Source organism: Lepus europaeus, chromosome X, assembly GCF_033115175.1.
Source record: "Lepus europaeus isolate LE1 chromosome X, mLepTim1.pri, whole genome shotgun sequence".
In the NCBI taxonomy this organism is placed as follows: Eukaryota; Metazoa; Chordata; class Mammalia; order Lagomorpha; family Leporidae; genus Lepus; species Lepus europaeus.
The window spans coordinates 86,033,681-86,151,239 of NC_084850.1; the positions used below are offsets into that span (position 1 = coordinate 86,033,681).

Genomic DNA, 117,559 nt, shown 5'->3' on the forward strand with positions numbered 1-117,559 from the left:
GAGACCTGGGTGAAACTCCTGGCTTTGGATTGGCCTAGCTCCACCATTCTTTTTCATTTGGGGAGTGAACCAATGGATGGAAGAAGACCTGTCTCTCTGTCTGTAACTCTACCTGTCAAATAAATAAAATCTTTAAAAAAAAACCCAGGTCATCTTTATTAGCTATTTAAAAATATATCATGGGGCCAGCACTGTGGCACAGTGGGTTAATGCCCTGGCCTGAGGCGCCAGCATCCCATATGGGCACTGGTTTGAGACCCGGCTGCTCCACTTCCAATGCAGCTCTCTGCTATGGCCTGGGAAAGCAGTAGATGATGGCCCAAGTGCTTGGGCCCCTGTACCTGCATTGGAGACCTGGAAGAAACTTCTAGCTCCTGGCTTCGGATCGGCACAGCTCCAGCTGTTGCAGCCAACTGGGGAGTGGGCCAGTGGATGGAAGACCTCTCTCTCCATCTCTGCCTCTCCTCTCTCTCTGTGTAACTCTGACTTAAAAATGAATAAATAAATAATTTTTAAAATATTTGGCCGGCGCCATGGCTTAACAGGCTAATCCTCCGCCTTGCGGCGCCGGCACACCGGGTTCTAGTCCCGGTTGGGGCACTGGATTCTATCCCGGTTGCCCCTCTTCCAGGCCAGCTCTCTGCTATGGCCTGGGAAGGCAGTGGAGGATGGCCCAAGTGCTTGGACCCTGCACCCGCATGGGAGACCAGGAGAAGCACCTGGCTCCTGGCTTCGGATCAGTGAAATGCGCTGGCAGCAGCGGCCATTGGAGGGTGAACCAATGGCAAAAGGAAGACCTTTCTCTCTGTCTCTCTCTCTCACTATCCACTCTGCCTGTCAAAATAAATAAATAAATAAATAAATAAATAAATTTTAAAAAATATTTATTTATTTATTTATTTGAAGGGGAGAGTGACACAGAGGGGAACGGGGAAAGGGAGAGGGAGAAAGGGAAGGTAGGAGAAAGGGAGAGAGAGAGTCTTCCACTCACTAGTTTGTTCGCCAAATGGCTGCAACAGGTGGGGCTGGGCCAGGCTGAAGCCAGAAGCCAGGAATCCCATCAGGGTCTCCCACATAGGTACAGGGGCCCAAGCGACTGAACTATCTTCTGCTGATTTCCGGGGCACATCAGCAGGAATCTAGACTGGAAGTGGGCAGCTGGGACTCAAATCTGCCATGATATGGGATGCTGGTGTCACAGGTGGCAGCATCACTTGCTATACCACAATGCCGGCCCCAAGATTTTTGTTGCTGGTTCCTCTGCTTGGACTGTTCTTCCCTGTTACCTTGACCAGTTGCCTTCACTTCACTCAGATCTCTGTTCAAGGAGCACAGTTCCACAGATGGCCTCCCTCACCGCCCCAGCTGAAAAAGGACTCTCCACCCTCTGCTGATTCTTCGCTGGCTTGATTTGTCTTCATGACAGTTAATAGTACCCCAGGGGGTGCTGCCTGCTTGCTTGTCTGCGTCCCCTAATGAGCACGCAAGTTCTACAAGAGCAGTGTCTTTCTTTTATTCAGTGCTGTGCCTGCCACATTGTAGGAACTTACATAAGCATTGTTAAAATATGGAAAGAAGAGTGTAGTGATGGCTTAGAAACGCTGAGTGACGTTGACAGGCTGGTACGTTTGCTGAGCTGCTAATCCTCTAGGGACACCGTGTGCTGTCATGACCTCTATATGTCATATGGTGTGAGTGATCTTGGAGATAAAGAGGGAGGCATCTCCCAGACTCTGCTTGTCTTCAGGGAGGATTTGTTTGCACAGATGCTTTTGGATGGTGTTACCTGGCTCAGCGCCTGGCAGTGGGGTTTGTGAATGGGGTGGAGTCCTCTCCAGCTATCAGCACGTCTGCCTCTATTTCCTGACTCACCGGTTCCCTGTCCTAGGCCATCCCTAAGCTACTTACTGGGGAAGCAGAAAAGCTGCTTTTTGAGGAGAAGCTTCACCAGGCCTTGGGAACCAGAGGTTAGGCCCGAAAAAGTCTGTAGTTCTTCCTTCACATTGTGCCTTGAGACTGTGGTGGGTTAAGTTGTGGAGGTGTTAAAAGGGTGGGTTCCCTGGGACAGGCTTGGGCCTAAGGATAGCAATGAGTCTGTGTGTATCATCTATCTATCACCAATCATCATCATCTATCAATCTATCATCAATCACCTATCATTATCTATCAATCTATTTTAAACCAATCATCTATCATCTATCAATCTTTCATCAATTATCTATCAATCATCATATATCTATCACCAACCATCTATCAATAATCTCTCATCAATCAATCTATCATCAATCATCTATCTCATCATTCCTGACCTTTGTGTTCTGTTCAGTTGACATAGATATCTATTTTTACACCAGTTCTACTCAATATTCTGTTTTGATGTTTGGGTATTTATTATGGATTTTAATGTCTAGTTAGGCTTGTTCTTTATAATTGAACTGAGTTTTCAAAAATTACCTGTTTTTGACTGTTGATCCTTTCAGGGGAATTTTAGGGTAAGGTTCTCAAGTTCCAAACAAAACCTTAAAAGGATATTCATTGGACATGCATTAAACATTCAATTTAATCTGGAAATATCTTTACAACATTGAGTTTTCTCATCCAGGAACATGGATATCGATAGATTTTCGTAGATCTTTCCCCCACTAATATTTTCGAATCAGTTCTTATGGCAGAAAAGAAAATTTACTTTTTGGTATATATTACCTTATATTTAGCCCCTTGACTGAGATTTCTCATCAATTCTAAACATGTTTCAGTTTATTCTCTTGAGTAAACAACTATATTGTTTGTAAATAACTTATAGCCTATTGGTTCCTGGACAAGTTCAGGCATTAAGCTGTCATGAAGTAAACTCATATCCTGTTAGTGAAAATGGTACACCATAGTTTGTTCCTGAAAATTCATCTCACAGTGTAAACAATATCAAAATTAACCATAAAAATGAGTGAAAAGCCATGTTATTTTTATTTTAAATAGTTGTTTAAAATTTTATTTATTTATTTGAAAGGCAGGGTTACAGAAAGGCAGGGTGGGGGGAGAGAGATCTTCACCTGCTTGTTCACACCCTAAATGACCATGAGAGCTGGGGATGGGCCAGGCTGACGCTCCCATGTGGATGACAGGGGCCCAAACACTTGGGCCACCTTCTGCTGCCTTCCCAGGAGCATTAATAGGGAACTGGATTGGAAGCAGAGCAGCAAAGATTCCAACCAGTACTCATATGGGATGCCAGAGTCATAGGTGGTGGTATAACCTGCCGCACCAGAAAGAGAGAGAGAGAGAGAGGGAGAGAGAGATTGAGACTCTTCCATCTGGTGGTTCATTCAACAAATGCCAGCAACACACAGGACTGGTCCAGAAGCCAGGAGCCAGGAATTCCATCTGGGTCTCTTTTGTAGGTGGCAGGGACCCAAACTCTTGAGCCATCATCTGCTGCCCCCCAGGATGCATCAGCAGTGTATCGGGAACTTGAACCAGCACTCTGATGTCACGCTTAACCTGCTACAGCACAGTGTCTGCCCCATGTGTTATTTTTAAAAACTCTTAGCGAATATGTAAAACTAAACATTCAAGAGACATACCACATCATAAATACTTCTTTTGGGGGGTTATTTTGATGCAGAGAGTGGATGATCTAAGATATCTTAAAATACACACGCATTGGGAATATATGGAAACCACTGAAATGTTTGCTTCAAAAGGATGAATTTTAAAAAATGAAGATACAAAAACATCATACGTTGACTTTATTAAAAGAAAGAAGATGCAAGTCCTTGAAGTTTGGAATTACGATATGTTTTCTGCTAAATGTTGTTCCAGTAAACCAGGCATATTTTATTATCCACAGGCCGTTCCAAGCGCATTTTAAAATAGAGTCATCTGGGGCTGGCGTTGTGGTGCAGCAGGTCAAAGACCTGGCCTGCAGTGCCAGCATCCCTTATGGGCACTGGTTCCAGTACTGGCTGCTCCTCTTCCAATTCAGCTCCCTGCTAATGGCCTGGGAGAGCAGTGGAAGATGGCCCAAGTGCTTGGGCCCCTGCATCTGCATCAGAGACCTGGAAGATCCTGGCTCCTGACTTCAGATCGGCGCAGCTCCAGCTGTTGCAGCCAATTGGGAGTGAGCCAGTGGATGGAAGATCTCTCTCTCTCTCTCTCTCTCTCTCTCTCTCTCTCTCTCTCTCTCTCTGCTTCTCCTTCTCTCTCTGTGTAATTCTGACTTTCAAATAAATAAGTAAATATTTTAAAAATTATTTATTTATTTGAAAGTCAGAGTTAGAGCGAGAGAGCACGCACATGCAAGAGAAAGAAAGAGAGAGAGAAAGAGAGAAAGAGAGAGAGAGAGAGAGAGAATCAATCTTCTATCCACTGGTTTACTCCCCAGATGGTTGCAACAGCCAGGGCTGTGGCAGATTGAAGCCAAGAACCAGAAGCTTCTTCCGGGTCTCCCACATGGGTGCAGGGGCCCTAGCACTTGGGTCATCTTCCACTGCTTTCCCAGGCCATTAGCAGGGAGCTGGATCAAAAGAGGAGCAACTGGGACTTGAACTGGCACCCATATAGGATGCTGGCACTGCAGGCGGCAACTTTACCCACTGTGCCACAGCACTGACCCCTCATGGTGACTTTGATTTGCATTCCATTATGATGAATAATTTGGAGCACCTTTGCATTTGAATATCTTCTTTGGAGAAATATCTAGAGAAATCTTTTGCCCGTTTGAAAAATTAATTTTTTTTATATCCCTGTTATTGGATTTTATGTTATTTACATATTCTGGCTATTAGGCTTTTACCAGATACGTGATTTGCAAATATTTCCTCATTTTCCATGGATTGTCCTTGCACTTTCTTAATAGTGTCCTTTGAAGCAAAAAAAAAGTTTAAAGTATTTTATTATATGGAGTCCAACTTAACTACTTTTCTTTTGTTGCTTATGTTTTTGGTGGCATAGCTAAGTAAACATTGCCTCATTCAAGATCATGATGTTCTACACACATATTTTTCTCTGAGAGTGTGTTCATGTTAGCTTTCACTGCAGGCCTTTGATTCATTTTAGGGAAATTTTTCTCAATGGTGTGAAGTAAGGACCTGACTTAATTCTTTTTCCGTGTGGATATCCAGTTGTCCTGGCATCATTTGTGAAAAAGAACATCCTTTCCCCCATTGAATTTTCTTGGCATCCTTGGTGAGAAATCAGTTGACTGTAAATGTGTGGTTTTGTTTCTAACATAAAAAAGTTTTTTAAAAATTCATCCATTCTTTTCTCGGAGGCCCAACCTGGGACCCCTCTGAGCAGAATCCAGGTCATTTTTGCTCACATTTGGGGACTAATTTTGGCGGAGTGCCATGGACTTCAATTAGGAATTTAGGCTGCTGAACAGGTTCTAGAAAATGAGGAACAGGACATGTAGTGGTGCACTGGGAGAACTTTGGTTTGGAGTTAGTAAGGCCTGGGTTGTTAGTTGTTTTAGTTACTGGGCAGTGGACAGGAAGGCAATCGTGATCATATGGGACTGGTGTTTGCATGAAGAGACAAAGGTTGTGAAAGCTGTCGTGTGGATCCTGACACCTGACCTTGTGGCTCCCTCCCTCCTGACGTAGGGTGGTTAGCGTGGGATCGTGAGAGGTGGGCTACTCAGTGGGTGCCTGTTTCCTACACTGTGCAACAGCTCTGGTTCCGGTCCTTACCTTTTGTGTCAGGAACCAGACAAAGGAAGGATGAGGCAGAGGAAAACGTCTTTCTGAAGACCACGAGGGAAAAATCTCAGGTTTGAGGAAAGCCCAGGCGTGATTCAAAACAATGAAGTCGTTATGTCTTGTTTTATGCATCCAGAACTTTATTTTTATAGAAGAAACAGCCAGACTAGAACTCTGTCGTAACTGAGGGAGTCCTGTGTGCTTGAATCAGGAAACCATGGTTCAGGTCCCTGGTTTACTTTGTAGCAGCCCCCAAATGAGAAGTAACAGAACTTGGAGGAAACAAGGCATCCTTCTTCTAAACAAAGCTTCCAATCCTAAACCTCAACAGTGTTGGATCCACTAAGGCTCAGGGGAGAAGGGGCATAGTGTCTATCATTACTCAGATCTGACAGTTGGCTGGAGTGACTCAAAAGACTCCCAACCTGGTTTGTAGCCCTAAAATAAGCAGGGATCATAGAGCAGCTTCCTCTGCTAACCAGTCCTCCCCAGTCCTCCTCTGCCCCTTTGGTTCTGTCCCTCAAACCTGCTCTGGGCACTTGAGAGGGGATGTCACTGTCGGAACCCTGACTCATTGAGTAGTATCTGGCTTGGCTGGCTTCGCTTCCCATCCTTGATCTCCTCTTCTCTCCCTAAATTCTTCTTTCCCTAAGGCTCTACTTGAAATCCCCCATGGCTTTTGGGGTTTGCTTATGGGGACTTTGGCTCCTGTTAAATGACTGTCAGCTCCTGGGTCTCAGGGAGGCCATATTCAACTTTGTGCTGGTCAAACAGCTTGTGCAGGGCGCGGATGTAGAGTGCATGGTACTTGTCTACCATCTCCTTGCTGGGTCTGTTAATCCTGGGGACTGGCAGGGGCTCCCCAACTATGGAGAAAGACAGGAGACATGCATCAGAATCTTCCCCCTACCAGCTCAAGCTACCCATTCCTCACTGGGGACCACATCCTGAAATTCAGTGTCTGGGTCCCCTCCCCTTCCTCCATGTTTCCCCCTCTTGATCCAGCCCCATTCTGGCACTCCTTCTTGGATCACCTAACCTTATCCATGCTCAAGAGAATGTGCACAAGCTCAGGAGAGTGATGAAGGATTCTCTTGGGGCAGCTGTTGAAATCTGTCCCATCCATGAATGGCCACAATTCCCCATCCTGCTCTCAGTCACACTCACTGAGATTCCCATTGCCCATCCCATCTGGGAGCGGGGTGCCCTGGGCCTTGGGGTGAGGAAGGGCAGGGATCACGAACCAGTGTGGTCCAGGGATAATGAACAGCTCACCGACAGTGGTAACAGGTCGATTGAAAGGCAGAAAGCCCCAGGACCCACGAGTGAGGCCTCGGCCGTGGAAGGTACAGAAGTTGATCCCCAGGATTCTTTTGCCTATGTTCTGGAAGTGTTTTTGGAAGATCCTTTTCCATGTGCCCTCAGGGAAGGTCGTCTGATTGTGAACCTCATTCTCCCCAAAGGTATAGGAAGGGACAAGATAGGCCCTGCAAAGAGAAGGGGCAGGGTGGGCTCTGAGCTCTCCAAGGAAGCAAATACCTTGGCAACCCCTCCATTATAGGACTTGAATCCCAGCACTGAAACGTCTTCAGCCTGATGACCCATCTCTACCGTGCACCACCCTCCCAACTGAACTTTCTGAGGGGATCTGCTGTGCTCTGTCTGTGATGGGAAGAAACTAATTTCAGGAGCCCTAACTGCCTTCACTGCACCCAGCTCCAGAGTGGTGTCCCTAAGCCTCCTACCTGGCCATGTCACTCTGACGTGGAAACACTTCCCAAGCTCCTCACTTCCCACCACACCACTGAGTGTGGTCTTGATGCCTTACTCTCCCTACCGGGCCAGCTTCCCCTCTCCCCACTCCTCCCTCACTGTCTGCTTAGCCACACTGAGTGTGTCAACTTGCTCTCATCTGCGTGTCTTTGTAGGCTCTGCTCCCTCTGCAGGAAGTGCCTTCCCTCTGGCTCCAGGTGGCTAACTCAGTTTTGCCCTTTAAACACTCAGATGTTAAAGGTCTGCCGTCATCTCCTTGAAGAAACTGTCTTTGAAGATTTATTTTATCTATTTGAAAGACAAAGTGGCAGAGAGAGAGAATCTTCCATCTGCTGGTTCACACCCCAAATGGCCACAGCTGCCAGGGTTGGGCCAGGCAGAAGTCAGGAGCTTTTTCTGGGTCTCCCACTTGGGTGCAGGGGCCCAAGCATTTGGGCCATCTTCCACTGCTTTCTCAAGTGCATTAGCAAAGAGCTGGATGGAAAGGGGAGCAGCTGGAACTCCAACCAGTGCCCATATAGGATGCTGGCACTGCAGGCAATGGCTTAACTTGTTATGCTACAGTGCCAGCCCCAGAGAACTGTCTTTGATCACCTCCAGTGTCCCCAATGTGGATTAGGTGCCCTTCATCCAGTGCTCACCTCTGTCCTACACAAACTCTATCCCAACCCTGCGTGACAGCATCTCCTCACCTGTCTGATTACCTCAGTCGACAGCAAGCCTGACACAGGAACTGTGTTGGATTCATCTTTGAATCACTAGGGCCTGGCATAGTGCCTGACCTGTTGTAGGTCCTCATTGGATGCCTGGCTTCTTTCTCCCTTTTGGTTTGACTGGCAACTCCTGCTGATATTTCAGATCACAGCTCAGATGCCACCTATAGCACTTTGTAAACATCTCTATGACAGCACTTTATTCATTCAACAAATATCTATGAAGTTTTGTGTACCTACACTATTTTAGGCCCAGGGAACATAATGGGTTAAAAAAAAAACTTTTATCTCACCCAGCAATATGGTGCATTAGGTTAAGTGACCACTTGTGACACCAGCATCCCATATTGGAGCCAGGTCTGGTCCAGGTTAAAGCCAGGAGCCAGGAACTCCATCTGGGTCTGTCATATGGATGGCAGGGGACCAAGCACTTGGGCCATCCTCTGCTGCCTTCCCAGGTGCATTAGTAGGGAGCTGGATTGGATGTACTCAAACCAGCATTCTGATATGGGTTGCTGATGTCCTAAACATTTGTTTAACCTGCTGAGCTACAATACCCATCCCTATATTTTATAATTCTGTGTGCATGTATATGTCTTCCACTCTGGACTCTGAGTTCACAAGGACCAGATCTTATTTATTTTTGTACTCTCAATGCCTAGCACTGTGGCTGACACACAACAAGTGTTCAATAGATGCTGAATGAATGCATTCTATCCCAAATCAGGTTGTATGGTCTTTGGAGGCATTCTAACTCGTCTTTGCAATTCTCACCACATCAAGGCCAGTGCCTTCCTCCTTGGGCAGATTCTCGGCAGGTTGATAGAGAGGGAAGTCCCACTGCCCCCAGCCTGATGGGCTAATGGGCAGAAAGTAAAAGATCTTCTGCTGTCCTTTCTCCAAGTTCAAATCAAAGTGTCCACCTGAATAAGTGTGGAGGCCCAGACACTGCTAAGGCACAGCGTGAGGGGATAGAGAGAAACAAACGAGTGAAGAGGACGACCCCCCCCAGGCTATGGCACCCTAACAAAAGAGCCCCAGAACCTCGGGACCCACCCTGTCTTCAGTGCCAACTTCACAAAACCTTTCCGTTCTTTGAGGAAGATGATGGAGGTTCCTGGTTTGCTCAAGAGGGCTTCTGTAGCTCCACCCACCACAATAATCACAGCATTACCTGAGCCTTTTTTGGTCAGCAAGTAATTCAAGGCCAACTTACTCACTGGGCACAAACCTGCAAAACCAAAGAGTCAAATAGCAGAATAAACTTGGCACCTGAGCAAGGGGGTGTGGGGTTCCTCTGGGCTCTTCCTGCCAGAGACAGCTCATTGGTTTCTTGACTATTGCTCTTTCTGTCCTTCTGTCTTTGGCCTCTATATACTGGGTTAGCCCTCACCTGAGGTTGGTCCTTAGGATCAGCTACTTACCTTGGGGGTTCATGCTGGTACAGCTGGGGCTATACCAAGCTCCTCAGTGTACGCATCCACACATAACCTACTACCTTCCAGATCAGTAGTATTGGAGCTCACCCTTTCCCTCTCTACTGTGAGCTGCAGTCATTTTAACCTTGCCAAGGCTGACAGCACTGGAGGCCCTCCAGAGGTCTCTCCTCCAGGCGTGATCAGGGCTAGCTGATCAACCTGCTTCCTCCTTGGAGCAACCTGCCAAACAGGAGCCATTGGCTGAGGTTGCTGGAGAGTAGGCCAACTGGGGAGCCTGCCCAAGCCAAATTAAAATGTAGAGGAACGATGGCATGGAGATGACAACTTATTGTTCAATAGCAGTCACAGAGTATTGCATCACTTTTCTTTCCCATCTTTGCCCTGGACTCACTTCCTATTCTCTACTGGGATGGTGGAAATTACTTCCAGGCTCTTAGCTGCTGAAAGAGACCTCTGCTCCAGAATCTTGACAAGCTCAGAGAGGAGCAGAAGCATCCTCTGGCAGCCCAGTGGCCTCACTTGCCATCCCCCAACCTCCAGATAAATACATCTTACATTTTTGCATTGGGCTTTGGTTGTTTTCTGGTGTCCAGAGGGATGACATTTGTCACAATGCCCTGGCAGGGAAAAGTTATCTTGGATTCTGATGTATGCATACCCTTTATCCCTTGGCATGCTATGCAAGGATGTAGGTTTTCTCAGGAGATGAGAATAATGGACCTTGAATGTCCCAGCCAGTAGGAGAGATATTAAAATGTCTTTATGACACCCTGGGATGCGAGCTGCCATACAAATGACTGGCCAAAAGAAGCCAACTGACAGCCCTGAACGGAGTCCGCTGAAGTCCATCTGAGCTGCCCCATTCATGCTGGAGTTTTCCTGTATTTGTGTTTATGACTTGCCTTTCACCCTCCTCTTTCCATTTGCCTTTAATCCTGAACTCCAGCCTTCTGGTTTCCTCTCTGAAAGCAATCCTGGTGAGGTCATGAATCCTTGTACTTCCATCTGCACCCAGTCAAACCTTGCCTTTCACAACTTGGGCAGCACCTGATGCTTGGCTACATACCTGTTAGTGGCCCAGTGTGTTCCGGACTCATTTTCTATCAAGTCCTCTTCCAGCATGAGGTCACTGAAAAGCTTATTTGGGGTTGGAGCCCTGAGGTAGTCCAGGGAGTGCAATGATTTTGTATACTCACCCATTGACATCACATAATCACGCACAATGGGGATCCAGAAGATTCCTTCCAAGGTTGCTAGAGAGGGACTGATGGATGGGAACATCTGAGCGAAGCCAGTGGCCTCAGTGGCGAAGTTGATGAAGGCACCATAAGAGACAATGCCATGTGGGTGGTTGGCAATGATGTAGTTGTGTTTGGGAGACAGGTCGTGAGTCTTCACTAGCTGTTAGAGGGAGATTGGGTTAGAACACTGGCTAGGAAGAAGGAAGAGAGCTCACGGAGACTCAGTTCTCAGCAGGTATCCTATTGGGAGCCCCGAATCCCAGTTCAGTGGGATGTTGTCACTGTCATGAGATGGCCAAAGGGTCATGACATCAGAGAGGCTGACCTAGGCTGGCTAGAGCAGGAAAGGCTGCTACTCCCCTGTCTCCCCCCTGCCTGTCCATCCTGGACTCCTGATGCCCATGATTCCTCTGGGCCTTGACCTTCCCTGCTGCCCACTTGAAGCCTTTGCAAACAAAGAGCTGAAGAGGGAGTGAGAGTCTCGGTCACAGGATCCGAGGGCCCCCAGCAGAAGGGCAATCACCTTTACTGGGAAGTAATTTCGGAAATACTTCCAGAGGGTCCAGTTCCGTACCCAAGCAGAACGCCTGCCGCCTGTGGGTAGAGAAGGGAAGGAAAGAGCAGATGGGGCATTGCCAGTCCCTCTACCTCTCTCTCAGAGGTGGAGAGTGCTGCCTGCTGCGCTCAGCTCCCTGGAGGTGCCTCCTCACATCTCTGAGCAGTAGGTACTGCCACCAGATCCAGTCCCCCCCCCAAAAAAAAACACTGGAAGCCCCTGCTCCACAGGAGCCAGCAAAGAAGGAGGTGATAGGGAAATAGCTTGAGGCTGGGGGCACCTGCTTGGAAACCTCACCCTTTTAACTCTTCCTGGGTAGCCTGGCAGAGAACATGTGTCCTTGCTAAGCTTCACTCTCCCCTCTTGTCTCCACCCCTCCCCTCTTCACCCCTCCTCTCTTTCTCGCTCCACCTCTCTTCCTCCTGAGCACAGACATGCCCCGCACACTGCCCCACCTCTTACCTTGACTGTGGGTGTTCCAGTCATAGACGAGCCAGGCCAACGCGAGCACAGACGCCGACCAGAACTTGGTGAACACCAGAAAGTAGGGTATGAGCAGAATGGGAATAGCCCCTGAGGAAACACAAAGGGTTGGTACCTTCAGTGCCTTCTGAGCTTTAGCACGGCTCTCATAACCCCTGTCTCTGAAGGCACAAGGCAAAACTGGTGTAGGGCTTTTCTCTGCCTCCTCTCCCCGTCTCGCCTAGCTCTGCTGGGGTCCAGGCTGGCCTCTGATCCCTTGGGTCAGGGTTGCTTTGATGACTGAGACCTTAATGGAGGACACAGCATAGCCCTGAGGTTTTCAGAGCAGATCCTCGGCCAAAGTCAAATGGTGGCTGCTGGCTGACCCCCATTCTGGGACTCAGAAAATTCTTCCTGGAAGCTTGACCGTCCTTCGTGGAGCTGATAAATCTGTGTCTTCCCGCAGACAGGGGTTGCCTGCAGCGTTCAGGTTGTTTGAGGCTGAGAAGAAAACCCAGAGTAGAAACCGCTTTACTATGTCCTCTTTTGTTCCATTCCAAATGTCCCAGTGTTTCACCGTTTTCAAAAGCAGGAACAAATGTAGCTATGGCAGCAAAGGCGGTGAAATGCAAACGCCATGTGTTTTCACAGCGGTGAGAATGGAATTCTATTTTACAATCTGCCTTCATGAGAACCACATGCTGAGCACACAGATTGTGCCTAAGGAAGGATCTAGCTATGCGCAGGACTCTTTGGAGCAGATACCACATCATAGTTGATGACAGTTTCAGAGAACGGGAAAAAACTCAAAAGTTTACCTATCAGCAGGTTGGTTTCTTGCATTTTGGACATATGAACATGGCAGAAAAAAAAAGACTGAATGCGTATTGCTTTTAAAAAGTCATGTTATATGGGGTCGGTGCTGTGGCGTAGCAGGTTAAGCTTCCGCCTGCAGCACCGGCATCCCATATGGGCATCGGTTTGCGTCTTGGCTGCTCCACTTCCCATCCAGCAGAGGGCGGCCCAAGTCCTTTGGCCCCTGTACTCAAATGGGAAACGTGGAAGAAGCTCCTGGCCCCTGCCTTCGGATCAACCTACCTCTGGCTGTTTTGGCCATTTGGGGAGTGAACCAGTGGATAGAAGATCTCTTTCTTTCTCTCCCTCTCTCTGTCTACCTCTGCCTTGCAAATAAATAAAATCTCTTTCTCTTTTTTAAAAATCATGTTATAGCCTGGTGGGGTAGATGCATATCAGAATACTGGAATTCCACTCTTATTTCTGGCTCCTGTTCCATCTTCCCGCCAGTGCAGACTCTGGCAGGCAGCAGGTGATAGATAGCTCAGGTGGTTGTGTCCCTGCCACCCACGTGAGAGACTTGGATCACATTCTCATTCCCTGCTTTGGCTCAGCCCATTTCTGGCCATTGTGGGTATTTGATGAGTGATCAACGGATGGGAGTGCTTGCTTGCTCGATCGCTCCCTCCTTCCCTCCCTCTCTCCCTCTCTCCTCTCTCTCTCTCTCTCTCTCTGCCTTTCAAATAAGTGATTAAAAATCCTCATGGTGTGGAGTAGGAGAAACCTTAGCAATCAGCTGGCTTCCTGTTACAAGAACTGGCCCAGAGGGTTGCTGTAAGCATGTTCACTGGATAGGCAGTAGTGGTGGATGGAATTTTATCAGAAGTCTACCATGGATAAAAGGCCTCTGACCTTCATAAAAGATGAGAGTAAATTTGCAACTGAAACTTTGGGAAAAACTCAAGTAAAGCTAAATAAGAATCTTTACTGATTGTCTTTCTTCAAATGAATTTTGCTTGTACCCCTAGTATTTAGAATGGTGCCTGGAACACACAGTGGGTATTCAACAAATATCTGGAGATTGACTGAAACATAAATAAGTAGTTTTTTTCAATAAGCAAATTTCAATGACTAAAACTTAGTATGTATGTTATTTAAATATGATGATATTTTAAAAATATAAATGGATTAATTCTGTTCCTTATATTTTATCTCCTTCCTTTATCTATTAGTCCTTCTTTAAAAAATATTTATTTGAAAGAGTTACAGAGAGAGAGAGAGAGAGAGAGAGAGAGAGAGAGAGAGATTACTTCTCAAATGGCTGTGGTGGCCAAGGCTGGGCCAGGCTGAGGCCAGGATCCAGATTGTCTTCTGGGTCTCCCACATGGGTGCAGGAGCCCAAGCACTTAGGCCATCGTCCTCTGCTGTCCCAGGCCATTAGCAGGGAGCTGGATTAGAAGTGGAGCAGCCAGGACTCAAACTGGTGCCCATATGGGATGCTGGTGCCTTAGACAATGGCTTTACAGGCTATGCCACAGCACTGGTGCCAGAAAAAAAAATATATTTTATCTGATACCTAGTTCTGTTTTATTTTGCATTACACATGAAGGTACAGAGGAAAGGCACTATAACTTTGTGTGTGTGTGTGTAAATATATATAGACACACACATACATACATACTGCTGCAGGCAGTAGCTTTACCTGTTGCACCATAGCGCCGCCACTCCCTTACGGAATTTATTGAAACTGCAGGTGTGGCCCTGCTGGAGACCATAAGAATCCTTTGAGGACAAGACTTCCAGACCGGCCTGCTGGAGTATGAACAGTGTAATGTACAAGAGACAGGAGAAACAGGCCAACGTGGAAGAGCTAAAGATCACAGAATGAGGAGATTCATGACATCAAAGGAGAGGAATAACGAGGAACAGCGTTCGTGTGCATGTATGTGTGTCTCAGATATTGTGGCCTCAACACCAGGAAATGTGACCTGCTTCTCTTGTCCTTGTTCAAGAAAGGCGTCTTGGAGAGGATGATAGAGGAGGAATTTCACATAGGTGGGCTCCTCGAGTAGTTTATACCAAGGATGGCCAAGTCATTCTAACACATGCGCAGTGACATCTCACCGTCGTTTTAATTTGCTTTTTCCTAATAGCTAATGATGCCCAGCAGCTTTCCATGTGGTTATCTGCCTTTTGTGCATCTTCGTGGGTGTGGTGTCTGTTCAGATCTTTTACCTGTTTTTCAATGCTTTCTTGGGAGTTCTTTATACCATTAGTGTACACCTCCTATGTTTGATATGTGGTTTGCAAACATTTTCTCCCAGTCTGTGTCTGCCTTTGCATTCTCTTAACAGGATCCTTCTTACAGCAAAGGCGCTCTCCCTCTCTCTCTCTCGTTTAAAAGATTTATCCATTTATTTGAAAATCAAAGTTAAACAGAGAGAGAGAGAAGGAGAAGCAGAGAGAGAAAGAGGTCTTTCACTCCTCCAATTGGCCACAATGGCCGGAGCTGTGCCGATCCGAAGCCAGGAGCCAGGAGCTTCTTCTGGGTCTCCCAGGTAGGTTCAAGGGTCCAAGAACTTGGGCCATCCTCTGCTGCTTTACCAGGCCACAGCAGGGAGCTGGATGGGAAGAGGAGCAGCCGGGACTAGAACCGGTGCCCATATGGGATGCTGGCGCTTCAGGCCAGGGCATTAACCCGCTGTGCCACAGTGCCGACCCCGAGCAAAAGCTTTCAATTTTGGTAAAGTCCAACTTCTTAATATTTTTCCTTTTACAGATTTGCTGTTGGTGTTGCATCTTAAAACTCTGCTTATTTTAACATAATCAAAGTTTTCTCCTCTGTTTTCTATGAAAAGTTTTATAGTTTTCTGGTTTACATTAAGATTTATGATCTGGCTGGTGCTGTGGTGTAGCAGGTAAAGCTGCTGTCTGTGGCACTGGCATCCCATATGGTAGCTGGTTCAAGTGCCGGTTACAGCCATTTGGAGAGTGAATCGGCAGATGTAAGATTTCTCTCCCTATCTCTGTAACTCTGCCTTTCAAATAAAGAAATCGTGTTTTTTTTTTTTTTAAAGAAGATCTAAGATCTGTGAGCAGCTTGTGGCGCAGTGGGTTAGGCCACCTGCTAGTTTGAGTCCTGGCTGTTGCACTTCTAATCCAGCTCTCTGCTCTGGCCTGGATATGAAATCAGGAGCCAGGAGCCTCTTCTGGGTCTCCTATGCGGGTGCAGGGGCCCAAGCACTTGGGCCATCTTCCACTGCTTTCCCAGGCCATAGCAGAGAGCAGGATCAGAAGTGGAGCAGTTGGGACTCAAACCGGTGCCCATATGGGATTCCAGCACTGCAGGCGGCAGCTTATTGATTGTACAATTTAATCCTTTTATATTTAAAGTAATTATTGATAGGTAAGGACTTACTAATGCCATTTTGTTCATCATTTCCTGAATATTGTATAGATCATTTGTTCTATTTTTTTCCTCTTGTTGTCTTCCCTAACAATTTGTTGATTTTTTTATTGTGGTATGCTTTTTTTCTTTTTTCTTCATTTTTTGTGCATCTACTAAAGATTTTTCTTTATGGTTACTATGGGCCTTACATAAAATATCTTGCAGTTGTAATATTCTATTCTAAACTGATAACAATTTCAATAACTACATTTTTCCTTAATCCCCATCCCACACATTGTGTGCTATTGATTTCACACTTTGTATTTAATATTGTGTATGCACTAACAAATCATTGTAGATATAATTATTTTTAATACTTTTGTGTTTTTGTATTCTTCAGCGTGAGGCTTGTTACTTTTTTAATGGTTTCTACTTATTTACTAAACATCTCATCTCAGCAGGACCTGTTGGGTTCCCAGGGCAATGGAATTTTATCTGAGATTGAAGTCAGAAAGCGCTGGGGCCGTGCCATATGGCTGCTCCATATGGGGGGGTCCTCAGTGGAATCTAGAGTTTGTGAGCTTGTTACCGGGGTTGGGGGGGGGGCTTGACAGGGTAGGGGTCTTGTTTGATCCCTGGGCAGACTGCACTGCATCCGGAATCTTGGTCAATAGAGCTGGTGCAGGGCTGGCATTGTGGCATATAGTGTTAAGTCACTGCTTGCAGTGCCAGCATCCCATATGGGTGCCGGTTTAAGTCCCAACTGCTCTACTTCCCTGCTAATTTGCCTGGGAAAGCAATGGAAAATGGCCCAAGTCCTTGGGCCCCTGCCACCCATGCGGGAGACCTGGATGGTGTTCTAGGCTGCTGGTTTCGGCCTGGTCCAGCCCTGACCATTGTGGCCAATGAGGGAGCGAACCAGTGGATGGCAGATCTCTCTTCCCCATCTCCCCACTTTGTAATACTGCCTTTCAAACAACTAAATTTAAAAAAAAAATAGAGCTTGTAGTAGGAACAGAGGTTTTCTTCAGGGTCTGCAGCTGGGTCCACAGATGATAGGCCTATTACCAGGTACACAGACAGGTGTACTCCCTCCGGATTCCTGAGAACGTTTCTGCTGGATCATTGAGTGGGCCCCTGGGAAAGCAGGCCAGGCCTCAGAATGTGGCTCAGAGAAGCTGGAACTGAGTCACAGTGATGCTTTAAGATCTGCAGCCCAGACAGAGCTGCAGGCCTTCCTCAAGGGGGCGCGGGCAGGTATGTCTCCTGCTTGGTTTCTGGGTGGACAGAAATGATCTGGCACCATGGTTGAGTGGTTTGGAGCCAAGTTACTGGGCTGTTTCAGAATCTACTGTGGGGTCATTGTTTGCACGGATGGGTGTGGCTAACTGGCTGGTCCCTGGGCGAGCACAAGTGAGCCGATGCCATAGCTGAGGGGGTTGTTTCAGCGGTCACTGCTGGCACTGCAGGCAGCAAGCCTGGCACCCGAGGTGTGCACGGATGTGACTCTTCCCAGATTCCTTGGCAGATGGTATTGGAGGCAGAATGGAAGCCACATGGGGCTGCAGCTGAGTCTACAGGGGGATAATGCCATTTCCGGATCTGTCACTTCCCCACAGCTGGTGAGCCTGCCACCTGAGTGTGGGCCAGTTCTTTCAAAACAGCCTGCCTCGGTCTTGAGATCCACCAGGAATGTGCAACATCCTACCTGGGTACCAAGACTCCCAGGAAAAGCATTTTCTTCAATGATGGCTACCAAATTCTTGTCACTATAGGGACATACGAGTGGAGGATTTCCTATTCTGCTATCTTGTTGACATCACTCTTAAGCTAACTTTTTATAAGGTGTAAGGTTTTGCTGCATGTGCATATCCAGTTGTTCTAATAACACAGTTGAAAACATTATCCTGCCTCTACTGAATTGCTTTGTCATATTTGTCAAAAATCAATGGCCATATTTGTGTGGGTTTGTTTGTTTTCTCTATTCTGTTTCATGGATTACTGTGTATATCTCTTCATCAATATATCACTGTTTTGATTACTGTAGTCTTTATTAAGTCTTAAAATCAGCTAGTGTGATTCCCCCCAATTTTATTCTGTATCAAAATTATTTTGGTTACGGTGGAGCCTGTTGTTCTATATAAATTTTTGAATTGGTTTATCTATGCCATTAGGACTTTTTGAAATTAAACTTTTTGGGGGGCCGGCACTGTGGCGTAGCAGCTAAAGCTGCTGCCTGCAGTGCCAGCATCCCAAACGAGAGTCAGTTCGAGTCCTGGCTACTCCACTTCCAATCCAGCTCTCTGCTATGGCCTGGGAAAGCAGTAGAAGATGGTCCAAGTCCTTGGGCCCCTGCACCCATGTGGGAGACCTGGAGGAAGCTCCTGGCTCCTGGCTCCTGATCTGCCCAACTCCATCCATTGCAGCCAATTGGGGAGTAAACCAGCGGATGGGAGACCTCTCTCTCTCTCTCTCTCTCTCTCTCTCTCTCTGTGTGTGTGTGTGTAACTCTTTCAAATAAATAAATCTTTAAAAGAAGAAATTAAACTTTTTGTTTTGACAAAAATAAAACAGCAGAAATCGTTTATGTTTTAAGAAAATCCCAGATAGCCTCACCTAGACCTACTCATTGTTAATATTCTACATTTGATTTGCAGCTAAATATGAAAATATAAGTATTTACATGTATATTTGTATTTTGGAGTATACTGCAGAGATTACAACCCTTCAGCTCTAAACACCTTGGTGTGTAGTTTCTAAGAACAAAGGTATTCTCTTCCATTATGACAACCACGCGCTATTATCACATTTGAGAAATTTAATGCTGCTACAAAACTGTTATCTAATATGCCCTGCTGGGAGTTTTATTGAAATGAATTGCATTTATAGATCTATCTGGGGAGAACTGACATCTTCACTATGTTGAATCTTCCAATCTGGGATCACAATATGTCTCTGATTATTTAGATCTTTTATTTCATTCATCAATATCTTACGGTTGTCCTTTAGTATCTATGGGGGATTGTCTCCAAGACTGCCTGAAGACACCCAGATCTGTTGGCACCCAAGTTTCTTGTGTAAAATAATGTTCTATTTGCATATAACCAATGCACATCCTCCTGTGTTCACTAAATAATCTCTAGATTACTTATAATATTGAATATAAATTAGCCAAAGCTTTGTAATTAGTTGTTACTGTGTTGTTTAGGGAACAGTAGCTGGCAGGGAAAAAAAATCTGTGTGTTTAGAACAGGTGCAACTTTTTGGGGAATATTTTTGATACACAGGTGGTTAAATCTATGGATGCAGAGCCTGTGGAAGTGGGAGAGGGTGCAGAGTTCTGGTGAAGCAAATTAAGCCGGTGCTTGCGATATGGCACTCTGCTTCAGATAGAGCTCCCTGCTAATGCTCCTGGGAAAGATGGCCCGGATGCTTGGGCCTCTGCACCCACATGGGAAACCCAGATGAAATTTTAAGCTCCTGGCTTTGGCCTGGCCAAGCCCTGGTCGTTATGGCCATTTGAGGAGTGAACAGACAGAGAGATCTCTTTGTTTCCCTGTCTCTCCCTCTCTCTGTTAACTCTGCCTTTCAAATAAGTAAAATAAATCTTAGCAACAAAATAATCTGTGAAAATGGATGGCCGGCAGTATAGTTTGCAGTAGATGGACCCTATGCATATCTCATTTATAAATATTTCACCTTTTAGAAGTATTTAAATAGTATTGTTCTGTAAGTTACTCTTTTTAATTGTTTTTGTTAGAGTATACAAATGTGAGGGAGTTTTTTATGTGTGATCATATTTGTTAGTTCTTGAATGGTTTGGGATTTTTAAAAATATATTCCTTGGGAGCAGGCGCTGTGGCGCAGTAGGTTAATCTTCTGCCTGCAGTGCCAGCATCCCATATGGGCGCCAGTTCTAGTCCCAGTTGCTCCTCTTCTAATCCAGCTCTCTGCTATGGCCTGGGAGAGCAGTAGAAGATGACCCAAGTCCTTGAGCCCCTGCACCCATGTGGGAGACCCGGAAGAAGCTCCTGGCTCCTGGCTTCAGATCAGCACAGCTCTGGCTGTTGCGGCCATTTGGGGAGTGAATCAGCGGATAGAAGACCTTTCTTTCTCTTTCTTCCTCACTGTCTGTAACTCTATCTCTTAAATAAATAAATAAAATCTTTAGAAAAATGTTTTAAAAATTCCTTGGAATTTTCTACGCTATCACGCAATCTGCAAACAAGGCCAGTTTTATTTCTCAATTTCTTATCCGCAGGCCTTCATCTCTTTTTATGTTTTTGCCGAAGTGCACTCGCTAGGACTTTTAGTATTGTTGAATACAAGTGGCGAGTGTAGACATCCTTGCTGTTTCTGTAATGGTTTGGATCATAGTTTGGGTGTCCCCCATAGTCTTCTGTTAATGAAGTAATGCTAAAACTTAATATGATAGTGGTGCATCAGGTGGGGCCTTGGGAATGATTGGATTGGATTCAGCTGTTTAGGGCGCAGCCCCATGATTGAATCACGACAGTACTATAAGGAAAACCCCCTCAGAGGGTAGAAGACAGGTGTGCTCCCTTGTCTCTCGCTGCTTCCTGGCTTGCCATGTGATCCCGCCTCTGCGCGTGCTCTTGTCATCCACTGCCCTCAGCAAACGCCAGACTAAAGGGGCCACCTGCCTTGGACAGTGAAACTCCAAGACTGTGAGCCAAAATGAACCTTCTTCCTTCATTAAGTAACTTCTCTCAAATATTGTATTGTTACAGCAACAAAAAGCTGAGAAACACAGTTCTCAATCTTAGAAAACATTTGGGTTTTCACCGTTGTGATGTTAGCTGTAGGTGATTTTGTAGATGCTCTTAATAAAGATGAGGAAATTTCCTTCTATTCCTAGTTGCTTGAGACTTTTTTTTATATGATTGAACGTTGAAATTTGTCAAATGTCTTTTTTACATCAATTGATATGATCGTATTTTTTTTTCCTTAGCTGGTTGATATGCTATTCTACTTTCATTGATCTTTTTTCAAATATTTGCACTTGCTTTCCTGGATAAAGCTCACTTGGTTGTGGTACATTGAACTTTGTACTATATGATTGTACATCCAAAATTTCATAAAGAAATAGAATTAAAATATAAGTTTATTTTGTTGGAAAAAAATTTTAAAATCCATGCATACAGGTAGTCTTCAAAAAGTTCATGGAAAATGTGTATTATGAAAAAAAATGCATGGATTTCAAAAATTTTGGCACTAAAATAAGCTTATTTTTAATACCATTTTCCCATCAACTTTTTGAAGTACCATCCTATTACAAATTCAATTGAAGATTTTTGCATTTATATTACTGAGGGATATTTGTAATTTTCTTCTTTTGTACTGTCTCTGTCTGGTCTATGTATCAGGATCTGATCTCTTCATGAGTTGGGAAATGTTCCTTCCTTTTCAGTTTTCTGGAAGAGATTGCATAGAATTGGTGCTATTTCTTCTTCAAAATGTTTGGTAGAATTTTCTTTTGGAACCACATGGATCAGGAGATGCTTTTTTTTTTTTTTTTTTTTTTTTGATAGGCAGAGTGGATAGTGAGAGAGAGAGAGAGAGACAGAGAAAGGCCTTCCTTTTTGCCGTTGGTTCACCCTCCAATGGCCACTGTGGCTGGCGCATCGCGCTGATCCGAAGCCAAGAGCCAGGTGCTTCTCCTGGTCTCCCATGCGGGTGCAGGGCCCAAGGACTTGGGCCATCCTCCACTGCACTCCCTGGCCATAGCAGAGAGCTGGACTGGAAGAGGGGCAACCGGGACAGGATTGGTGCCCCAACCGGGACTAGAACCCGGTGTGCCGGCGCCGCAAGGCGGAGGATTAGCCTGTTAAGCCACGGCGCTGGCCAGGAGATGCCTTTTTAAAATAAGATTTTTATCTATTTCCTCATGGATGAGTTTTGATTGTGGCTTTAGGGGAGCTATCTAAATATAATTGTTAATTCATCTATTTTTTTCTTTTTAGTTTCATCAATTTTTGCTTCATGTATCTTGAAGCTCTATTGTCAGATGCATATATATTTAGGATAGTTGTGTCTTCTTTTTTTTTTAACTTTTATTTAATGAATATAAATTTCCAGTGTACAGCTTATGGATTACAATGGCTTCCCCCTCCCATAACTTCCCTCCCACCCGCAACCCTCCCCTCTCCCGCTCCCTCTCCCCTTCCATTTGCATCAAGATTCATTTTCGATTCTCCCCATACACAGAAGATCAATTTAGTATAAAGATTTCAACAGTTTGCACCCACATAGAAACACAAAGTGAAACATACTGTTTGAGTACTAGTTATAGCATTAAACCACAATGTACAGCACATTAAGGACAGAGATCCCACATGAGGAGCAAGTGCACAGTGGCTCCTGTTGTTGACCCAACAAATTGACACTCTAGTTCATGGCGCCAGTAACCATCCTAGGCTGTCGTCATGAGTTGCCAAGGCTATGGAAGCCTTCCAAGTTCCCCGACTCTGATCATATTTAGACAAGGTCATAAAAGACAGAGTGAGGATAGTAACCAATGATCCTAAGAGTGGCATTTACCAGGTTTGAACAATTATACAGCATTAAGTGGGGAAGAGGACCATCAGTACACACAGGTTGGGAGTAGAGCCATTGGTGGTAGAGTAGAGGTTATGATTACAAAGGAATGAGGCCCAAGTGCACTAGACAGGGCCTAGAACAAAGGACAGAGTCATTATTAGAGGAGCTAAGAAAGGTGCTGTCTAAGCTACAAGTAATTTTTCTGATTGAGAGGCAAATAGAACCTGATAGAAGGGGCTTGATAATAATCTGGTGGGCTTTAGGCCTTGTAAGTTAAGAGGCCAAGACCTATCTATCTCTTCACATGGGGTATATCCTAAGGGAGGTGTGAACCTCCTAGGGGAAGGCACTCTGTTGACTTTCATTACTTGGCTGGCCTGGGAGGAGAGCTGGCCAGGTAAAGGCAGGGGGCATCTCTAACAAGAAATTTACAGTTCTGCCTGCAATGTTGCTGACCCTACTTGACCATACCCTCAGCTGCAGTGGTCACTTTGGAAGTTGGGCTGAGTGAAGGGCTTTTCAGCTTAGAGCCAATAAGATCTGTGGCTCTGACCTGGGCATCCTTCGACTCCAGGGCAGGTCCATTTCCAGTGATCCAACTCTTGGCAGAGCTGCCAGGGCTCTTCACAAGCTGACTTCTGCTGAAGCCCAGGCTTACCACATTGAAAGCCACTGCAGTCGACTGGCCTGTTGGGTCTGCTTGAGGGCAGATCACTGTACAGATCAGCCATTAATAGGCCTGCCACCCATTGCTTCTGATGCCGAGCTTTCTTTTCCTCCTGGTTTTTGTTAAAGCAGACCAGAGGATGCAAGTCAAGGGAGTGCCCAAGTCCCATCTCTAATCTTCGGTGGCCTGAACTACAAGTCTATAGTCACAGGCATGTTCTGTAGTAGTTTTTCTAAGGTAGACAATGCCCATGAGGAAAATTATATTCTCACTTTAAAACTTTCTTTCCCTTTGGTCTGAAAGGGAGGTTTTTTCTACTTACTGTATACTTCGCTGATGGCGAAGTGAATCTAGCTATGAGATTATTATTTAAGTTCTTATTTTGGCTATGCTATTACAGAAAAATGTTAGCCATCTCTTTTATAAGGTCTAAAGATTAAATTGTGCATCCTACAGAACATTCCGCACACTTTAGAAAGAACTTGACAATGACAGGCAAGTAATATTACTCAGAAGCTATGGTAGAAAACTAGCAACTGCCACTCTGCCAATGTAGTCTTACCATGTGAAATGTCATTTGTTTTGTATACAAGACCACTGACTAAGAAACTAAGTTAACAAAAGTCTTTGGCTAGAAAACCTACTGTCGAGAGCGGCAAGATGGCGGAATAGGCAGGGAGCACACTATTAGTCCCGGGGGAGAGAAAGTTTAATATAAGTTGTGTCTTCTTATAGAATTGATCTTTGTGTCATTATATAATGGATCTTTTTAAAAACAAAATTTCAACCAGTAAAACCTGGTTTTAACTCTTCAGTTCTTTGCTTGGCTAGTTCATACTCATCTTTCAGGACCCAGGGTGTTAGAGGTTCAATATTTTGAGGCTATCTTTGACTTCTGTCTCTTGTTTAAACAAAAATCTCTCCCATCCATCCTCCTGCCCCTGCCCCCATGGCTGCTATCTTCCAGGCCTTCTGCCCCCTGGTCTGGACAGCAGCCTCTCACCTGCTCTTCCACTGCTGGTTTCTGCCCCTCTGGTCTATTTTGTGTACCAGACAGTAGCCCGAACATTTTTGTTTTGAGAAAATTGTAAGGATTTCTACTGTCAAAACAAAAGATCTGAATAGAAGACACAACTAAATTAATTGTCCTGATTATTTTAGACTCCAAAGCCTCTCTATGGGAAGATCAGCTCTATATGTAAACAAGAGAGTTTTCAGAACAACAACAACAAAACAACACCAGGCAACCCAGACAGTGTTAACCAAGGAGAATTAAGGAGGTAGATTATGTGTCCGTTTCTCAGGAAGCTGTGTGTTGTGAAAAATACTCTCGTATAGAAAAATTTTGAAGTCTTCTTCCTTCTTGCAAAATATTTAAGCCCCCCCCAAGTCATACATTTATCAAAAGCACAATCATGTGATGTCATTTGCCTCCTCTGAAATCTTCGATATTTTCCCACTGCTGACAGAATAAAGTCTGAGCATGTTAGTCTGGCATTCAAGGCTTCCCCAGGACTAGCCTCAAACATCTCTCTAGCCTCACCTCTCAGTACCTGCACTCTCATCCCTTACACCATAGCCCAGTGTTCCTCAAAGTGTGGGCCCTTTATTGGTGCAGGGGCACGAGATGATCTGAGGAGGTGTGTGCACACAGTTACCTTAACCTGTAGTGAATAAAGTACATTCATGATCGTGATACAGTTTCTTGTTCAAAGGCATCAACTGGAGCTGGCATTGGGGTGCAGCAAGCTAAACTGCTACCTGCAATGCCAGCATCCCATATGGTTCAAGTCAAGACTGGTTCAAGTCTTCGCTGCTCTGCTCCCGATCCAGGTCCTTGCCAATGCGCCTGGGACAACAGTGGAAATTGGCCCAAATGTCTGAACTCCCACTACCCACATGGGAGACCCAAAGAAGCTCCAGGATCCTGGCTTTTGCCTGGCACAGTCCCGACCATTGTATCCATTTGGGGAATGAACCAACAGAGGGAAGATGTCTCTCCCTCTCTCTCTGCAACTCTAACTTTCAGATAAACAAATAAATGTTTTTTTTAAGATTGATTTATTTATTTCAAAGTAAGAGTTGCAGAGAGAGATGGAGAGACAGAGAAAGTAGAGAGAGGGAAAGAAAGATAGGCCTTCCATCGCTGGTTCATTTCCCAGATGCCCACAATGGCTGGGGCTATGTCAGGACGAAGCCAGAAACCTGGAGCTTCATCTGGGTCTCCCAAGTGGAGGCAGGGGCCCAAACACTTGGGCCATCTTCTACTGCTTTCTCGGGCCATTAGCAGGAAGCTGGATGGGAAGTGGAGCAACCAGGACACAAACCAGCACCCATATAGGATGTAGGCATCACAGGCAGTGGCTTTACCTGCTATGCCACAGCGCCAGTCCCTACAAATAAATATTTTTTAAAAGTTCTTCCAGTCTTGAAGTCTTAGCTCACAGGACACCTTGTTGATGGTATCTTTGCAGGCCCCCTCATCAGAATGAAGGATTCCCATTTCCATGCCCTTCCAACAACTCCACTGTGCTCCTCTCCTGCCCTGTTTCCTTTGGCTTGCTTGTGTAACTGGTGCCTCCTCTGTGTGGCCCTCTACTACCCGACAGCCTCTTAGAAACAGACTTCTGAGGCTGGCGCTGTGGCGTAGCAGGCAAAGCTGCTATGGAAGATCCAGATCTCTCTCTCTTTCAAATAAAATAAATAAATATTTCAAATAAACGACACAGCCTTTCACAGAGTGGCATGCATGGGAAGACGGCTCATGGTAAGTACTTGTTACATTGAGCTGCAGCACAGGGGGAAACTGATAGGAAGGGAATCCACCCGTGCCTCTGCTTGGTCTTGTGAGGTTACAGGAGGTGCCAGTGTGTGCGGCTACAGGTAAGCGGCCATTTCCAGTGTTAAGATGAAAACCCTGTCACTTTAGTGCGTGGAAATGTTCTGTTTCAGAGTACTGACGTAAATCCGAGCGTGGGCGATGCCTGCCAAATCTCGCCAGGGACAGATCTGGGGAGCCTGGAAGGAAGAGGGTGAAGGTAGTAAAAGTGGAAATCAAGACAAGAATGCAACATAGGTCTGGAGGCAGTGTCTTGAGCATTGATTATGAAACAGCACTGGATTGGGCCATTCTTGTGCACTATCTCATTTAATCTGCTCACAGGAGGATTGAGTCTGAAGTGTAAATGTTTTTATTGTACCCATTTTACAAATGAAGAAACAGAGACTCTGAGAGGACATTTGCCTTCATTCCAAGTTATGGGAAAAAAAGATGTAGGTAGAATTTGTTGAGACTATATTATATGTCAAGAGCTGTTTTTAGAACCTCGTGTGTGTTAACTCATCCTAATACACGTAGAGAACAAAGTATCTGCCTTCTCGAAACACCAGGTTTCTTGTGGAAGTGAAGACTTGAAGCTGAATTTCGGAAGAAGGGCAGGATCTGGATAGATGGATTGGTGTAGGGACAGCCTTCCATGTACTGTGGAGAGCTTGAACAAAGGCCTGGAGATGGGAGAGTTCACGGTCTGTGAGGAACAGCATAACCTGCAAAATGCAAGGAGCAGGGCCGGTGCTGCGGCATAGCCGGTAAAGCTGCCGCCTGCAGTGCTGGCATGCCATAAGGCCGCTGGTTCAAGTCCCGGCTGCTCCACTTCCAATCCAGCTCTCTGCTGTGGCCTGGGAGAGCAGTAGAGATGGCCCAAGTGCTTGGGTCCCTGCACTGCGAGGGAGACCTGGAGGAAGCTCTTTGGTCCTGGCCAAGATCGGCACAGCTCCAGCTGTTGCAGTCAACTGGGGAGTGAACCAGCGGATGGAAGACCTCTCTCTCTCTCTCTCTGCCTCTCCTCTCTCTGTGTAACTCTGACTTTCAAATAAATAAATAAATCTTTTAAAAAAGACACAAGGAGCAGGAGGAAGGCACAAAGGACGAGATGAAGCTGGAAAGGAGGTTAGACTGGGGTGATTAGGCCGGGAGCTGAGGGAAACGAGGAGCCAGTACACGTCATTCTGCAGAGACATAGCAGGATCAGATCTGTGTGTCGGGAAGATAATGTGGTATAACTGTGGGAGCAGGAGGAACTGTGGGCAGGAATATCCGTGAAGAGTTCTCAGTGATTCAGCTGAGAGGCAACAGGAACCTGAAACAGCCTACTGTTTCTGAAGCCGATTTAAAATACAGCCTGGAGGTAGAATTTGTAGGCCAATGCAGCCACCTGGATGTCGGGATGATGGGGATGCTGCCGTGAGAAATACCCTGATGGAGCCTGTGCTTAATTTTCTAGGATCTGATTATCATTACTCCTTCTGAAGGTGTAATGAAATCAATCCGGGCGGCTTGTCTCAGGAGTGGTTATCACTCTGTTGACCAAGTGGCAAGGTGGATTGTGTCCTTTGAAGTGGTGCTATGGTGTGAGTGTGTCCCCTCAAGTGCACGTGTTTGAAACTTAATTCCCGATGCAACAGGGTTGACAGGTGGATGATGTCATGAGGGCTCCTGGTAAAAGCAAACTCAGCCCTTGCTTGCTCTTCTCCTGTGTAGTGTTCTGTTGTGTTGCTGCCTCCCGCCAGGGGATGACATAGCGAGAAAGCCCTCCCAGATGCTTCAGAATCGTGAGCCAAATAACCTTGTATTGCATGTAAATCACCACCTCCGTGGTATTCTATTACAGCAGAAGATGGACTAAGATAGGTGGGAGTGGGTGGACTCCTGGTAATGCCGATTTCTATAATAGAAAGGAAGAAAATGAACATCTGCTGAGGATTTGTATCATCTCATTAATCTTCAGAACATTCCTTAGAAGCAGATGATGCTCTGTTTCTTACTCTGGTGGAGGGCGAGTGGCTTGCTTGCTTGAGGTCACAATGAAAATAACACTTGTACAAGATCTCAGAACAAGCTGGTGGCAGAATGAGCCTATGTGACCCCTGAGACTATATTCCGTGTCTCTGTAGTATCAGAAGCTGGAGAAAGCGGAAAGGCCCACACACAAAATAAAGGTGTCCAAGGGAGAGAAAAAATAACAAGGAGTGGGAGTAAAGCTTTCTACCGAGGAAGAAGAAATCTGAACTCTGGAAGGATCGTCAGCGTAGTGTTGTGGAGCTTAGTGGGTTGAGCAGACAAAAGATATACGGGCTGCTACCTAGCCTGGCCCTTACAGGGTGCTATAGACTCTCACAAGCAGTGTGGTCTCAGTTTGGCTGGAAAGTGTTGCAAAGAAGATATGGCTTGATATTATCTCAAAGCAGGGGTTGTCCAGGGACAGACTGGAGTTCTCATGGCACCTGCGCAGGAGAAGGAATGATCAGAGCAGAGGTGAGGGTGTGGGAGGGGACATTGCCTGTTTCTTCTGTGAATAGATGGCCTGGAACACAAGCTTCCTGCAGAGGGTGGGTTGGTAAGGGATTAGAGCCAGTGAGTGGAGGAGGGACTTGAATACTGAGGCTAACGCATTTGTGTATCACCAAGTAGGCCATGGGAAACCACGGACTATATTGAGCAGGAGAGAGAGAGATGTAATCAAAGATGCTTTTGAAAGACTCTTCTGGAAAGTAAGCCTTGAAGCCATTGGAGAGGGTGGAGACAAGAGGCGAGAGGACCAGGAAAGAGGATATTGCAACAGTTTAGGGAGATGGTGACATAGTCTGGAAGAGACAGGTGGCGAGCCAGTCTTAGAAGGAAAGCTCGCCCTCAGAGGGGCCCTTAGCGCCACTGCTGAATGCAGAGGCCCAGGGATGTGAGGCTACTTCAGAACGTTCCCTGGAGAATGGAATGAAGTTTATTTTGGCACAAAAATATTTGGAAATCCATACAATGGAGTGTCTTCCAAAAAGTTGAAACTATGCATGGATTTTAAAATTTTTGCACCAAAATAAAACCCAGCTAATTGCTGTCCAGAACTAATGTCCTGCATTGTGGCACAGCAGATTAAGCTGCCACCTGTGAAACCAGCTTCCCATATAGGAGCCGGTTATAGTACACACTGCACTGCTTCTGATCCAGCTCCCTGCTAATGCACCTGGGAAAGCAGTGGAAGATGGCCCAAGTGCTTGGGCCCCTGCACCCATGTGGGAGACCTGGAAGAAGCTCCTGGCTCCTGATTGTGGCCATTTGGGGAGTGAACCAGTGTATGGAAGATCTCTCTCTCTCTCTCTCTCTCCCTCTCTCTCTTTCTCTCATTCTCTCTCTCCCTCTCTCTGCCTTTCAAATAAATACAAATAAATCTTGCCGGCGCCGTGGTTCAACAGGCTAATCCTCCGCCTAGCGGCGCCGGCACACCGGGTTCTAGTCCCGGTCAGGGCGCCGGATTCTGTCCCGGTTGCTCCTCTTCCAGGCCAGCTCTCTGCTGTGGCCTGGGAGTGCAGTGGAGGATGGCCCAAGTCCTTGGGCCCTGAACCCGCATGGGAGACCAGGATAAGCACCTGGCTCCTGCCTTCGGATCAGCGCGGTGCGCCGGCAGCAGCACGCTGGCTGCGGTGGCCATTGGAGGGTGAACCAACGGCAAAGGAAGACCTTTCTCTCTCTCTCTCACTGTCCACTCTGCCTGTCAAAAATAAAAAAATAAAAAATAAATAAAAATAAAAATAAATCTTAAAAATGAGAGAGCTCATGCCATGCTGCTTCCCTTTCTTGCCTCCCCTAACCCCCTCAACCTGCTGTAATATTTTCTTCAGCTCTGGCATCCTAATACCATTTCACCATGGACCTTTCACTTACCACAATCTGACTTACATCATAATGACCTGTGTATTTGTCCACCACTAGTGCATAAAATGTGCATAGTGGTTGAATGAATGATTTATCTCTGTTACTAGAAGGTAAGCAGCCTGTAACAAACTCCTTGTCATTGTCTCAGCAATGGCAGCCCAGGGTTTTTCTATTTGGTCTTTGCTCTGTAACTGTTGGATTGAACAGATCTGAGTATCTTAAGTGCCTCTGTGGGCATCACACTCTCTTATAGGCTGTAGCTACCTTGGTTATGTCCAAGACCCAGAACTTGCATTGTCATTTCTAGCGTAAGCACTGGAAGAATGGAAACAGGGTGTATAACCTCTAAACTAGTAGAGGGAGACAAGTAGAATGATAAAGTAATCAGTCTAAAAGAAATCAAGATAAGTGGCCAGCAAGCACCAGATGGTCAACAACACTAATAAGGAAGATCCAAATCAAAACCACTACAAGATAACACCTCACACCTGTTAGGATAGCTACCACCGAATAAACAGAAAATATGAAGTTGGTACTGGCACAGAAATTTGTTGGCACATGGTGAAACTGGAAGCCTTGTGCACTGTTTGGGGGAATGTAAAATGGTACAGCCACTGTGGACAACAAGATAGCAGCTCCTCCAAACATTAAAAAACCCAATGACCATGCGATGTACCAAGTCCACTGCTGGATATACCAAGGCACTTCCAAAAGTTTATAGAGAATGCACTTTATTTGGTGCAAAATTTTTTTTCTGGAAATCCACACATCTGTGTTAGTCTTCAAGAAGTTCATGGAAAATATATGAGTGTCAAACTTTTTGGCAACAAAGTAAATGTATCTCTTCATTCATTTGCCATGAACTTCTTTTTTTTTTTTTTTTTTTTTTTTTGACAGGCAGAGTTGACAGTGAGAGAGAGACAGAGACAAAGGTCTTCCTTTTGCCGTTGGTTCACCCTCCAATGGCCGCTGCGGTAGGCGTGCTGCGGCCGGCGCACCGCGCTGATCCGAAGGCAGGAGCCATGTGCTTCTCCTGGTCTCCCATGGGGTGCAGGGCCCAAGGACTTGGGCCATCTTCCACTGCACTCCCTGGCCACAGCAGAGAGCTGGCCTGGAAGAGGGGCAACCGGGACAGGATCGGTGCCCCGACCGGGACTAGAACCCGGTGTGCCGGCGCTGCAAGGCGGAGGATTAGCCTAGTGAGCCGCGGCGCCAGCCTGCCATGAACTTCTTAAGGTACCTTGGATTTCCAAAAGAATTGAAATCAAGGTTTCAAACAGGTATGTGTACACCTGTGTTCATAGCAGCATTATTCACAGTGCCAAGAGGTAGAAGCCACTCATGTGCCATTCAATACATGAGTGGATAAGCGATATATAGTATGTCCCCATAAGATGGTATTATTCAGGGGCCGGTGGGTAAAGCCACCATCTGCAGCACCAGCAGCAAATCCTGGCAGCTCCACTTCCGATCTGTCTCCCTGCTATGGCCTGGGAAAGCAGTGGAAAATGGTCCAAGTGCTTGGGTCCCTGCCACTCATGTGAGAGACCCAGAGGAAGTTCCTGGCTCCTGGCTTTGGATCAGCCCAGCTCTGGCCGTTGTGGCCATTTGGGGAGTGAACCAGCCGACAGAAGATCTCTCTCCATCTCTGTGTCTCTCTGTAACTCTGCCTTTCAGATAAATAAATAGATAAATATTTTTCTTTTTAAAAAATTTATTTATTTATCTGAATGGCAGAGTTAGAGAGAGGCAGAGAGATAGAGTCTTCTATCTGCTGGTTCACTCCCCAAAGGGCCACCATGACTGGGCCAGGCCAGGCTAAAGCCAGGAGCCAGGAGCTTCTTCTGAGTCTCCCATGAGGGTGCAGGGGCCCAAGCACTTGGGCCATCTTCTACTGCTTTCCCAGGCCATAGCAGAGGGCTGGATCAGATGAGGAGCAGCCAGGACTCAAACCAGTGCCTATATGGGACGCTGGCACTGTAGGCAGTGGCTTTACCAGCTACACCACAGCACTGGCCCTTAAATCTTTTCCTTTTTTAAAGGAGTTTCAGTGTGGGAAAATGAGAGATTCTGGAGATGGATGGTGGTGATAGCTTCACAACAGCATTAGTGCATTCAGTGCCCTTGAAATGTACACTTCACAACGGTTAAAGTGACAGATTTTGTGTTCTGTGTGTTTTTGCCACACTAAAGATGACGAAGAAGACATCCACATTTGTTATTCTGCATTGTCACGGAAGACCCGTGGGTGCCATTGTGTGTCCCTGTCACTCTCCATCCACCCCTTCAGCTCCTCTGGGAAGACTGAAGCTGGTGAGGTTGAAGGGGAGGAGGTGCTCCTAGGAGGCAACCCCTCCCCTTCTTGGTCCCTGACAAATCCAGTTGTCGGATACGCCATCCACCCTGGCCTAGTGTTTGAGAGAGGAAAAGGAACAGAGAAAAAGGATAAGTTTCTGGGAGAAAAATGAGAACATTTTAATGCATAAAGCCATGCCAGAAGGGCCAGAACAACCGTTCTGTGTTCAACCGTTAGTGTTCAAATACTGTACCAAGACTTCCTGGGAGCTGGTGCCCGTGGCAGCGCAGCAGGTAAAGCCTCCACCTCCAGTGCCAGCATCCCATATGGGCGCCGGTTCGAGTTCCGGCTGCTCCACTTTGGATCCAGCTCTCTGCTGTGGCCTGGGAAAGCAGTAGAAGATGGCCCAAGCCCTTGGGCCCCTACACCCACGTGGGAGACCCCGAAGAAGCTCCTGGCTCCTGGCTTCGGATCGGTGCAGCTCAGGCCGTTGTGGCCATCTGGGGAGTGAACCAGTAGATGGAAAACCTCGCTCTCTCTCTGCCTCTGCCTCTCCTTCTCTCTCTGTGTAACTCTGACTTTCAAATAAATAAATAAATCTTAAAAAAAAGACCTTCTGGGTTGGGGGGCCCCCCAGCAGGCCAGATGCAGTTCCACAGCCCTGGCCTCTTAATTACTTTCCCTGCTCTCTATGCCAGCTCCTTCTGGGATCCAGACATCCTTGTCCCCCAAACTCCCCTAGCCGAGGGCTGATCCTTCTCAAAGGAGTCTTTTCCAGGAAGTAAAGTTAGGTGCAAAGGCAGGCAAAAAAGAAACTTCGAGAGACAAAGACTACATCGGTTCACCCCCACCCCCACCCCCACCCCCATCACTTTCTTTTCTTTTATTCCATGGAAAGTGTGAGCTATCTTTCACAAACTTTTTTGTTTTATTTTAAAAATTTTTGACAGACATATAACAACTGTGCCTATGTACAGAGTACTGTGTGATGGATCATTACATGTATATGCTATGCAATGTGTTATCAGAGTAAATATATTTTTTTCTTTCAAGCATTTCACATTTCTTGATAGGGAAAGCATCCCAAACCCTATCTTCTATGTATTTTTAATACAGAAATACACAGGACATTAACATCGTCTATACTTACCCTACTGCACAGCAGAACCCCAGAACTTGGCACTGTTATCTAGCTATAAGCTAGCATCCACCAATCAACCTTTCTCAGTCCATGCCCTCACCTTCCTTTCTTGATGCAGCTGAAGTCAAATCACTGATGGGCTTAGCATGATTCGGTTTCCAGAAGGCTTAGTAGGTCAACATCTTTTGGGAGCCAAAAGCCCAGTGACACCTGCGGACCCCTTCTCTGGATAATATTTCTAAATGCACAACAGAAAATACCCAGACTTGCAAAGGAAACCCATCAAGTTAAAATGCAGCCATCCACCTGTTCCCTAAAATGTAATATCTGTTTCTGACCAAGTCACAGGAGCTGCTAACGCCCCTGTAGTTTATTGTCCACATTCATCAGTGAAGAAACTGCTACTTTTCAGCTCGAGATTAGTAAAAATAAAGAGGTAATTTTCCCATCCAAATTCCAAACTCCTCCCCACACCCCTTCTCCTGTCCCTCTCTCGACCTCTTGTTCTAGAAGGCCCCTTAGTTAAGAACTCCTGCTCGAAAGAATCGGCTTGCCATCCATGATGATGGCTTGAGTTCTGCTCACCTAATTTCCAAGCTTGCCCCTGGAATGGACCTCCCACAAAGCTCCGGTTTCCCACTGGGAATCGCTTGGAGCTGTCGGCGCATTGCCCCAGTGCTGACGGTTGCTGTGCGCTGTGTCCACTGAACAACTGGCCCTTTCATACAACTCTGCCTAATGAGTCACGCAGGCAGCTCCCAGATTTTCCAGAATTCCCTCAGCCTAATCTTATACTAGAAAATCCCCTATGCCTGCCTAGCAACACCAACTCTGCCCTGACCCAAATATGACTCTTTTCCAGCTAGTTCCTAGGGGACAGCTCCTGAGAATGCAGAGGTGGTCTTTAAACCAGAATGTGGCCTCACTCTTGGCCTTGAGGTGGCCAGCCCAGTTCTTTCCAGGGGGTGGGGACCAACCAGATGATCTCATCAGAGCCCTCCTTCTTGGGGGATGTTTAGTCTGTTCCCTTGTGTGCTCCAGCCTTCGGGGTTCACTCACCTAAAATGATGTAGCTTGGGATCCACTGCAAAACAGAGAGGGTCTGGAGGCCCTCCTGGAGATCTAGTCGGGAGAAGAAGGTCACGGTCATGGTGCTGTTCTCTTGTGGCCAGAAGCCCAACCAGAAGCTGAAAATCACTTAAGCTGAGTTGATTGTAAGTGCTTTGCTGTAATCTCTTATCCCTGAATCTGCCTAGCTGCTAGGGTTTTGTCAGGCTTGACCAAACCTTTCTTCCACTTTCCTCTACTCACTGCCCCGCCCCAAGTTCCTACACACGTATCAGCTTGCAGATCAGACTAGCTCATCTCCCCAGCGTGTATTCTTTCTCCATGTGTCCCTGGTCTCAATGAAGCAGAAACAGTTTGGGGCTTACTCTAGCTGTGGGAAGTGATCCCTGATACGTTTGTGCAGGAAGAGAGACCAGTTCGGCTCTCAAATAGCACTTCCAAAAACCATCCTGCTGCTTTTTCCTGTTTCACAAAAGGGACCTGGCAACATCTCTTGTCATTGCTGAGAGCCACCTAGCCCATGTGGGCTCTTTTCCCACACAGATACTTGGCCTTCTTTTTCTTTTTTAAAAGATTTATTTATTTACTTGAAGGGTAGAGTTACAGAGAAATAGAGACAGAAATCTATCTGCTGGTTCACTCCCTAAATGGCCGCAACAGCTGGGGCTAGGCCAGGCTGAAGCCAGCAGCCAGGAACTCCCTTGAGGTCTCCCACTTGGACCCAAGCACTTGGGCCATCTTCCACTGCTTTCCTGGGCACATCAGCAGGGAGCTGGATCAGAAGTTGAGCAGCTGGGACTTGCACCATCACGCCCATATGGGATGCCTGTGCTGCAGGCAGAGGCATAACCATAACACGGGTGCCTCAGATCCTTCTTTATGCCTCTGTTCCAGGGGGCTCTGTAGCAGATAGCAGAGAGGCAGAGCATGGAGCAGAGTGCAGAACTGGATTTCAGTCCTCACTCTTCCTGTAGGAATCACCTTTGGAAATTTCTGTGTATTCCAGAACTCAGTTTGAGCATGCATGGTTGCAAGACAGATGGCTTGAGTTCCAATCTCAACTCTGTCACTTACAAGTTGGTGAGCCTTTGGGGCTCACTTTGTTCATCTATAAAATGGAGATACTGAGAGTACTAACTTAATAGGTTTGTTCTGAGGACTAAGTGAATAAATGAACCTAAAATGTTTGGCACAGGAGCTGGCACACAGTAGACACTGTGTAAATGTTTCTGCTTATCATGGTTCATTTAGTTCAATTCTTGTCTCTTGAATATCTACTAGTTTCAGGCTAAGCATTTTGCTTCTGCACACTGGCTTTGTAAAAATTCAAGGTTGGATTGGCATAGCTCCAGTCATAGCGGCCATTTGGGGGGTGAACCAAAGGAAGGAAGATCTTTAATAAAAAAAAAATTCAAGGTACTCCCTGGGTCATAAACTTTTTTAAAAAAAGATTTAATTTATTTGAAAGGCAAAGTTACAGAGAGGCAGTGGCAGAGAGAAGAGAGACAAGTCTTCTATCTGCTGGTTCACTCCCCCAGATGGCCACAATGGCCAGAGCTGATCTGATCCGAAGCCAGGAGCCAGGAGCTTCTTCCAGGTCTCCCACGCAGGTGCAGGGGCCCAAGGACTTGGTCCACCTTCCAATACTTTCCCAGGCCATAGCAGAGAGGGGGATCGGAAGTAGAGCAGCCAGACTTGAACATGCCAGCACTGCAGGTGGCAGCTTTTACCGGCTATGCCACAGTGCCAGCCCCATAAACTTTTGAAAATTTTTTCCCATCACTATCTGTTGAGTGGCTCCTGTTCATCAGGCACTGTTGTTAGGTGCTGAAGATTTGATGGGGAAGAAGACAGACATGATTCCTGCCTTCACTGAGCTTACAGACTAGGGAAGGAGACAAATATTAAAACAAGGAAATTAGGGCTGGCATTGTGGCGTAGCAGATAAAGTCGATGCCTATGATGCCAATATCCCATGTGGGCACCAGATCAAGTTCTGGTTGCTCCAATTGCAATCCAGCTCCCTGATAATGGCCTGGGAAAGCAACAGAGGATGGCCCAAGTGCGTGGGCCCCTGCCACCCACGTGGGTCTTAAGACCCGAAAGAAGCTCCTGGCTCCTGCCTTGTAGCTGTTTGGGGGAGTTAACCAGCAGATGGACGATCTTATTTTCTTTTTGTCTCTCCCTCTCTCTCTGTAGCCCTGCCTTTCAAATAAATAAATAAATCTTTAAAAAATAAATAAATAAATAGCAAGGAAATAAACAATGTCTGTACACTTGGATTAGTGATCAGTTTCCTATGGGAAGAGGCCAATAGTCTCAGCTTAAGACCTAAACCACACAGGGTGCTCAAAACCTCTGTTGGCCGGAACTGAAAGGATTGCTAGGAAAATTGCATACAGCAGCCAGGTCCTACCAATGCAAGGGAACACTGATCCCTTAGCCCTTTCCAGGCAGAACTCTGCCTTCTCCCTGCATCCCATTCCGCTTTGGGCCTCCTGGTCGGGCTGACGAACACAAGTCTGTGGAGATGAGCTCAGGGAACTTTTTCCATGGGTTGTCCATGCTTCGTTTTCCCCTGACTTTGGATGGCCACTCGGCATGTCAGCTCTTTCTCCTCCTCTTCTCTCATTCCTTCTCTTCTGGGCTAGCTGGGGTTCCCAAGCTGCTTCTTGGGTGCAGTTCAGTGGCAAACAGGACGAGATGCATTGGAGCACATTTGCTTAGACTTTGTAGAGGGGGCAGAAACAGAGGCAGGCCTGGCTCTTCTGAGGGTGAGCAGGGGGGAAGAAGCACAGCCGCAGAGGTACCCAGAGTCCCCAGGACACAGAAGACTCACAGGGTAGAGAACTCCAAAGACCGCTTAGAGATCAAGTGTCCACTTCCCTGCTTTCACAGATGGGTAAATGGACAAGATCCAGAGAGGGTCCAAGGTCACACAGGCAACCAGAAGCAGGGCAGGGCCAGGCTCTTTCCCTTCTCTGTCTCCCTAATATCTGCCTCAGGGCCTTGTTACAGAGGTAGGCACTCAAGTAAGTGCTTGTGGAACCCATGAGGGTTAAGCCAGATTGGCAGGGCTGGATCAAGACCCTGATGGTGTCACCCTGTCTTCCCCCAAACGGAGAAGGTGTTAGCCAAGCAGGAGCTGCCTTGAGCCAACTGGACAAGTGTAGCATAAATATCAGGGACCACAAAAAGAACAGGGAGAAAAGTAGGGTAGCAGAGGAATCCGCTCACAATTCAACCAAGGAAACACTGAAGGCTGACATGGTTTCCAGCCTTGAGAGACTCTCAGAGGTCAAAACAGACAAGCACGCTGGAAGGTGTGGGGTACACAGAAGAGAGCAGCACCTACTGGCCTCCTGGGGAGTACAGGGTGCCGGGCAGGCCGTGTGGAGGAAAGGATACTGAACTGAGCAGAAGCGGATGAGGTGAAACAGGCCTGGAAGCATTGTCCAAGAAAGACTGCCAAGAGGAGTCAGTGCTGTGGCTTAGCAGGCTAAGCTTCCGCCTGCCGCAATGCCATTCCAAATGGGTGCTGGTTTGAGTCCCAGCTGCTCCACTTCTGATCCAGCTCTCTACTATGACCTGGGAAAGCAGTAGAAGATGACCCAAGTCCTTGGGCCCTGCACCCACATGGGAGACCCAGAAGAAGCTCCTGGTTCCTGCCCTCAGATCAGCTCAGCTCCGGCCGTTGTGGCTATTTGGGGGAGTGAACCAGCAGATGGAAGACCATTCTCTCTGTCTCTCCCCACCCCCCATCTGTAGCTCTACCTCTCAAAAAAATAAAAAAAATCTTAAGCAAAAACAAAAAAGAATGAAAGAAAGAAGGAGAGACTGCTATGAATTCACCATCCAAGGAGGAATGGAGGTCGGGGAGAAGTTGGGCCACTGTGGGACTTTGAAGGAACAACAGGAAACCAAGAAAGAAGGAAAGTGAAAGCAGAAGAGGAAGATGAAGGGGACCAGGGAGTTCAAAAAGACGGGGAAACACGAGCGGTTCTCAGAAAGAACCGGCCCAGGGTTCTTTTCTTTCTGGATTCAAACCTTCACTATCAGCCCCAGAATGACTCGTTTCTAGAAAGCTGGCTGAGGTCTTGCAAAATGTGTTCACTTCTGCTCTTCTCCCTCTGCCAAACCTTTATTTGCTTAGGCATCGGGATTTCAGTTCTGTTACAAACAGTAATGGGAAACTTAGGTAATGCCAGGTATGAGGCTAGGCACTATAGCTGAGAAAGCTTCACAGAGTTTCTGGACAATGGAATTGAAAAATAAGTTTGGGGTCAGGTATTTGGTGCAGTGGTTAGGCCACCTCTTTTTTTAAAAAAAATATTTTATTTATTATTTGAGAGATCGAGTCACAGACAATGAGAAGAAGAGACAGAGAGAAAGGTCCTCCATCCGTTGGTTTGTTCCCCAGATGGCCGCAACGGCCGGAGCTGCGCCGATCCAAAGCCAGGAGCCAGGTGCATTTTTCCTGGTCTCCCATGTGGGTGCAGGGGCCCAAGGACCTGGGCCACCTTCTACTGCTTTCCCAGGCCACAACAGAGAGCTGGATTGGAAGAGGAGCAGCCGGGACTAGAACCGATGCCCATATGGGATGCCGGCGCCGCAGGTGGAGGATTAACCTACTGCGCCATGGCACCAGCCCCTAAGCCACCTCTTGGGACACCTGCATCCCTTGAGCAGGTGCCTGATTTGAGTCCCGGTTGCTCCGCTTCCCATCCAGCTTCCTGCTAATGCACATTCCAGGTGGGCAGCAGGTGATGGCCCAAAGTGCTTGAGTCCCTGCTACCTGTGTAAGAGAAACAGACTGAATTCTTGGCTCCTGGTTTCAGAGTGGCCCAGCTCTAGCTGTTGTAGGCATTTGGAGAGTGAACCAGCCCATGGAAGAGCTCTCTTTTCTGTTTCTCTGTCCTCTGTCTCTCTGCCTCTCAAATAAAATGAAAATAAGTAAAAGCAAAAATAAAAGATAAGTACGGGGTGGGCATTTGGCCTAGTGGTTAAGCTGTTGTTTGGGATGCTTGTGTTCCATATGGGAGTCCCTGGGTAAGAGTCCTGGTTCTGCTCCCTACTCTAGCTTCCTGCTGATGCACACCCTAGGAGGCAGCAGATGATGGCTCAAGTGCTCAGGACCCTGCCATTCACATGGGAGACCTGGACTGAGTTCCAGGCTTTTGGGTGTAGCCTGGCCTATCCCCAGCTGTTGCAGGCATTTAGGAAGTGAATCTATGGATGGAAATGAACTCCGTTTGCCTGTCTGTCTCTTGCCTTTCAAAAATTTATTTAGTGGAGCAGCCAGGACTTGAAATGGCTCTCACATGGGATGCTGGCCTCGCAGGTGGTGGCTTAACCCGCTGCACCACAATGCTAGCCCCTGTCTCTCCAGTTTTCAAAAAAATAAATAAATAAAAAATAAAAAGGGCCGGGACTGTGGTGCAGTGAGTTATGTCGCCACCTATGTTGCTGGAATTCCATATGGGTGCTGGTTTGAGTCCCAGCTGCTTCATTTGTGATCCAGCTCCCTGCTAATGCAACTGAGAAAGCAGCAGAGAATGGCCTAAGTACTTGGGTCCCTGCTATCCATGTGGGAGACCCTGATGAAGCTCCTGGCTCCTGGCTTCAGCCTGGCCCAACTTCAGCCGTTGTGACAATTTGGGGAGTGAACCAGCAGATGGAAGATTTCTTTCTCTGTGTCTCTCCTTCTCTCTGTAACCCTGCCTTTCAAAAAAAAATAAAGAAAGAAAGAAAATATTAAAGAAAAATAAAAGATAAGACTATTTTAGTGCAAAAAGATTTTGAAGGTCATGCATAGTTTTTTCATAATGTGTATTTTCCTTGCAATTTTTCAAGACTGCTCATGGAGAGGGTACATACTTAATTCTTTCAACCATGAACTTTTTATCAAGGCCCTACTTAGTCTGGTATTGTCTTAGGTATGCAATTGAGTATGTGTGTGTGTGTGTTGGATCAGAGAGGCAGGGCAGGGAGTGAAGTGTTGAAGCCATCAGAGCATTACAGAGGAGATGAAGGAAGGGACAGGCTTGTAGCTGTGTGTCATTGAACAAGACGCTACTTCTCCTCTGTGAGCTGTCAGCTTGTAGTGCAGCGCTTGGTGAAAAGCAAGCTTATAGTAGGTCGATTTTGCCAAGCTAGTGTAGAGACATGATGCAGAATTGAAAAGGAACTTACAGAGCAGACAGTGAAAATCGCCTTCTCACCACTTGGCCACTAACAACCCAGCACTACTTCCTCCGCTTCCCAGGAATATTTTTGTGTACCCAAGCAAATTAAGGTCATTTCCTTTGTCAAACAAATGAAGGAATGAGCAGTAACATCCTGGGGACAATGCCAATGTTCAGAATCTGGGACTGGCTAAGTAAGCAATTATATAGCAACGTTTTCGACTAATCTGCGGTCATTGGAAGTCATTCAAATGACTGGGCAAACTCGAGGATCATACACTGAGTGTTAAAAGCAGGACATCAAAGGGGTCAGCACTGTGGCATAGTGGGTAAAGCCACCACCTGTAGTGCTGGCATCCCATATGGGCACTGGTTAAAGTCCCGGCAGCTCCACTTCCAATCCAGTTCTCTGCTATGGCCTGGGAAAGCAGTATAAGATGGCCCAAGTGCTTGGGCCCCTGCACTTGTGTGGGAGACCCAGAAGAAGCTCCTGGCTCCTGTCTTCAGATCAGCTCAGCTCCAGCCATTGCAGCCATCTGGGGAGTGAACCAGCAAATGGAAGATTTCTCTCTCTGTGTCTCTCCTTCTCTCTGTAACTCTGCCTTTCCAAAAAAATAAAGAAAATCTTAAAGAAAAATAAAAGATAAGACTATTTTGATGCAAAAAGATTTTGAAGGCCATGCATAGTTTTTTCATTATGTGTATTTTCCTTGCAATTTTGAGACCCAGAAGAAGCTCCTGGTTTCTGGCTTCGGATTGGCCCAGCTCCAGCCGTTGCAGCCATCTGGGAAGTGAAGCAGCAGATGGAAGACCTCTCTCTCTCCCTCTCTGCCTCTCCTTCTCTCTCTGTGTAACTCTTTCAAGTAAATAAACAAATCTTTAAAAAAAAAAAAGCAGGACATAAAGCAGAGCTCCATGCCGAGTGGATGCTCTCTTCAGTCATCATAGCTTATAACAGTCTATCAGTCTGACAGCAAACAGATTGCTGCTTTAAGGTGAAGGGGTTCTTAGTTTCCTTTTATGCAGAGTTGTTTGAATATGAAGAGAAAGAGGCTGGATTATTGTGAATCCACCTGATGAAGTAGGGCGCTTCATGCTGGGATTCATTCATTCTGTCATTCATCCGGCAAACAGGTGAAGGCTTGCTTTGACTTGTCCGTGCTTAGCAGGGACAAGTGCTAAGCTTCTCAGGATGAGTGCTAAGTTAGGCGGGTGGGGACATCCACAGCTCTGATGGAGCAAGAGGGCTGGGGACTGGTGATGAGTTCATTGTAAGACAAGAGAATTTTTAGAAAGATTGTATATATTTATTTATTTATTTATTTGAGGAGTAGAGCTACAGACATAGAGAGGGAGAGACAGAGAGAGAGAGAGAGAGAGGTCTTCCATCTGCTGATTCACTCCCCAAATGGCCACAATGGCCAGAGCTGGGCTCATCCAAAGCCAGGAGCCAGGAGCTTCTTCCGGGTCTCCCATGCAGGTGTGGGGGTCCAAGGACGTGGGTCATCTTCTACTGCTTTCCCAGATCATAGCAGAGAGCTGGATTGGAAGAGAGGCAGCCAGGACTCGAATTGTCACCCACATGGGATGCCATTGCAGCAGACAGAGGCTTAGCCCACTATGCCACAGCGTCGGCCCCAAGACAATTGAATTTGCGCGCCTTTAGTTTATCCGGAGGAGCCGTGCAGTGGATGATAGGATATAGGTCTGGGAACTCAGTGAAAAGGTCAGGGCTGCTGATAGCCATCAGTGCTTGTGTGTGTGCTCAGGGGAGCGGGAGGTGGGGTGGAGTTCGCCCACAGAGAAAAAGACCAGGAAAGAGGAAGACATGAAACAAAGCTGGCGAGGAAGACTTCTTGCCAGTTACTCAAGGCCTCTGAGCCAGGGCCAAGGACTTCAGAGTTCAGGCAGAAATGTGTCCTCCACCTGGTCCCCACTGCTCCAGGCACTCATGCTCTGGATCTGGTCTAAGTTGTCTTGGGAGGGCCTGGTAGATGATGGGGGGTGGGGTGGGGGTAGGTGGGAAATAGGTGGGAACCCCCGAGGGTGAGGTTGCAATGCAAGGTTTAAGGATTTACTGGAACTAAGTTCAGTTAGGCCAGGCTGGTGGGCTTGGCGCTGGGGACAGGCGTATTCCCCTGTAGGTTGAGGGATGTGGGGCCCCAGGAAGGTAAGGCCTTGCACTGGGGGCTTCCTCCCAGTGAGCACATCTCGGCTATGTCCCTACAGGGCTCAACAGGCAAAGCTGGGGGATTTGCAGCTCAAAACATGATGAGAGAAGTGGGGGGAGGGGTTGTCCCCAGAGCAGTTGCCACAGGAGGTAGGCACCACCTTCACCCAGCTGTCTCCCATGCTTTGTGTTTCTTGGAGACACAGAGTGGCCAGCTAGAAACCAGGGCTTTTGGGATCAAGCCAACCTCCTGGAATCCTGGCTCAGCTTGGCCGCTTAGAGCTGAGTGATCTTTGAAAAATCACTTCTCTCTCTCTTTTCAAGAAATAGATATAGAAGAGGCCAGCGCTGTGGCATAGTGGGTAAAGCCACTGCCTCAGTGCCGGCATCCCATATGGGCACCTGTTCGAGTCCTGGCTGCTCCACCTCCAATCCAGCTCTCTGCTATGGCATGGGAAAGCAGCAGAAGATGGCCCAAGTCCTTGGGCCCCTGCACTTGCGTGGGAGACCTGGAAGAAGCTCCTGGTTCCTGGCTTCAGATTGGCCCAGCTCTGGCCATTGTGGCCATTTGGGGAGTGAACAAGCAGATGGAAGACCTCTCTCTCTCTCTCTTCTCTCTTTCTCTCCCCCCCCACCTCTCTGTAACTCTGCCTTTCCTATAAATAAAATAAATTAAAAAATAGTTATGAGATGCCAGTGTTGTGGCATAGAGAATTAAGCCACCACCAGCAGTGTTGACATCCCATATGAGCATTGATTCAAGCTCCAGCTGCTTCATTTTCCATCCAGCTCCCTGCTAATGCACCTGGAGAGGCAGCAGAGGACGGCCCAAGTGTTTGGACTCATGCAGCCATGTGGGAGACTCAGAAGAAGCTCCTGGCTCCTGGCTTCAGCCTTGCTCAGCTTTGGTCATTGAGGCTGATTGGGAAGTGAACCAGCAGATGGAAGACCCCTCTCTCTCTCTCTCTGCCTCTGTTTCTCCCTCTCTGTGACTCTGCCTTTCAAATAAATAAGTAAATCTTTTATAAAATACTTTGTTTGAAAGGAAGAGCTACAGACAGAAAGAGAAGAAGAGACACAGAGAGACAAGTCTTCCATCTGCTGGTTCACTCCCCAAGTGACTGCAATGGCTGGGGCTGGTCCAGACTGAAGCCAGGAGCCAGGAGCTTCATCCTGGTCTCCCATGTGGGTGGCAGGGGCTCAACCACTTGGAACATCGTCTGCTGACTTTCTAGGTACATTAACAGGGAGCTGCTTCAGAAGTGGAGCAGCTGGGACTTGAATCGGTGTCCATATGGAATGCCGGCACTGCAGGCCATGGCTTTAACCCACTGCACCACAGTGCCAGTCCAGAAAAAAAAATAACTTCTCAAAGCTTCAATTTCCTCATGTACAAACTGAGGCTATAATCAAATCTTCCTTGGGCTGTTGTGAGGGTTAGAAATACTGTATGTGAAGGTGTTATTATATGATAGTAGCTATTGTTTTCACTACTGCCATCCCAATTGGGCTAGCCTGGCCCAAAACATTGCTCAATTATAATCTCTTTGAGGGCTTTGTTGCCAGATGGGACAAGAAAGTGAAATTGAAGGAAAGCATGTCACAACCTTTGGCTGGTGGTGATATATAGAAGATAGACTAAGAAAGTACTGCAGTCATGACATGATTTTTTTAAAGCACTCCCTCCTCTGTCCCCTTAGCTTCCCAATAGCCTATGACTGTTCCTCCTCAACTCTTGTGTTGCGTTTTATAGCTGTTCAAAGCGCTTTCGCACACTGGATTTCTTTGGCTTCCTCACGTTGGCCTGTGATGGAAGTAGGGTGGGTGCTGGTTGCATCTTGGAGGGGCTGAGATGGTGACAGCCTGGCCCACGAGTGAGCAGGAGTGAACTGTGTGCCAGGCTGAGCTGCCCTGTGGCTGAGTGGGTTGAAAGGAATCTGTGAGGAAATGATGCTGCAGGTAGTGGGGAGAGTCGTTAGGCAAGGAGACAGTGGTAACAATGCAGGATTGCTGCCGGGTGGCAATGTGCCTGTCCTGCTAATGAGCAACCTGCTGCCCAAGGGGAGCGGAAGGAGGACTTGCCGGAGATCAGAGGACGCAGCAAGGGCAGAGAGAGCTTTCGCTTCAGAAGCTTCTCCCTTTTCAAGTTGCTTCCAGTGGCAGTTGTTAGGGTCACCTAACTTGGAAGTGGTAGAGCCCCCCCCCCCCCAATTGAGACATTTTAGAAAAAATTTACTGATTTATTTGAAAGGGAGAGAGAGAAAGAGAAAGAGAAAGAGAGAGAGAGAGAGAGAGAGAGAGAGCGAGAGCGCACTTCCATCGCTGGTTCACTCCCCAAATAGTTGCAATAGCCAAGTCTGGGCCAGGTTGAAGCCAGGAGCCTAGAACTCCATCTGGGTCTCTCTCTCTCTCTCTCTCTCTCTCTCTCTCTCTCTCTCTCTCTTTTGACAGGCAGAGTTAGACAGTGAGAGAGAGAGAGAGAGAGAGAGAGAGAGAGAAAGGTCTTCCTTCTGTTGGTTCATCCCCCAATGGCTGCTATGGCCGGTGCAATGCGCCGATCCGAAGCCAGGAGCCAGGTGCTTCTCCTGGTCTCCCATGCGGGTGCAGGGCCCAAGGACTTGGGCCATCCTCCACTGCCTTCCTGGGCCACGGCAGAGAGCTGGACTGGAAGAGGAGCAACCGGGACAGAATCCGGCGCCCCAACCGGAACTAGGAACCGGGGTGCCAGTGCCACAGGCGGAGGATTTTAGCCAAGTGAGCCGCGGTGCCGGCCTCCATCCGGGTCTCTTGACGTGAGTGCAGGATCCCAAGTATTCGGGTTATATTCTGCTGCATTCTCAGGCGCATTAGCAGGGAGCTAGATCAAAAGCAGAGCCGCCGGGCCTCGAATCTGGTGCTGCTTTGGGATGCCAGCATCATCCCAGGCAGTGGCTTAACCTGCTGCCCCACAGTGTTGGCCCCAGGACTTTTTAAATAAAGCTTCTAAATTCTAACTTCTTGCATTTGAAAGCAGCCCCCTACCCTGTCTTTCTCAAGGGGGTGTTGAGAGGAGCAGGAGCAGAAAAGGTCTTGTCAGTGCCTAATGGCATTAAAGGAAATAGTGCTGAGCAGGCACCTTTTCCAGATCTCATTGGCCTCCCTGCAAAGGGCGAGTGCTTTGGCTAAACGGATAAGTCTGCATGCTTGCCTTCTTACCATGTGAATGGCCAAGGTCCCTCACCTCCTATCAGAGCTTTGCCATCGCCTGTGAAATGAAGCCCTCGTGTCTTGGCTGACACGTTGGGAGAAGAAAATAAGTAGCGGGTATATACTAGCACTGATGAGTTCACACTGGCTCAGAAGCAGCATGGGGGCTGCAGCTGTGCTGCAGTGGGTTAAGCTGCCTATGGGTGCCGGTTGGAGTCCCGGCTGCTCCACTCCCATCCAGCTCCTTGCCAATGTGCCTGGGAAAGCAGCAAAGGATGGCCCAAGTGCTTGGGTCCCCGCCACCCATATGGGAGACCCGGATGGAGCTCCAAGTTTAAGCTTAGAGCAACCCTGGCCACTGTGGCCATCTGGGGAATGACCCAGCAGTTGGAAGATCTCTCTAACTCTGCCTTTCAAATAAATAAACGTGTTTTTTTTTTTTTAAAGCAGCAGCACAGAAAGTGGTTTACAAACTACGAAGCAGTGTGAAAGCTTTAAGGAGTCCTCTCTTCTGGGAGTCCAGCTCCCTCTAGGACCCTGAGAGGCCTGGCTCCCGTGGGAGTACAGCAGGCCGTGATTTTTTCGGGTTTCTGGGGCAGTCAGGCAGACAGAAGGGGAGCCAAATGGAGGAAGATGGGCTTGTTCACCGCCTCTGTCTTCTTACCCCCCAGCACAGGCGGCAGTGGCGGGGCGGAGCTGGCCTAACCTTTTCTCTGATGAGGCAGCTGAGTAGGAATTTCTAGCGCTTCAGTGATGTAGAAGTGGTGTGAGTTTAGATTTTTTTTTTTTTAAAGCAGCTCCCTCTTTTAAGCAATGAGCAAGCAGAGGGAAAAGGACAGCAGCATAGCATCCTGCAACCTGAGGCAGTCACCCAGCTTCTCTGCGCCTGCGTTTTCATCTGTAAAATGGGGACAACAGGCCGGCACCGCGGCTCACTAGGCTAATCCTCCGCCTTGCGGCGCCGGCACACCGGGTTCTAGTCCCGGTCGGGGTGCTGGATTCTATCCCGGTTGCCCCTCTTCCAGGCCAGCTCTCTGCTGTGGCCCAGGAGTGCAGTGGAGGATGGCCCAGATCCTTGGGCCCTGCACCCCATGGGAGACCAGGAGAAGCACCTGGCTTCTGCCTTGGGATCAGCGTGGCGCGCCGGCCGCGGTGGCCATTGGAGGGTGAACCAACGGCAAAGGAGACCTTTCTCTCTCTCTCTCTCTCTCTCACTATCCACTCTGCCTGTCAAATATTAAAAAAAAATGGGGACAACACTGCTTATTTGGCAAGATCATCTGAGTATTAACAGTATGGGAGGGGCTGGCACTGTGGCATAGTGGTTAAAGCTGCTGTCTGCAGTGCCGGCATCCCATATGGGCACCAGTTCAAGTCCCGGCTGCTCCATTTCTGATCCAGCTCTCTGCTATGGCCTGGGAAAGCAGTAGAAGATGGCCCAAGTCCTTGGGCCCCTGCATCCATGTGGGAGATTCAGAAGCTCCTGGCTCCTGGCTTCGTATCGGCGCAGCTCTGGCCATTGCGGCCATCTGGGGGAGTGAACCAGCGGATGGAAGACCTCTCTTCTCTCCCTCTCTGCCTCTACTCTGTAACTCTGCCTTTCAAATAAATAAATAAATAAATAAATAAATAAATAAATAAATCCTATTTTAAAAAAACAGTACGGGAAAGTACCTGTCCATTTCCTTCCCCTTCAGGTGGACAGACTGCTGTCATTGAGCTTCTAGCGGCAGAAAGCACTTACTCATCTAATTCTCACCACCCCAGGCAACAAGCTCATCTCTGTTTTTGGAGGAAAAGGCAGTTCCCGGAAGTTTTAGTGCCCAAGGTCACATGGCTTGTGGATTTTTAAAGCAGGATTCAAATCCACACCTTGTATGGGTTGTTCCGTAAGAGAGCTAAATGTGAGCAGTGGCTACGTGAAGCTGGCCCCTGTGGAAGGCCCATTCCCACGTGGGCCAGGACCAAGGCAGGAACCCTAAGCGGGTCGGTTTGGGGAAGGAACTCTCAGGGGTGCTTTCAGGGGCAGCAACCGGGCCACTGCTCGAGGCAGCCTGGCGGCAATGGGAGGACGAGAGCCATGTTCTGTTTGCTTCCTAAATCCTTAGGGAGTCTGCTCTTGTGAGGGCGAGGCGAATCCTGTATTAAGCAGTATACAAATAGATTATCAGGAGTCTTCTGCTGTCATTGCCCATGAAACATCGCCTCCTCCTCATCGCCTGCCAGCCCTCCACTTCCCACCCTAGCAACCAGAGGGAACGGAGTCTCCTCAATCCCTCTGCTCAGCTCGGGGGCAGAAGCTAGAAGAGGAGGGCTGAGTCATCTTCCTCTTAGCAGAAAACTGCAATGCACCGAGGCCACAGAACCACAGGATGTTTTCTGTTCAGCCCGTTTGTTTCCATACATGGCTGCTTTTATAGGATTATCAATCCAAGAGCCGAGGACAGTCTTCTCTACTCCAGAAAGGAAGTACTTTTCAGTGTCATGTGTGCTGTCCCCACCTCCGCATCCCATTGCTGGTGTGATGGCAGGCGCCACCCCCCCCACCCCGCCCCAGGCGGCTGAACCACTGCTACCACGTCACAGTGATCCCAGCCCCCACTAGTTCAGATTGGGCCAGGAACAGCACAGCATAGGCCAGGAGGGCCAAGATGGTCTGTGGCAGTCAAGGTCATGACAAATCTCTCCCTGAGAGTAAAGACCCTGGGCCTCTGCTAGACACACAAGCTGCCTCATACTCAAGATCTCTCATTCTCCTGGCCGAGACAAGGAAAGGCAGACAGGCTGGGTTCTGAAGCAGGCTCTGACCCTTTCCAGTACTTCACTTCCGGCTGCCATTCCTGAAGACAGTGCTCATAGTGCCGTGTGCTGGGGAAAGCCCTGGTGCTGTCCCTGGGCTCTCCTTCCGCACTGTTGCTCCCAGGGCACCCATGTCATGTGCCCAGGAGGAAGAAGTGGGGGCAGCTCTGATGCTGCACCATTCCCTGCCCAGTTGACCAGGATCGATGAAAACCCCGAGACCCCACAGCCACGCCCTCCACCCGGCCTCAACAAATCAGGCTTAGAGAGTACAATGGATTTTTATTATTTTTCAGGGAGAAATCACACAGCAATTGATTATACAGAGCCATTATCAGTATTCTTTTCCTTCCGCTTGAGAAATTGAAATACACCATGATGAAGATGATAATGCTAAAAACAAGATAGATGGCTTATCATCTAGGGTACAAATACACATTTAATCATTCAACACTTTATTAAACGCAAGGCAAGATTTACTGTCTTTGCCTTCGTTGTACACAGCTGAAGCAGGAGCCCAGGGAGGGGAGACTGCATGGTTTTCCTTGGTAGGGAAGGTGTGCGCCCTGCAGTCCTATCCGGTTTGGGGAAGCTTAGCCCATGTTCTGTCGGTTTCCATAGCCCCTTGGATGGGTGTCCTTCCAGTCATCCCACTCCCTTGCTCGGTGGATTGTGTTTTCGTCCTCCTCTTCCTCATGTTGTTCTTTGTCTTCCTGTTGTTGAGCTGCTCTTTGGAACTCAGCTGAAGTGGAACAATGAGAAGAGGGGGTGAAAAATGGAGAACGTGTTAATAAGCAGTGTCAGGGGCCCCAGCTCCATGCTGAACACAACCACATACGGCGAGCACAGAAATCTTGCTTGCAGCCTGTTCTGGGCCCAGCATTGGGGGAGCACTTAGATGACCTCCTATGTTCCGCATTAGGTAATAGTAAGGATGGGATAACCTGAGTGGTTTCCTCAAGAAGCCCAAAACATCAAAGGTGGCCCACTCAGAACAGATTCTGTTCTGGGGAAGGTTTCTTGCTAAAATGGCCAACATTCTCCTGCCCCCAAGACCAAACCACCACCACCCCCCAGACCCCAGCAATCCAAGAACACTACAGTAAAACAAATATTTATCATGCCACGATTTGTGAATTGCCAGGGAGTTAGGATTGCCAGTGACTTTTCCCTCTCTATCCATTTCCTTCATTATGCTCATACAATTTACATACGCGTGTGTGTATGTAAACCTGAAAATCACAGGGCAGTTGGAAGTACAACAGACAATAAAATGTCTGTGTCATTTTTTAAAAAAGATTTATTTGTTTATTTGAAAGGCAGAGCTATAGAGGCAGAGACAGAGAGAGAGAGAGAGAGGTCTTCTATCCGCTGGTTCACTCCCCAAATGATGGCAATAGCTGGAGCTGAACTGATCTGAAGCCAGGGGTCAGGAGCTTCTTCTGGGTCTCCCACGCGGGTGCAGGACCCCAAGGACTTGGGTCATCTTCTACTGCTTTCCCAGGCCATAGCAGAGAGCTAGATGGGAAATGGAGCAGCTGGGACTCGAATGGAAGCCCATATGGGATGCTGGCACTGAAGGCAGCGGCTTTACCTGCTATGCCACAGTGCCAGCCCCTATGCCGGTGTCATTTTGCATGTTCTTAGAACAGGTTCCAAGATCCAAATGGTACTCATCGTGCATTGTACACTCAAAAACCAAATCAATTCTCTTTGACATTAACTAATTTTTTCCTTTAAAATATTCCCATTACTTTTTTTAATAAAAGATTTTATTTGAAAGGTGCAATGACACACACACACACAGAGGGAGAGGGAGAGGGAGAGGGAGAGGGAGAGGGAGAGGGAGAGGGAGAGGGAGAGGGAGAGGGAGAGGATCTTCCATCTGCTGGTTCACTCTCCAAATGGCTGCAATAGCCAGGGCTGGGCCAGGCCACAGCCAGGAGCCCTGAATTGCATCCAAGTCTCCCATGTGGGTGGTAGGGACCCATGTACTTAGCATACTTTCAGTGCTTTCCCAGGCACATTAGCGGAGAGCTGACTTGGAAGCAAGAGCAGTTGGGACTTCACTTATTCCACTATGCCACATGCTGGCCTCTCAAATATTCTCATTACTATGATAAAGAATGAAATACACAGGGATCTGGTCTCTTCTAACAGCTTAGGAGGCTGGTGTTCTTTTCTGATTTTAAAATCTCTTTACTGGGGCCAGGGATGTGGTGTAGTGGGTTAAGTCACTGCCTATAATGCTGGCATCCCTTATGGGTGTTGAATCCTGGCTGCTCCACTTTCAATCCAGCTCCTTGCTAATGTGTTTGGGAAAGCAGTGGAAAATGGCCCAAGTGCTTGGGTCCCTCCAACCACATGGGAGACCCAGAAGATGCTCCAGGCTTCGGTATGGCACAGCCCTGGCCGTTGTGGTCATTTGGGGAGTGAACCAGCAGATGGAAGATCTCTCTCTTTCCCCCTGTCCAATTCCACCTTTCAAATAAATAAATCTTAAAAGACAAAAAAAGTCCCTTTATTGTAAAATAAAATATACTGGAAACTACATAAAGAGATGGATATGTATGTATTTATAAGGACAGATTTTTTTTATTATTTATTTATTTTTATTTTTTGACAGGCAGAGTGGATAGTGAGAGAGAGAGAGAGAGAGACAGAGAGACAGAGAGAAAGGTCTTCCTTTTTGCCGTTGCTTCACCCTCCAATGGCCGCTGCGGCTGGCGCACTACGCTGATCCGAAGCCAGGAGCCAGGTGCTTCTCCTGGTCTCCCATGCGGGTGCAGGGCCCAAGCACTTGGGCCATCCTCCACTGCCTTCCCAGGCCATAGCAGAGAGCTGGCCTGGAAGAGGGGCAACCAGGATAGAATCCGGTGCCCCAACCTGGGCTAGAACCCGGTGTGCCGGCACCGCGAGGTGGAGGATTAGCCTGTTAAGCCACGGCGCCGGCCAATAAGGACAGATTTTTAAAAGGAGATATTAGTGTCTACTTGGGTCAAGAAATTGATCTTCTGTATCTATCCCCAAAACCTCTCCATAGGCATCATGCAAATCACAACCACTATACTATTTATAGTAACTTACTAGAGTTTATTACCCAAGTGTGCATCCCTAAATACCATAGTTGCCTACTTGCACATGCACATACACACACCCGCACACACACACATACAGAGAGAGAGAGAGAATCAATCTCCCATCCACCAGTTCACTTCCTAAATGCCTGCAACACCCAGGGCTGTGCCAGGCTGGGATCTGGGAAGTCAACCCAGATAGCACAGGTCGGTGGCAGGAACCCAGCTACTTGAGTTACCACCTGCTACCTCCCAGGGTGCACAAGAAGCTGGAATGGGGAGGAGCTGGGTCTCAAACCTAGGCACTCTGATATGGGACTAGGGCATCTTAATCACTGGGCCAAACGCCAACCTCATACATTTTTTTTAACCTCAATAATTTTGATACAGAATTATGCAACCACCACCACAATACAGTTAAGAAATTCTATGACCCCCAAAGATTCTTGGTGCCCATTTACAGTTAATTCCCGTTCCTTCCAGTTCCACAGCTCCTGGGACCATTAATGTATTCTCTTGTCTTGATAGGTTTGCCTAGTCTGGACATTCCATACAAATGTAGTCTTTTGTAGCTGATTTCTTTTACTGAGCATCATGGTTTTGAGGTCAGTCTTCTCTATTTAAAAACATTTTGGGAGCTAATGTTGTGGTGCAAGTTGCGACTTGTGATGCTGGCATCCCTATTCGAGGGCCAGTTCGAGTGCCAGCTGCTCTACTTTCTGATCCAGCTCCCTGTTAACGTGCCTGGGAAAACAGCAGAAGATGGCCCAGGTGCTTGGGCCTCTGCTACCCACATGGGAGACCTGATGAAGTTCCTGGCTCCTGGCTTCGGCCTGGGCCAGCCCAGATTGTTATGGCCATTTGGGAAATAAACCAGTGGATGGAAGATCTGTTTCTTTCTCTCCCTCTCTCTTGCTCTGCCTTTGACATATTAAAAAAATACTTTGGCATCTTTTTTAAATCTACGAGTTCTATCGCCATCCCTTTCCTTCCTTTTCAAGTTATCATCTATTGAAGAAGCTGGGGCATTTGCCCTGTGGAGTGTGTCCAAGCTTGGATTTTGCTGATTGAGTATTGATGGTGTGGTCTGACATGTCCTCCTGTACTTCCTGCAGACTGCCAACTGGATACAGAGGCTTGCTCTGCCTCAGGTCTCGTTTATTGGCATGATCACAGGTGCTGCTGCCTCCCTCAGCAGGAGGCAAGTGCTATCTGTTTTGTTTCACTGGCCGTGATGTTAACAGCTATGGATGCTCTCTGCCTAGATCCATTAATTTACTGGAAGGTTTCAGAAAGGTGACACTCTGAAATCCAACATCTCCTAGAATCAGGCACGCCTCTAAAAACCTTCGGTTCTTTTATTGGACGATGGTATCCGAAAGCAAGATGTGAGTGCTGGATATATACTCACTCCTATTGTCAAATTAGCCGTTTGGAAGCCAAATAGGCCAGTGGAAACATCTTCAAATTGGCTCTGACGTCCTTTTGATATGACCCTAGTAGTCTCTGAAAAGCTTCATGCATGAAAAGATGTTCCAAGTTCCTTTTGTATATCTCCTGCCCCAGACTGAGATGAGCTATTTCTCACATGATGGTTTCTTTGACTGGGGATAGTAGTTCTATACCACGATCTGGGTTACCAGGCATCTCAAGGCTTCTGGGCCAGCCCTTGTTTCTAAGCCTTTTTAGTGAATACAGTAAAGGGTGTGTGTGTGTGTGTATGTACAGGTACTTAATTTTAAATAAAATTTTTCATGACTTTGTATTCAGGATTACAGGCTGTGTTTTTTTTTTTTTTAACCTAAACTCTTCTGAATTACATCTGCATTCTTTCACACTAAAAGGACAGCATTAGATTATCTCATAAGTACTCATTCACATTATCTCGTATTACACACATGACCACCAACATAAACTACTGAGATCGGATAATTTTTGCATGTGTTTTCCTCATTTAAAGAGAAACTGTGCCATATTTTTACTTTATCTAGGCTCACAGGCATCACATACTCAACGCTTCCCCTCTGAAGAGTCTTTTAGTCTTAGTTCTGTGAATAACTATACATTGAATTCTTGCTACCAGTCCATTATGTCAGCGTCTCTCTCCATCATTTTGGTTGTCCGAAGCTCATTCCCCAAGCAAATTTCTCTGGAAGGGATCAGGGGAACAATTATTCCCTGAGTTCCTACATATGATAAAGTTCCTTTTGATAAATGTCTGTTGTACTCTTTACACTTGAAAGTCAGTTTGACCAGACATAAAGTCCTTGGCTCACATTTTTCCCCTTAAATTTCTGCTACACTATGTTGTTTTTTTAAAAAAATATTTATTTATTTATCTGAAAGGCAGACTTACAGAGAGGGAGAAGTAGAGGCAAAGAGAAAAAGAGACAGAGAAGTCTTTCATCTGCTGGTTCACTCCTCAAATGGCCATAACAGCCAGGGTGGGCCAGACTAAAACCAAGAGCCAGGAGCAGGGCCAGCGCTGTGGCACAGAGGGTTAGAGCCCTTGCCTGAAGTGCCAGCAACCCATAGGGGCACCAGTTCTAGTCCCAGCTGCTCCTCTTCCGATCCAGTTCTCTGCTATGGCCTGGGAAAGCAGTGGAAGATGGCCCAAGTGCTTGGGCCCCTGCACCCAGGTCTTCTTTGCTACATTTAATTTTTATGGGACTGGTGTTGTGGCACAGCTTACTATTGCCTGTGATGCTGGCATCCCATGTGGGTGATGGTTCGAGTCCCAGCTGCTCCACTTCCAATCCAGCTCCCTGCTAATTTGTCTGGGGAAGCTTGGGTCCCTGCACTCACATGGGAGACTTGGAAGAAGCTCCAGGCTCCTAGCTTTGGTCTGTTGCAGCCCTGGCCATTGTGGCCATTTGGGGAGTGACCCAGTGGATGGAAGATCTCTCTGCCTCTCCCTCTTTCTAAGTCTGTCTTTCAAACAAATAAATAAATAAGTCTTAAAAAATGTCTAAATTTATGGGGCTGGTGCTGTGGTGTGACAGGTAAAGCTGCCACCTCCAGAGCCGACATCCCATATGGGCACCAGTTCGAGTTCCGGCTGCTCCATTTCCGATCCAGCTCTCTGCTATGATCTGGGAAAGCAGAAGATGGCCCAAGTCCTTGGGCCCCTGCACCCACGTGGGAGACCTGGAAAAAGCTCCTGGCTCCTGGCTTCAGATGGGCCCAGCTCCGGCCATTTTGGCCAGCTGGGGATGGAAGATCTCTCTCTCTCTCTCTCTGCCTCTCCTTCTCTCTCTGTGTAACTCTGACTTTCAAATAAATAAATTAATCTTTTTTTAAAAAAGTCTAAATTTAATATTTGTGACTTTTTTTTGAATCCTGTTAATTTTCCATCTTTTTATCTTAGTAAGGCATTTTCTGTTGTGTTCACTCATTCTTGTTTCCTTCTACTTTAGCTTTCTTTTATAAAAGATTTATTTATTTATTTGAAAGGCAGAGTTACAGAGATGCAGAGACAGAGTTAGTCCTCCATCTACTGGTTTACTCCCCAAATGGCTGCAACAGCTGGAGCTGGGTCTCTCAGTTGGGTGCAGGGGCCCAAGGATTTGGGCCATCTTCTGCTGCTTTCCAAGGCCATAGTAGAGAGCTGGATTGGAAGTGGAGCAGCCGGGACTCGAATCAGTGCCCACATGTGATGCTGGTGCCATAGGCGGAGGCTTTACCTGCTACGCCACAATGCCAGCCCCTCTCCTTTACCTTTCATTTCTGATTCTATTTAAAGATTTATTTTTCTGAAAGGCAGAGTTAGAGAGAGAGAGAGAGAGAGAGTAGGGGGGGAGGGAGAGAATGAATGAATGAATATCTTCCATCCATTGGCTCATGCCCTGAATAGCCACAATGGGCCAGGCAGAAGCCAGGGGCTTCTGGGTCTCCCACATAGGTACAGGGGTCCAAGCACTTGGGTCATCTTCCACTGCTTTCCTAGGCTCATTAGCAGGGAGCGGGATCAGAAGCGGAGCCGCCAGGACTCAAAGTGGCACCCATATGTGATGCTACTATTGCAGGCAGTGGCTTAATCTGCCAGTCCCACTTTTCATGTTCCTGAAATAGTCACATTTCTGTTTTTCCAATCCTGCTACATATTGTTCTTTCGTGGTCTGTTATTTCTGAATATCTTCCAGCTCACTTTTAAATATTATGTTTCAGATTTGTTCTATTTTTCTTGGGCATGTCTTTCTGGCGTGTGGTGGGAAGTAACCAATTGAGGACATCCTTGTGGGTGGTGAAGGAATTCACCAGCAGAAGAGAGAGGAGTGAACAGAGTTAGATTTATTAAAACACATTTTGAGGGGGCAGTGGCCGAGCAGGTGACGTAGGGAGTAGCATGGCTAGCTGGACACCTCGAGGTTGGCATCTGCTGTCATAGGCTGCAAGGGAGCAGCCCCGGGTGAGCAGGACAGCTGGCAGCTGACAACCACAGCAGCGTGGATTATAATCTGGGGGATACAGATCTGAGGCAGACTGCCGCTGGCTCGGGGATTTTCCATCACTGGTGTTTTCCTTATTGCTGGGGATTTTCGCTAGGGGCTTCCTTATTGCCAGGGGCTCCATTTCTACTTTTTTTTTTTTTTCAATATAGAAACACAATGACTTGCTTATTCCTTACAGTTCCTGGTTCTGGTCCTCTCTGCCACTTTTATCTGGCCCTTCTCTTTCTTCCCTATTGTTGCTGCCCTGCTTAATTTCCACTCCACTCTCAGGGATGCCTCCTCAGGACCGGACCTTGTTTTGGAAGGGAGGCTCGGTACATCCGATTCAAGAGTTTAAGGTCTAGACTGCTCCATTTCTTTCAGACCTTCTAGCCAGCAGTCCCTTGCAGTTGTGCAGGTTTTATTGGAGGGCAAAATCCCTCCCAGTTTGGACTGCTGTTACTAAGTTGCACAGGTGTACTATTTAATGAATACCCTCTGTTCAGATTCTCTGGTTTGCCAGGTCTTTGAATTCCCATTGTCTCCTATCCATATGCCAATAACCTGTTGATCTTGGAGCTGTGGGTGAGTTGTCCCTCCTTTTTTTTTTTTACTGTTGAGGTTCACAAGGATACATTATTACCTGTTTTCACTGTAAACACTGTCCAATAGTTTTTCTCTTGTGTTTCTACTGAGATCTCACACACATGTCGAAAAGCACACAAACACAGCTCTGAATTTTCACACAACGAACATAGCTGCGTAATCAGTACCCAGATCAAGATACAAAACATTAATAGCTCCTCACAAGCCCTCCTCAGGGCTAATGCCATTCAAGGTCCCCAACTAAGGGCAACACTATTCTGACTTTTAACCATCCCACCCCACTGCACCTTTTTTGAACTTGTTTATGAATGGAACCATTCAGCATATATTCTTTTGTATCTGGCCATTTTCACTCACAATTAGGTTTATAAGATTCAACTATACTTGTCACTTTCAGGGAAGAACGACAGGTTCAAGCTATCATTAACACAGTATTCCACTGTGTGAATAGACCAAAATTTATCCATTCTAGTTTTTATGACCATTTGAGCAGTGTCCACTGTGGGCTATTATAAATAGTGTTGCTATGAGCATTCTAGTCTAGGGCTTTTGTGGACATACAGTCTCTTCTTAGGTATACACTGAGAAATGAACTCACCAGGTCACCACCACCACCAGCACCCCTAGATTTCCCATCTTTGCTTCCTTTCATCTATTTACTTTGGGCTTTTTTTTTTCCTCCCTCTAACTTAAGGTCGAAATTTAGGCAGCCGATTTTACCGTTCCTTGTTTGACCAGAATACTCAAAGTTACATATATTTTCCTCTCAGCATTGCCCGAGTTGCATCTCACAAATTTTGATGCTGTACTTAATCACTGTCATTCAGCTGAAACAATTTTCCAAATTTCCTTTTTTTATTTACTCATAGTTAATCTTCGAATACATATATCCAGATTGTCTAGGTTTCTCAAATTTCTAATTTAATTTTAATGTGGTCTGAGAACATAATCAATGTGGTTTCGCTTATATATAAAATCATATTTATGTATTTTAAATTTATATATATAAAATATAAGTAAATATATACATATATAAATAATTTGAGAGGCAAAGAGACAGATAGCAAGCTGTTTATCTGCTGGTCAACCCCCCAAATCCTTGCAATAGTCAGGCCTGGGCCTGGGCCTGGGCCTGGGCCAGAGCCTAAAATGCAGTTCAGGTCTCCCGCAAAGGGAGCAAGAACCGAATTACCTGAGCCATCACTGCTGCCTCCCAGGCTCTACACTGGCAGGAAGTTGAAGGCAAGAGCCAGAGGCAAAAATCAAATTCAAGCATTTTGACGTAGGGCACAAGTTAATTCCTAGGCTAAATACCCAATCTGATTTTAATTTTTGAAAATTTACTGAGATTTATGTGACAGCCTGGTACATGGACCACCTTTGATGAATGTATAATGTGCATCTGAAAAGGTGTATTTTGCTGTTGTTGGATTATAGCTGTTCTAAATACCAAATAGGTTCAAATTATTGATAATATTAGCCACATTTTCTGTGAACATTTTTTAGTAATTCTATCAATGATTGAAAAAGAGGTATTAAAATTCCCAATTATGGGGTAGTGTTGTGGTAATAGCAAGTTGAGCTACTACCTGTAACATCCCATATCAGATAGCTCTTTCCAGTCCCAGCCGCTCCACTATTGATCCAGCTCCCTGCTAATGCATCTAGGAAAGTAGTAGAAGATGGTCCATGTATTTGGGCCCCTGTTACCCATATGGGAGATCCAGATGCAATTCCTGGCTCCTGGCTCTGGCCTGGCCCAGTCCTCCCTGTTGTGGCCATCTGGAGAGTGAATGAGCAGATATAAAATCTCTTTTTGTCTCTCCCCCTCTGTCACTCTGCCTTTCATGCAAATAAAATAAATCTTTAAAAAAATTTTCCAGTTATGATTGTAGATTTATCTAATTCTCAATTTAATTCTGTTGAATATTTTCTTTCTGTAATATGAAAGTTGTTATTTTAGGCACAAACACATTTATGACTGCTGTGTTTCCCTTATAAATTGTCTCTCTGTTCTATCAGTGTGAAATGTCTTTTTATCTTCAGTAATACCGTTATCTTGAAGTCTACTTTATCTGATATACAGTTATGGTAGTTTTATCACACTTACTGTTAGCATGGTATACATTTTATAATTTTAGTTTCAATCAACCTGAGCATATTTTAAATATATCTCATATTGACAGCATATAGTGGGTTTGAAAATCAATCCCTGGTTTCTTTAAAAAAAATCTTTATATTTTATTTTCATCTACTTGAAAGGCAGAGTGAGAGGGGCTGGCACTGTGGTGTAGCGGGTAAAGCTGCCGCCTGCAGTGCCGGCATCCCATATGGGTGCCAGTTCGAGTCCCGGCTGCTCCACTTCTGATTCAGCTCTCTACTGTGGCCTGGGAAAGCAGAAGAAGATGGCCCAAGTCCTTGGGCTCCTGCACCCATGTGAGAGACCCAGAAGGAGCTCCTGGTTCCTGGCTTCAGATCACCACAGCTCCGGCCATTGAGGCTAACTGGGGAGTGAACCAGCGGATGGAAGACCTCTCTCTCTCTGCCTCTTCTTCTCTCTCTGTGTAACTCTTTCAAGTAAATAAACAAATCTTAAAAAAAAAAAAAAAGGCAGGGGCCGGTGCTGTGGTGCAGTAGGTTAATCCTCCGCCTGTGGCGCCGGCATCTCATATGGGCGCCGGTTCTAGTCCCAGCTGCTCCTCTTCCAACCCAGCTCTCTGCTGTGGCCTGGGAAATCAGTAGAAGATGGCCCAAGTCCTTGGGCCCCTGCACCCGCATGGGAGACCAGGAAGAAGCTCCTGGCTCCTGGCTTCGGATCAGCGCAGCTTCGGCCGTTGCAGTCATTTGGGGAGTGAACCAATGGATGGAAGACCTCTCTCTCTGTCTCTCCCTCTCACTGTCTGTAACTCTACCTCTCAATAAATAGTCTTTAAAAAAAAAAAGGCAGGCAAAGTGAGAGTGAGAACAGGGAAAGAGACAAGCTTGGGTCTCCAACAGGACCTCTGAAAAGCATCCCACTACCTTTCCCTGTTTCACAAAAAGGATCTGGCAGCCTCTCTTTGTTGAGAGCCACTTATTCCATGGAGGCTGTTTTCCCGCACAGATACCTGGACTTTTCGCGTCCCTCCATCCACTGATTCACTTCCCAAGTACCTGCAACACTCAGGGCTGGGCCAGGCCGAAGGGAGAAGCCTGAAACTCCCTTCAGGTCTCCTGAGTGGGTGGCAGCAGCTGAAGCACTTGAGCCATCACCCACTGCCTTCTAGGTGTGCACTAACAGGAAGCTGGATCAGAAGCACAAAAGCCAGAACTCACATCGGCACTCCAACATGGGATGCGGGTGTCCCAAGTGGAGGTTTAACACGATGTGCCATAACGCCCGCCCTCTCATTGTTGTTTTAATTTGTACTGTCCTGATGACGTATGACATGTAGTATCTTTTCAAGTTTACTTGTCACGTGTATACATTCTTTGTTGAGGTGTCTGTTAAGGTCTTTGGCCCACTTTTTAACTGTTTTCATCCTGTTGAATTTTATGAATTCTGTGTATTTTTGATAACAGTCTTTATCAGCTATGTCTTTTACAAATATGTTTGTTTTTCCCTTGATGAATTATGTGTTTAAGTGGTTGCTGTAAGAAATACAACATTCATCTCAAACTTCCCAGTCTACTTGGAGTTAACACGGTAACATATGGCAGGCAGCCTTGAAGATGGTGCCCAGTGATCCCAGCCTCCCAGTATTCATGCTCACATGTAGTCTGGTCCCTCCCATAACACATCAGGGTTGTTCTACATGAGCAACAGAATATGGCAGAAGTCACAGTAAGTCATTTCCAACATTAGCTTATACAAGATGATGAGCCTTTCAATCTTGGTCATTCTCTGCGATCATTTACTCTGAGCAAAGGAAGCTGTGAAGTTGGGCACAACCCTACAGAAAGACCTACATGGTAAGGTCTCCTACCATCAGTCGCATCAATAAGCTTGGCAACAGACCCTCCAGCATTAGTTATGCTTCTGGAACACTGTAGCCCCAGCTGACAGCAATTTATAGGAGCCCCTGAGCCAGAACTATCCGGTTAAGTGGTTCTTGGAGTCCTCATGCTCAGAAACTAGACGATACAATGTTTATTAAGCTGCTACATTTTAGAGCAATTAGTAACACTGCAATAGGTAATGTGTACAATTTCACACAGAAGATTCTCACAAATACACTTGGTTCAATTTATCCCATCCCTTTTGCCATGACTGTCATCTTTATTACATCTATAACATTATAAAACTCCTGAGACAATATTATAATCTTTAAGAAGCCATACATAATTTTTAAAATTAGGTGAGGGGAAGGGATAGTCTTTTGTATTTACCCATATAATTACAACTTGTGCTGCTTTTCATTCCTGAATATCCAAGTTTCTATCTTGTGTCATTCCTTTAAGCCTGAAGAATTTCCTTTACTATTCCTCTAATGCCAGTTTTCTGGTGAACCACTTTTAGCTTTTGTTTATTTAAAAATGTCACAATTCTGTCTTCATTTTTATGGATACTTTTATGGACAGAAAACTATGGGATGGGGCAGGCACCATGGTGCAAGGGTTTAAGCCGCAGCTTGAGACGCCCACAACTCATGTCAGAGTGCTAGTTAAAGTCTTGGCTGCTGTGCTTCCAATCCAGCTTCCTGCTAATGCTCCTGGCAAGGCAGTGATGCTGGCCCAACTCCTTGGGCCCCTGCCACCCACATGGGAGACCCAGATGAAGTTTGGGCTCCTGGCTTCACTCTGGCCCAGCTCCAGCTGTCTGCAGTCATTTGGCAAGTAAACAAGTAGATGGAAGATCTCTGTCTCTCTGCCTTTCAAATTAATTAATTACTCTTTGAAAAAAAAGTAAGATTATGGGTTGACAGTCCTCTTGCCCACCCCACCGACACTTTAAAAAAGTTCCACTGTCTCTGGCTCCCATTGTTCCTAACTGGAAGTCTGCAATATTCCTGTCATTGTTCTCCTACAGGTAACGTGCACTTCATCTCTGTCTGCTCTCCAAATTGCCTTTCTCTTTGTTTTACAGCAGTTGGTGACGTGCTTATGTGTGGTGTTCTTTGTATTTAATGCACTGAGAGCTTGCTGAGATTTCTAAATCTATACATATGTGTTTCACAGATGTGGGGAGAATCTCCGCCACCATTTATTACTTTTTTGAAAAAAATATTTTTTTGACAGGCAGAGTTAAACAGTGAGAGAGAGTGAGAGTGAGAGAGTGAGAGAGAGAGTGAGAGAGAGAGAGAGAGAGAGAAAGAAAGGTCTTCCTTCCATTGGTTCACCCCCCCAAATGGCCGCTACGGCTGGTGTGCTGCAGCCGGTGCGCTGCACCGATCTGAAGCTAGGAGCCAGGTGCTTCTCCTGGTCTTCCATGTGGGTGCAGGGCCCAAGCACTTGGGCCATCCTCCACTGCCCTCCTGGGCCACAGCAGAGAGCTGGCCTGGAAGAGGAGCAACCAGGACAGAACCGGCGCCCCAACCGGGACTAGAACCCGGGATGCCAGCGCCACAGGCAGAGGATTAGTCAAGTGAGCCACGGTACCGTCCATCATTTACTTCTTCAAACTTTTTTTCTGCCCTTACTTCCTGCCCCGCTTTCTCCTCTCCTACTGGTAGTCTAATTGCATAACAGTAGACCTCTGGACATTGTCCCACAGGTCAGTGAGGTACTCTTTTTTCCAGTCTGTTTTTTTTTTCTAATTGGATAATTCCTATGTATCTTCAAGTTAATGGATACCGTTTACTGTCATCAACATCCTATAAAGCTCATTGATTTCAAATATCATATTTTTCAGTTCCATATTTTTGTGTGCATATGGTTTCTACTTCCCTGCTGAGATTTTGTATCTTTTCATTCACTACAAACCTGTTTTGCTCTCTACCCTTGAGCACAGAAACAATAGGTACTTTAAAGTCCTTCTCTGGGATTAATATTTACTAATATTTACTAATCCTTTCTTCTTGAGTGTGACATTTTTCCTATTTGTTTTCTTTTTCTAGTACCTTGAGATTGAATCCTAGGCATTGTGAATGGCATACAGTTGGTCCCCGACTTAACAACAGTTTGACTTTATGATGATGTGAAAGCAGTATGCACCCAGGCGAAACCAGACTTTGTGGAGTTTTGATCTTTGCCCAGGCTAGCAGTATGTGGTACAATACTCTCTGTCTCTCAATGCTGAACCATGGCAGCAAGCCACAGCTCCCAGTCAGTCATGTGATCACAAGGGGAAACAACCAATACCCTACAGCACTGTTAAACTAGGATGCTCGGTAGGCTGGGTGTGTTAAATGCTTTTTTGACTTACGCTATTTTCAACGTATAATGGGTTTATCAGGATGTAACCCCATTGTAAGTTGAGGAGCTTCTGTATTGTGGATTCTGAATTCTGTTTCATTCCTCTAAGAATACAGTCAGCTCTACATATCCTTGTGTTCTGCATCATGGATTAAACCAACCAGATAGGAAATTCCAGAAAAAAAGAAACTGTTGTCTGTACTGAACATGCACAGACTTTTCCCTAAACAATACAGTGTACCAACTATTTACATGGCATTTCCATTGCATTAAGTATTATAAGTAATTTGGAGGCTACATAAAGTATATGGGAGGATATACATAGGTTATATGCAAATATGCTGCCATTTTATATGAGGGACTGGAGCACCAGCAGATTTTTGTATACATGTGTGTGGTGGGAAAGGGGGCAGTTTCCTGGAACCAACCTCCACCATGGATAGAGGGATGACTGTACCGAGTTTTCATTCAGAAGACAACCTGTCTAGTATCAAAATTCCAAATCCTATCTTCCTTACATTGGGCAATAGCTGAATTCCCCATGTGGTTATTTTAGCTGTTTGAAGTCCATTCTGTGTATGCAGTTTAGGAGTCAGCCAGAGACGTCAGTAGGGTTCATATACAGAATTAGGGGTCCTCCTTTGAGGTTCTTTCCTTTTGGGACTATATCTTCCTCACTTTTCAGTTTCTATGGTCACCCTGAGTTCTCTCATTCCCCAACCAATAAGACTACCAGTTCCCATTCAAGTTGTAACTTCCCCACATCACAGCAACTGCACAGCCTGCCCACAGGTGAAAATCTGTAACAAACAGGAAATCCTTTCCAATTATCACTCTTCTCTCTTGAGTGCTGCAGTGGAAATAGCACTGGAACTGGAGAATTTGAAAACCTGAATTTACATCGTAGCCTGACCATTTTCTAGCTAGAAGTCAGTTCTCAGTAACAACATCCTCATCTTAAAACAGGAAAAGGAATGTCTACTTTGGGTGATTTTTGAGAGGATCTAAAGAGATAATACATAAGAAAAGTGAGGCTCAGAGGAGTCCAACGATATTCTAAGTATTAAGTGGTAGGAGTTGGATTGGCCATCCCAGGTCTGTACATGCTTTTACTGCTATCCCATATTGCTCCCACCTTTCTTATGGCCACCCTTTCCATTTTCTCCTTCTAAGGACACTTCTGAGCAACTATTATGATCCCATTGCCAAGTTGGGCACCTCGAACACTTGTAAGTCAAAGTTTCCAGCCCTGGAGCTGGTGCTGTGGCACAATGGGTTAAGTCACAGCCTGCAGTGCCGGCGTCGCATATGTGCACTGGTTCGAGTCCTGGCTGCTCCACTTCTGATCCAGCTCCCTGCTGATGGCCTGAGAAAAGCAGTAGATGGCCCAAGCGCTTAGGCCCTTAGCACTCATGTGGGAGACCTGGGGGAGGCTCTTGGCTCCTGGCTTCAGCCTGGCCCAGTCCTGGCCATTGTGGCTATTTGGGGAGTGAATGGAAGTGGATGGAATATCTCTGTCTCTCCTTCTATTACTAGGCCTTTCAAATAAATCAATCAATCTTAAAAAGTCTGTACCCTGAGGAACTTCAAGGGCTGTTCTCTCTTGTAAGCATGACTGCCCTCCAGTTTATGCCTTCTTTTGGTCACTCTCTAGTGTTGAAGTAGCTATTTTTTAAACTATTTTGTTCAGTTTAGAATGGTGATCTATATGAGGGGTCAGCTCAATACAATCTGCTTAGCTTTTACCAAAAGCAGAACTGACATCTACAGATTTTTAGTTTTCCTAGCTGGCTGCTGTCATATTTGGAGAGACTGAAAAACTATATTCGCAGGGCCGGCACTGTGGAATAGCAGGTTAAAGCCCCAGCCTGCAGTGCCAGCATCCCATATGGGTGCCAGTTCAAGTCCCAGCTGCTCCAATTCCGAGCCAGCTCTCTGCTATGGCCTGGGAAAGCAGTGGAAGATGGCCCAAGCCCTTGGGCCCCTGCACCCATGTGGAGACCCGGAAGAAGCTCCTGGCTCTGGATCAGCTCAGCTCCAGCTGCGGCAGTCATCTGGAGAGTGAACCAGCAGATGGAAGACCTTTCTCTCCCTTTCTCTGGCTCTACCTCTCTCTGTAACTCTTTCAAATAAATAAAATAAATCTTTAAAAACCAAACCAAAAAAACCCTATATTATCACGGTCCCTATTTTCCCAGAATCATCTGCCATGTTCATTTTAATAAAAAACACAGTATTTCATGGAATCTTTCTGTCACTTAGGATCTTTGTACAGACCACCTCCACTCCTAAAGGGCAGCAATACTTGCTCAGAATTTAACTGCTAGGGAGTGAGAGGCCTGTAGTCCAGCCACTTTCCTCCCAGTCCTCCCTACCTGGGGTCTTGGCTATTCCTTGATCTGGTAATGCTCCGTACTTGCGATGCTGATCGTACCAGTCGCTCACAGTCATGGTTGCAAGACTCGGATAGCCAGCTCCAAACACTCTGCAAAAAATCACAGTGCATTTAGGACGTGAAACAGAAATAGCACTATTTAACAGCCTCTCCTCTTTAATGACAAAGCCTAGGTCCATTTCTGCCTCATTCCCCTACCTAGCAATCTTCTGAGGAGCTGCAGAAAATCCCAGGAGGATACATAAAAAGAGGACCCAGAAACGGGCACTCAAGATAACTACCCCAGGATCATCGGCCAAATAAGCAGAGGCTAGTGTCGCACAGGGCAGTGATGACCCTACTATAGATGGGCTGTTTATAGGGTTGGTGGCTCTGCAATGTACAGCAAAGGAGGGGACTCTCCTGCTACCCTATGAAAAAGCATCTCAAGAACACAGAACCAAGGGGCCGGCTTTATGGCACAGCAGGTTAAGCCATCGCCTGTGGTGCCGGGATCCCATATGGGCTCCAGTTTGAGTCCCAGGTATTGCACTTCTGATCCAGCTCCCTGCTAATGCTCCTTGGAAAGCAGCAGCAGATGGCCCCAGGGACCCCTGCCACCTATATAGGAGACCCAGATGGAGGTCCAGGCTCCTGGTTTCAACTCAGCCCAGCTCTTGCTGTTGCAGCCATTTGGGGAATGAACCAGCAGATGGAAGCTTTCTGTCTCTGTCTCTCTGTAACTCCACTTTTTAAATGAATAAATCAAGTCTTCAAAAAAGAACTCAGAATCGAATCATAGGCAAATATGTCCTTGTGAGATTGGCCGTGGAAGGCAGCAAAAGTAGCGATAAAGGGAAGGAATTTTAAAGTATACAGTTCTCCAGGCTTTTTTTCCTTTGTTTTCGTTATTTGTTTATGGTTATCCCTTTGAGCCTGTCTGTAGGCTTGAGTTTGTGAAGGGCATGCCGGAGACAGACATGGAGTATCCGCAGGGATAATACCCCTTTGATGAAAGAACGGACTCCACAGGTGAAGCTAGGACTTTCCAACACCACCGCTGTGTTACTCACGCACTACTCTCAGACCACAGAAGCGGGGGCGCAGAACAGGCAAACCACTTTCTGGTACCACTTACTTGGCTTGGGTAGCATTCCGAGTGAGAATGAAGGGTTTCATTGGAGGCCTTTCCTGATGAGATGAGTGAGATGTTGATGCCTAAAAAGGAAATTGATTATCAGAGGTGCAATGGCCATTTTTGCCTACTCTCCTGTGCAGGCTTGTAATGGCTTCAGCGGCTTGAAAAGCTCTGGATTCAAGAGTCCCTCACTTTCTCTGTATGGATCTCTAAGCTATAGCAGCAGAACAGTAACAGTGGGGGGTGCTTAGCCCTTCTCAGGGGGCTGGAGTGTCATGCTAAACAGGGAGAAAGTTTTCCCGGGAATCCTCTTATCACAAGTGAGCATTACTTGGCTTGAAAATACTCCTCCCCCCACCCCCCAAAAAAAAAGGAGATTCCCAAGCCTTCTTCCACATTCCTTCTCAATCTCTTGAGGTGAATTTGAAGCCCCTTTCCTCAGCCTGGCCTTTGGTGGAAAAGCAAAATTAAAAGCTTTCTTCTTTTCATTGTGAGTAAAACGTTTATCAAACAGTATCACGCATCACATGCTACCGAGAAATCTTGCATGAAAGCAAGAGTCAATTAATGTGGCAAACATCATGTCTTATTTTAAGAAACCACTCAGATGACATCCCAGGTTCCTGCAGTTGGTCTGGCCTTGGCCGCTGTGGCCATCTGGGAAGTGAATCAGTGCATGGGAAGATCTCTCTCCCCCCCCCCCCCCTCTCTCTCTCTCTCTCTCTCTCTCCCACCCCCTTCTCTGTTACACTGCCTTTCATATAAATACATATTAAAAAAAAGAAATCACCACTGCCACTCTAACTTTCAGCAACCACCATACTGATCAGTTAGCCGCGCCCCAACAGTGAAAACAGTTGAGGCCAGACCCTCCACTCGCAAAGAGATAATCACTTGATGAAAGTTCAGATGAATGTTAGCATTTTTTAATCAATAAAGTATTAAAAAAAAAACAAAACCTTCTTCTAAAGCTCCTTCCAATATCATCATGCTGTTAATTGTCAAGAGTCCCTAGGGTGTTTTGGATGATGATGTTCCTAAATGACAGGAAGTGCTGACATGTTTTAAGGAAGGAGGGCCCAAGAAAAAGTGCTCACTTTGAGCTCTGCTACATTTGGAGCTGATCCCAATACCACACGAGGGAATATTAAAAACAAATAAAGACCAACCAAACAAATGAGACGGGGCAAGACCCAGAAGAGTCCAGCTTCAGAATGCTTGCAAATCATTCATCCCAACACGCTCAAGGGGCCTTACGGCCTTAGAATACTAATTGTTCACTCATTGATCCTTTCACATGAAGAAGTAGGTCGATGCTATCCTGAGGCAATGGCTCCTGGGCCAATTAGCACAAATCAAATGAGGAAGAAGTTTCTCTAAGGACTTAAAGAAATGTCTGTGACGAGCTGATAAATTCAACGCTATTCATGTTTTATCTGGAATCCAAGATCAAGTGGCAGTGCAGCCCCTTTGGAAGCAGCAGCCCTGTAACTGTGATCTTCCAAGACAGCCAAAGCTGTAGAACACCGGGTACCCTGTAGCAGTACATGAGGCATTCTGTGCAGGGAGGTGTCCTTGCTGTACCTCTTCCTTGAATGATACACAGGTGTGGGTGTAACATTGTGTAAGGTTAAACTCTGCTTCCTCCCCTGATGGAAACATAGTCCCTGGTCTTTTTAACTTCTTCTACCTCCCTCCTCCCCACCCCCAGTTCCAGTTTCTCCTCCATTCTACTCCTCTCGCCTTTTGTTGATTATGGTGAAGCAGACTGGCCTTCCCCTGGTAGCTAGGAGTTCTCAGAACCAAAACCAATTTCTATTTTTCTTTCCCCCTTGGTCGGTCGCAAAGATACAAATGACTAGAAGAAGAGTGTTACAGATTAGACAGCAGAAAGCTACCCCAGTGAACCTTCAGCCTTTCTCCATTCATCTCAATAGGAGTTTCTGGAGACTTAAAAGGATTTTAGCGTGCTTACTCTCCTGCAGAACATCCAAACCTCTGCCGGCAGCTTGCTGAGCTGTGTGGGCAGGAAGCAGGCTTACCTCTTTGGAAGAGTCTTTTTCTCTCAGGATTCTTATCTCCTGGTCAATGCTCTCAATCTCCTCCAAGCTGATACCAATCCACCTCCGAAGGTGAAGGAGATAATATTCACGAACACAGTCGTCATCTGCTTGACCACTTTCCACAGCAGATTTCAGTGCCGACAACCTATTCTCCACCTCCTTCTTCTGCTTGTATCTGTTCCACAGAAAAGCATTAGCCATGAACTTAAAAATACAAAGGTATTCCCTCAAAAGGAGGTCACAGTAAGATTTCATCTTTTGCAAATGACCATGCAGTTAAGTACACTGCTGTTCATCGTGGCAGGAATACAGATTCTACAGCTTGCTGGGAAATAGCATTCTGCAGCCCCCACCAAATATATAACTAACCTGATCCCAGCAAGTCTTGCCCTCTCGGTCATTTGATTGCACCAACCCTTACTGGGTTAGGTGTTTTCTATCACCCAGGGCTCCCTACAGTGTTTCCCTTTGGGAGTTATACCTTCAAAGAATCACAGAATCTTAGGGGTCATTTACCTGCCATTGATGCCAAGAATTCTTCGTGAAATAGCCTAAAAATGGCCATCACTTCTTTTCTTCCGTGGTAAAACATTTCCAGCTCTTCTGACTCATACTTATATATTTTTAAACACTCATAACCACCGTGGCTGCCTTTTTCAGGAAGCATTCTAGTATGCCATCCATCACCCATCTGACCAGCATCTATTGAGTACCTATTATGTGAGTACCTACTGTTCTCAGTGCTTGAGACAAGGCAGTATATAAAAGTCCTTACTCTCAAGCTTTCATTCTAGTGGAGACAGACAAAAAGAAATAGATGATGAGTCAGGTGGCGTTAAGTGATATCAAGCAGTCAAAACTAAGGTCAAGTACACGGTGGTAATGTAAGAGTACCAGTGTTATCACATATAAGGTGGTCAGGAGAGACTCTCTGAAGAAGTGACATTTGGGCCAAGACTTCAACAAAATAAGAGAGCAAGGCATGCTGATATCGAGAAGAGTGTTCTAAGAGGCAAAAGCAAAATGAAGGCCCTGGGGTGGGAGAGTACCTGGCCTGACGTGTTGGAGAAATAATAGAGAGGCCAGCCGGAATGGAAGGAAGTGGCTGGAACGAAGATGAGTGATATAAAATGAGGTCAGAGACAGCCAGGGTCCTAATGTATAGAGCCCTGCAGGCCATAATACCCAAAATATCAAATACCATGGTATTTTGAGATGCGAATGCCACTGGAAGTTTGTGAATAGAATTCATGACATGAATGGAGTGACATGAAAAGAATTTTTAAAAAAATATGAGCCAGGCTCTGGTGTGGAGTGTGGGCTGCAGGGCTTGGGAGGCAAAGGTAGAAGCAGGGCAAGCAATTTAAGATGCTGCTGCTAGAATCCAGGTGAGAGGTGGTAACTTGAAATAGGGAAGTAGTGATGGAGGTTGTAAGTTGTGAATGTATTCAAAATGCAAGACAGATAGATCTTCTCATTTATTGGCTGTAAGGGCTTGAGGGGCAAGAGAGGGGTCAATGAAAACCCATGAAATCGCTCTGCCAGGAGGCTCACTGCAGACCTCCACAATCAGATGCTCCTTTGCAGGTTTTCACCCAAATCAGAAGGTCTTAACCTGAAGTCCATGGAGTAACACTCAGGGTAAGGAGGGTGGTTGCTGAACTTCCTGAAATTTTACATAGAACTCCACATGTATGCTTTTTTCCTCTTTCTTTTTGCTGGACAGAGGTTTTATAGGTTTCCCCAAATTACCCTTTAAAGGGGTCTGTGACCCACAACAAGTCAAGAACCACTTCTCTGGAAACACTATTTAAATGTACATACATAAAAAGTCTTTATTTATATGTATAAAGAGTGATTATTTATATAAATTTATATTTAAATGTTTATATATATATATATAAATAAATAAAAGGCTCCTCTGTTTCTTTACCCAACAAGTGGGCCTTTTTATATAATGTCACCACCATCACAGGTAGCCTTGGAAGTAGAACAATATAAAGGTCAGTTCCTAGTTCATGAATGCTATTAGGAAACATTACTTTAGAATGCTTAACACCAATCCCATTCCTACTCCCACCTTCTCCTGGATGCATCCAAGTCACAGGAAAAAACATATGAGGGCTTTAGAATGCACATAATCCAGGCTGAATTCTGGATTAGTCTAGTGATCCTCTGAATAAGGTTCTTTTGCTTCTTTTCCCATTCTCTACACACATTCAGCCCATATTCTGTTCCTTCTTTCTTTGACTTAGCTCTTTAATCCTTTTTTAGACTTCTAACTCCTCCACACCTGTTTGTTTAGGTTGGTGCTTTAAACACCTATTTGCCTTAGAATCTTTTCCCCTACAGAAAACATCCATAGACCCCAATGAGTAATAAACAGATAAACCGTGCCTTGATGTAACCAGGAGGGCTTCCAACATCCTTCCTCCTCCTAGGGCTCCAAGGAACAGACTGAAAAATTGTTCTAGACCTCCACTGTTCTACATTCATTAATGTGTGTCATTAAATTGAAATACTCCCGATCACCCCAGAATTCCACACCTCTGGAACCCTTCTGTCTCCAGGAAATGCTCACCATTCCTTTTTTTTCCTGTTTCCAAGCTGCTAAAGAGAGTTTTAAAAAGACTAAAAGTCTGTATTATCAAACTTTGGCCAAGTGGTCCCTCTGGCTCAGTTATCCTCTTAGAGGAACTCCATACCACCATCATGCTCATCTTGCTTTACCTTCAAATCTCTGTACTTCAGCCTGCCTAATCTTTCACTCTTGTCTTTAAGGAGCTAATTCTTTCCTAAGACATATCCAAGGCATTGCCTTTATCATTCTTCTTGCCTTCCATCTAATCCTTATCCATATTTTTCCAGGCCTCATTGAATCAACCACCTGCCCTGTCATCAGGAGCTACCTTTTTTTCACTCTGCTGGTGCCTTTCTCCAGTCTTAGACACAGCCTTTCTCAATCCATTTTGTACCCTTTCCAATGACCACTCTTCTCCATGCTGTAGTGGGAACAACACAAGAACTGGAATTTGAAGATCCAAGTTGAAATGCTAGCTTGGTCTCTTAACTAGCTTTATAACTTTGTGCAAGTCAATTTTCAGTCTGTTTCCTTTGAAGAGGGCTGGAGCTGTGGCATTGCAGGTAAAGCTGCTGCCTGCAATGCCGGCATCCCACATTGGGCTGCTCCACTTCTGATCCAGTTCTCTGCTATGACCTGGGAAAGCAGTAGAAGATGGCCCAAATCCTTGGGCTCCTGCACCCATGTGGGAGACTGGAAGAAGCTCTAGGCTCCTGGCTTCGGATTGGCCCAGCTGCAGCCACTGCGGACATTTGGGGAGTGAACCAGTGGATGGAAGCCTCCCACAGTCTCTGCCTCTCTGTAATTCTGTCTTTCAAATCAATCAATCAATCTATCTTTTAAAAAATGGGGAGAAGAGAGGTGAGTTGTTTGATGCAGTGGTTAAAGCACTGCTTGGGATGCCTGTGCCCCGTATCAGAGTGCCTGAGTTGGAGTCCAAGTTCCACTTCCAATTCCAGCTGCCCTCAGTGTGCACCCTAGAAGGCAGCTGTGGATGGCTCAAATATTTGGGTATCTGCCATCCAGGTGGCAAGATCTGAATTCCAGCTTCCTGGTTTAGGTATGGCCCAGTCTTGGCTGTTGCGGGCAACTGGGGAGTGAACCAGTGGATGGACAATCTCTCTTTCAAATACATACATACACACATACAAGCTTAAAATGGGGTAAGAGTATCCCAAAGAATTGGTAAGAGGATCAAATAAAAAAAAAAACCCACATGCAAATGCTTTCTTTGTAGGCAGCAATACAAATATTGTTAGCCGATGAGGAAGATGAGGCAGGAGGGGCTAGAAAATACACGATTCAGCTTCAGTAAGTGGTAGAAATTGGATTGGTCACCCCAGGTCTGACCGACTCCTAAATTCAGGCCTTTTCAGTTCCATCAGATTGCTTTCATCTTTCTAACAACCGCTCTGTCCCTCCCAAAGATACGTCCAAGCACTTGCTATGATCCAGTTACTGCAAAAGGCAGCATGGGATACAATGATACAAGTAGGAAACTAAGACAAAGTTACTCTGATCTTAGGGAGTTCCAGGTCCAGAGACTGACACTTATGTTGAGATAAGTAACATGTACTACGTGCTACAGTATCAGGGAGAGAAGCTATTTAGGGAGAGGATTAACAGTGCCTTAACGTGTCTCCTTCTTTCCCTTGGCTTCTACACAGCTTTCTGTCTGTACCTTGTGGAGTCTCTTACCACTGATTGCTCTTTTCTTCCTCTTCTTTCTCCCTTAACTTTCTTCTCAAAGTTTTATCCTTTGCCTTTTTTTTTTTTTTAAATTTCTGCATGTTTCTTCTTGGCAAACTCACCCATGGCCACCAAAGCAGAGGGGCTCCTACATTTTTCACATCACCCACAAAACTGTCTCCTAAGCTTTAGCTGCCCATTTCCATAGGTCTATGGAAACGGCTAACCAGCTGTCACTTTAGGACCTCAATTCAATATAAAAAAAAAATAAAGACTCATTACTTACCCAGTTTCCACTTTGCTTTTTCTGTTAAAAGAATGGACTGTTAATCAGACTCACTCACTCACTCATTCAAAGATGGGAACTGGAGAATATGAATGAAGGAACAGGTTTTTAGAAAGAGAGAAAGGGGTGAGGAAGAGAAAGAGAAAGGGAGAAAGAGAGGGAGAGAGGAAAGACATACCATTTATTTCCAATGGCCTCAGTATCTAAAGTTAAGGATGAGGGGACCTACAGAAAGTAAATAAGGACTTAGTTTTCTAATCGTATACATCTATTCTTGCAAAGTAATATCTCTGAGAGCTGTAACATCATTTTCAGCACTTCATCCTAGGTGCAGTACTTTTTTTTGCCTCTTTCTTCCCCTTCAATATTCCATGCATATCACTTCCTTAGGCAACCCTTGGACCATACTACCATTAGCTTCCGCCAAACCAAACTACAGTCATCTAGTCCCTGTACACTCCTCAATCTACCCTACCTTGGGGCTATTACTCATGCTGTCCCTCTTGTTTGTCAACAATACATACTGTGTGAGCACCTTCTACCATACCAGGCCCTGTGCTAGGCACATCCACAGCAAACATGAGGAATGGCTCTTGCCCTCTTGCAGTATACGTTCTAGTAGGGGAGCTAGACAAAACCCAGCAGACACAGAAATAATTGCATGCTGAGGTAAGTGCCACGAAGGAAAAACAAAGCAGGGGGCAAAGAGACAGAATGGCAGATGTTTTAAAGCGACTGGTCTGGAAAGATCTCTCAAGGAATGACATTTAAACTGAGCCCCAGAGGATAAGGAATTAGGAATAGAAAGTATTCCATGCAAAGAGAACAGCACAGAGATTCTTTACAGGGAAGCAGCTGGGTCTGTTCAAAGGACTGGAAAAAGGCTAACTGTGGCTGTGTCTAATGCTCAAGGGAGAACAGGGCAGGTGCCGCATCATGCAGGACCTGTTAGTGGCTGAGATGCTGCTGCCCTAGACTGAGGTATGGTAGTGGAGATGGAGGGAAATCAAAGGACAGGAGATACTCTTTTGCAGCCAGAATTGACAGGCATGGTTGAAATTCAGAAAAACAGAGTAATTAAAGCCAGCTCCTAGGTTTCTTTCTGGCTTAAATACCTGGGTGAATGGTGGGGCACTTTGCTGAGATGGTGAAGACTTGGGTGGGAGGGGGTGCATGTGAGGGTTAAAAAGCCAAGGGTTCCATTTCCAGCACATTAAGTTTGCGACGTCCATGACACCCCCACAGGTGCTGGAAGTATGGGGTCTGAAGGTCAGGAGCTGGGCAAGTGATACCCATGTGTGAGCCATGAGCTTGATGATAGGGCTGATATCTTCTCTGTCAGACACTTGTTTAAAAATGCAAAGATCAAGCCTGCAGGCCAAAGAAATACAACTCAAAACAATGAGAAATCCTTTTTGGCTTGCCCAAACTTTTTTTTTTTTTTAAAGTGTTCATACCAGCAGGAGTGCAGTGTGATACACTCTGAAACTTTGTTATTGTTCAAAGCAATACTGTTACCACATATCAAGAGCATGAAAGTATTCAAATCGGTTGACCCAGTCACTTCTAGAAGTCTATCCTAAGGAAACAGCGACAGATGCAAGTTAAAGATATTTGTTTATAGCATGACTCAGAATAGCCAAAAATCATCTCAATTTTTGACAATAACACATTAGTAATCAATATGGTACAACTATAGGATGGAATATTACATAACTATTAGATACCATGGTTTCAAAAGACATGAGAATATGCTCACAGTACAGTGTTAGGTTATAAAAAACAGGATAAAAAGCTATATTCACAATATTAATTGAAATTTATTGGCTAAAATAACTATATATATCCGAAAGAAAATACATCAGAAATTTAACAGTGATCATCTAAGAGTTTCATACTCAGGCTTATTTTTAATTCAAATATTCTGTTTCATAAACTTTCTACAATGAACATCATTACTTTTACATTCAGGAAAATAGATAAAGTTCTCTTTGTAACCATCCATTAAGAATCATCTCAAATGTCATTGCATTCTGAAACCTTTTCCTCAACCCCTCCAACGAGATATGACCACTCCTTGGTCTATCTGCACAACACACTATCTCTGTGGCACTTACAGTCTTTTCTCTTTTTTTTTTGATCATTATTTGGATATCAAACTCATTTAAACCCTCTGTTAAATGTCAGTGGGCTGCACTCAGCTTCTAACAAAGGACATTTTTGTAAGTTTATCCTACAGCCTCAAGAAAGCATTTGTTGTGACTCACTATCCCCTAACCACACTCCTCGATTCTTCACAGCCCTCACCTCCTGAATTTCCGTGATCATTATCGTGTGCCTCCTTCACTGGAATCGAAGCTCCGGCACAGCACTGACTTTGTCTGGTTCTCTAATACCTAAACAGTTCCTGGCACATAGGAAGCGCTCAATAAACAGTTGCTGGTTCAATCATTTGGCTTTCTAGACCAAGCCTCTCCTCTGAACTTCATGGTATCAGCTACCATTGCTTGTATGTGTCAGTACTGAATTCAAGCTCTGGCCTACTTCGATCTGCTTTTCCTCCACTAGTCCCCATCTTAATGGATTCTCCATCCATCCACCTAAAGCAGAAGCAGGGACGTCTCCCTTGCCACTTCCTTCTACCCCACCTGGCACAGATTCAATCCTCCTGAATCAATACATCCCTGCATCCCTCTGCCACTGCCTTAGTGGACGCTTGTCATCTCCGTGACCAACCTGGGTCGAACCTTCTCCTGTACTGTTCCCTGCTGTCTCAGTGTGCTGGTTACAACACAAGTACGACCATGCTTCTCGTTAAAAAGGCACTTCAGCTGATTCCACTCAGCAGCCAAAGCAAGCTCTGTAACACGGCCTATCTAATCACAGCCAGTATTTATAGAATACTTACTATGTGCCAGATACCGTGCTATCCTATGTGCTTTACCTCATGTCTGCGCCTTAACCCTAGGAGACAGGTACCATTGTTTTGATTTCACACACAAGGAAACCTGAGGCTTGGATTCTTGTGCTAAAGAAATGACCCAAAATGCAATGCAATGGCTTGTAAGCAAAGCTGAGACTCAGATCCAGGTCTCTGGCTCTACAATCCATCCTGTTAGCCACTTAAATGTAACAGCTGGCTTTGAGTGCTTAATGTGTTGGACACTGTGCTAAGTATGTGATATATATATATGTATATATATATATACATATATATATAAAATTCTCTGTAAATCCTCCTAATTTCTTTATGAGGAGGGACCTATTATTATCTGAACTTTACAGCTGGGGAAATGAAGGCACCAAGAGGTTAAGTAACTTGCCCCAAATCAGAGTGACTAAATGGTCCAACACCTTCCCAAGGGCTTTGCAACAAGCTTGCTCCTTCCCCTTCCTCACATTTCAAGCTGCCCTGGGCTGGACCCTACAATATTCTTTATTAGAATCATCCCTTCCTCCTCTCCACCACCCTCTTTAGGTTGTAGCATCACCTAACTGCTTGTAGTCGCTAGTATCCTTCCACACTTCCCCACCCCAACACTGTTTCTTTAATGCCCTTGTAGCTTCATTAATGCTATTAGCTCAGCAGGCTAACATCCTCCTCTCCTCTTCCTCTGGATAATATTCCTAGTCACCCATGAAGCACTCAGTGCAGAACTCACCTCTCCCAGGCAGCCTTCTCCTTTCGCCTGCACCCTCTTTAGGTTAGATGCCCCTCCTATCTGCTCTCATAGTACCTTGTGCATCTTCCTATTTTGGTATTTATATTGCTATTCTGTTTCTAGGCTGAATGCTCTACCAAGGCAGGGACCACCCATACTCAAACACCCATACTCACACAAACACCCATACGGTTTATATCCCCAGTGCCTAACACCCACTAAACGCTTTTTTCTTTTTTAAATTAAGAGTAAGCACCTTTCTCAGGGTCCCATGATAAAGCTGTGCCAGGACTATCATCAGTTCAGGATGCTCCCGATCTGATCCAGTACTGTTAGAACACAGCTTCTCAAATCAGTAAACCACAATGGGACCACAGTTCTGATTCTGTTTCCTCAGACCTTTGCTCCACCGCACCACATGAATATTGCTGTGGCATGGGAAAGGTTAGGAGCCACTTTGCAAAACTACATTGCTGCTGTTGGCAACCGTAGGGCAGCAGCGGTCTGATGGCTAGGTTCGAGAGCTTCCACCAAGGAAGAAGCTTCTTGACAAACTCATTAAAAAGTGTGCTCTCGCCAGGGCGCCTACTCAGTGAGAACCAAGAAAAGTGACCCACACCAGCATTCTCTCCCCCACCTCCGCAAACAAACAAAAACATGCACCCGCCCCCCAATAGCACTGCCCCTGGGCAGCCCTCAAATGATAGCTATTGACCCACCTCTCTATTTTAGCCTGTCTTTGAGATGCCATAGCAACGAGGTTAGGATAGGCCATGGAGGAATTAGCAGTGCTATTTTCAGCTGAGTTGTTCCTGATTTTGGGCAGCTGAAACTCTGCCACATGATAGTAATGGCACTGAGTTAGGTAGTTTATAAAATGTTCTCGGGCCCGCTGCAAATGATCTAGGCGCTTGCTGGGGTTCACTTGTTTCATGGTGAGGGCTCCTTGAAACGCTGGCACCATCAAGTACTTCAGATCGGTGGAAGCAATCTCTTCCAAATCTTCATTTCGGCTGGAAAGAGCAAAGAGGAGGCTGTGAAGCCTGGCTGGGCATTCAAACTTGTGGACCTTATTTACTGGGCGTGAGGCCAAGGGTGGGTTCGGGGGAGAGGGTGTGGGAGAACCAGCGGCCAGTTTCATTCAATAAAGTGGCTGGGCGCTCACACCCAAAGCCTATGCAGTCAGCCGACACTAGGGAGCAGAATCCTAGGATGCTAGCTACAACCATCTCGTTAGAGAGGTGGGGAACGTATACAATATATACAAAGTACGAACTAGAAACCAAAGATTCTTTTATCTTAAAGGGCTCCTCCACCCATGCACAATGGCTCCACCCGTGGCAACCAGCGGTTACTACCCTGTTCACCCATACCTGAACAAGTCGAGCTGCGTTAACATTTCGGCAACTTTCCCAAGGAGGTCTAATCCCTTGAACACTTTGTCCTGGACCATCCGTGAACCGGTGGGTTCAGTTGCTGCTTCTACTTGGTCCAGGAGCTGCTTGCTGGTTTCAAACAGCTCGGGCAGCCGCGGCAGCAGTAACTCTTCTGATGCTGCCATCTTGGGGGAGGGAGGGACTTTGAGACCTCACTTCCGGGGTCAAAGGCAACTTTGTAAAAAGAATTCCGCGAGGACACACGAGACCGGAAAAGACGCCACATTGGCCCAGTGGCCTCATTGTTACTGCAGTGTCAAGTAACTTCCGGGGGCGGCCCTTTGCCGGCACAGGCGACTGACCCTGTACTCATTCCTCCAAGCAGCCTAATAAAAACAAAACAAAAACAGGCAACCGTGAAAAACAAAGCAAACCCGCACAACCCGAGCAGCTTTCGAAATGCTCCTCGGTGCCGACACTGGCCTGGGGGCGGGGGGGGCGGGGGTTCTGTTGGCTCTGAGGCCCGGAACCCGGGGCGGAATTCGGAGCGCGAGCGGGCGCGACGGTGGAGCCGGGCGTGGCGCTCTCCTCTGCCTCGGGGGTCGCTCTCTAGGTGAAGGCGGCCGAGCAGCCTGGGGGCTCCGCTCCTGCCGCCGCCACGCTGCTCCCACGGGTCGCTCGGTCGGCGGCGCGAGCGGAAAGTGCGCGTAGCGCCCCCCTCCGGTTTCCGTCACCCACCAGCTGGAACTCCGTTCCTCCCGGCCAATCCTTGCCGCCCCTTCCTTCTTCCCTTCACGTCCCCTCCGCCCCTCACCCCAATAACTCCAGTGCCCTTTGGGCCGGGGTCCTTTGGAGCCACGCCCTCCTCCTTAGTTCAGATAATTTGCCAACCTTGCAACTCCGATCCCCCAGCAACAGTCTTCCAAATTTCGTGCCACTTAGTTCCCAGGTCAACTGTTAATTCCCGTGTCCCTTAGCCGGCAAGGTTACTTCTGGGCATCTCTGTCATAGCACCTACCACTCCGTATGATAGCTAGTGGCTTACAAATCTATCTCCCTCGCCAGAATGAATAGGTTTCTTCTTTGCACTCCTCTTGCTAGCCTTAGTACTTATGAAGTGCTCGGTGTCATTATATATGAATTAAAAAAAAAAAGTGATCAGTTTGGAACAGCCCAGTCGTACAGAACTGTTCAGTAGGTACCCACTAGCCACATGTGGCTATTTTGAATCTAAATGTACTTTAAGTGGAAGATACACAACAGATTCCGAAGACATTCCAACACAAATGTAAAACATCTCAAAAACTTTTTACACTGACTTCATGTTGAAATGGCAATGTTTTCGATATATGGGGTTCAATATATCCTTAAAATTCATTTGGACTTCTGTCTTCACTTTTTCATGTGCCAACCTAGAAAAGTTAAATTACTTTTGTGGCTCATGTTACATTTCTACTGTGCAGCACTGCTGTACAATATAATTCCAGGAGTTTCCCTGAAGGGAAGCCAGTGCTTTCTACAAATCACTATACATACTGATTACTTTAGGGAACATCCTGAATTGCCCAAGGCGATTTAAGTAGAAGGAACACTGCCCTAGAAAGTAAACTTTTAAACTATATATAGTTGAGAGGACAAAAATTCACATAAAAACAACTAGAGGGCAATATAGGACAGTATATGATTAGGTGATACATTGGTATGGCATAGGCCATTGGGACAGCAAGAAATGACAAGTCCTTCCATGCAAGTAGTAAGTCAGAAGGTTTCTTTCCTTTCTTTTTTTTAAGATTTTATTTATTTACTTGAGAGGTAGAGTTACAGAGACAGTGAGAGGACAGATAGAGATGAGAGAGAGAGTCTTCCATCTGCTGGTTGACTCCCCAGATGGCCATGATAGCTGGAGCTGGGCCAATCCAAAGCCAGGAGCCAGGAACTTCTTCCAGGTCTCCCACACAGGTGCAGGGACCCAAGGACTTGGGCCATCTTCCACTGCCTTCCCAGGTCGTAGCAGTGAGCTGGATCAGAAGAGGAGCAGCAGGGACTAGAACTGACACCCAAATGGAATGTTGATACCAAACTGCAGGGGGAGGCTTAGCCTACTATGCCACAGTACAGGCCTCCAGAAGGCTTCTTGGATGTGACACGCAACCATAGAATTTTAAACCTAGAAGTAAACCTGCAAACTCAGGGGAAAAATGGAGACCACAAATGTTAAGTGCCTTGTCCAACCAGTTTATGACAAAGCTAGTAACTTCTGAGCTCAATTGTTTCTACTCCATCAACCTTCAATTGGGTAGGATTCACAAAGATGGAGAAGATCTTTGATGTGGGACAGAAGGAAGCCCCAAGCCAGAAAAATGCTTCCCAGGAACGAGAAGAGAATGGGTAGAAGGAAATGAAGGTTGAAAGGCTTCCTAAGTGATTCTAATAAATCGTTGCTGGAAACTCTGCTTTATAAGCTAAGGAGCATGCAGGAAGACTCTGGGGAATTACTCATTTGGAGTTCTGGCACATCTAGCAACTTTATTTGAACTTTCAAAGGTCAGCCTTGGCCAGAAGTACTTGTAGAGGAAACTTGGAAACTCAGTAATTGTGACACTAAAGATAATTTGTGTTTCTTTTATATTAAAAAATAATTTGAATTTGTTCCTGAACTTTGGAAGCCATATTTCTTTCTTAAAACATCTTGTATTCATTTAAGAGGTAGAGCTACAGACACAGACAGGCAGAGACACAGAGAGAGGTCTTCCATCCGCTGGTTCACTCCCCAAATGGCCACAACAGCCAGAGCAGGGCCGATCTGAAGCCAGGAGCCAGGAGCTTCTTCCCGGTCTCCCACACAAGTGCAGGGGCCCAAGGACTTGGGTCATCTTCTACTGCTTTCCCAGGCCACAGCAGAGAGCTGGATTGGAAGAGGAGCAGCCGGGACTAGAACTGGCACCCAAATGGGATGCTGGCACTGCAGATGGAGGCTTAACTACTATGTCACAGCACTGGCCCCACTGTAAGCCATTTTCTATGGCTTTCAAAATGAGGTTTTTTGTTTTTGACAGGCAGAGTGGACAGTGAGAGAGTGAAGAGAGAGAGAGAGAGAGAAAGGTCTTCCTTTGCCGTTGGTTCACCCTCCAATGGCCGCCACGGCCTGCGTGCTGCGGCCAGTGCACCATGCTGATCCGAAGGCAGGAGCCAGGTGCTTCTCCTGGTCTCCCATGGGGTGCAGGGCCCAAGCACTTGGGCCATCCTCCACTGCCTTCCCGGGCCACAGCAGAGAGCTGGCCTGGAAGAGGAGCAGCCGGGACAGAATCCAGCACCCCGACTGGGACTAGAACTCAGTGTGCCGGCGCCGCTAGGCGGAGGATTAGCCTGTTGAGCCACAGCGCAGGCCAAAATGAGTTTTTTTTTTTTAAGATTTATTTATTTGAAAGTCAGGGTTACACAAAGTGGGCGAGAGCAAGGGCAAGGGCGAGGGTGAGGGCAAGGGCGAGAGTAAGAGGCATGAGAGAGACAGAGAGAGATAGAGGGAATTGTCCATCTGCTGGTTCACTGCCCAGATGGCTGCACCATGAGCCAGGAGCTTCATCAGGGACTCCCACATGGGTAGCAGGGGTCCAAGCTCTTGGCCATCTTCTGCTGCTTTCCCAGGCCATCAGCCAGGAGGTGGATTGGAAGGAGAGCAGCCAGGACTCAAACCAGCACCCATATGGGATGCTGACATCTCAGGCAGTGGCTTTATTCACTGTGCCACAATGCTGGCCCCCAAATGACAGCGTTTATGGGAGTTGCCAATCAGTTTCAGAGTCTACATTATGATTGTCATTTTAAACAATGCATTTAATTATGAGTGATACAAAGATCCAAAAGTGATTTAAAAAAAGAATAAAATGCTGTTGATTGTGTTTCTGTACATAAACACTTTATTTCTTGCAATTTCTGTTGTGTATAGAAGGTTAAAAAAGCCTCGTTTAGGGGAACTAGAAGAGCCCTTAGAAATCATGAACATGGCCGGCGACGTGGCTCAATAGGCTAATCCTCCACCTTGCGGCGCCGGCACACCGGGTTCTAGTCCCGGTTGGGGCGCTGGATTCTATCCCAGTTGCCCCTCTTCCAGGCCAGCTCTCTGCTATGGCCCGGGAAGGCAGTGGAGGATGGCCCAAGTGCTTGGGCCCTGCACCCCATGGGAGACCAGGAGAAGCACCTGGCTCCTGCTTTCTGATGAGTGCGGTGTTCTGGCCACAGCGTGCCGGCCGCGGCGGCCATTGGAGGGTGAACCAACGGCAAAGGAAGACCTTTGTCTCTCTCTCACTATCCACTCTGCCTGTCAAAAAATAAAAAAAAATCATGAACATATAATGGTACTTAAACTTTTTGTCATATCTTTTTTCCAATGAAATTTTAGAGAGGTCTATAATTTCTAAAAGGACTGATGTGTTTGAAGCAGACACACAGGCACCTGCCAACTCAGCCTGTGGCTTCACCCCAGCCTGCTCAGTGGCACCCTGGGCACAGCTGAGGTATTTGACGTTTCTAAGCAACACAGTAGGAAGAGCAGAGGCCCCTGGTTTTGCGAATGAGGAAGCTGAAGCCCTCCCTGAGACTTGTTTAAGGTCACACAGCTAGGATTATTTGGGCAACAGTATTTAGACTGATGAAATGGGGAGATAGTAGAATCCAAGGAAATAGCGGAAGGCATTCTAGGAAATCCATGGATACTACGGACATGAGATGACCTTTCAAGTATTTCCCAACGTGACTCTGGGACAGATGATGGATATCCACTTGTTATGTTTTGATCTTTTGTTTTTTAGATTTATCTTATTTATTTACTTAAGAGGCAGATTTACAGAGAGAGAGAGAGAGAGAGAGCAAGAAACACAGAAAGAGTGATCTGCATCTGTTGGTTCACTCCCCAAATGACGGCAACAACCAGGGTTGAACCAGGCTAAAGCCAGAAGCCAGGAGCTTCTTCCAGGTCTTCCATGTGGGTGCAGGGGCCTAAGCACTTGGGCCATCTTCCACTGCTTTCCCAGGCCATAGCAGAGAGCTGGATCAGAAGTGGAGCAGCCGGGACTCGAACTGGTGCCCATATGGGATGCTAGCGTTGCAGGTGGTGTCTTAACCTGATGGGCCACAATGCTTGCCCTTCATGTTTCGATCCTAACACAAATTTGTTATCTTGGATAACAACATGTGTGATTCATGAGAAAAATGTTATAAAGTATACTTTCTCCTGCCTGTGTGAATTGATGTGCTAGGCAGTTTAGATCTTTGGTTTGCCCTAGAGCTGTTTTGTCTTACATAGGTAAAATTCTAGTATTTGTATCTGTAATGCCATTAATAGCAATAGATGATATCAAACTGGCTACAAAAGAAAGTCAACCGCAGGCTGAAACTAGACAGAAATTTATTCATTACTTAACCCTTAATGTTCGATCTCTCTTCACAAGATATTTTTTTTTTTGAGGATTGAATCTCCCTGACTAGTGGCAAAAAGTTAATGAAAGGTAAAACTCCAATACACTGAAGATTGCATTAAATGAAATATTGCAATATCTGCTTGTACACGAGTATTTCAGAAAATTACAGAAAATGAAATTAAGTGTCATCACTTTCGGTACCAAAAATCTTGACATCTATGCAGTTATTTCAAAATATACATTTTCCATGACCTTTTTGGAGATCTCCGGTATACCCAACTCTGAGGAATGTGATGCAGCACTAGAAAGTACTTTGGGGGCCTGGATTCGAGTCCCATCTCTGCTACTAGATAGCTGTGTGATCTTGGAGAAGGCTCTTCCTTCCATCTTTCCACATTTGTTGTCGTTTCCCTGAATGCTGGGCACTGGGAATTCAAATGACAACACATAAGACTTGAAACTTTAAAGGTTCTATAGTTCAATGGAAGAGACAAGAAAACAAAGAATCAACTAGTAGCTGAGGGCCAGGTGTTGTGGCACAGCTGATTAAGCTGCTGCTTGGGCTGCTTGCATCCCAAATTGGAGTTCTGGTTTGACTAACAACTAGTTCATGCTTTGGATCCAGCTTCCTGTTAATGCTCCTGGGAAGGCAGCAGATGATAGCTCAAGTACTTGGCTTCCTTAGTCTGGGTTTAAGTTGCTGACTAAGTCCCAGGCTTGGCCCAGTCCTGGCTGTTGCCGGCGTTTGAGAAGTGAGCCAGCAGATGGGGGATCTGCTTCTCTCTCTCTCTCCCTATGCCGCTCTGGCTTTCAAATAAAATAAGTAAATCTTTAAAAGTTGGTAATGTGGGGCCAGCACTATGGCATAGTAGGTTAAGCCTCTGCCTGCAGTACCGGCATCCTATACAGATTCGAGTCCCGGCTGCTCCACTTCCGATCCAGCTCCCAAGCAGAAAATGGCCCAAATGCTTGAGTCCCTGCATCCACGTGGGAGGCCTGGAAGAAGCTCCTGGCTCCTGGCTTTGGATCAATCCAGCTCCAGCGACTGCAGCCATTTGGGGAGTGAACCAATGGATGGAAGACCTCTCTGTCTGTGTCTCTCCTTCTCTCTGCCTATAACTCTGCTTCTAAAATAAATAAATAAATCTTTTTTTTGACAAGTTAGTAATTGATAAGTATTATAATGAAAGTATGTTTAAGGTGTTAGAAGAATAGAAAGAATAATTTTAGACCTGAGGGGCATTCTGTTAAAGGTAACATTCCAGAAAATGACTTATAAAGGTGTTTCTTTTATTTTTTAAATTTTTTAAAAAAATTTTATTTACTTATTTGAGAAGCATTGTTACAGAGAGGGGGAAGGAGAGGGGAGAGGGGGAGGGAGGGAGGGAGAGGGAGGGAGAGGGAAGGAAGGGGAGAGAGGGGGAGAGGGAGAAGGAGAGGGAGAGGGAGAGGGAGAGGGAGAGGGAGAGGGAGAGGGAGAGGGAGGGGGAAAGGGAGAGGGAGAGGGAGAGGAAGAGAGAAAGAGATATCTTCCATTTGCTGGTTTACTCTCCAAATGGCCACGACAGCCAGAGCTGGGCCAATCTGAAACCAGGAGCCAGGAGCTTCCTCCAGGTCTCCCACGTGGGTGCAGGGGCTCAAGAACTTGGCCATCTTCTTCTGCTTTCCCAGCCCTTTAGCAGAGAGCTGGATCAGAAGTAGAGCAGCTGGGACTCAAACCGGCACCCATATGGGATGCCAGCGTTGCAAGTGGCAGCTTAACGCACTGTGCCACAATGCCAGCCCCCCTCATAGGTCTTGAAAGGCAATCCAGTTACTCTGCGTCCCCCATTTGTGGAGCACTTACTTCCAAAGAACTTAGATAAGCAATATTTCAACTGCTCCTCACAGCAGTTGTAAGAGGGGCTCTACGGTAGATACAATCTTCCCCTAAGGAGTGGAGGCATACTAGCGATAAAGAGATGAATTTATGTGCTACGTGGAGGACATAAAAAATTTCAATACACCTCAGTGAACCCCAGCATCAAGGACAGAAAGCTTCAGTGACAATTGTTCCCTGGGTGACTCCAGCCCGCCTCTATTTGTCACCCTGGAGATGAGTGGTTTCATTTCTCCAATTCCCTTACCCTTAAGTGAGCCTCTAAGAACTCCCTCTCTGCCTGTGTGGAAAAGAACTACACAGTCCTGACCCTTCCTTCCAAGTCACATCTCTGCTTCTCAGACTGATACCATAGAAACGGAGTGTCTCTCTTCCCAGTCATCTCCGTGGAGACTCTCAGCCCTACCCACCCCCACCGCTGGCCCCACCACATGATGTCAAAGAACTGTAGAACTCAGGGAGAAAGGGGAAGAGGCCGCTCCCCTGCAGTGCCTGCTGTCTTCTTTGTCCCTCTAGCTGGGAAGGCATAGCGGTCTGATTATACGCCAGGCACTGGGCTAAGTTGCTTTACATATTCAAACCCGTAGCTGGCCACTTTACAGAGTTTAAGGAAGAGAGCTCACAGAAGCAAAGGCATTTGACCTTGTAAGCACCCTCATTGAAACTGGGAAGCAAGAGGATGTGATTCCCACGATTCTCATTTGCTGTGTGACTGTGGACAGGCAGCAGCCTCTGAGCCTGGTGGAGCTGAGTGTCATCCTAAATATCCCCTTGTTAGAACCTCTCATGGTTTCTTCTTGTTTAATTTTTTAAATTTTGGTTTTAAGTTTCTGCTCTGAAACAGTGCTAGCATCTTATAAAACTATCAGGTAATATCAAAACCGATTGATCGAGACTGATATAGTCCACAATGCTCATTCAGATTTCACTGGTTTTAGATAAATACGTGTGTGTGTGTGTGTGTACTTCCATGAGATTTTATCACACATGGAAATTCATGTATCTGCAACCCCAGCCATGATACATAACTGTTCAATCATCTCATCACAAGGAATCCTCAGGTTACCCTTTTATAACCACACCCACTAACCTCCCGCCCCTCATCTCTAATCCCGGTCAACCAAAAAGCTGTTCTCTGTGTCTGTAAATAGAATGTTATACAGGTCAGCATTGTGGTGCAGCACGGTAAGATGCCACCTGCAACACTGGCATCACAATTCAGAGCACCAGTTCGAGGTTCAAATCCCGCTTGCCCCACTTCTGATCCACATTCCTGCTAATGCACCTGGTAAAGCTGAGGATGATGGCCCAAGTATTTGGGCCCCAGATACCCACGTTCCAGGCTCCTGGCTTTGGCCTGGTCCAGCCTTGGCTGTTGCAGCCATCTGAGAGTGAGCCAGTGGATGGAGGCACTCTCTCTCTCTCTCTCTCTCTCTCTCTCTCTCTCTCTCTCTGTCACTCTGCCTTTAAAATAAATCTTTAAAAAATATTATGAAATGGAATCATATAGTATGTAACCTTTTGTGAGTGGCTTTTTTCCCTCAGCATAGTTCCAACTGTTGAGTATATCAATGATTTGTTCCTTGTGCTTGCCAAATAGTATTCTGTGGTCTCAATGTACCACAGTGTAACTAGTCACCTGATAAAGGACAGCTGGATTGTTTCCAGATTTTGGCTATTAGGAATAAAGCGTCTGTGAACATTCATGGTTTTGTGAATGGAAGAGAGAGAGCAAAAGTTTTCCATTTCAATGAACTACAATTTATCAGTTTTTCCTTTTTATGGATTGTGCTTTTGGTGTCAAGTCTAAAAACACTCTGCCTAGCCCCAGATTGCAAAGAATTTTTCCAATTTTTTCTCAAATTTTTATAGTGATCCATGATAAGTACATTTTTGTGTGTGAGGTTTACATCAAGATTTTTAAATATCATATTTTATTTTTTCTAAAGATTTTAAAAGAAGATTTATTTACCTGAAAGGCAGAGAGAGAGAGAGAGAGAGAGGTTTTCCATCGCTGGTTCACTCCCAATTTGCCGCAACAGTTGGAACTGAGCCAATCCAAAACCAGGAGCCAGGAGTTTCTTCTGGGTCTCCCACGTGGGTGCAGGGGCCCAAGGGCTTGGGCCATCTCCTACTGCTTTCCCAGGTGCATTAGCAGGGATGTGGATCAGAAGTGGAGCAGCTGGGACTCAAACCGGTGCCCACGTGCAATGTTTGCATGGTAGGCAGAGGATTAACCTTCTATGCCACAGTGCTAGCCCCTGTAAAGATTTATTTATTTATTTGAAAGGCAGAGCTACAGAAAAAGCGAGAGAGAGAGAGAGAGAGAGAGAGAGAATCTTCCATCCACTAGTTCACTCCCCAAATGGCCGCATGACAGGAGCTGGACCAGGCCAAAGACAGGAGCCAGGAGCCAGGAACTTTCTCCGGATCTCCCATGTGGGAGCAGGGACCCAAACACTTGGGCCATCTTCTGCTGCTTTCCCAGGCACATTAGCAGGGAGCTGGATCAGAAGTGAAGCAGATGGGACTCGAACTGGCGCCCATATGGGATGCCAGTATCACAGGCAGCGGCTTAACTCACAGTGCTCAATGCGGTCCCGTTCTTTTTACTTTTTGTCTGTTGTTGTCCAATTGCTCTAGCATCTCTAGTCTGTTGGAAAGACTACCCTTCCTCCAACGAATTCCTTTTGTATCTTGCTCAAAAATCAGTTGGTCAGGGGTGAGTGTTAAGCCTAGTAGTCAAAACCCTGGTTAAGATGTCTGGAACCCACACTGGAGCGCCTTGGCTTGATTCCTGGCTCCAGCTCCTGACTCCAGCTTCCCACTAATGCAGATCCTGGGAGGCAGTGGTGATGGCTCAAGTAATATGTTTCCTGCCACCCACATGAGAGACCTGGATTACATTCCTGGCTCCTGGCTTCAGCTCCTGAACACTTGCAGCTGTTACAGGCATTTGGAGGGTGAAACAACAGATGGGAGCATGCTTGCTCACTCTCAAATAAATCAATAATTTTTGAAAAAGCATAGGAAAAAAATCAGTTGGGCAGATTTGTGCAGGTTTATTTTTGGCCTTCTCTTTTCTGTGCCACTGGTCTACATATCTATCCCAGTCAGCATCACACAGCACAGGCTTTGGGACAGAATGCCCAGTTCCACTCATTAGATTGAGTGACCATGGATAAGTTATCTTCCCATCTCACTCAGCATATAAAATAGGGCTCACTGGGGCCAGCGCTATGGCGAAGTAGGCTAAGCCTCTGCCTGCAGCATCAGCATCCCATATGGGTGCCGGTTCAAGTCCTGGCTGCTCCTCTTCCAATTCAGCTCTCTGCTATGGCCTGGGAAAGCAGTAGAAGATGGCCCAAGTCCTTGGGCCCCTGCACCCATGTGGGAGACCCAAAAGAAGCTCCTGGCTCCTGGCTTCGGATTGGCCCAGCTCCAGCTATTGGGGCCATTTGGGGAGTAGAACAGCAGATGAAAGATTTCTCTCTGTCTGTAACTTGCCTTTCAAATAAATATTTTTTTTTTAAATAGGGCTCCCTTCTTGGTATAGAAAATAGGTCTCTGGAGCTCTGTGTGATCTGTTGTCTGCCTACCTCTGTAGCCATCTCCTGTCACTCTTCCCCTTGTTCACTGTGCTAAGTCATGCTGATCTGTGCACAGCTCCTCACTTGCATGATGCACGATTCTACCTGCTGGTCTTTCTCAGGCTGTTTCCATATCCCAGAACCTTCTTCCCACAGATAGTCTAATGGCTGCCTCCCTTACCCCCTTCCCTTTGTTTTTGTATTTTCTTTAAAAAAGATTTATTTATTTGAAAGGCAGAGTTACACACACACACACACACACACAGAGATCTTGCTGGTTCACTCTCCACATAGCTTCATTGGCCAGTGCTGGGCCAGGCATAAGCCAAGAGCTAGGAGCTTCATCCAGGTCTCCTACATGGGTACAGAGGCCCAAGTACTTTTCCTAGGCCATTAGCAGGGAGCTGGATCGGAAATGGAGCAACCAGGATTTCCACTGTCGCCCATATGGGATGCCTGCTCCACAGGCGGCAGCTTTACCCGCTTTGCAACGCTGGCCCCTACCTCCTTCTCTGCATATTTCACCTTCTCAGTGAGGCTTCTATCCCATCCTTTACCCACTGTTTCTTCATAGCATTCACTACCATTTTTAAAAAATGCTTTAGTATGCATATCATGAACATCAGTATTTTTTTAAAAAAGATTTACTTTATTTGAAAGTCAGAATTACAGAGTGAGAGGGACAGACACACACAGAGAAAGAAGTCTTCCATCCACTGGTTCACCCCCCAAAATGGCTGCAATGGTTAGGGATATCCCAGCCTGAAGACAGGAGCCAGGAGCTTCATGAAGGTCTTACTCGAGAGTACAGGTGCCTGAGGACTTGAACCATCTCCCACTGCTGTTCTAGGTGCATTAGCAGAGAGCTAGATCAGAAGTGGTGCAGCAGGGCCTCAAACCGGCACCCATATGGGATGCTGGCACTGCAGACAGCGGCTTCACCTGCTGCACCACAGCACCGATCCCACCCACTACCATTTAACACACACTGTCATCTACTTGTTTTTGTTCTGTCTCCCACCACCACAACATGAGCTCAATGAAAGCAGGAATTTTTGTTTCTTTCACTGCTGTTTTCTCAGTGTCTAGGCTGTGTCTGTACAATTCACCTTTGCAGAATGAATGAAGAAATGAATGGGTATGTGAATAGATGAATGAGTGAATGAATGAATGAGTGCTGTGAGCAAGGGCCTTTAGCAGGCTCCCCTGTCTTAAGCTTGTGACGGGATTCCATCCACTTGCATCTCTAATCCCAACCACCAGGTGGCAGTTGGACCCTGAACTTCTGCTTTATTTATGCCCTCCCACCTTGCCTTTTTCTAGGCTCCAGTGGGTCTCCCAGGACTTCTTGACCTTCTCTGCCCAAGCATGGATTTCGTGTGTGCTACTTAAAACTGGTCAGTGTGAGTACCTGAAGCGTTGCTTCTTTTTCTCCTTAGGTACTAACTTCCTTCTTGCCCCATCGTGCTTTCTGACTCAGATGGAGGAAGCCACAGACACTGGCCATTGTGCTGTCGCAAAGTAACTGTGTGCAGCTTCCAGGACATCTGGAAGGATGACCTTAAAGAGACTGCACCTTGGGGCCAGCACTGTGGCGCAGTGGGTTAAAGCCCCGGCCTGCAGCACCAGCATCCCAATTGGGCACCAGTTCGAGTTCCAGCTGCTCCTCTTCCAATATAGCTCCCTGCTAATGTACCTGGAAAAGCAGTAGAAGATGGCCCAAGTGCCCAAGTGCTTGGGCTCCTGCACCCGCATGGGAGACCTGGAAGAAGCTCCTGGCTCCTGGGTTTGGATCAGCCCAGCTCCGGCCTTTGAGGCCATTTGGGGGGTGAAACAGCAGATGGAAGACCTCTCTCTCTGTCTCCACCTCTCTCTGTAACTTTGTATTCCAAATGAATAAAATAAATCTTAAAAAAAAAAAAGATTGCGCCTCCACTTGTAGTTACCAAGCTCCTGACCTGGGTAAAGACTAGGTTCATTAGCTCTATAGTAAACCTGGGCTTGCAACTCCACTATGCCATTTGTTAACTTTGTACACTCAGTGATGTTGGATAACTGACCAAGGTCTTCAAAGGCTTCATTCCTCAGCTGTGAAGTAGGTATAATAATATTAGGTACCAATCTCACAAGATGGATGTGAAGCTTCAATGGGATAACATATGTACAACATTAGTGAAGTGAAGTACTTGGAACAGAATAAGGCTCAATTAAAGAAAAAAAATCAGGGGACAGAATCGGGATAAACAAGACTAGACATGGCAGGAGCTAGCCAGAGAGTATGAGGATGGTGCCAAGTAGATGCCTGGAAGGCTGAATCCAACAGAAGATGGGAGATCAAGGAAGACTTCACAAGAGAACTTGTTGCGGCTGCAGCTTCTAGGACAGGTCAAATTCTGTCAGATATTCAAGCTAGAAAGATTATTGTAGCAAGGAGGAATGGGATGTGCAAATAAAGAGAGGTGTGAAACAGTAACTGTAGATAGTTAATTGAGTACAGCTGAAAGTTAAGTTTCTTCTGGGGAGGGTGACAAAAAGTAAAGACAGGAGCCGGCGCTGTGGCATAGTGGGTAAAGCTGCCGCCTGCAGTGCCAGCATCCCATATGGGCGCGGGTTCAAGTCCTGGCTGTTCCACTTATGATCTAGCTCTCTGCTATGGCCTAGGAAAGAAGTAGAGGATGGGCCCCTGCACCCACGTGGGAGACTTGGAAGAAGCTCCTGGCTCCTGGCTTCGGATCAGCACAGCTCTGGTTGTTGTGGCCATTTGGGGAGTGAACCAGCGGATGGAAGACATCTCTCTCTCTCTCTCTCTCTCTCTCTCTCTCTCTCTCTCTCTCTCTCTCTCTCACTTTTGCTTTCTTGCTTTGCCTCTCTGTATCTCTGCCTTTTGAATAAATAAATAAATGTAAAAAAAACCAGGGAGTAAAGACAGACCCACAGAGGCAGATTACAAAGGGCCTTATGTGCCAAGTGGAGGTGGACTGAACTGGTGGGAAGTGGGAGCCATCCGAGCATCTTAAGCAAGGAAGTAGGTGATTAGAAATGATGGTGTTGGAGCTCCCACTAGCTTGAAGGAAGTCGGAGACTGAAGGCAGGGGAGATGCAGACTGAGCTTAGGACTACAGAAGTTGGAGTGAGGATGGAGACTAAAGAGATGAAGGCCATGGATTTTTTCCACCCCAATGGAGAAATTAACAAGCAAGCTTTTCCAAGAGCTTACTTGAAAATGTTAGAATGGGACAGTTTTTTGTTTTGTAGTATAAATGACATTTGAGTTGAGGCTCTTACATTCATTCCCCAGAGGGCCTGGCACTAATGAACTGCGTAAGTGGGAGGGGTGCCCAGCACAATGCTGGTGAAGTGGCAGAGGCCTACCCCAAGTTCACCTTGGCCCCTGACCTTCTGATCTCCCTATCACTTCCAAGCTAGAGCCCTATGATAGAGGGCCTGAGAGGCTTTTTTTTTTTTTTAAAGATTTATGTATTTATTTAAAAGGCAGAGTTACAGAGAGGGAGAGGCAGGGGGGAAGGAAAGGGAGGTGGGGAGGTCTTCCATCCACTGGTTCACTCCCCAAATAGCACCCGGGCCATCTGCTGTTGCTTTCCCAAGCCATTAGCAGGGAGCTGGATTGGAGGCGGAGCAGCCGGCAAAGACAGGGACAAATGGTTACAGATACGTACTTTGCAGTAAGTGCTTCACATATGGCAGTGCGCTGAATCTGCACAACAGTCCTATGCAGAAGGTATTCATATCACCATTTCACAGATGAAGAAACCAAGGCTCACGAGGGACGTTGTGGAATTTATCCAAGACCACCAGGCTAGTTAGCAGTGGATTTAGGAATTGAACCCATGAGTTTTTAAACCTCAAAGACATTTTTGAGGGGCCGGCACCATGGCTCACTTGGTTAATCCTCTGCCTGCGGCGCCAGCATCCCATATGGGCATCGGGTTCTAGTCCCGGCTGCCCCTCTTTCAGTCCAGCTCTCTGCTGTGGCCCAGGAGGGCAGTGGAGGATGGCCCAGGTGCTTGGGCCCCTGCACCCGCCTTGGAGACCGGGAAGAAGCACCTGGCTCCTGGCTTCGGATCAGCGTAGTGCCGGTCATGGCGGCCATTTGGAGAGTGAGCCAACGGAAGGAAGACCTTTCTCTCTGTTTCTCTCTCTCACTGTCTATAACTCTACCTGTCAAATAAAAAAAAAGATTAACTTTTTTTGAAAGATCTTTATTTTATTTATTTGAAAGGGAGAGGAGGGGCCGGCGCTGTAGTGTAGCAGGTAAAGCTGCCGCCTGCAATGCTGACATCCCATATGGGCACCGGTTCAAGTCTCAGCTGCTCCACTTCCCACCCAGCTCTCTGCTGTGGCCTGGGAAAGCAGTAGAAGATGGCCCAACTCCTCGGGCCCCTGCACCCATGTGGGAGACCTGGAGGATGCTCCTGGCTCCTGGCTTTGGATTGGCGCAGCTCCGGCCATTGTGGCCATTTGGGGAGTGAACCAGCAGATGGAAGACCTCTCTTTCTCTCTCTCTGCCTCTGCCTCTCTGTAACTCTGCCTTTCAAATAAAATAAATAAATTAAAAAAAAAAAAGGGAGAGGAGAGCGGGAGAGAAGGAGAGGGAGGGAAGGAGGGAGGGAGGGAGAGAGAGAAAGAGAGGGAGAGAGAGAAAGAGAGAGAGAGAGAGAGAGAGATGTATCTTCTGTCTGCTAGTTCACTCTCCAAATGGCCACAGTAGCTGGGGGTTGGTCCAGGCCAAAGCCAGAACCCCACAACTCCATCTGTGTCTCCCATGTGGGTGGCAGGGGCCAAGTACTTGAATCATCTTTTGCTGCTTTCCTAGGTGCATCAGCAGGAAGCTGGACCAGCAGAAGAGCAGTCGGGACTCAATCCATTACTCTGATATGGGATGCCGACATTGCAGGAGGTGGCTTAGCCTTAACCCACTGTGCCACAACACTAGCCCCTTAAGAAACATTTTTATTCAATAACTTGTATTCCCTGGGGAGTGGGGATGAGATGGGAGGAGACTCTTCCTGACTGAACCTTTTCCTAAGCTAGAAATAGCTTCCTCCTGTCCTGGGTGAGTACCTCATTTCCAGGCAAAGTAACTCTGGGTAGGTAGCATCTACCATAAGGAAACCGGAAGTGGATCCACTGCTGCCTCCATCCAAGCTTGGTGAATCCCTGGGGGCAGTGGTTGAGCAGGCAGGCTCAGGTGTGCTGTCCTCTTCGAGAAGCTACTTCTCGTCTTTGAGCCTTTTGTTGTTCTAGCTATGAAACATCAGGGTTGTCAGATAAAAATGTTCTCTAAGGTCTCTTCCAGCACCAACATTCAAGGACTATATTAATTGCATTGTATTATAGGATTGCCTGATTCATTCATGGCTAGAAACAAATTTCCTGTTGCCATAGGGAACAAGGGCTTTTTGAACTAGAAAAAAATACACTCAAGGAGGCAAGATAAATAGTATAAAGGGCATGGGCCTTGAGTCAGCCGGACTTGGGTTAAAATCCTGTATACTGGGCAGGTCACTTTGCTTCTGTGAGCTCCTTTCATCATCTATTAAAGCAGGAACAACCATATCGACTTCTTGGTGTGATGTAACACATTTGATCCTGCCACAGGAGGTGCTCAAGATTTTTCTTCTTGAGTGAATAGGGTTCAGCACTTCTTCCCAACTCCACTCCACTTTCTTTCGCTCACAAGATAGTTATCTCCCTCTCCCTCTCCCTCTCCCTCTCTCTCATGCCTATACCACCAGGCCAAGTATTTCCTACCAGAACCTCAGTTCCCAAACTTCCCTGGCAGGGCTCCTAGGGAGTGTGGAATAACTCCACCTCTCTTATAAGCTTCTAGGATTCCTAGCAGGTATGGTACAACTGAGGCCAGACCAACACTTAGATTTTTTGGGGCAAGCAGCTGGAGGCTCTACTCTCAGAGGTTCCTTGCCAGCTTTGCTGAGTCTCCTCTCTCATCTTGGCATCTAATCTTTTGAACCATAACCTTTTGACTAATGACAGAGCACTCCAATTCTTTTGGTTTTGAGATTTATTTATTTGAAATGCAGGCTGAAAGAGAGAGAGAGAGAGAGAGAGAGAGAGAGAGAGAGAGAGAGAAAGAAAGAAAGAAAGAAAGAAAGAAAGAAAGAAAGAAAGATCTTTCATCTGTTGCTTCGCTCCGCATGTGGCCACAACAGCCAGGACTGTGCCAGGCCAAAACTAGGAGCCAGGAACTCCACCTGGGTCTCCCATGTGGGTATCAGGGACCAGAGTACTTGCACCCTCCTCTGCTGCTTTTCCCAGGTGCATTAGCAGGGAATTGAATCATAAGTGGAGCAGCTGGGTGTTGAAACAGCACCCATATGGGATGCCAGCATCGCAGGTAGTAGATTAACCCTCTAAGCCACAATGCTGGCCCCAGCCCTGGCCCCAGTCCCAGCCCCAGTAATCCAGTTCTTGGATCACCATCAGGTCCTGGATCTCTCAGCCAACTGCCTCAATAGTGACATGATTACTTACTAGGTGGCCAAACTGAGCTCCTTGGAAAGCCTAAATTTCTTAACAATCACAGGACTCACCTGGCCTGGGGCATCTTCTTGGGCTCCCCTTTGCTATTGGATATCAACTGGAGCAAAAACTGTAAACTGTACTCTGGAAATTGAGCACCAGTGCTGGCTTGCCCCTGCTATAGGAGCAAGGAATTCTCTTCACTGTATTTGTGCCTTAAGTATCCGTGGCCTGTAGCAGCTCCACTTGAGTCCTAATGTCCTACAGTTATTTGAAGCTGAGGAGTGGATACCAGTTCTAGCCATCAGGCCTGAGTTGTAACTATTTTCAGAATACCTTCCCATTTCTCCCCATCCACAGCCATCTCCTCCAACTTAACCTTTCTGACAACTGCTTGGATTTTCTTGAATTAAATCCTCTATCTCCATCTAGGGGCAGTGTGGGGGAGGGTTGCCAGTTGGTACCAAGGGGTGACTAGGTGGAATCTGATTGGGAGTGGCCATACACGACATCCAACCTGAGTGGCATTATTTTGTCATATTCCACTTGACCTAAGTAAGAACTACCTGACAGCATTTCCAAGAGATTTCCTTGGTAGGCTTCCTGCCCTTTAGCACCTCAGCATGGAACTGTCTCGAGAATGAGACAGCCCATTGCCCGATGACATCACCAGTTCCAAGGCCCATCCAGATCTCTCCACTGGCCTTCTGCCCTTGACATTTCTGGATCTTCAGCAAAATATTATTCAGTCTTTGCCTGTCTTTTCTTTGAGATTATGCATCAGCCACTCCAAAGCACCACTCACCACCCCTGCCCCAGGCTCTCTTCCTAGTGAAGCATCTTTGCAGCCTCTGAAGGAACGAAGCCAGGATCTTAGGTTCATCAGTCCCTGCCACCCTTCTGCTCCCTGGATCTCTCAAGCAATAGGGAACCAACTTTAACCTCGGGGACCTTTTGAGGCCTACCATTCTCCTTGTGGAAGCTCTCTTTGCCAGGCAATGGGATGAAGCGCTTCCAAAGGTGGCCTTCCTGCCTCCTGAACTTCAATGCCTTAGAACTCTCAGACAAGCTGAGCAGCCTTTTCAAGGGCCTTGGCTACTTCCTCCTGGCTGGTCTGGGCCTTTGCTACTACTATAGCCTTCAGATCCTTTTGGACCACACGCCTGGACACTTCACAAGCCTGGCCATTTCTGACAATCATCTCCATTGTTGGATGTTTTGCTTAAGGTCACTGTGAGTGTGTCAGTCTTGGAGGAAGGCCAGAGTGTGTATCTTAGTAGTCGGGAGGGCTCCTGGGCCTGACTAGTAACTAACTACAGTCTACTCAGGGTGAGGCATAAGGGCTTCTAAGATATGTGGACCTGGCTGATTGGTGATTGGTTGGTGGTCCTCTGCTGTGGCCTGACCACCTGCTGAGAAAGAGCCCTTGTCTGACTCTTGTCAGCTCCAGACCTGAGCAGGAAATCAGGTATGAAAACTTGAGGTTGTATCTTTGGCAAAGTAGGGCCAAAAACCTCCTGGAAGGGGATCAAGAGACAAGAATTAAGGTATACATTCCGGGGGATGAGCACGAGCAGGCTTCCTGTAGTGACATCATGTGCACAGAGGTAGGCAGGTTTATCTTGCTCAGCTGTAGCCAGAACCACAAGAGACCATTAAGAACATCATCTTCCCCTCCTTCCTTCCTGAGAGCTCACTAGCCTCTGCTTACACATGCCTTCCCCACTTCCCCGGCCTGGGCCACCTTTCTAGCCATGGACAACTTTGGCTCCTAAATCTGATTTTTTTCTTTGTATTAAATTGAGACCTGCTTCCCCTCTTGCATTCCAGCTCTGCTGTCTGGGGTCCTATACAAATACATATGTTTTCTTGGCCTCTGCCAGAGGTCTGAGAACAAGAGACACCCCTCCCGCTCCCTTGACACTTCTCTTCTCCGGGCTAGACAGCCTCAGCTCCCTCAGTTAATCCTGGTATTCTACAATCACCAAATGCGACATGGCTGTGCCTCAGTTTCCCTCATCTGTGAGATGAGGATTAAATCAGGTAATAGATACAAGCTGCTGAGGACAGTGTGTGGTATATTGGGAGAAGCCCATGAGTGTTGTTATTAAATTCATACTTCTAGGTACCGTCACTCAATTGTGCACTTGAAGGCTGCCTTAGGGGCCAGCGCTGTGGTATAGCGGGTAAAGCCACCGCCTGCAGTGCCAGCATCCTATATGGGCACTGGTTCGAGTCCTGGCTGCTCCACTTCTGATCTAGCGCTCTGCTATGGCCTAGGAAAGCAGTAGAAGATGGCCCATGTTCTTGGGCCCCTGCACCTGCATGGGAGACCCAGAAGAAGCTCCTGGCTCCTGGCTTCGGATCAGGTCAGCTCTGGCCGTTGCAGCCATCTGGGAAGTGAACCAGCAGATGGAAGACCTCTCTCTCTCTCTCTCTCTCTCTCCCCCCTCCCTCTCCCTGTAACTGTGTCTTTCAAATAAATAAATAAATCTTTAAAAAATAGGCTGCCTTAGTAATCTGCATGTCCAGAGAGCTTAGTCCAGTGACTGGCACACAGCAGCTGCTTAACTCATGTTGATTTTAAGGCAGTGCAAGGTGTCTAGTCCCTACTCCATCCTACTCACTGCCCTGGACATACTCTAATTTGCTCCTCTTTATGCAAGAGGCTCAGAACTGAATCTAACCCTACACTACATAATAGCATTTTGGTCAAAGATGGACTGCATAGGTGATGGTAGTCTTCTAAGATCATAATGCCCAGTGACATCAGAGCTGTCTTAGTTCATGCAAGTACACTCTGTGGTGTTCTCACAACAGCTAAATTACTTAATGATGTCTTTCTCAGAATGTGCTCCCGTAGTGAAGCGGCACATGACTGTACCATTCAGTATGTCACAACTGTAAAATCTCCATTTAGTCTACCTTCATCCTCCAACTTCTCCACCTGCTACAAGAGGCCCCCATCAAGTTATCATCCAATTCGTGAGTATTCTAGTGAGTCAAGTTCTTGGAGGATGGCAGTTCCTGTGGGGCTGAAACCCTGAGAACTTAACTCACACCAGAGGGTGAGTTAAGGGAGCTTGTTTACCTTTTTTTTTTTTTTTTGACAGGCAGAGTGGACAGTGAGAGAGAGACAGAGAGAAAGGTCTTCCTTTTGCCATTGGTTCACCAGCAATGGCCGCCGTGGCCGGTGCACCACGCTGATCCGATGGCAGGAGCCAGGTGCTTCTCCTGGTCTCCCATGGGGTGCAGGGCCCAAGCACTTGGGCCATCCTCCACTGCACTCCCTGGCCATAGCAGAGAGCTGGCCTGGAAGAGGAGCAACCGGGACAGAATCCGGCGCCCCAACCGGGACTAGAACCCGGTGTGCCGGCGCCGCAAGGCAGAGGATTAGCCTATTGAGCCGCGGCGCCGGCCATGGGAGCTTGTTTACCATACTGACTGGCAGCCATACTCTGGGCCATATCCAATCTTAAGAAATTTCCTTTTATTTTTTAAAAAAATATTTACTTATTTTTAAAAAAATCTTTACTTATTCCATACACTGGTTCACTTCCCAAATGGCCACAACGACCAAAACTGGGCTGGTCAGGGGCCAGGAGTTTCTTCTATGTCTCCTTTGAAGGTGCAGCAGGGTCCCAAGAACTTGAGTCATCTTCCCTATCCTTTCCCATGTGCATTAGCAGAGAGCTGGATTGGAAGTGGAGCAGTGGAACTCGAACTGGAGTCCAAATGGAATGCTGGCACTGTAGGCAGCCAGCTTAATGCATTCTGCCATGGTACCGAATTCTTTCTCTTAATTTCTAAGTGAGGTTGCCTTTATAAATTTCTGGGTTTGGGAAAGGGGGAAAAGTGGATGTTTCTGTATCTTGGCATGTGGAGTGAACAGTGATGACAGAGTAAGAGTGGGAGAGTGGGCAGACACCCACAAACATGGAGAGAGACAAGCTACAGAGACAGAGAGAAAGAGAGAGAGACAGAGAGAGAGAGGGAGAGGGAGAGAAGTGAGCGTGGAAGAGAGAGGAGAAAGAGAGAAAAGGAAGACACTGAGACAGGAGAAAGAGATTGAGACAAACATACACAGTCAGAAATGACAACAATCTGGATGGCGGGAGAAAGGAGAAGGAGAGGGAGGCGGGGAGACAGAGATAGAGAGAGAGATAGAGATAGAGAGAGACAGAGACAGAGACAGAGATGGAGAGGGGAGGGAGAGAGCCAGTAAGAAGAAATGAGCATGAGATTTAGGCCATCTGTGGAGTCCAAAGTACTTTTTTTTTTTCTTCAGTGATGATCCTAAAGCTTTTTGGGGGCAACCCAGATATCAGCAACCTGGATTTCCCAATGGGAAGAACTCCAGGTTCCTGTCCATTGCATAGCCTTATCTGGCCCAGCTTCTTTCTGGTCTTCTTCCTATCAGTTGCCCCCTGGGCGTGACTCCCCCAGGCCTCGGTGAGTGGGCTGGGCATTAAAAAGAGCACCCAGGCAGCCATCGTAGGCATCTCTGGTGATGCTGGCCCATCAAGGGGGTGTGCCTGTCTCCCAGACCAGAGCTACACTGAGGCACTTTGCATGCCACCTTGATAGGAAATGACTTCTGCCTAAATTCTGGGGGAGCTTGAACTTTTTAAAAAAAGATTTATTTATTTACTTGAAAGAGTTACACAGAAAGAGGAGAGGCAGACAAAATCTTCCATCCTCTGGTTCACTCCCCAGATGGCCACAATGGCCAGAACTGCTCCGATCCGAAGCCAGGAGCCAGGAGCCAGGAGCTTGTTCTGGGTCTCCCACGAGGGTGCAGGGGCCCAAGGACTTGGGCCATCTTCTACTGCTCTCCCAGATCATAGCAGAGAACTGGATCGGAAGTGGAGCAGCCAGGACCTGAACTGGAGCCCACATGGGATGCTGGCACCGCAGGCTGCGGCCTCACCAGCTACGCCACAGCGTCGGCCCAAGAAGCTTGAACTTGATGCACACAATTGTCTCCGTGGCCACCTTGACTGGCCTTTGGCACCCCAAGATTTCATTCTCAAAGGACTCTTATTAAGCTTACACCTGGGCAGGGGTGGGGCCGAGGCAAACACCACATGGAACGAATCCAGGGCCAAGTCTCGGCTCATGGAGAGGTACCAAAAGGAACCGCCCGAAAGACTGCTCAGGCAGTGAATACATGTGATGAACCAAGCGAGCAGGTCAGCAGCACAGAAACATCTGCTTGACAAACCCACCCACCTAATGTTCACAAATAAGGCTAAACGCGTAGCCAGCGACAGACGTGAATGGGAGAACAGGCAGGGCGGAGACAGCGAATCGGCCACGTTTCTAACTCATCAGGAAAGGCTCTCTGGATAAGGTGGAATTTCAGATTGCTGAGCATGTGTGCCCTCTCTGTAATGTGATTAAAATTGGTTTAGAAATTTGTGCTATATTTCAAGAGAGTGCTGTGCTTAAAATGTAATTGCATTTGGCCGCGTAGTTGACATTCTTGAAATTAGAGCAGCTTGCATGCAATAAGGAAATTTGTCCAGAATGGAATTTGATTTTGAAGCCAATGCATAGAAGAGCAGTTGCAATCTGAGCCTCTGATGGATGGATGGTTCCTTCAGGGCTGCCCCTCGGCTGGCTCTCTTTGCACTTCCTGTTCATTCTGGAACTCTTTTCTGGCACTCAGCAAGAGGGAAGCGTCTTGACCCCCTGACTCCAGAAACCACATTTCTTGTCGCAGTCAGATTTGGAGCCATCCTGAATCCCCAGTCTTGGCCTCTCCTATCCATCTGCCAGCTTCTGCCTGCGTGCACCAGTCCTCCAGGACCTAAGGCCTTGTTTTGGGATGGGAAGCCCCCAGAGCTGATGATTTGTTCACACTGGCTTGCCCTCATTTGTCAGAACCACAAGAGTCGCTAGGCTTGCTGGCTAATTCTCCCTCTCCACCTTGGTTGCAGGCCATATGACTGCTCAGGATTCTGCCCTAACCTTGATCAGGATGGTGCTGAGGAAGGAAGGGGAAAAAGCCTAGATGCTCAGCCACGACCTTGCCCTTGGGGTTACAGAGGAACAGCCTGTCTGTCTGTGTGACCCTGGCATCCCAGGGCTGAAAGGGGCTGCATCAAGGCCAGAGTCAGTCAACAAATATTTTGAGCCACCCACCATGTGCCAAGCACTTCTGCTAGTGCTGGAGTTGTGAAGCTGAACAAAATAGGCACTGGCCCTTCCTCGGGAGCATCTGGTCTAGAGGGGGAAATGGTCCTTATTACAGAAACGTGCAAGTGTTTCGCGACTTGTGGGCATGCAAACTGTGAAGGCAAAGAAGAGAGCCCAGCCTAGTTTCGCAGTCTGGAATCATATTGAAGGCAGAGGCCAGTAGGAAGGCTGGGGAGGGGGGGCGAGAATAAGGAAAAACCAAAGAACAGGCTTGAGAAGGCTCAAGGCAGGAGGGGGCAAAGTTGAAAATACTTCGAGGACCAGCTTGCTTCACACAGACAGCCTCTTTCTCAGGCCAGCTATCTTGCAACTTGGCTTCTTCGATCACGGGAACACCAGACTGTGGAGACGCTGGCATAGATGTAGGGCCCTCCAAACCTGCCCAGGGATCTGAGGACCAGCTATGTATCTGATGGACAGCATACCTTCCTATCGGCAGGCTAGAGAGAAGGCAAGCTGAGAGAAGCTTTATCTAACCTTGCAGCCGTGGCATCTGGAGATCTGCAATTTGGTATCAGCCCAAGGCATAGGGCTGGCCTGCCTCTCAGCTCCCCCTAGTAAGCCTATTTAGTCAAGTCCAAGGAAGGGCAGGAGGACTCCCTAAGGCTGGCGCTGTGGCGTAGAAGGTTAACCCTCTGCCTGCAGTGCCGGTATCGCATATGGGTGCTGGTTCGAGTACTGACTGCTCCACTAACTGATCCAGCTCCCTGCTAATGTGCCTGGGAAAACAGCAGAAGATGGCCCAAGTGTTTGGGCCCCAGCACTCAGGTGGGATCCACACCAATGGCTTCAACCAACTTGGACTGAAAATATTTGAAACAAAAAAATCTGAATATGTCCAGACTTTTTTTTGTCCTTGTCATTATTGTCTAAATAATACACTCTAGGGGCTGGCACTGTGGCCTAGCAGGTAAAGCCACTGCCTGCAGTGCCGGCATCCCATATGGGTGCCAGTTCAAGACCCAGCTGCTCCACTTCCAAACCAGCTCTCTGCTATGGTCTGGGAAAGCAACAGAAGATGGCCCAAGTCCTTGGGCCCCTGCACCCGCGTGGGAAACCTGGAGGAAGCTCCTGTCTCCTGGCTTCCGATCCATGCAGCTCCAACTGTTGCAGCCAATTGGGGAGTGAACCAATGGATGGAAGACCTCCTCTCTCTCTCTCTCTCCCTCTCTCTCTGCCTCTCCTTCTCTCTCTGTGTGTAACTCTGACTTTCAAATAAATAAATAAGTAAATAAATCTTTAAAAAAATAATAATCACTCTAACACCTACCTACACTCTAACAACTACCTGGCATTGAATTAGGTATTAGTAATGCGTACATAAGTTCAAGTTTACAGGGGGATGTGTGTAGGTTCTATGAAAATATCATGACATTTTATACAAGGGGCTCGAACAGCCCTGGGTTTTGGTATCCCTGTGGGAGTCCCTGGAACCAACCCCACAAAGATACAACGGCAGACGACTGCCCCGCATTAAATTCTAATGATACACTTAAGAGGTAGGTAGGCACCTCCTTGTTTTGGTGGATGAGGAAATGGGCACAGAGCAGTGAAAGAAGTTGCTCAAGGTCTCAGGGCTAAGAAGTGGAGGTGCTGGTATGTCAGCGTAACCAGACTGATTCTCAAAACCCAGCTTTCCCTATGGTACACTCCAGCCGTGCCATTGCTGCCAGGCTACCTGTCTGGAAAGAAGGCACTAGTGGGTTCTGTCACTTCTCGGTCCTGGGGCCCACTTTCATGTCAGCTGGGACCGCCATCGCCATTCTCATCACACTCACCCACATGGGTGGCAGGGGCCCAAGTACTGGAGCCGTTTTTCTGCTGCTTTTCCCAAGCACATTAGCAGAGAACTGGATCAGAAGCAGAGCAGCTGGGGCTTAAACCCACACTCTGATATGGGAAGCCAGTGCTGCAGATGTTAGCTTAACCCACTGCACCACAATCCTAGCCCCAAAGTCTTTTATTGTTGAACTGACTAAAGGCCATATATTCTTTTTTTTTTATATAGAAAGGTTTTATTGAATAACCTGGCAAAGGCCTTGATGCCTCTAAGTATTCTCTTCAGCAAAAGGCTGAGCCCAGCACCAAGGTATACATTGAGGGGAAAAGCTGCAGAGAGATAGGCTTGAAGGGCAGCTGTGCTGTGAGACTGCCACCCCTCCATGTGTTCAGAGCACAGTATGAGAGGGAGGATTTCGTGGAGCCTTGCACTTTGCTGCTTTTTCCCCCTGGGGAGGCTCCTAGTTCTCAGAACCTTTCCCCTCCTTCAGATCCTTGGCGTTTCCCACGCCTGGCTCCTGTGGCTCTGTGCCCAGGCTGTGTGCAATGACAGGATGGCCACTCTTGGAAGTTAGCACAATTTTTTATGGGGAGGTATTTGTGCTTCCATTATGAAAGAGGGCTAGAGGGTGTGAGAAAACAAAGAGCAAAATCCTGTCTCTTCTGTAGAATGAGCTGGACTTTACCCTCTGGTGCTGGTTCCCAAAGGTTTAGGATTTAGGGTGAAGCTTCCTTACCAGCGAAGGGAAATGTAGGCAGAGTCCTTTTCTCTATCACCATCTCCCCTCCTGGACAGGCCTCTTGTGGAAGGAAGAACTCTTTTGGAGGTGAAAGGTTCTGCCTTCCAACATGGGCCATGTCTTGCCCAAAATGACATTAGGGAGTCTTCTGTTTGTGTGTGTGTGTGTGTGTCTGTGGTTGGGTGGGGCGAGGGCTTCACACACCCATTGCTAATTGTGTTGAATGGGGGAAAAAATGAGCCCCTTGTTCTGACGGGAGGGATCTGAAGAAAGTGCCAGGAAAGCCTTCACCTTGGGCAAGGAGGGCGGGGCAGAGTGCCAAATGAATCCAGAGGCACCTGAAGGAACAGCAGCTTTATCCTTTTGTCCCCTTTTTAGACAGCGCCCCCCCCCAACTTCCTTCACCTATTTCACTAATCCTGCTGGACACTTGAGTTTGTAACCCTTATTACAACGCACAACGCATGCTAATCACAATGATAACTACAGCCACAGTAACAACCCTGCTATTTACATAATGATTTAGATCCACGGACCAACCAGCAGCACCAGCCTCACTCGGAGCTTGTTGGGAATGCATGGTCTCTGGGTCCTGAAGCAGATTCTGCACAGAAACAAGATCTCCAGGTGACCCCATGTGCATTACAGTCTGAGAAGCACTGGTTTTGTAGACAGACCGTGGACGACTGCTCTGGGAACTTGGCCAGAGTTCTGGGACTTTTGCATTACCTGCCCAAGTTTGCTGTTTTGTCACCTCCCATTCGTAACTATGTATCCTAATTCCTAAAGGGCCTATGGGTTTGTTTCAGGAGCAGCAAGAAAGCAGGGAACTAGAAAAATGTATCCTACTTTTTAGGCAGTCTGGGAGGAAAGAGGTAAGGGTAGCTAACAAGGACAGATACGCATGGACCTAATTGGAGCCAATGGGAGATTCAGAGTGCTCCTTACGTCTAGTTATATTTAGATGTGACCTGGTTACCAGATTGTTAAAGAGCCTGTTAAAGCACAGGGCTAAGAAAGCCAAAGGTTGTGGAATGAAACGTGGCTGCCGAACACAGAGAACAAGTGTTTTAGTTATAAAGTTGTACTGGATACTTAATCATGCTTGGCTATAAAGCTGTCATCCATCCAAAGCTTGCACTCTTCCAGGGACAGAGAGCTCATTACCTCACTGGGTAGCTATTCCGATTCAGTTGATCAGTTCTATTAGAAAGGTAATCCCCTATACTGAGCTGAAATATGCCTCCCTGTAGTTTCTGCCCACTTACAGATCTGAGTTCTAGCCCTTAGGCACCCCTACAAATCCATATGTTCCTGCTGCCTTGTAAGAGCCCTTCAGAGTTACAGAAACTACACTGTCTTGATTTTTTTTCTTCTCCAGGCTAAGCAGCCCTGGCTCTTTTAACTGTTTCTCAAGGTGTTGCAGGAGTCCTGGTGTCCTGGTGTCAGTGTTGTAGTAGTGGCAGGAGGAGTCTGCAGCTCCCCTTGCTCGGATCTGTGTCCAGAAACGGCCCAGCTCCTGTGTTAGAGCTCTCTGTTACAGCTCTCTGTGTTATAACATCTCTTCTCCTGTCCGACTGCAGCTTGTCTCCTCTGTTGGATTTGCTGAGCCTTGCTGTCTTCTGTCTTTTGGGTTACACCTTCTCTTCTCTGCTGGCTTCTTTGTCTCATGACCATGAAGAATGAGGTACATGGACAAGGAAGAAGTGAGCAAAGCGAAGGGAATTCATTGAAGCAGGCAGATGAAACCCTCCTGACAGCCTGGAGGGCTTCCCCAAAGGCACTGTGGGAAGCCTGCCTGGCTCAGGGTATTTATGTGTTTCTAACGGAGGAAGTTCTCCCTGATTGGTCAAGGTATATATGCTAATTAGATACCCTATGCAAACCAATCAGGGAAGTGACATTGGAGTGGCCTGTTTTTCACAGAAGTTTGCAGAGTGCTCGATTAAGTTCAGTTCTGCAGATGCAATATCATCTGAAGATGACATTGTATGTATTTCTCCTTTCTCCCCTCCCCCCTCAGGGCTCCTGGAGGGTTACATCATGTTTATTTTTTCCCTTTCTTTTCCAGGGGCCCCTGGAGAGTCCCCATTAATGGGCCCTGGGTTCCAGCTGTCTTCCCAGTCTGTGTCTCCCTGAGCTGGAACTCAAAGCAGGATTAAATTACAAAGGAGCAGAGAGACTGAGGCTAAGCAGTAGCCTGGCCCTATGACTGGAGACAGGGATCCAAGTGCCTGTCCAGGAGATTCACCTTAGAATATATGGCCTTTCCAGCAAAGAGGGAGGTACCTTTCTCTGAAGGGAGGAGAGAACTTCCACTTTGATTATAGCCTTGTCCAAATAAGGTCGGAGTTTGTGAACTCAAGAGGCTTCCATAGCCTTGGCAGCTCATGAGCCTCAGGTGATTACTGACGTCATAAATAAGAGTGTCAATTGTTAAATCAACAACGGGAGTCACTGTGCACTTGCTCCCCATGTAGGATCTCTGTCCTTAATGAGTGGTACTATGAGAATTAGTGGTAAAACTACTACTAAAACAGTACTCTATGCTTTGTGTGTCTGTGTGGGTGCAAACTGTTGAAATCTTTACTTAGTATAGAGTTGAACTTCTGTATAGGAAGATAATTAAAAACGAATCTTAATGAAGAATGGGATGGGAGATGAAGTAGGAGGTGGGATGGTTTGGGGGTGGGAGGGTGAGTATGGGGGGAAGAACCACTATATCCCAAAAGCTGTACCTATGAAATTTATATGCATTGAATAAAAGCTTTCTATATAAAAAATATGGCCTTTAGTCAGTTCAACAATAAAAGCAAGTTAAGACACAGAGAAGTCACCTGCCGAAAGTTGCACAGGAAAAAAACAGTAGTATCTAGGAGGTAGTTCGAAGACCCACAAGCTTTGTCATTGTCACTATGGAGGCAAAACTGCCCTAGTGTGGTCCACAGGCTACTTACATCAGAATCATTTGGAGAACTTAATAAAAGCCCCAACGCTTGGGGAAAGCTGTCCTAGTTTCTGTTTTACAGGGTGGCTCCCTTCATCTTCTGAGGTCTCTGGATCTCAGATGTCCTATGTGCCACTCAAACTTAAGGGTCATCTGAACCACCTCTAGAGCTTGTTAAAAATGTAGGCGCTGGGGCTCCACCTCCACAGAGTCTGCTTCTGCAGGCAGAGGTGAGGTCCAGGAGTGAGCAATTGGCATCATTTTAAGTGTGATAAACACTGAGTAACCCTCACTGCAAATTCCCTCCACTTTTCTGTACCCACTCCTGGCCTCCCCATCACTCAGCAGAAATCCTCCACCCTGTGCTTGACCTGATGTGGGCTCTCTCTGCTCTGTAGTGCACAGACCACTTCTCTCTTTAGGTCTTAGAAAGCTACCTTTCTCTTGGGCAAAGCTGTACCTATATGGGCTCGTGAGCCACAGTCTCCTTCCAGGCTCCTGTAGGAGGAGCGAGCACTTTCACTCTCCGTCCCTTTCTCTGGCTTCTCTCTTCAAACCAGAGACACACCCACCTCTGCCTACAACAGAATAACAAAAAGCAGGCCTCCTTGCTTTCTGCACGAAGCACTGTTTTCTCTGTTTATTCACCATACACTCCTTTTTAAAAAATTATTTTTAATTTATATAAGGTGAACAAATTCCACGTATTTCATATATCCAGATTTGGGAGCACAGTGATACTTCGCACCCTCCTCTCCCTCCCACCCACGCTCCCACCTCCCCTCCTCCTTCCTTATTCTTTTAATTTTTACAATGACATATTTTCAGTGTATTTTATAGTCATTAGCTTAAACCTCCAATAAGCAAAGAATTCAACAAATAGTAAGAAGTAAACACTGGTCCTCAGTAGTAGAGACAAGGGCTGTAAATAATGATAAAAATCTCAACATATCAATTTGCTCATACACATTACATATTTTAAAGATTGATTTATTTATTTGAAACACAGAGTTATGTGTGGAGGACAGAGAAGGAAAGACAGAGAGAGAGAGAAAGAGAGAGACAGAGAGAGAGAGAGAATGGGTGCTTCCATCCACTGGTTCATTCCCCAAATGGCTGCAATGGCCAGGCCAAACCCAGGAGCCCAGAGCATCTTCCAGGTGTCCCATATGGGTTCAGGGACCCAAGCACTTGGGCCATCTTCTGCTGCTTCCCCAGGCCATTAACAGGGAGCTGGATCAGAAGTGGAGCAGCCGAGACTCGAACTGGAGTCTATATGGGATGCCAGCACTGGGTGGCGACTTAACCGGCTATGACACAGAACTGGCCCCTATACATTACATTTTTCAAGTAAATAAATACATCATTTAAAAAAATTATCCATTTACTTGTATGGACTTATTTTATAGATTACTTTTAAGCTTTGTTTTTCTGTTTTTGATAGTTATTTTATTTATTTGAAAGGCAGAGTGACAGAGAGAGCAAGAGGTGGGTTGGGTGGGAAGAGATATCTTTCATCCACTGATTCATTCAACAAATGGCTGCAACAGCCAAGTTTGGGCCAGGCAGAAGCTAGGAGCCTGGAACTCGATGTGGGTTTCTCATTTGGGTCTCCCACTTGCTCCATCTTCTGCTGCTCTCCCAGGCATATTAACAGGAAGCTGGAACAGAAGCAGAGCAGCTTTGAACTGGTGCTCCCGTTTGGGATGTCGGTATTGTAGGCTGTGGCTTAACCTGCTGTACCATAACACCAGCCCCTGTATTTCTAATAAATCTTTAAAATATAAAGTTATTTTTAGGAAAACGTTAAATGCCTTTTGGAGTTACTAGTTTTGTCAATTTTCGATGTTTTAAAGGAGATTTCGACTTTTCATGTTAGCTATTGTGTGTAAAGTTAGCATACAACGTTCCTGAAATGTTTACAATTTTAACATGCAGAGCAAGCCTGCCTAGAGTAATGTTTATTCATTGAAAAAAAAAAAACGGATCTGATGTTTTTCCACTAAAACAGAGAAAGCATTTGTTTTTAAATTGATTCTTTTTCTTATTTAAAAAAGGTATTTTGTTTGCAGAAAAAAATACTACAAAATCATTTAATGAGTCTTACAGTATCTAGGGATCTTTAAACTGATTTGTTTTTATTGAAACACAATGTAAACGAAAACCCAATATATGCTCACTGCCGATAATCTGAGAAATTAGATTCAGCTGTTAATACACTTGGGGGAAAAAATTTCTGCGAATCTTTGATGTCTATTCTTGCAGTGCTTATTATATGCAAATGGGACTATGAGAGCCCTTCAGTGGCTTGGCCTCTGGGGACTTCCTTTCTATCTTCAAAAATCAGGGAGGGGAATACAATAGTCTCTTCCTTTCCCTTTCTTTAGTTTATTTCCATTAAGCCCGGCCAGCAGTGGTCTGAAAATATTAAATGGAAAATTCCAGAATGAGCAATGAAAAAGGCTTTTTTAAAAAATTATTTACTTGATAAGCAGAGAGAGAGAGAGAGATATTGATTTTGTATCCACTGTTTCACTCCCCAAATGGCTGCAATGGTTGGGGGCTGGGCTGGGCTGAAGTCAGGAGTTAAGAATGCCATCCTGGTCTCCCACATGGGTGGCAAGGGTCAGGGGACCAAACACTTGGACCATCATCTGCTGCCTGCACAGGCACATTAGCAGGGAGCTGGACTGGAATCAGGGTAGCCAGAACATGAACTGGCACCCTGGGATATGGGTTACCAGCATAGCAAGAGGTGGCTTAACCAGCTATGCCACAATACCAGCCCCACAATTCACAAGTTTTAAATAACTTTACTACAGCATGTTGTTATAATTACTAACAATTATATTTAATTAATACCAATTAAACTAAATTAAAGCGTAATAACAATTAAACTTTGTCATAGCTGTGATGCAGGATTTTCAAAAAGTTCATGGAAAATGTGTACTATGAAAAAACTATACATGAATTTCAAAACTTTTTTTGCACCATATGCAATTATCTTTTAATTCCATTTCTCCATGAGCTTTCTGAAGTCCTCTTCTACATATAGCAAAAGCATAGTATGGATAGGGTTGGCACAGCTGTGGTTTCAGTAATACACTGTGTCCCCCACGGATCCGGGCAGACTACTGCACACCACAGCTAAACGTTCAACTTGGCCCAATGTGAAAAAAACCAAAGCAAAGGAACAAAGAAGTAAAACAAAAAAGTCTTGAATTTAAGTTGCCACTTCTTTTTTTTTTTAATAAATAGTTATCTTTTAGTTCTATTTTTTCCAAGAATATTTTTTAAAGCTGCATTTTATGTATTTGAAAGACAGAGTTACAGAGGTAGAGACAGAGAGAGAGAGGTCTTCCATCCGCTGGTTCACTACCCAAATGGCCTCAATGGCCAGAGATGAGCCAATTTGAAGCCAGGAGCCAAGAGCTTCTTTTGGGTCTCCCATGTGGGTGCAGGGGCCCAAGGACTTGGGCCATCTTCTAGTAGCTTTTCCAGGTGCATTAGCAGGGAGCTGGATCAGAAGTGGAACAGCTGGGACTCGAACCTGTGCCCATATGGGATGCCTGCGCTGCAGGCCGGGGCTTTAACTAGCATGCTACAGCCCAGCCTCTAAGCTGCCACTTCTTTGTGTCATTGGGGTCTAATGGTCCTGTGGTGGGCTTCAGGTAAAAACAAAACAAAACAAAAAACAAAAAACAAACAAACAAACAAAAAAACCCTGGTGTTAAATTGGAAATGGCATAGAAAATTAATTAATTTTTAAAAAATATTATGTAGGATCTCTGTCTTTAATGTGCTGTACACTGTTATTTAATGCTATAACTAGTACTCCAACAGTATTTTTTTCACTTTGTGTTGCTATATGGGGGCAAACTGTTGAAATCTTTACTTAATATATACTAAACTGATCTTCTGTATGTAAAGATAATTGAAAATGAATCTTGATGGGAAGGGAAGGGGAGAGGGAGTGGGAAAAGGGAGGGTTGCGGGTGAGAGGGAAGTTATGGGAGGGGAGAAGCCATTGTAATCCATAAACTGTACTTTGGAAATTTATATTCATTAAATAAAAGTTTAATAAATGAAAAAAAAAAAGAAGGAACAGAAAAAGTTTTGCAAAAAGAAAAAAAAAAGATGTGAAACTCAAAAAAATCCATCACAGGTCTGAATTCAGGGGAAAAAATGACACTGCTTTGAAAATGTGAATTTCGACTTTCTTATCTCTGAGAATCATTGCTTTCCTTGAGAGGGGTGGGATACATCACACAGAGAGAGGCTATAAACCCTATTAAACTAGCTATCTGCAGAACTGCGGAAAGAAGAATGTAGAGCACACTACACCCATGGAGACAGTGCCAGTGCATCCCCCACCCCGCCTTGTGCCTCAGCTTGCTGAAGCGCCTGCTTATTATTGTCAAGTGAATCATTGAGGGGCTGCCATTGCGGCGTAGTGGGTTAAGCCTCCGCTTGCTTTTCTGGCATCCACTTCCAATCCAGCTCCTTGCTCATGGCCTGGGGAAGCAGCGGAGGATGGCCCAAGTGCTTGGGGCCCCTGCACCCTCGTGGGAGACCTGGAAGCAGCTTCTGGGTCCTGGCTTCAGACTGGCCTAGCCCTGGCCATTGCGAGGCTCCTTCTCTCTGTAACTCTGTCTTTTCAAACAAAAAGCAAAGTGAATAATTGTGAGATTGCTGACAGTACTGTTGAGGATGATTGCTGAGTGACTGTGGACACACACTGGCTTGCTACTGATTTTAATAATTTTAATTATGGCCGGCGCTGTGGCTTAACAGGCTGATCCTCCGCCTTGCGGCGCCGGCACACCGGGTTCTAGTCCCGGATGGGGTGCCGGATTCTATCCCGGTTGCCCCTCTTCCAGGCCAGCTCTCTGCTATGGCCCGGGAAGGCAGTGGAGGATGGCCCAAGTCCTTGGGCCCTGCACCCGCATGGGAGACCAGGAGAAGCACCTGGCTCCTGGCTTCGGATTAGCGAGATGCGCTGGCCGCAGCGGCCATTGGAGGGTGAACCAACGGCAAAAAGGAAGACCTTTCTCTCTGTCTCTCACTGTCCACTCCGCCAGTCAAAAAAAAAATTTTAATTATATATTTGCGAATGTATTACACTTCTCTTTTGAATAAGTAGGTGAATTTACATCCTGTCCTTTAGCTACTGAGTTTATCTACTTGTATATCTTTTCTAGAATAGTCTGTTTCCTCTAGGGTCTCTCTCTCTTTCTCTCTCTCTCTCTCACTTACACACACACACACACACACATGCACACCTTTTCTTTTTTTTGGTTTAGCTCAGAGGTACAAAAAAACATTTAGTTTTTTTGAAAACCAGATGCACTCTACTTGGTGAACAATTTGGGGGATTTTTAAGGACGTGTCTCAGTAAATTGTTCCTCGATTACTTCAGCCAGAAACCAGGGGGTCTCTTCCTCAGATCCTCCCCTTATCCTCCACATAAATACTAATTTGGGGGGGGGGTATGGGCTTTTTTCTTTTTTTTTAGAAAAATATTTGTTTATTTATTTGAAAGACAAAGTTGTAGGAAGAGAGAAAGAGAGAGAGAGAGAGAGAGAGAGAGAGAGAGGAGAGAGTGGTCTTCCATCTGCTGGTTCACTCCCCAGATGGCTGTAATGGCCAAGGTTAGGCCAGGCCAAAGCCAGGAGCCAGGAGCTTCCTCCGGGTCTCCCACGTGGGTGGCAGGAGCCAAGGCACTTGGGCCATCCTCCGTTGCTTTTCCCAGGCCATCAGTAGGGAGCTGGATCAGAAGTGGAGCAGCCAGGATTCGAACCAGTGCCTATATGGGATTCCAGCACCGCCAGCCCCCATAAATGGTTATTCTACTCCCAGAATTCATCCCCATGGTTCCCCCTTCTCTAGCCCTGCTGCCACTGTCCAGGCCAAGTCAGCACCATCTGTCATAGATTAAATGAGAACCTCTCAATTCATCTTCTTGCCTCCAACACCTGCCCTTGCAATCCGTTCTTTCCCCCTGATGTCATCAGGTTGGTCATCCCTGAATCAGAGCTCTGATGTCTTATCCCTTCTAAAAAACAAAACAAGATTAATGGATCCTATTACCCAGAGTAATATTCTAACTCCTCAACACAGGAGATTTGTTTTCCCCTGAGATGTGAGGTGGTCGCTGAGTCAGGGCAGCTCATGGAGTTGCTACAGGGGCTGGAAGATAAAGAGAATCCTCACTCCCTATACTCCCCAGTGATGCTTGTGATCTTGGGAATGGAGAAGCACTAATTCAATTCACATTGGACTGACGGGGCACCAGAATTCCCCCTTAGCATTCCTTAGGTAGACCATTCCCGGGGTTGGGGGTAGAACACCCTGCATACCCCTCTCTTGGTTCCAAGGTAGCTGAGAAACCTAGATAAAGTTGCTTTGTAAACATGGAATCAGAATGTGGGAAAATGCTCTTATTGCTACTCATTTCCTTCCAATTTCTTTCAAATAAAATTCTGATTGAGATTTTACAAGAACTCTGAACTCACCTCCAATTCCAGGAAGGCCTTAATAACCTTTTCCTAGAAGCTGATTAAACTGTATGATTTCCACAGTGGCTTCAGGAGAGCTACCCTCAGTAATTGCAGCCTTGCTCCCACCCTCTTCCCACCTGTCTTCCATGGGTTGCAAGATGGCCTCAGGTTCAAAGCCCCACCACGCACTTGTGTGTGTCTAATCCTAGGTTTCACTCTGATTGGTCAGACCCACGCCACAGGCCCATGCTGAAGCAATCTCTGTAGCCAGGGAGAAGCAGTGCTTTGTTTGGCAGGCCCGAAGGGGGGAGAGCCCTGGTGGTGAGCCCCTTTTATCTCCAGAGGGTGACAGAGGGATAGTGCCCCACTAGGAAAGTGGAGACTGTGTATAGGAGTAGCAGGAAACAGATGCTAGAAGTGCAAACAACTGTTCTGTACTCATGTGTCACGCATTGCCATTTCTGTGTGATCGCCTAATGGAGTCTTCTCTGGCCTCCAAGAGCCTATACCCTTCAGTGCTGCCTGCCTAAATTTAAGCTGTCTTTTTCTTTTTTATAAAAAATTTATTTATTTGAGTGGTAGAGTTACAGAGAGAGAGAGAGAGGGAGAGACAGAGAGAAAGGTCTTCCACCTGCTGGTTCACTCCCCAAATGGCCAGAACTGAGTAGGTCAGAAGCCAGGAGCCAGGAGCTTCTTCCCAGTCTCCCATGTGGGTGCAGGGGCCCAAGGACCTGGGCCATCTTCTACTGCTTTACCAGGCCATAGCAGGGAGCTGGATTGGAAGCGGAGCAGCTGGGACTCAAACCGGTACCCATATGGGACAACGGTGGTACAGGTGGAGGGGAGGCTTAGCCCACTACACCACAGTGCTGGCCCCTGAGCTGCCCTCTCAAGGCTTCCCCATTCCCTCTTGTGGCCTAAGGTGTTCCCATTTCATCTGCTCATGTTCTTACAGGACTGTAGCAATGATTATTGGTGGGCTTGAGTTCGGGTGGGGGGATACATGGATCTGTGTTGATCTCACCTCTGAAGCCAGGCCTCCTTGGAGAACCACGACCACAGGCTTTGTTTGGGGGCTCCTTGCTGGCCAACTGTGGGTCCCTGCCCAGCAGGCAGTGCCTACTATTGGAGATAGTCGATCTATTTAGTTGAACTGAGTGGGATACTTTTTAAAAAAGATTTGTTTTATTATTTATATGAAAGTTAGAGTTACACAGAGAGAATAGAGGCAGAGAGAGAGGTCTTCATCTGCTGGTTCACTCCCCAACTGGCTGCAATGGCCGGAGCTGTGCTGATCTGAAGCCACGAACCAGGAGCTTCTTTCAGGTCTTCCACATGGGTGCAGGGGCCCAAGGACTTGGGCCAACTTCTACTGCTTTCCCAGGCCACAGCAGAGAGCTGGATTAGAAGTGGAGCAGCCGGGACTTGAACTGGTGCCTATATGAGATGCCGGCACTGCATACCTGCTATGCCACAGCACTGGCTTCTCCCATCAGATTCTCGAATGACCAACAAACCTCTTGGTAAAGAAGTGGTTATCCACCTTGGGATTACACATCTCCAATAACAGAGAGCTTACCTCCTTATGAGATGATCATTTATATCTCTGAATACTTTCGATTATCAGAATATTCTTTTTAAGATTGATTTTATTTGAAAGGCATAATAACAGAGAGAGAGAGAGAGAGAGAGAGAGAAGAGACAGAGAGAAAGAAATCCATCTGCTGGATCACTTTCCAAATGGCTGCAACCATTGGGGCTAGTCTAGGCCAAAGTCTACAGTAGCCTACAACTCCATCCGGGTCTCCCATGTGGGTGCAGGGATCCAAGTACTTAAGTGAGCCATCTTCCACTGCTTTCCCAGGCACATTGGCAGAGAGCCGGATCAGAAGTGGAGCAGCCAGGACTGGAACCAGCACTCATGTAAGTTGCTGGCATTGCAAGTGGCGGCGGCTTAACCCATTGCACCAGCTTCAGAAAATTCTTTCTTATGCCAGATTGAAAGTGCTTCCCTATTCCCTTGTGACCCTGTAGGGTCATGCACAACATCCAGAGACGGCTTTTAGGTAGGTTTGTGTGCAAGTGTGTGTGTGTGTGTGTGTAAGAGACACAGTGCTGGAAAGGTCCATAGCAATCAATCAAGGTCAGTGGTTAACAGTCTTTTTTTCCTTTTAAGATTAATTCAGGAGCAATAAGACTTTAGGCCCACAGGGATGGGGAACTTCCGCCTTGTGAGCCATTTAAGGCCCACAAAATCACTTGGTCTGGCCCTGCCAAGCAACCACAGGTAGGACTCACAATTCTATAAATCTATAGCTGGCTAATTTTTTTTCAATTGAGAATTTTGTACAACCCTTGAATGATGTTATAAATATCCAAATGGCCCCTGTCAGAAAAAGGTTCCCCATCCCTGATTTAGGGGGATACAGTTCTTCCAGTCATGGTGAAGATGGGACTTGATGATTGGGTAAATGCATATTTGTAGAATTCCTCTAGGTAAGACTCACTGAAAGGAACACCAAGAGTGTACAACCTACAGTCCTGTCAACCCCCACAGGCCAATCAGCCACTTTCTGTGACCCTGTTTTTTTTGTTTTTTGTTTTTTCTGTTGCTCCAAGGTCTGAGTTTTCATTTCTTCTTCTTCTCTCTCTCTCTCTTTAAAATCTCAACGGAAGGATATAAGGAACCTGTTTTTAGTTCTACTGATAGCTATTTTATGATATTAAGCACCACACATCACTATAATTCTCAATATTTCTATTTCCAAAGTGAAATCATACTCTGATATGTCTTCCGAAAAGATAAGAAAATTGTCCTCTTTACTCTTTGCCTCCTGATTTTTTTGTTTACCAATCTTTGTTCCTATTTTAGATGAATGACTGCTTTTACTTCAACAATTACACCTACAAAATTTTACCCCTTAAAAGGTTCAAACCCAGTTTCCCAGTGCATGGATTATTTCAAACTTTCAAGTAGCTGGTAATTCCTATGCTATTTAAATTATTTCATAGCACAAAGAAGAAAGGACACTATTCTAACTTTTACCAATTTTCTCCTGGAGCTGGTGTTGTGGTACAACAGGTTAACCTGCTGCTTGTGATGTTGGCATTATATATCAGAGTGCTGGTCTGTGTTGTCTTTTAGTGAGGTTGAAGGATGGGCAGGGGCTATTGTTAGAGTAATAGTTAAATTTTGTTGGTTTCATAAGGGCTTTTATACTTGTATACTGACAGTATGTTTTTATACCCAGGGGGTTAGTACAAGATTAGTTTAAGGAAATATGTTCTTTATCAAAGGAGATAATACTCGTATTTCGTATAATCTGAAGGAATAATCAGTATTAAAAGGTGGCCAAAATATTTGCCTTCAAGGACAGAGACAGCCTGCAGCTGCATGAGAAAGGGAGGTTACGGTAATCTGGCCAAGGAACATTCTCAGACTAGTACATGATGCACGGTGACTTCTGCCCCTGTTCCCTGAAGTGTTCTTCAGGCTTCTGATGTACATCTCAGATTCGACCTAGCTGGGCCTCCACATCTCCCCCTTT

At 46.5% G+C, this 117,559-nt stretch overlaps 2 protein-coding genes across 2 annotated transcripts; both read right to left on the reverse strand.

The window, feature by feature from the left end:
• Nucleotides 1-6,190: 6,190 nt before the first annotated feature.
• DGAT2L6 (diacylglycerol O-acyltransferase 2 like 6) lies at nucleotides 6,191-34,584 on the reverse strand. The gene is made up of 7 exons (XM_062183087.1): nucleotides 34,494-34,584; nucleotides 11,881-11,991; nucleotides 11,386-11,456; nucleotides 10,818-11,022; nucleotides 9,239-9,413; nucleotides 6,972-7,183; nucleotides 6,191-6,562 (listed from the first exon to the last, which is right to left on the reverse strand). Exons 1-7 carry the CDS (start codon nucleotides 34,582-34,584, stop codon nucleotides 6,408-6,410), a joined length of 1,020 nt encoding a protein of 339 aa, XP_062039071.1. The 3' UTR covers nucleotides 6,191-6,407.
• A 14,520-nt stretch (nucleotides 34,585-49,104) lies between these two features.
• Nucleotides 49,105-78,681, reverse strand: IGBP1 (immunoglobulin binding protein 1). The gene is made up of 6 exons (XM_062182916.1): nucleotides 78,455-78,681; nucleotides 77,801-78,094; nucleotides 68,843-69,038; nucleotides 66,801-66,880; nucleotides 65,664-65,773; nucleotides 49,105-49,584 (listed from the first exon to the last, which is right to left on the reverse strand). Exons 1-6 carry the CDS (start codon nucleotides 78,640-78,642, stop codon nucleotides 49,436-49,438), a joined length of 1,017 nt encoding a protein of 338 aa, XP_062038900.1. The 5' UTR covers nucleotides 78,643-78,681; the 3' UTR covers nucleotides 49,105-49,435.
• Between the last annotated feature and the right edge of the window lie 38,878 nt (nucleotides 78,682-117,559).

What these genes read in the sequence shown, in the direction of transcription:
- IGBP1 (XM_062182916.1), bottom strand. Translation starts at nt 78,642, where the DNA reads ATGGCAGCATCAGAAGAGTTACTGCTGCCGCGGCTGCCCGAGCTGTTT. An exon ending in ACGCAGCTCGACTTGTTCAG is followed by an intron (nt 78,095 to 78,454) that starts GTATGGGTGAAC and finishes TGCTCTTTCCAG; the next exon opens with CCGAAATGAAGATTTGGAAG. An exon ending in AGACAGGCTAAAATAGAGAG is followed by an intron (nt 69,039 to 77,800) that starts GTGGGTCAATAG and finishes TCTGTGGAACAG; the next exon opens with ATACAAGCAGAAGAAGGAGG.
- DGAT2L6 (XM_062183087.1), bottom strand. Translation starts at nt 34,584, where the DNA reads ATGACCGTGACCTTCTTCTCCCGACTAGATCTCCAGGAGGGCCTCCAG. An exon ending in GAAATTACTTCCCAGTAAAG is followed by an intron (nt 11,023 to 11,385) that starts GTGATTGCCCTT and finishes TCCCTCTAACAG; the next exon opens with CTAGTGAAGACTCACGACCT. An exon ending in TCGACCTGTTACCACTGTCG is followed by an intron (nt 6,563 to 6,971) that starts GTGAGCTGTTCA and finishes CTTTCTCCATAG; the next exon opens with TTGGGGAGCCCCTGCCAGTC.